Source organism: Neovison vison, chromosome 3, assembly GCF_020171115.1.
Source record: "Neovison vison isolate M4711 chromosome 3, ASM_NN_V1, whole genome shotgun sequence".
Classification (NCBI taxonomy): domain Eukaryota; kingdom Metazoa; phylum Chordata; class Mammalia; order Carnivora; family Mustelidae; genus Neogale; species Neogale vison.
Genome location: NC_058093.1, coordinates 134,685,063 through 134,829,241, shown reverse-complemented (window position 1 = coordinate 134,829,241; position 144,179 = coordinate 134,685,063). Strand labels below are relative to the sequence as shown.

At 37.9% G+C, this 144,179-nt stretch overlaps 1 protein-coding gene across 1 annotated transcript; it reads left to right on the top strand.

Annotated features, from left to right (window-relative positions):
• The first annotated feature begins 30,748 nt into the window (after positions 1-30,748).
• On the top strand, positions 30,749-139,876 carry CDH7 (cadherin 7). Its single transcript, XM_044242839.1, has 11 exons — positions 30,749-31,081; positions 73,136-73,430; positions 76,937-77,056; positions 83,726-83,893; positions 86,278-86,465; positions 100,251-100,504; positions 113,816-113,952; positions 114,782-114,903; positions 115,546-115,663; positions 118,843-119,094; positions 138,607-139,876. Exons 1-11 carry the CDS (start codon positions 30,872-30,874, stop codon positions 139,098-139,100), a joined length of 2,358 nt encoding a protein of 785 aa, XP_044098774.1. The 5' UTR covers positions 30,749-30,871; the 3' UTR covers positions 139,101-139,876.
• Positions 139,877-144,179: the final 4,303 nt, after the last annotated feature.

The window sequence follows — 144,179 nt, the reverse complement described above, 5'->3', positions numbered from 1 at the left end:
GTGGTTTCAGTGTGACTTGCCTGCAGGTGGAGTGCCTGGTTGTTTCTCCAATTAGACGGCTCATGACAGGTTGGTAAACTGGAGTACATCATTGCTTTTCAGCAGGGATGATCTGCGATCACTCCTGCTTCAATTATGTTAATACGTCAGCTTCACAAGCCACCTAGACTTCGAGCCAGTCCCTGAACCATAATGAACGTAAGGCTGTCTCCCACTGAAACTTCTTTGAGATAGAAATATCTTCTTTTCGGGCTCCTCAACTCTCATTGATCACAACTTTTCTGAATTAAATTTTAATAACTGTCACTATTGGCATACCAAAGGTCAGGATTAGAGAAACCACGTAGTAGCATGGTGGACCCAGAACAGTCCTATAGCCTGGGTGAGCATGTAATTTAGAGTTTAATAGCAGATCACATTCAAGAATGCAAAGGAGCCGCTCTCTCTCCCTCTCTCTCTGACAAATAAATAAATTTAAAAAAAAAAAAAAAAAAGAATGCAAAGGAGCACTCACCAAATTTGAGAACAGAATTTTTTTAAAAAAATGTTTCAAAGAGGGCTCTCATAAGAAAACTGTGTTATATGGCCACCCTACTCAACTCGGGTTGCTAGACCAATCTTGAGATTGAACTTGAGACTTTCATTACGATTCTTTTGTGAACCTATAATGAACTACTACCAAAAGATACAGCCTTTTCTCTGTCATCCAAGCGTAGAACCCTCTCAGAACTTCCTGGGACAGCTCCTTGGGGTTTCTGCACTTGGCATTGCGTAGCACAAGCAAACTTTGCCCTTTAGGATGACCTCCAGACCTGGTGACCTGCATAGATCATTCTGTAACTGCTGTGTCTTAGCTGAGGAAATCTGTTCCTTAGGGAGAAAAAAATGAAGTTCAGGTCTATACAAAATTATCAAAGATTTAAAAGTGGTTTTCTTTGGAGAGAGGACATGGGAATCAAAAGGAAGGAGAAAAACTGATTTTTCTAGTTACAATTTTTGTACTGTTTAAATTTTCTTTTAATGATAGTCTTTAAAAAAAAAAATCACCTTACTGCTTCTAAAATTCTTACAGACTTGTGTACCTGTACAATGAAGACCCCCGTTGGAGGCCCATATGCTTCTGAGGAAAGCAGAAATTATTTTGAGGGCTCTAGTTTTTTCAGGGCTCTAGTAGAGAGAAAAATATATGTTGTAGAAAATAATATAATATGTATAACATATTATACTATGTGTTATATACAGAATTTTATTTTATTAATTTAGTTATAGAGATGTGAATGTGTGTTTATATATTTTATCTATATTATATATACTATGTAATTTTATGCATGTATATATGTATATACATATATATGTACATACATAATCAGTGTTCCTACTTCCTACTGTGTAATTTCTAAACTGGGTTTCCCTTTCTCTCCTGATAGTCTTTAGTTCAGGTTTATCGCTGAGAATAGTCACGCTGAAGTCCTCATGGTATATAAAGTGAGATGTCTGGGTACAGACTTCATTTGTTGAAAAAGATTCCTCTGAGCACACTTTACATATGGAGACAGCTGCTATAAATCATGTGGAATTAAATAGTACATTTTAAATTTCTTAAAATGGAATTAATTAAAATTAAAACATAAACGTGAATGAATAAATATAGAAAAACAATTTAAAACTCAACAACAAATTTTTATTGCTTAAAATCAGCTCCATGTTTGAGATTGCTTTCTGTTATAATATCAATGATTGTATAGAATACATTATTAAGATTGAGCCCAAAGAGAAAAGCTCCAGTGTAAGTGACTCCAACAACATAAATCATAGAGATCACAGCCAAGAAATAAGCTGCATACATGTCTTCTTGGCTTCTCATAGAGATACTACAATTTCTGTGAAATAAATGGTCTTCCAAGCTTGTTGACTTCCAATATGTGCCCAATCCTGGACAGTTTGTGATGAGATGAAGAACATCTCCATTTAGCAGTGCTCTAAAGAAGGGGAAAGACTTTGAAAAGGAAGTACTAGAAGCAAATTGGGTAGGATAGATTTAAATTTAATATATTACATGTATTTCGTACATTTTTAAAAAAGTTTTATTTATTTATTTGACAGATCACAAGTAGGGAGAGAGGCAGGCAGAGAGAGAGAGAGGAGGAAGCAGGCTCCCTACTGAGCAGAGAGCCCAACGTGGGGCTCGATCCCAGGACCCTGGGATCATGACCTGAGCCGAAGGCAGAGGCTTCAACCCACTGAGCCACCCAGGCGCCCCTCATACATTTTTAAAAATATTACGCTTAGCAAATAAATAATTGTACTTGTACTATACTTACAGTTAAAGATTATGAATTCCTATGACAGAAAATAGAACACGTGAAAATGAAAATTTTTAATGCATTAAGGTAGGCAAACTGATGATGGAGAGCACCCAAAAGCCACGGATCAAAAAGATAGAAGGCGCCTGGGTGGCTCAGTGGGTTAAGCCGCTGCCTTCGGCTCAGGTCATGATCTCAGGGTCCTGGGATCGAGTCCCGCATCGGGCTCTCTGCTCAGCAGGGAGCCTGCTTCCCCTCTCTCTCTCTGCCTGCCTCTCCGTCTACTTGTGATTTCTCTCTGTGAAATAAATAAATAAAATCTTTAAAAAAAAAAAAAAAGATAGAAGGTTATTTGTCTTTCAGGTAATGTTTAGGGAAGAGAAGCAGGTTCCGAACAACAAAACCAGCCAGTGACATAGGCTGACAATGGCTCGGCCATATTTACCACATAGCTTCCAATGCCACTCTGGACATAGTCCTTTCAGACAATGGGAAGGCGAGAACAGAGGAGTAGAGGTAGGGCGTTCCTCATATGCAAGAAAAAAGGACGTTGCATAAATCGGTCTTACCTTCCATTCAGAACTTGGGCTCCTGACCTTGCACAGTTCAAGGCAGGCTGAAAAATGTACCCCATTCAAATGCTTACTATAACAGAAAGATTAATATTGGTGAGGATTTACTAGTCTTAGCCACATAGGCATAGTGGATATTTTTTCATCTTTTCCTTGTAGTATTATTACTATTTCTTCAAGGAGTTTTCACCCTTTCCTTGCATTATTATTACTATTTATTCAATAAAAATTTAGTAATAATTGGAAACCATTTCCAAATTAACCCATTTGTTCCTTCGGATGCTCAGCAGCAACCCAAATGCCTTAGGAGTAGAAGAGTTGGTTGTGACATGAAAGTAAAGACGATATGACTTCAGTTGGCATAAAGCAATCCTTGTGTGAGAAAAAATATGAGTTACCATCCTGAGCAGACAGAGGGTGCATCTCATCTGGTGGCCAATACCAGATGTTTCACTAAGAGGAATAAACCTCCCATAATATACTTAATTTCACAATATTATACCATGGGGGGGAATATCTTCCTGACCCATCTGGTGAGCAGCTTCTGCCCTCAAGCATGAAGATTGATAGCTGGTGTAATTCTACCCTAGCTAGTGTACTGTAACTGCAGATGCCTCTCTTCCTCATATGAATCTCTAATTATCTTCAGGATCATTTTCTCTCATTCACATCCGGTTGCCTGGAGTTACACAGGTTAAAAATGTTGTTAATCCTTGAATGTTATTCTAAAAAACAGAAAAGCCTTGCTTGTGAATGTTCTGTCTTGTTTCGCTAGCTACAGGTCACTTGCCTTTTTTTTTTTTTTTTTTGAAAAACTGTTCTATTTATATTTTATATTGCCCCAGTGACTTGAAAGGTGCATCGATAAAGTAATTTTTCTCAAAATATCATTGTCTCCATTTCTCCTATGCCAAATGTCTTTGTTTATATTCCATGACAATTTATAGTCATGAACCAACTTCCTTGCTGCTAATTTCACTGTAAATTTCATTGTGTTACAAGATACCCTCCGGACTCAACTTTAACAGATCAATACACGGAATTTATATTTGGTATGGAGCTATTAGCACCAGTATCAGCAGGGTAATTAACTTCCCAAACAGAGATATCATTCCCCATCTTCATTATTAATAGTGTGTATATCTTGAAGAAATACTTCTATTTGCAATTAACACACATCAAAAGAACTTGTGGCTAAATTCCAACGTCCATGTGAATTCTAGACCTTAGGCACATAATTTCGTGGCATAAGATAATTTTAAGATCTATTAGGAAAGGAGCAAGCTGAAGAATATTGAAATTGTCAGTCATGAGAAGAGCTACACAGAGAAACAAAATATAGAAGCCACATGGAAGAAAGAACTCAATATTAAATATCACTCAGTATTTGGATCACACTTTCAGAAATAATAGAGTCAAGCCCTATTTAAATGACCATGAAATTTACTCGAAGGTCAGCATTCACGTTAGTAAAGCAAAGGCCAATGACTTCTCACTGACAAAAATAATTTGTTCCTCATAATTTAAGAGGTTACTACCTTGGTTGAAAAATATACTATATGCTTAGTGACCCCTTGGAAAATGTGCAATGTCTTTCATATAGTTGCATTTGTTTATTTTTGTGATGTTATTCTATTTTAAAGTAGTTTAACATTTAGACATAATTCGTTTAGGGACTGACAGACGCATGCTATGCAAGAGTCTCGACTGAGTTCTTTGAATATGAACAGGCCCCATTACTCATCCTCCATAACCGCAATTCTAGCGGGGGTAGGAAGAACACTATTCTGAAGCACAAGTTCTAACATATAAAAATTTCACCACTATCTACGGGTGCGAGATCTGGGATTAAATAAGCCTCGAGGAATAATTACCCTGAACTTTTAACACAATAATAAATGTTGGAAACTGAAAAGTGTGGAATTGGCAATATTAATTTAAGGAATATAATTCCATCAAAAAAGAAGAGGGTTTCATAAGTCAAGCGGAGAAAGACAACTATCATATGATCTCCCTGATATGAGGAAGTGGAGATGCAACACGGGGGCTTAAGTGGGTAGGAGAAGAATAAATGATACAAGATGGGATCGGGAGGCAGACAAACCATAAGTGACTCTTAATCTCACAAAACAAACTAAGGGTTGCTGGGGGGAGGGGGGTCAGGAGAGGGTGGTGGGGTTATGGACATGGGGAGGGTATGTGCTATGGTGAGTGCTGTGAAGTGCGTAAATGTGGCGATTCACAGACCTGTACCCCTGGGGCTAAAAATACATTACATGTTTATAAAAAAATAAAAAATAAAAAAATAATAAAAAAGAAGAGGATTTCACTTATTCTTAGATAATATTTACCTAATGAATGGATCAGAGACATTTTTTTTTTAAGAGTAAATAGGAGAACTTTGAAACATGTCCTCTTAAAATTTCTTTTTTTAATTGATTTCAAAAGCCTGGTTTAAAATGATAGTGCCATTTGAAGCAATTTATGCTGATTTTATGTAATTAATTTCTGTTATTGTTTGACAATACTTTCCTTTACTCTCTGTTTTGGGGATAGATCCATTTTATTATTTTTAAGCTACTTATACACTCCTATGCTGAAGTTGGGAGACAAGCTAGCCAACTTTGCCTAACCATCGCTTTGTTTAAAATCACTTCCTCCTTAATGGATTTTTTTTTTTAAATAAACATCTTCAGTCTTCTATATGTGTCTGTGCCCCTGAAGAGTTTATTATCTAGAAAGTGACCATGAGAATTCCTCAGGTGTCCTGAGGACACAGAAATATAAGGCATCTGACAATTAGGTGTAACTTAATAAATGCCCAAGGACTGTTCTTTCCTTATTGCCATTCATGCAACCATCTTCTAATGTCTTATGTCATTATGGCCTACTTTTCGGCATGACCATGTCTTAATACGCCGTGTATCCAATTGAATCCTGCAGTGTATTGTGGGCAGCCCCGGTTGGTGTGTTCTGAGCTCTTCCCTCCCATCTGAGTGAATGGGAGTTATACTTGTGCCCTGCTGGTGGCTTGAATCACCTCAATTTGTTCTGGCAATCACAGGCAGCTGCTTCATGTGAAAGGCGTGAGGACCCCTGAACACGCACATTAGGATTGACCTCAAGCTGGATGTAAAAGGCTCAGTCCTTTCTGCCGGGTCAGCAGAGCATGTGCAAACAGATTTGCTCAAGTGCAAAATGGTCCAATGATTTAAAGCAAGGGTTGGTCTCTTTTCCTCTCTCTCTCTCTCTCTCTCTCTCTCTTCCTTTAAAAATGAAACAGGATAGTAGACGGGCTGCTATAATCTTAGCAACATCTGTTGCCTTTCACAAGTGTCTTAGCTAAGGACAATAAGTTTCAAAAGGGGACGGAGTTCCTGTTGACAGGGATAAAATAAAAGCTCTCCACTAAAGGGAGATGTTTCCCCACACAGTTGAGTCCTTTTGTGGCTTCTGTCCCAATGCATAGGGAGAAACTTCTTTTTTTGTCTTTTTTATCCTGATGAAACTGCTAGGGAAAAAAAAAAAAAATCTTTCCCAAATAGTGCTTAATGGACTTAAAGAACTATAGAAAAGTTACATTTTCCCCCTCCTTGCTTTTATTCTCAATACCTCAATCTTAAGCTCAGTTAATCCGAAATGTGAAGGAGTTTATGCTTTGCATTCTTTCACCTCTGTTACTTCTGAGCTTTTTTAAAATTACTCTTGTATACTAAGTCCAGAAGTTTAGAGAACAATTGTTAGGCATTTATTTATTTATTTGGCCAAAATTAATATTTCACACTGATTATTTTTTCCTTCGAATCTGATGTGTTCATCTTACTCCAATTACCTTATGTTGGGCATTGGATTTAGATAATTTAGATAGTAAGAGTTGCCAGATTTTTTTTTTTTTTTGCAAGGTATTTTTCATAAGCAATTTTGTTCATTCCAACCATGGCATCCTTTCACATAAGTGAGATAAGATACAGCTGATCCTGTGTAGGACTCCTGCAACCTTCTGTTTTTTTAAATAAATAAACAAAACAAGCAAACAAAAGTCAATTCCAATATCTATACTTTAATGACCTGGTGCATGTTTTGGAATCCCTCCTCTTAATTTCAAAAAAAGGATATAGAAACCCTCAAATTCAATCCCACTTTATAATATGAAGTTGCAGCCTAGCTTGGTCAGAATTCTAGTATATAGCAGAGGAGTTAGAAATAGAGACTTGCATGCATAATCTTCCAATAACAAATATTGGAATATACATTTTTTTAAAAAAACCCAAACAAAAACCTTCTCTGTGAGCCAAACTTGTGTGAAGCCTGGGTATAATCAGAGCAGCACTTAGATGGTACACCTTGGTTAAACAAATTAAAACATCTAAAACAGGGACGCCTGGGTGGCTTAGTTGGTTAAGCGGCTGCCTTGGACTCAGGTCATGATCCCAGCGTCCTGGAGTCAATTCCCACATCGGGCTCCTTGCTCGGCAGGGAGCCTGCTTCTCCCTCTGCCTCTGCCTGCCATTCTGTCTGCCTGTGCTCGCTCGCTCTCCCTCTCTCTCTGACAAAAAAATAAATAAAATCTTTAAAAAACAAAAAAACAAAACAAAACAAAAATCTAAAACATTATTGATCTTGCTCCTTTTTGTTTTCACTTAAGCAGGAGACTCAATCTAGGCAAATTTCAAGGTCAGTTCGAGGTCAACTGTTTTTCAGAAATTTAGAAATATATATTTTGTCTTATTCTATGGGGGATCGTGAATGGTTAAAGGTATCTAAAAATTTTCTAAAAAGGTCATGGGGCTACTTTTATTCATAGCTATATTTTAAATAAACTTATTTAGTTTTCCACTTTTAGGTGGAAAATACTATTTCATATGATAAGGGTACTGAATTATCAGTGGGGATTCTAAAAGCGAATGGCTTGCTTGCCATGAACTATGCCATTGCCTTTTTAGTCCTCCAAAATATAGGCATTTTACCCTGGAATAAGTGACTCCTTCAATTCTTATTCTCCTAAAACTATGAGAATTATGATTTATATTAGTATTGTAAGGGCCTATTTAGCCAGAGCAGCTCCATCCTGACCTTGCCCCTCCCCCCACTTCAGGGAACTTCTTAAAAACAAGTCCCAGAAACCAGTCCCAGGTAACAAAGCCCAAATACAAGGGTGGGTCAGGCCAGGTGGAGGTATTCAATCAGTGGGGGTGCACTGTCTCCTTAGCTACCAAGAAGTATGGGCCCCGCCCTTTGGAGGCCCTTTGGGCACCAATTCTGACCAAGGTGATAGGCTAGTTCAAATATCTACTATAGGGTAAATTGTAATTCAATTGGTCACTTATGTGTGACCTAGCAGGACTGTGCAGCTTTCTCTGTGTGTTACAATCTCATTGGTCACCTGTGCATGGCCAGGCCCAACCACATGGCCTTTGCCCTTAAAACCTAGTCTGTAAAGACAAGAGGGGTCGCCTCCTTGCAAGAGACGGCTCTGGCCAGTCAGTTTGATTCTCGATGCTTGGCTCAAAATAAAGCTTTGCTTGACCTTCGCTTTGTATCAGTCTCGCTCCTTTGACCATGGACCCAACAGTATTTAAATAAGATTTTAGGGTGTGATGGAGAGCCATGTCAACAAAATCATTATATACATTTAACTTTTGTAATTATAAAGTTAATACAGTCTGAGCTGTAAAAAATATCACTTTAAGGGACATCAGGATCACTGAGTTAAGCCAGCATCTCTTGATTTTGGCTTGGGTCATGATCTCAGGGGCATGAGATCCAGCCCCAGAGCTCTGTACTCAGCAGGGAGTCTGTCTGAGATTCTTCCTCTCCTTCTCTGTCTGCCCCACCCCTGCGTGTGCTCTCTCTCTCTCTCTCTCTGTAAATAAATAAATAACAAATAAATCTTTTTTTTTTTTTTTTTTTTTTTACAAATAAATCTTTTTTTGAAAAAGTATCATATTAAAAATAAGAAAGGCTACAACCAATTATTTTTTCTGTTGCCTTAGAAAAGCTATGAAATTTAGACAAACAATCCTTCTTGGTATTTGAAATGCATAATATCACATAATTAAACCCAAATATCTAGGATCTTTAAGAATCCTGTTTTGGATATTGCAGTGTGTACCAATCAGCATGCTTTTATTACTATGTTTTGATTCTTATTCCCATACCTAAAATGTATCATAAGAGTATGAACCAATCTGTCTCTGAATTTCAGTTTCATCATTGATAAAATAAGGGAATATGCTTAAATGTCTTCAAAGCTGTCTTATGTAGGTCATTTCATGCATAAGGTATTGAGTCCAATTATCCTCAGTGACTAGTGGTAATTGAGTGGCTTGCCAAGGCTCATTAACCCTTTCAGACCAGTATTTTTATCCACAGATATATTTGCGAGGAAATCTTTAAATTACTTACTACAACATTTTTTCCTTCGCTATTAAATGTGAAAAGCCCTCGCTAAATAAAAATGGCATCATGAGTACTCATTTCAACCAACACTGTTCTCACACAAACACATGAATACTTGAGCAAATGGTGTGCCTTATTGCGTCTATGAAGGCTCTTTGTTTATGTGGCTCCTGCGATAACTGTGTCAGTCTGAATGGGGTTGCTTCCTTATTTGCTCTTTTGCAGGAAGGGGCCGTCCCTTAATTCGGGCTTTAGAGTAACCATTTTGTTCGATGGGGAATGAAACAAAGGAGAGAGGCTTGTTCTAGTCATTTTTAATCACTCAGGCCTAAAAGGAGAATGTGGAACCATTTGCATTTCACAAAGACAATGAGGGCTTCAGACTTCAGCTTTGTGCATGAAGTAGTTCAAGTTCATAAAAAGACTGTTGCTCTTCTTAACCATAAGTATCTTCTAGGGCGGTGGTTCTCCAGGACTTTATTAAGCAAGCTTGCCTTCTTACAAATTCACCTTCGGAGAAACTGGCTCATTTCATCTCATCTTTCTTCCTGTGGTATATAGTGGCTCATATTTTCTCCTCCTGGAGTTTCCTTCTGAATATGAGTTTAGCCTCAAAGTCACGTAGCTTCGTGCAGCTGCTAGAAGTAGGGTCATTCCTACGTGCACATTTTATGTGTGTTAAGAGAGCACTAAATATAACTGAGTGGCACCAGCTATAAAACCGACAGAACCCAGGGCACGCCAGCGCTCTGGATCTCCGTGCAGGGAACAATCAGGTTAGTGTTGCTCAGAGGAGCTCCGTGGGCATGGGCGGAGGAACAGTGTCCCCAATACAAGTGTGACAACTGAATGAATGCTGAGGGAGCCCTCTTTCTGTCTAGGTGAGCAGAGGATTACGTATAAAAATCGAATTTTATCTGAAAAAAAAATCCTCCATTAAATCCCTTTGCTCCCTGGAGATTATTTGAAGTCCTGTGAATATTCTCCTGATTTTCTGCTTTATCCTACCGTCACTCCGCTCATCATATCCTAGACCCTGTGAAATGTCAAACCGGTTGATGCTTTTAGGACTCTCCAAGAGCAACTATTATCTTCCTCCTTTAAATGTGGTACCTCACTGAGCAAGCTTCTCTTACTGAGTTCAGCCTCATCTCTCCTCCCCTCTTTTTTTTTAAAAAAAGATTTTATTTATTTATTTGACTGGGAGAGAGAGATCATAAGTAGGCAGAGAGGCAGATGGAGGGAGAGGGAGAAGCAGGCTTCCTGTTGAGCAGAGGACCCGATGCGGAACTCCATCCCAGGACCCTGAGATCATGACCTGAGCTGAAGACGGAGGCTTAACCCACTGAGCCAGGTGTCCCTCTCCCTTTTTTTTTAATTGTTATAAGCCTGGAATATTCTGTAGGATCGTCGCCTAGCTTTCCTTTGTGGTTTCTGCAACTTGTGGCATTAAACTTAGTAAAACAGCTCACACTCAATAAAGATTTTTGAAATGAGTTTATTGAGAAAATCCACATTTTTCAAAAAATTCTAGAGCTGAGCACAGAATGTAGTGCAATGTTCAGCAGAAATTTGCATTGTTGCTTTTTCCCTCTAAAGGTTTTAGAAAGCTTTTATAGAACAACTATAATTCAAGAGACCGCACAGGCCCAGCTATATTATTTCTGACAATTTTGATTTGAGCTGCTTTTTAAAAAGTAATTTGTGTTCCAACCATTGTGAACCCAGAGATACAATTGCACATCAGTAGTATCATAAGCTATTTAAATAAGTAAGTGTTTCCCTTGCTTTGGCATTTAATACCAAATCCAAATCAGATATTTATCTGTTTGAGTTTGTTCTTCAGAAAGAAAATGCTAAGAAATTTGACATGTAGCAGGAGAAAATTCTATTTTTACTTTCAAATCATAACCATTGACCTGCAACAGCTCAGATCGTCTCAAGCCTCGAGACGAAGCCCCAAATATCTGGAGGAAACTGGAATAAGAGCCAGGACCACCTCCTTTGCTTAGCTCTGGGGAAACGTGAATTCTTCACTGTTGGGTTCCAGTCCTACTATGTCATTTTATTCACATTTTTTTTTTTTCGGTTTCTTCTAAGTGGTTTGCTTGAGGAGTTACTACCTGTAATCTCAGAGCCAATGCAGAATCTTTGGCAGCACAAAGTGAGAATCTTAAGGGAAACCTTCCCTATAAGTTTTCACTTGCTTCTCCCCAGACCACGGATCATGGAATATCCTGAAATTTTTTTTTTAATTAAAGATTTTATGTATTTAGTTGAGAGGCAGAGACAGTGAGACAGCGCAGGAGCAGGGAGTTGAAGGAGAAGCAAACTCCCGTTGGGCGGGGAACCTGATTCAGGACTCCATCTCAGGACCTTGGGATCATGACCTGACCCGAAGGCAGATGCCGAACCATCTGAGCCACGCAGGCGCCCCGCGTCCTGCAATCTTAAGGGCTGAGGCTTCTGTGAGGGCTGATGCCCTTTTCTTCACACAGAGAAACTTTTAAGAATGATTTCCTTCGACCTCATTAGACATCTCTGCATCTTCTAAATAATTCTGTGTGGACGTAGCAACTCTCTTTCCTGTGAATATCTTTAGGGCCCTTCAACTGAGTTGTATACTGGGCAAGTATTCATTTCTGAACAGACTGACTTTCTGGATAATGAAAAGGAGCCCGGGCAAACACCCTAAAGCAACAAAACTGCTATATTAGCTCAGACTTTTGGTTCTTCCAGTCCAGTACTCTGTGAGGGATACAGTCATCAATGGGCTGTAGTTGGGGCGTGATTCCACAATACTAATTGTAGGAACACGTCTACCTTCTTTTAGAGTTCATTTATACTCCCTTGTTGTAACTGGTGTCAAGAAATCATTAAAGATAGGTAGAAAGGTAGACAGAAATAGATAAATTTTCTGATTATATCCAAGAGATTTTCACACATTAGTGCCACAGGTAGAGTCAGGCCAAGATGTTTCTTATCTGGATTTCTGGAATAATTTTCCAAACATTTCCTTACCTCCAGCCCAAGAATGGCTTTAAAAGGCCATTCTACTGAAATTTCTACTGAAATTAGAATGATTCCCCTTCATAAAACTCCTTGTGATGCCCCATTGCCCTCATGGTGCATGCCAAACATGTTCTCTCCCCGTCCAGGACTTTCTGTCATGTGGCCACTTTTGTGTGCTGCCACACTTGACATTTATTCATGCTTCATCACCATGTTTATCAAGGTATATGGAGATGGATGCAGCTCCTTATTTTCAACACAGGTTGAAAGGTTCCTAAGGATAGGAACTATATCTTAAATTCAGCTGCATATCCCATCATCCAGAATAGGGTCAATTAATAATTACCCAATTAGCAAATGAATATCTTGAGCTAGAATCTCTCTTATTAAGATCTTTATTTTGGGCAGAAGACATGAACAGACATTTCTGCAAAGAAGACATCCGGATGGCCAACAGACACATGAAAAAGCGCTCCACATCACTCGGTATCAGGGAAATACAAATCAAAACCACAATAAGATATCACCTCACACCAGTCAGAATGGCTAAAATTAACAAGTCAGGAAATGACAGATGCTGGCGAGGATGCGGAGAAAGGGGAACCCTCCGACACTGTTGGTGGGAATGCAAGCTGGTGTAATCACTCTGGAAAACAGCATGGAGGTTCCTCAAAAAGTTGAAAATAGAACTGCCCTATGACCCAGCAATTGCACTACTGGGTATTTACTCTAAAGATACAAACAGTGATATGAAGGGGCACATTTATAGCAGCAACGTCTACAATAGCCAAACTATGGAAAGAACCTAGATGTCCATCAACGGATGAATGGATAAAGAAGATGTGGTATATATACACAATGGAATACTATGCAGCCATCAAAAGAAATGAAATCTTGCCATTTGCGACGATGTGGATAGAACTAGGGGGTATCACACTGAGCGAAATGAGTCAGTCCGAGATAGACAACTGTCATATGATCTCCCTGATATGAGGAAGTGGAGATGCAACATGGGGGGTTAGGAGGGTAGGAGAAGAATGAATGAAACAAGATGGGATTGGGAGGGAGACAAACCATAAGTGACTCTTAATCTCACAAAACAAACTGAGGGTTGCTGGGGGGAGGGGAGTCAGGAGAGGGGGGTGGGGTTATGGACATTGGGGAGGGCATGTGCTATGGTGAGTGCTGTGAAGTGTGTAAACCTGGTGATTCATAGACCTGTACCCCTGGGGCTAAAAATACATTATATGTTTATAAAAATTTTTTTAAAAATTAAATAAAAAAATTTTTATTTTGTAAAAGATGGGGCTATCCTTGACTAGATAAAATTAATTGAAGAACATAGACATCCTCAGGACAAAGCTAAGGATGATAGGATGAAAAAATATTTTGGTGGCGCCTGGGTGGCTCATCAGTTAAGTGTCTGTCTTTGGCTCCAGGTCACGAACTCCAGGTCATGGGACTAAGCCCTGAGTCAGACACCCAGCTTAGCAAGGAGCCTGTCTCTCTCTCTCCCTCTGTCTGCTGTCCCTGCTTGGGCTCTCTTGTTTTGTCAAATACATAAAATCTTTTAAAAATATATATTTTATTATCCACAAAGTTATATAGAAAAAACCATAAACAGCCTCACTTTTTGACAGTTTGCCTTATATGGGTGCTTCTTACCTCTTGTCACATTTGTTTTCCGACCATAGCCCCCCCCCCCAATTTTAATACGACTTAGTTCTCAGTGGTTAGCTCTCTTCTGCTCTTAGCTCCAAGATCTTCGAGACTCATCTTTGGGTTTAAGGTAAGTTCAAGATGGAATAGCTACGAACATAACCTAATTGGTAATCTCATCAGAACTTTCTTACTTATACCAGATCTGCTCTGAGAGCTAAAGCATGTAGGGAAATAACATCCACACTGACAGAAAGCATGGCCAGAGTTCTCTGACTTTTTCTGATTTTTCCTTTCCAAAGTATATTTTTCATACAGTGGATTTAATTGATTTAATCAAGAGTAAACATAGATTGAAAGGAGGGTTTTTTAAAAAAAATTATTTATTTGTTTGAGAGAGAGAGAGCATAAGCATGAGAAAGAGAGGAGGTGGGGAGGTGGGAGAGGGAGAGAGAAACAGACTCTCCACTGAGTGCGGAGCCCAGCACAGGGCTTGATCTTGGACTCTGAGATCATGACCTGAGCCAAAATCAAGAATCAAATGCTTAACTGACTGAACCACCCAGGCGCCCCAGGATAGGTTATTTTTGTTTTGTTTTGGTTTTTTTGTTAGTTTGTTTATTTTTGTTTTGTTTTTTAAATAGGAAAGAAAAGGGGACATTGGCAAATTTGTACATGACAATACATGACATAGAAGAAATAAAACCTTCAACTGAGGGGATTTGAAAAGGATTACTATATATAAGAAGGGAAAAATTAGGGCACCTGGGTGGCTCAGTGGGTTAAGCCTCTGCCTTCGGCTCAGGTCATGATCGCAGGGTCCTGGGATAGAGCCCCACATTGTGCTCTCTGCTCAGCAGGGAGTTTGCTTCCCAGCCCCCTTCCCCCGCCCCCACCCCTGCTGCTCTGCCTACTTGGCATCTCTCTCTCTCTGTCAAATAAATAAATAAATAAAATATTTTTAAAAAGAATGGAAAAATTAAAACTTAAATTTGAGAATTACATGGACGCACTATGAAGTTTTGCAAGTAAGCATATGCTGTTATGACTTACATTTGTATTTCACAGAATCTTAAACATTTGACAACACCTTAGGATTTATCTAGCATAGTAAATTTTTATTTGTGTTTCTCAGGAAACGGTTTTCTAATCAGCCAGAGTTGTAGGAAAAGAAAGGGTAGGGGAAGAAGAATCTGAAACAAAACAAAACAAGTTTTGGAGCTCCTGGGTGACTCAGATGGTTAAGTCTGCCTTCGGCTTGGGTCATGATCTCGGGGTCCTGGGATTCAGCCCTGCTTTGGGCTCCCTGGTCAGTGGGGAGACTGTTTTTCCCTCTCCCTTTCCCCTCCACTTGTACTCTCTCTCTCTCCGTCTCTCAAATGAATACATAAAATCTTTAAATAAATTAAAAAACCAGTCTTGTCCCTAGACTTGACCACAGCCTAAACCTGTGGAGCTCTTGTTTTATTTGTCATTCCTAATGTTGGGCTTCCCCCTAAGAATAAAATAACAAATGCTTTTCAGAGACCAAAAGGCTCTGTAAATTTGTCCCTGGGCCACTAGTCCATCTTGACTTTCTCCTTCCTACAGTACTCCACGTTTCTCAAACACACCCAGCTCTCGCCTTCTGCAGAGATTTGTCCCTGTTCATTCTGTCCAGATTATTTTTCCTTCAGATTTTCACAAATGCAACTCATTCTCATCATCAGCTCTCAACCTAATTGCCATCTCTGCAAAGAGGCCATCCCTCATGTCCTAGGTAAGTAAAGGATTGTCCCTCAGTTCTCATCTGAATCACCCCATTTTTTCCCAAAGATTTTATTTTTATTATTTATTGGAGAGAATGAGAGAAAGAGAGCATGAGAGGGAAGAGGGTCAGAGAGAGAAGCAGACTCTGCTGAGCAGGGAGCCCTATGCGGGACTCGATCCTGAGACTCCAGGATCATGACCTGAGCTGAAGGCAGTCGCTTTACCAACTGAGCTATCCTGGTGCCCTGAATCACCCCATTTTTAACCTGGTAGAGAGGCACATACCTCTTCATCTAGGATGAATGTCTTGTGACTTCTGAGAACCAGAACTAGTATTTTGGTTAATTGAACCCATTTTACCTCTCCTAGAATCCCTGTAAAGGTTATGGCTTAAGGTTTTTTTTTTTTTTTTAAGAAGGCAATTCACATGGAAACATGTAGTTCAGGATGCAAGCCAAATTTATGGTCTGTATTTATGGGGAAACACAAGATAAGAAAAAGAAAAGAATAAATCATGAGGGGGAAAAAAAAACCTTAAAAAATGGTCTCCTAATTTTTTCCCTTTGTATGTGGTCTTTTAATTAAAACATATATGGTGCTTACTGGGTATTTACCCTAAAGATACAAACGTAGTGATCCGAAGGGGCACGTGCACCTGAATGTTTATAGCAGCAATGTCTACAATAGCCAAACTATGGAAAGAACCTAGATGTCCATCAACAGATGAATGGATCAAGAAGATGTGGTATATATACACAATGGAATACTATGCAGCCATCAAAAGAAATGAAATCTTGCCATTTGCGACGACGTGGATGGAACTAGAGGGTATCACGCTGAGCAAAATGAGTCAGTCGGAGAAAGACAACTATCATATGATCTGCCTGATATGAGGAAGTAGAGATGCAACATGGGGGGTTAGGAGGGTAGGAGAAGAATAAATGAAACAAGATGGGATCGGGAGGGAGACAAACCATAAGTGACTCAAATCTCACAAAACAAACTGAGGGTTGCTGGGGTAGGAGGATTGGGAGGGGGGGTGGGGTTATGGACATTGGGGAGGGTGTGTGCTATGGTGAGTGCTGTGAAGTGTGTAAACCTGGCGATTCACAGACCTGTACCCCTGAGGATAAAAATACATTATATGTATATAAAAAACTAAAAAAAAACAAACAAACATATATGGTGCAGTCCTTGTTTCCTCATAGGATCTCATGGAAGAAAGAGCCAGACAATCCATGGGTGGTTTATAAACAGCGTGTCCTTGGAGTTGTGCTAATTGCTGGATGAGATACAAGCATTCACTTCTTCACTTAACAGATATTTACTATAGTCCAAATATGTGCTGTGTCTCCATCACGCTCAATATCAATCTTTCTTTCTGAAGCTTTTAGTTCAGAACAATCAGAAGAACTGGTCTCATCCCAGCAATTCGTCCATTAGACAAAGCAAGACCAACGCATTTAAGGCCATCAGAAAAATGGAAAGTTCTAGATTGTATGATATTAGCCAGAATAACCAAGGATTTTATTTTTTAATTGATTTTATTTATTTATTTGAGAGAGAGAGCTCAAGTGTGGGCGGGGGGGGGTGAACAGAGGAGAGGGAGAAGCAGACTCCCTACTGAGCGGGGAGCCCATGAGGAGCTGGATCCCAGAACCCCAGGATCATGACCTGAGCCAAAGGCAGAGGCTTAACCAACTGAGCCACCTGGGTGCCCCAATTAAAGATTTTAATACAGAAAAACATGCCAAAGGCCTCAAAGATGTAGCCAAGGTTTAATATCTGGGTACCTGGAAAATGATAGTGTCCCTGACAGAGAGGAGAACATTCGGGAAATCCGAGGTGATATCCAGGAAGAGATGGGTCTGATCTGAACATCCTGGGTTTGAGTGATGATTGACAGTGGAGAGCAGGGGGACCCCCAGGCAGGCCTGGACTTGGGGAGGCTTGGGGTTGGAGCTAGAACTTTACAAATGAAGCAACGTTGAGGAAACAGCGTTGCTAGGTATCTGGAACTTAACAGGAGTTCCAAAAATACTGGCTGTCAGAATTAGGAGCATGCAACTCAGTGTTCAATACTAACTGCGCGAGAGGGCAAGGCAAGCCGGCTACACGGGCAGGACGGACTGGCTGGGAGAGCGCAAGCGTGGCGGGCAGCGGCGGAAAGGCGCGGCGCGGACACCCACCAGCCTCACACCCACGCCGCCGGCGTACCGGGAGCCGCTGCTGAGGATGGAGAAGAAAAGCAGGGCAAGCTCCACGGGCAGAAGAAGAAAAATGAAAGCGAACTACTTGGCATTCGCCTTCCCAGCCCTCAGGACAGAGCATCGCGCCCTCAGGTGAAGTCTAGCACCTGAGCAGAGGGAAAGAACGCGCGCGCTCGGAGCCCAGACCCCCTTCCCCACCCCGCGGGGGTCCTCCATCCCCCCCCCCGCCCCCTGCGCGCAAATCATACACCTCAGAACTTTTGCATTAGAGAACCCAGCAGGGAGAACATTTTCTGCAAGTAAAGAAAGTAGGACTAGGGCAGTCCGAGGAGATTGAAAGGGCAAAACGATCACGCAAGAAAACTGTAAGTTCTGATTAGTTTTATGACTTTGCCTTCATGCCTCAGGAGCTCAATTGATCACGGCTTCTACGACAGGCTGGGGGTGGGAGGGGAGGGCGCTGGGAAAAAAAAAAAAAAATTCTCCAAACTCTCCTCCATCTTCGCGCTTTCAGATGCAAATACCTGGCGGGGAGATGGATGGGCTGCGGCCCCTCCTCCTTCCCGCGCTCCCCTTGATTTCCCCGCGAAGGACTCGGTCTGCGCCGAGCTGTCAGGAGGGCGCTGGAGGAGGGGTGCGCGTGTGTGCGCGCGCGTGTGTGCGCGCGTGGCGGCGGAGCCGCTTCCTTTCCGAGAGCCCTCGCTGGGTCTCCAGGAGGTACCCAAGTCTCAGTGGCTCCCCGGGCCGGTGTCGCCTGGCGCTGACAGCAGGCATCCGTCGCCGCCGACCACCGTCGCCTTCTCCGCGCCTTCCCGCCCCGGCCCGGCGCCCTCCTTCCTTCTCCGGGGCGCTCGCCCTCTCGCCCTCTCTCCGGACGCGCGCTCGCGCTCGCTCCGGACCTGGCGTCTGAGCCGCGCGGGAGAGCCGGCCGGCCCCTCGGAGCAGGCGCAGGCGGCGGGCCGGGGGCGCCCGCGGCCGGGGCAGCGGCCCCGCGCCCCGCGCCCCGCGGAGAGGGCTGTGATTGGAGCAGGAGCCCGCGTGCGGCCGGCCGCAGAGGGTGCCGAGCGGGCGCCGCCAGTGCCCCGCGAGCGCCGAGCTGCGCGCCCCGGGTCCCGAAGTGCCCGCGGGCGCCCGGCTGCGAAGCGCGCGCCCCTTTCGGATGCAAACCCCCGGGTCGCGGGCGCCGGACGCCGCCGGGAGGGCAGCGAGGCCCCAGGTGAGTGCGTCTGCCGGCTTGGGGCTGGCGAAGGCGCCGCCGGGCAGAAGCGCGCCCTCGCCGTGCGCGTCGGAGGCCGGACTCGTCGGCGGGCGGAGAGCGGGCGGGGGGATCCGTGCGGAGTTTCCCTGGGCGTCCCCAAGTTTCTGCGGCGTGGCCGCGACACGGGGCTCCGCGGGGCAGGACCGACGTGCGTTACGGAGCCGAGGGCGCTCGGCCCCAGCGAGCCTGCGCGGGCAGACCCCAGGTGCGGCGAGTGCCGGCGAGTCCAGGGGGACGGCAGATCGCAGCGCGCTCCAGGTCGAGTGGGAAACCCGGAGTCTGGGGCGCTCTCCTCCGCGAGGAGCGCGAGTGGCCCGCGTGCACCTGGGATGGATGCGGGCCGCGCTCCGCGCCCGCTGGGCCGCCCGGCTCCGCAGCGGTCCGAGACCGGAAGGGGGTGTGTGCCTGCGTGCGCGGGAGTCCCGGTGACCGTCCGCACTAGACTCCCGTTACGTTTGGAGAAGGTGGAACTCATCTAAGGGTGTTTTGCTTTTTCCTGTAATTAGTATTCTGCTGCTACGGTGCGTCTGCAGGGCTTGCCTCTGCTCAGCGCCCTGCTTCCGCCTGGCTCTACCTTAGGCTGGCGTGGGGGAAAAGGGCGCCCTGTTTCTCTGAATGCGTGGTGGACTTCTCCGTGGGTGCACCTGCTACACAGCTAGTTGCTGGTATTCAACCTCCGAGCGTGGATTAATGAGAGAGGACCTATTGCTGTATTGCTTTCACGCTTTAGATCGTTAACCTTACGGATTTCTTAGATATAGTTCAGGTGAGTAAAGACTGGCAGTGAGTTCACCCAGCAGTGGGCTTTTGGGAACCTGTGAAGAAAACGTCAAGGAGTGGGTGTCTCAAGGCTTTGGAGATCTGCAGATTGAACCATGAATGCACTTAAAACGCCTTTTATGTTGCAAGAAATGTTTTCTCTTTGTTAGATCATTTAAAGGAAATATCTTTAAGTAGGACTCGTCCTTCATAATCCCGGTAACCAGACAGGTGTTCAGGTCATTTTCCATACAGAGGACTTCATGGGGGGGGTGGAGGAAGGGATATAGAAAAATGTAAGTAACATGTGAGTATAAAGCCGATACTAAGTGACAAGTATACATTTAAAAATCAGGTTAACAGCACAAAAGCATACATTTTAAGAGTTTAGGAGCAGTAGCTCCCCCTTTTTAAAAGGAAAGTTTGCATTGATTAAATGTAAGCAACATCTAAATAGTTTTAGGTGTGTTTTTATAAAGACAAATTGGTGGTAGGGGGGAGCTAAGGAAAGAAGTAATTAGGTTGGAAGCTTTCAGTAACTCACCAGAAATTACTCCCCCCCCCTCCCCCACCAAAGAACTGGTTAGGCTTTATGTTTACTGAAGCTCTTGTTATTATATGCTAAAGGAAAAACATTAAGAATCCTTTTCTTTATTTTTAGGGATATTTGGAATAGTATGAATAAAAATGCAAAAGAATTGAGGCAAGTAATGAAACTGACAACTTTGTGAAAGTCTTGCTTATATGTTAGTGTTTAATATGGAGCGGAGTGGCAGAAACAATTAGGTAGCATTCAGTGTTAACAGTCTTATCTGGTAAAGTCTGTGGTTAGAAAAATAAAGAAAACTGTAATCAGTAGTACGGACCCTCACCCTGCTAAAAGCTATTACAGTGTGCAGCTTTAATAAAAGGGCATTGGCGCTTACAACGTGAGGTATTATTGTTATTAAGGGCTGCAGTAGGTCATTAGAATTGTGTTAACAATCAGCTGACAGACTCACAACTCTTCTTAAGTCTACTTTTTATATAATAGCACAGAGCTTTTCCCCCTTTTTAATAAAAGGATAATTGTAAAGCATCTGTATTCCTGCAGTTTACCCTTGGATTGACTCTAGTTTTTAGTGTCCAATGAAAAAGAGAGGGTAGGGAGCATACTGAGTTTTGGCTACTGTCAGCCTTCCTAGATCTAAAAATCAACCCACTGTGTCTCCTCAGGCGTGATTTCTTTGCTGGTCTACCTATCATTCAGCATTTTAGTTGTTTTGATGGCAAAGCTGTTATAAACTTCTCAGAATGTATACTGATATGAGGAAGTGAATACATCTTTGTGGAGAGTCAAATACTTTCTTTGTCACATCTTTTGGAAATCTGTTATGAAGTACCGAGCCCATAAATTGTTCAGTGTTGTGAATATTACGCTTGAGTGATCTTAACCTTCCCTGATTTTATAAGATTTTGCATTTATTATGTTAGTGGTTTGTAACATATCACAGTTCTCGCTCACATACACATAAATGTTCTTTTTTTGTTGGTTTTTTTTTTTTTTTAACTTGGTTGGAAGGCTTCAAAGCCTTAGTTTAAAATGGGAGTTTCAGAAACTTCTAAAATAACTAATGCATATTAGTGCATTGCAAAGGGATTGTGATGGAAGCTTTTCTCCTTGGCATGAAGGAATCAGTTGCTTCTAAATGGAGTGAGAAAGGGGAGCTGAGGACAAGGAAAAAAGACATGTGATCAGAGTCCTGTGTGTGACCATCTTCTCAGCCTCTGACAAGCAGAGCAGATCTAGCTGTAACAAGCAATACTCGAGTGCCTCCTCTGGGGATTTGCTGGTTTTGCAGAAAGCTACCCCTGCAAACATTTCCCCCTCGTCATTCTGCAAGATCCCTCACTGACAAAATTATCAGTGCAAATGACTATGCAGACATCTGTCCGTATATTCATCTCAGATGATACTCTAGATTTTCATTTTGGTAGAATTTCTTTTAGGTTCTTTTGCAGAACGTTTATTGAAACATAATTCCTTTTATTGAAGTCACATGTATCATACCTGGCTCAATGTAAATGCTAAGGTGAATTAAAAATTGATATAGCTATGAAGTGTTGTAGAAAAATAAAGGGAAAGCAATTTAAATATAATTTTACTGTTATAATTGTACATACATATGTATAGTACATATATATAATACTACATATGAGTATATAAATAGCTCAGATGGATATGGTTTGTCATTTTTGTTTTCTTTTTAATGTACATGGGCTTCTTCCAGTTAGTTATAAACTCTTTCTCCTCTTTCTTTTGCATTCCTTATACCCGTGACAGAAGTTATTTGTGCTTAGTTGAAATTGACTCTGTAATCCACTTAGAGAAGTTTTCATGCCATGTCTGATAGCCAGATGCACACTACAGGCTGTGTGATTCATTTCCAGGGCCCCTGCCTGAATATTTAGGCCAGTTAACGGTAGGAGGCTGTGGTCTGTGGTTGTAACGTTATCTGGCCCAGGGAGCTAATGGGTTTGATCACAGTTTCTTTACGTGAGAAGTCACATATCACAGAGGGTCCCCAACCTCACTAATTAAAATGTAAAAAATTATACCTTTTTGGTAAAAAAGACTAGGGCTGTTTCATCAGGATTAACATTATTGAAGCTAATTCTAAACTTTCAGCGGTATACAGATAAAACAAATCAAATGGTAGTATATTTTATAATAGAAGCTAAAGATGGTAATATTAAATCTAGAATGATTATAGTAAGTTAGGAGTAGACAGTCCTTTCAAAATAGAGGATTTGTAGCAACAACCAGATAACTCTACATAGGCATCTACAAAAATATCTTAAGATATTTTTTTGGGTTGGTACCCTATTTCTAAAATAATGAGCTATTGTTTACATTTCAGTGGAAATAGTTACTGTAGTGTCACAGGGCAGTAGATATCCTTTGATCACTCACCAGATTTAGAAGGGAGAGGTGATTTTAAAGTTGGAGCCTCTCACAGTGGTTTTTGTGTAACATAAATTACAGTCCTAAACAACAGATCCTTTCCCTCCCAGCCTCATTCTGCACTCCTGATCCTCCTGACTCTTCTGGATAGGAGTCCTAATGATCTACTTGGAGAATTCAAACTTGTGGTCCTATAGACATTTGAGTAGGAATAAACTTACTTTTCTTGGCTTTTGGAGTATATGATAAATTACAAAAAAAAAAAAAAAAGATCTTTAGTGTCAGAATGAGAAATGTTTAACAAATATTTTTAGTTTTCTGTGTAACCAGTCACGCCCAGTACCATGAGGAACTTGCTGTGTGACCTTGGACATTCCACTAGAATTCGGTAGATTTTGGTTTTCTTAGGAAAGAAAGAAGAGACTGCCTTACCTTAGGTTTTTCTAATGTTCTAGCTCTGTGGTTCCACTACTCAAGGACTATTCATTCAAACATCAGGAGCAGTGGGTTTAGGGACATCTTTACATTTTTGTTGTTGTTTTGGTTTTGTTTTGTTTTTTGTTTTTCTTTTCCCAACGTGAACCCTCCGGAGAACCAAATGATTACTTTCTTCAGCACTGATGTGACATTCTCTCTGTCCCATAAACATTATTCTTTTAAAAGCTCTGCTTGTATGTGGTGGTTGCGTGGGGGGGTGTGTGTGTCCAAGCTCTTGAAATACTCCTTGTCTTGGATTATTTTCTCTATTGTAGAGTTATGACATCTGCTCATTCATGAGTGGGAGATTAGAATATCTTTTCCCTCTTTTGCATTGTCCAAATGTATTAAGTGGGTCTACTTTTAAAAAGAAATAAAAATGACAACGGGCAAGTATTATTCTTGTTACAGAGCAGACTCCTCTAACTTTGTGTACAGAGATAAATCACAGTGAGGACCTCAGTGGTGACAGGTGGCTGCTGTCCTGGGGAAAACAAGGACAAATGAAAGTCTTAAAAGAAGGCATTGGATGAAGCAGGAGGAGCCTTTTCTTTGAATTTAAATAATGCTATTAAATACTCAGGGAGTATTCTAAAAAGGCATCTTTTGTCACATTGTACAAAAGAGCTAATATATGGAAGGTTGTTCTTAAAGCAATGGTAATACTGTCATCAGGCCTTCTAACCACTGCTGTGAAATGGTATCATTTCCGCTTTTGAACATGTGTATTGTTCTTCTTTCATAAGGATCCATTAAAAATATGTTGCTTGTCAAAATGTAGTTCAACTTTAAAGCAGTCTTGAAAATGACAGCTTTTTTCCCAAAAGGCCAACAGCAAGACTTTTTGTTTTGCTTTTGTTACAACTGTGATTTTTTGGTACTATTATGGTTTATAAATTCATGAGCGAAACATCTTAGGGAGTATCAGTTAGATACTAGAGATGTTTGGCAATCATCCACTATGAATTTTTCACATTCTCATTGATTATTTTCTATCAAGTACACTGACTCCTCAAATGTCATTCTTACAATTGTTTTCCTAGAAAATGCATATGACAATGTATTTTGGGAATATTATGTTCCACATAATTGTGAATTGTATTTATTTTTTAGAGATGAGGCACAACTTCATCCCATCTTCTTTAAATTGCCAGTAGATAATAAACCATGTGTTCGTGTGATATACATTCAGTATATTTCAAAACAGTTTCAGACCTGTATCTGATGCAACTGCAGACACAGAGAACACAGCGACTGTCCCTTGCCTGTCCTTTAGAGACCCTGTGTTGATAGTCTTTAACTGAGATAAGCCATCAGTTATTTATATTGGACTTCAAAAAAAAAAAAGTTCTACTTTAACTTTGTCACAAGATCTAAATAGCAATATATTTCCTTTTAACATAATTGATAATCATATTTCATAGCTCGAGTTACTTCTAGAAGGCATTTAGCACTTTTAAAGAAGCAGTTTTGCATATATAAATAATTGGTAATTAGGCATGTGTTTAAAACTACTCTTATGGTTCTATATTTATGTGACAGGCTGAATCTGATACATTTCATGCTACTTGTCATGTGTTTAGCATGTTGCCTTTGATTTAGATGGAACAGGCTCTACAACATTTATGCTTTTTCTGGTTAGCCATTGGCATGCTGGTGCATAAAAAATATTTTTTGTTTTTAAGGGAGTTTTAGCCATTGTTTTTAAGTATAAACGAGACATTGTATTAAGAGTATGATAGTCACTTGATCTGATTTTTAAAAGTGGTTTCACAGTGATGTTAAGTGGAGCAGAAAATCCAAGAAAATTTTATAATAATGAATTCATTTGGGTAAAATAATATAAGCTATTAAAGTTAAATGAATAATAAACTATCTACTTGGAAATAATTCTTTGCCACTTAGTTGAACAAAAATAATTGGAACAAAAAAGTAGCATGCTAAAGTGATTTCAGGTCAAATAAATGATGTTGATTTAGTCAATACTGTTTGACTGATCCTCATCATCACCTCCTCATTTTGCTCCAGTCCACTTAAAATTTCTTTTTGGGGGGTTCATTTTGTATTCTCTGGATTAAGGTGTGTTGTGCTGATCACAGTATTTGCTGTGATTTTTGTGAATCTTTAGTTCGGCAAAAAAAAAAAATGTTTTATGTTTAAAAACACAAGTTTTATTTTTTGATAGGGATTGCATTCAATGTGTTTGTAGATTGCTTTGGGTAGTGCAGACATTTTAACAATATTTTTCGTCTAATCCATGAGCGTGGAATGTTTTTCCATTTCTTTTTGTCATCTTCAATTTTTTTTCATCAGTGCTTTATAGTTTTCAGAGTACAGGTCTTTCACTTCTTAGATTTATTCCTACGTAGATGATGGTTTTCGGTTCAGTTGTAAATGGGATTGATTCCCTACAAGCTTTAGCTTTAAGATATCAGAGAAAGAACATTTTTTAAGTCTCACTCAGATATATAGTATATGTATTTTTAAATTTTAGGTTATTAATCCAGTAGCAATCAGCACAGTCTTTCAAACATCTGGTTGGCTCCTGTTCAGTTCTTTCCTCCTCAGAACATATTCCTGTTGTTTTTCGCCTCAAAGCTTTAATGCTGCACATTCGTAATTGTCTAGAAGTTGACTTAAATCTGTAGAAGTTACCTAAGCTGTCTATCAGTACGTCATTGTTCTCTACTTTTTTCCAGAGCCAGTAATAGTGAACAGGTCAGCTCTCCAGACCTACAGTGGTTCACACCCTTAAGCTTTCCCACAGAGGACACAGTGACACAGGACACCATTTGGGTGCCGGGGTCTCTGCTTGTTTCTGATGGGACTTTTCCCCTGATTAACACCTGTCGATAAAACTCAGGAGGCAGAAGGAAAAGAGAAGATAAGCAATATGGGAGCCTAGCAGGGAAGGGTTTGGGGGACAGATTTGCAAGTCAGTATCTAACCCATTGTGAAAAAAATGACAATTGTGATTGATTGTGTGCTCAAGTTAATTTATACGGAGAAGAGTGTTATCATGGTAACTTGATCTGTGTGGACATCTGCGGGAAGATAGGAAGTCTACTTGGGGTAGGAAATCTCAACTTCCCGTTCTGATGACTTCTCTTTGAAGACTACAAATAACTTAAGGTTTTTCATAATGCGTCAGGGCCCTTCATTTCTTTCATGCTGTCTCAGTTCAGGTCAGGATGAGTCGGGTTGAACTGTTGTACTGGTGTTTACCTTGGAAACAGATCTGCTTGTGAAGGAAAGCAAGGGTTTGGGGAAGCCCAATGAAAGGCCACCCGCCCTGGGACTACCTCCTGTTGCATCCGGTGTTCATTTCCAGCGGAGAGTTGATAGTTACTGTCAAAAATGGTGATGAACACATATAAACCCCCCCTGCTCCAATCACAGTCATTCACACATGAGTTTCTGATTTTCTAAGTGCTTTCTACAATAGGCATTATGGGATCATTTATCTGCCACATAAAAGAGAATTTTATCCTCCAATAATGTACACAAGGCCAGTTAAAATATCCTTGTACACTCATAGACCTTCAAGAAAGGTAAAGAAAATTTGGCTCAAGAGCCTGGCAAGTACTTCAAATACTGCAGAGAAATATAATGGGATTTTTTTTTTTTTTTTCCAAAGGGATTGTCACCCATAAACATGGTAGAGCTACCAAGGAATTTATATATTGACTTACATGGTTAACTTACCAAATTTAAAAAAAAAAAATAAGCATAATGGAAAGAAACCTTTTGTAAATGTGTTCCAAAGGTCAGTTGTGTGTCTGCTTCTGTTCTAGATACTGTGATACAAAGACAGCATGGACATGCCTATGTATCAAGGTCAATGTTGATAATAGTTGCTTTTAAAGCACTTCATTTTAACAGGAAAGTACAAAACTCTCTGGTCTCAGACATTAACTCAGTGACTGCAAAGTAATCCATAGTGTGTTCTGTGTCTGACTTCTATGTTCTGGCTGGTCTGATAACTTCACACTTTCCTATGGAAGAGAAAGGGTCTTCAAGAGGCAAGTCTAATTTAAACATCTCATGTTAAAATTCATGCTAAATTTTATAAATGTGAAAAATGCTTCTTTTACATCCCTATGACTTTCTTAAATCTCTCTACCCTTTAGTCATTAACAATGTGCACTTTTTTACAGTCTAAAAAAGCCAACAAAACCAATTCTGTGTAATTGTCAAAACAGTTAAGTTACATATATAAAAAATATGATTTTTAAATTTAGCTCATTTCTCTGATTTTGCAAATGTGGAAAAGGAAATCCCAGAAGGATCCAAGGTCATATAGCAAATGAAGGAGGTTTTAGAGCAAAGACCCCACTGATCCTGTTTCCGGTCCAGATTATATTTCTTTTTCTTATTAGTGAACATTTTGAGTGAATTCAAATTTCTCCAATTCTGATGTCAGTTTTTGACTTATAAAAATCACAGAGGACTTAGGGTGCCTTCGTGGCTCAGTCATTAAGTGTCTGCCTTCAGCTCGGGTCATGATCCCCAGGATTCTGGGATCGAGCCCCACATCGGGCTCTCTGCTCAGCAGGGAGCCTCCTTCTCCCTCTCCCACTCCTCCTGCTGTGTTCCCTGGCTTGATGTCTCTCTCTCTCTATCAAATAAATAAATGATATTTTTATTAAAAAATCACAGAAGACATGCCTTTAGGAAAGAAAGTATTACATTCTTTTTTTTTTTTTTAATAATTTGGTGCCATTGTTTATATTTGTATAGGATTTTGGGTTCATGATCCATATAGTTCTCTGACACTGAGACTGGAACTACCAAGAATGTTTTCATTCAGTGCAAGAGTCGTCTAAAACGTTTTCCTATAAGTAGCTTTAAAATGAAAACATCACAAACTAACTTTAAGATAACTAGAAAATATCAGGATAATAGCCCCATCATCTTTAAAAAAAAAAATTAGGGCTTTTAATTGTGTCAGGCATCATCCTTAATTTTTCATGATTTGCTTATTTAATCCTACAAAGTAGATGCAATTATTACCATCTTTGTTTTGTAAGTTAGAGGTTAAGGCTTCATCTCTGCAACTTCTATTAGAATTTAAGTCATGTGTTCAAGAATGCATAGCTAAGACAGGACAGAGTCAGCATTTGAATCTTTACCTGATGCAGGTGCCTGTAGTTTTTCCTAGTGTATAATTCTGGTAACTCCCTAAATTTTAAATTCCAAAATATCATTTGTTACTTTGTTTCTTGGAGCTTGGGTACATTTCATCGTATAACAATGTTACCAAGTTCACCTGAAACATAAAGTAGATTAACTAATATAACTACAACACATTTTAAAAAAAATTGTCTTAGAGACCAACATATTTATTTACTTGTTTTTTTGAGAAAACACATTCTCTGTGGAGGAAGTAGAACTGTGAAACTGAAATGTTCTTCGGCCACAGCTCTCACATGGAGTCCAGAACTCGAAGTCATCCTCTCGATCCCCTGGGAATGTGATTTGCCACTGGCATGAAGGAACCCATGATCTTGGCCCTTGGCATGCTGTCAGCCATTCCTACAAAGGCCACTCACTGTAAGCTCCTGGCTATGACTCCTAGCTCATTACAGACCGGTCCATACTACCCTCTGTTTCCCAGTCTAAGCACCTGCTTGCCTTCAACTTCTTTAACTCACCTCTCAGGTGGGTTAGCTCAGACCTCCCTGCAATTAACTTTCAACCGAAGGGAGGAGCCTACATTGGAACACAAAGATATGACCCCAAGTTACTCCTTGTTTATGATTCTAAGTCTTAGAACAACTAATCCTTCCAGAGTGATTTCCAAATGGACCAGACTGGACCAGGCTTAGATAAGATATTTGGATGTTAGAAGAAGGGGTTCATTGCATAGACTACAGTAATATGCTCCAATAACAGTTTACTGTTCTGGTGGTTCTCAGCATATATCAGTCAGCTGTACATTGGATTATTCTGGAATGCCCTCTGGAATTTCAGAACTTGATAGGGATATTTTTAACATGTATATGTTCATTTGAACAGAGCTCAAAGTCAATGCAACCTGTTTTTTAACAGTTGTGTTGACTATTTTTACATGTTTAAGACATTTCATTTTTTCTTCTATTAGATAAGGCATTTTCCATAAGCAACTTTACTGTCAGAAATCATCTAATAAGTCACAGACACTCTTGTTACGGGAGAGACAGGTAGGAAGATGAGAAAGCTAATAAAATAAAGACAGTTTATTTGCTGCTTTGATAAGGAACTATCTTTTGGCTTCATGTCCTTAAAACTGTATTTTGCCACCACTACCCCCCAAAAAGAGCAAATGTGAACTCTCACCTTAATTATCCTATTGTTGATTTAGTTATAGTCAAATGAATTTATAAACCAAAGTACAGCATAGTGATCTCAACAAGATTTTTGCCATAAGTTCTTATTCCTCTGTGTCTTGGGGTATGTTTGGAAGTTTGTTCTGTAACTGGTTTTAGATCTCTTGCATAAACAATTCTTTACTGAAATATGTAGACTTTAGAATAAAAGTTGTTTTGTTTTCATTATGCTGCTGAGGAATGCTGGGTGCACACTCAGAGTGAACAGGGCTCACAAGTAGGGTTGAGTGTTCACACCTCTTTAGTGATCTCTTCAATCCCATATCCTTAGGGAAGGAGGCCCTACTATGCACAGGCCATACTGTAAGACATTCAATAGGTATTTGAGCCAGAGTGTGACCTAACGGCACGCTACAGAGGAGACACGACAATAGGTTTGAAGGGTGGAAAATGGAAACTACTGAGCTTTGCAGCGGATCACAATCAAATCAGAACACATCAAAACAGCTGGTGTTCTGTGACTCAGAATCAATCAACCAGTTTTGAATCACCTCATACTTCTCTTTATTTCTCTTTACAGTTTCACAGAAGAGATTTAAACCAGCATATGTCCTTCCCATTTGGTTAAATCCCTGCTTTGAGCTGCTTCGCTTTCATATTCTAATACCAATGAATGCAACTGACTGTAATATAAAGGCAAAAAATAATAAAGGCTAGCATTAAAATGATTTTTTAACGGATGTCGCTCCATTTGTATTAAGTAAACCATATGTTCAAATTGAATGCCTGGAAGAAACACGAAGTTTTAAGACTGTGTTATGGAACGAGGATAATTCTGCCCCAACAGTATTCGTGATCTATACATGTGGCAACAGTTATTGTAAATGTATAAGTTTGTCATTAATAATTTAACGATTATGCAAATAATGATATCTTGGGGAAATCAATAGGAAGTTCGTAAAGGAAAGCTAAAAGTGAGGATGCGTTTTGGTTGCTGACACTAGCTCTTCTTTGTGTTCTGCTAGGTACCTATCACACCATTCTCTGGCGAAGGTTATTCAGCAGCGGTGACCCCTCACAATCGAACACTCTGCAAATTATTATCTCTGGACTCCCAGCGGACACCCTGCCGGAGGCAAGAGCTCCTAAGCCAACTGGAACTGTGCCTTTTCTCTTGTCAAGGTTTTTTTCTTACACAGGAAAAAGAAAGAAAAAAAAAAGATGAAGTTGGGCAAAGTGGAGTTCTGCCATTTTCTGCAGCTAATAGCGCTTGTCCTGTGTTTCTCTGGGATGAGTCAAGCAGAGCTCTCCAGGTCCGGATCAAAGCCCTATTTCCAATCAGGGAGGTCCCGAACCAAGCGCAGCTGGGTGTGGAATCAGTTCTTTGTGCTGGAGGAATACATGGGTTCAGACCCTCTCTATGTAGGAAAGGTAGGGCATTTGGCCTTTCAAAGTCACAAATGATTATTGTGAATGTTTGTGGTTGGCTGGAGAACTGCTGTTTTTGCTTTGGGGAGAACGTAACGATTACTCCTGTGAAATCGTTCGTGAAGTTTTTGGCCTTAACCAGTCTGAAATTACAGTCCAGATTGCTCTCCATACATCGAAGCCATAACTTAGGGAGTGATGTTTATTTCTAGAAAGAGAGGAGGAGTCTACAGATGCTTCGTTTACCATGATTGTGGCAAATTAGTAAAACTTTTATTTTCAAAATTAGAACGAGAATACTCACTATAATGAAGAGTAGTGGGTACATCTAGACAGTTGATTTTTTAACTTCTTTATTTTTTGGGGGGGGAGTCCTCTTTAAATGATGCACATGCTAACTTTATGCTTATTTATCCTTTTCTGATACTTGCAACTTAAAGACTGCAAAGTGAAATGATCAAGCCTATCGTCCCTCAGTTATGAGCAGTTCTGACCTGCTTTTCTTAGTGGTGGTCTTGGTCTTGTTTTGATGGATCTGTTTTGTGTTTTTTGTTGTTGTTGTTGTTTTCAGATTTTCCTTTTGGTTAAAAATGAACAGTAACAGAAATCAGTTTCTAATTGATATCAGACTAAACGTGGGCAGTTGGTGGTGCATGTTTGGGGGCCAATTGGAATTTTTTTTTTTCCTTTCACAGCTTCTTTCTGTCTGAATATTTGGGGGGGGGATTTCTACTCACGTGCTTTCTGCACTGAAGGGTCTTTTGAAAGAGCATGGCCCTGCCATCATTGTATCCTGTTCCCAGTCTTTAATCTACTTCAGGTTTGATTATGTAAAGATTTTCCCCAAATTTCTCAGATTGGCGTGGAGTACTGGTAAAGAGTTTCTAAGTAGCACACACCAGTGAGATCTCTCTCTCTGCCTTTCTGCTCTTCCCTTGGTCAGTGTTCTGCGTCTCTTCCTGATAAAATGAAACACAGCAAACTATCCGTGAGTGAATTTTCCACTTTGAATGCCCGAAGAATCTTTGCTGTTTATTCCATGGGTCATTGTTTCATTTGAATACATCTTAAGGAGGAGTGAAAAATCTGTTTTTGTTGATGTGTATCTACATAAGTCAAAGTAATCTTTATTATTATATTCCTTTGATGTTCCTATAGTTTATAAATACTGACTGATGCTGTATTATAAATAGTTGTATTATAATACAAACAAATGTTTGTATTATAAACAAAGGGGACCTGAACCAGTAGAGTTTCTAGGGTGTGGATTACGATGTTTTTGTGGCCCAGTGATAGCATTTTCTGCCCCAAAGAAAGGATGTGTAAGTACACAAGGGTTTGTGTAAGATTTTTATAGCCATTGTAACCTTTATCAATAATACCATCACATAGACTGTGCATTTCTGTGCAGTGCCCCCTCAATCTCTCTCATTCATTTGCTTGTCAACAAAGTGAGAGCAATAATCATTACACAGTGTTATTAACTAGGAATCTGGCCCTTAATTTCATTCATTTTTAATACATATTTAACAGTGTCATCAAACTTTTTTTTTAGTAGATAGGCATATAATATTCAATGAATTCATAGAGTCAGTAGTTATTAGGTGAGATCACACTTTTATGAGAATGTAAAGTTTTCTAAAGGCCACTGGAATATTCCAGTTAATTTAGTTTTACGTGGAGTTGCCACGCATTTTGAAATAACCATAATTTAAAATTTTAAAAACACTTTTATTTTAAATTTTAAAGTTTTCGCATCATAGTTGAAAACACTTAGGTTGAAATAATCCCTCTTAATGGCATTTAGAATTACAAAAATGGATATCCCTAGGTGACTTAAATTCCAAATGCATATAAAGTTACCAGGCCATGCTGTTGTTATTTTTCTAAGAGAAATTGTGTGGTTTCTTGATTAGTAAAAGAGATATTCTGTGCTTTCCTTTCAATTAGAGACCATTGCTTTGTAGATTTTATGTGACAGGAAACAAGTTTGTGCTTATCTCTTGGCAGGCTGTATATTGGGAGTTCAATACTGTCATTCACAGTAAAAGAATGTCCAAGATGGTAAATAGGTTAAAAACGAAACAAAACAAAAAACAAAGCCTTGATAGACAAAAACATACAAGTCCAGAAAAAGGACAGTAAAATAATTTGAGATGGAGAGGGAATTTACAGACACAAAAGGCTTCAAAGGAACAATTTACATTTGCTTGGAAGGAGCTGACAGAGAACTTGAATACTTTAGATTGTATATATGAGATGATGAAATGATTCTCCTTCGGCTGGCAGTCTGTATAAATAGTTACAATAATGACTTTGACCTCAGTACAGTTTCAGTCACTTGGGTTATGTAGAATAAATATATTTTCCTTTTTTAAAGTGTTCACAAGACCTAGAAAAAGAAAAAAAGGTTTAGATGAAGATGTGGACAAATGGAAAGGCAGATAGATGTTCATGGAAAGAAAAGAAGGAAAGCAATCATTACTTTTTATAGTCATGTATTTAAACCTGTACTAATTAGATGGGGGGATTCCTAGTCTTCCTGACAAAATCCAGTCATTTAATTTGGAAAACATATATAATGTCCTTGGTAAACTTGAGAGCTTAATTCGATCTCATAATGGATATTATCGTGTGTGTTACATTGACTGCAATCTCATTGTGGATTCTACCGCTTCCTACTAGTTGTGGAATTTGGGTTAAATTGTGAAATATTACTAAAATTTAGTTTCCTCATCTCTAAAATGGGAACAATGATACCCATAATTCAAGTCTCTTTCTGAGAATAGATGAGATCAAATATTCAGAACATGCATTCATTTAACCTAGACATTTTGTGTATCTACTTTACTACATATTTATAAGATGACCGCATTTGGATGATCTGTTGTGTTATATGTCCAGTGTTGTATTTGTGATCCTTCAGGTGAAAACGGGCTTTATTTTATGTACTAAGTAGTATTTAAACTTATTGTGGTTACTTAGGAGAATGGTCTGCGCTGAGTGTGCTTAGAAATATAGCATGTTTATATCTGTAGATGATTAGACTATGGCAAAAATATGATTAGGAAGCAGATGATTCTATCTTGAATTCTAATGTCAGAGAAATGACACCTATGATCTTTAAGACCTTTGAATTTGGAGATCATATTTATGGCTGGTGGGCAAAAAGATCAGTTAAATGACGGTACAGTAAATAAAATATGGTCTTCAGGATGTTGGAGATAATGAGGCCAGAAGATGCTGTGCCCTTATTATTTTAGCCAATTTACTAGGTTTGTCTAACATAATAAGTCAGGATCAAAGCAGAACAGTCTGTTGAAGGGGACCAGGAGGTCTTCTAGAACCCTCACCAAGAGACCTTCATGGTATGCACTTCCGGGCTATGTTAGAATCTGACATTCATCATGAGCATCCCACCTTATTCTGACTGCTGAATTGAAACATATACACTTAAGGAAATAATCACTAGACATTACTGTGGCAGAACGTTTTTTTAAATCAAGGCATAATTGATATGTAACATTGTATTAGTTTTAGGCATACAACATAATGGTTCAGTATTTGTATATATGGTGAAATGTTCACTGCAATCAGCCTAGTCCATGCCTGTCACCTTACACTCAGATTTTTACGTGTTATTTTTTTTTTTGCAATGAGGACTTTTTAAGGTCTCTTCCCTTGGGAATTTTCAGACAGGCAGTAGAAGGTTATGAACTATAGTCACCATGCCGTGCAGAGTACCGTTTTAAAGAGTAATAGTGCACCATTCCCTAAGAGTATTTCTTAATTACCACCATGCCCGTTTTCTTGTCCTTTTACAGGGAGAATGAGGCGGAGAGTCCTTGCTTTTCCCTTTATGACTTAATGCCTCCTGAACTGGCCATTTGAAGTCCACAGGAAGTAGCAGCTTCTAGCCATCTCTTTGCATCACAATGCACTTTTCTAGATTAGTCTTTTCCTCACGTTGGCATTTCTCACTTAACGTTCCCTAACCATCTGACAAAAAAAAGAAAAAAAAAATTGTCTACAGAACCACAGGGCCTCTGTTCCAGGTATTAAGTGTTTTTCATCTCTCCTACCATAATGGGCTGCCAGCTGATCCCTGCGCTCTGGGCTGTTACTTTCACTGAAATGTGTGCTTCCTGCCTCTTCCACGGTCTGCTTCTCCAGCGGTTAACATCACTCTTGCCTTTTCTGCTACTCCCCTTTCTTCCCTCCTCATTCAGGGAGAATTTATATCTGTTACCCCAGTCAAAATCAAATATATAGAATTGCAGTGTGGGATTCATTCTGCTTTAAATCTAAGCTTGATGGAGAAAAAAAAAAAAAAAAGTTTAAGCTTGCTGGAAAGTGTTGGTGAGCATTTTCAGTGCATTTAATTACATTGCAGCAATATCTCCTACCAAGACATTCTCTGTCTCCTGATAACTGAAGCTATGCTCAGTGTTCCAGAAATTTTCTCCTTTTTTTAAAAAAAAGATTTTATTTATTTATGAGAGGTAGAGAAAGGGAGAAAGAACACAAATGGGGGGAGGGGCAAGAGAGAGGGAGAAGCAGGCTTTCCACTGAGCAGGGAGCCCAATATGGGACCTGATCCCAGGACCCCGGGATCATGACTTGAGCTGAAGGCAGACGCTGAACCCACTGAACCACCCAGGTTCTGAACCCCCAGAAATTTTCAACTTGAAAATCGGTTGTGTTTGAAAATTGAGTTCTGAATTAGATTCCTTAGCTGGGCAAATTTATATTAAATATACAAAAAGAAAATAATCACAAATATTAATTTCTTAGGGAGGAGCATTTTCATCATGGTAGTATTTCTATTTTGTAGATTTGGGAGGGGAAAAATGCAAAGGTATCCTACAAATACGTAGATTACTTAAAACTGGCTCCAGTCTTAGAAGAAAGCGAATACTTTATTTTCCTTCTGTTTATATGGAAAGCCCATATAACCAGAATAAATTCAGAAAACCCTTGTTCTATTTTTTTCTTTACTGATAGAAATGTGGAACCCTTGTGGCTTCAACAAGCATTTGCACATGGATCAGCTCTATGGGATACAAATAAGTTTAGATTTTTAGAAATACTCTTTTGGCAGTTGTTTTTAGTTCTTGTAATACTCCAACGTAACTATAAAGTATTAAGTGCCTTTTCTTCACATGAAATCAATAATTCAAAGTCTTTGTTTATTTCCTTTAAACTGAGATGGAACTAAAACATGTCAGACTTTGCCACTAAAATGAAAAAAAACCTACTATTAATTCAGTTTAATATTGCTCATTTTCTCTTCAAAGTTATCTTAGGTTAGAAATGAAGGTTGTAATTACCAAAGGCGTTATCAGGTGAGACTACAGAGCTTCAGATGGAGGAGAGCTAGCTTACAGTTATCAACCTAATTACAATCAAACTAGATAGTATAGATTAGCCCTACATTTTCTGATTATGTTGATCAAAGGCATTTAAAAATGCTGTCATCTTTAACATGTGTTTTTGTTTGTACGTACTGTACTTGTCGTACATTGGGTGGTGGGAGAAGCAAATATTACAGTAATGTTCCTTGCATATCATTGTGTTTTCACGTTGGACGCATGTTGTGTTTTTAAAGTGCAGAAGACAGGAGATAACCTAAAAGGATGATATGGGGCCTTTCTGTAGTAAGTGCGCTGTAATTGTTTGACAAGCTTTATAAGCAGAGCTCATTGATACGGAGTTGCAGAAATTGCAGCAGTCTCTGTAACTCACCAAGATAAATGACAGAATTAGATAAATAGCAGGACAGTCACTGAGCCTTTGCTGGTTCAAGCATATATAGATAAGAACTATATTGGAAGAAATTTCATCCTAATCATTTTGCATGATTTATATTGATTATCTGTCCTAGTGATTACGATCAGCAGAGAGAAAGCCTAGTTTGTATAAATACGCTTAACGTTAACCCCCTCCCATTCTCTTTGGCATGCTGTAAAGCTGTCTTGAGTTCTCTCTCTTATTTCTCTCTCTTTTCTTTTCCAAAAAAATTGGTCTTATCAAGGACCAATTCTATAATAGGTATTGTGCTAGATAGGAGGGCTTAAGAAAATAAAACACTTCTTCCCCTTCATAAGATTTAATCTTTTTGATAAGCCAACCGGGTAACTAGATGACATTGGGATAAGTAGCAAATTATCTACAGCTGTGGAGGTGGACAAGACCGGGAGCTAATTCGTGGATCCATGAACAAATGGTTGCATTAGGATACCTGGTTTACCTCTGCGATTTCATAATCCTTTTACACAATCTTCAAATCAAAGCAAAAAAAAAAAAAAATCACTTTCTTTGAAAGTAGGACAGAGTCTTTTAAAATTGTGTTGGGGGAAATTTTATATAGTAGAAGCACCAGTAAACAGAAACCCTAGGTTCTACTTACAAGTTTCTCATTTTGAGCAATGCTCTAAAGCATAATAAAATTTTATCCTTACACTATAAATTGGAGATCAAGTAGGTAAACATTTAAGACATTTTATTTTACAATAATTCAGACTTCCAAAATACTGCTGAGTACTGTTCCCAAACCCAGCTTCCCCAAATGCTGGTATTGTTACATGATGACACCTGCTATTTAAACCGGGAAATAAGCATTGGTATAATACTATTTATTTGCCAACAAATAATATTCAACATATTCCAATTGTTACAATAAATTCCTTTTTCTGATAGGAGCCTACCCAGTACCACATCTTATATTTATCTTGTCTCCTTAGTCTTACCCAGTCGGGGCTAGCTCTTCGGTCTTTGCTTGTCATTCTTGACCATTTGGTAGCGAATTTTACAATCTGGCTTAGTTTCATATTTCCTCCTAATGGAGACGTTTTAGGTGATGTAGTTTTGCCAAGGATGCCACGGAAGGGATGCTGTGCACTTCTCAGTGCATTCTGTCAGGAGGTACAGATGTTGATATACTCATTAGTAGTCATGCTGACTGGGGTCGCTTGGTTAAGGTGCTGTCTGCTAGATTCTTCTGCTGAAAATACATATGAAAGTTTTGAAATTTGAAGGAGGCATAAAATTAGCTAAACTGTCAATATGAATTGGAATAAATACTGTAGTTCATTTGAGGGAGGCTTCTTGGCTGATGGTCCATTGTCCATTTTTAGCGATGAGGAAGTTGATTCATCTGAAACATGGGTCAGATTTAAATCTATAATACCGTCAGGTAATGTCCATAATTTTATGTAGTAATTGATCTTATTTCTCCAAAGCACATCAATTTAGTATGTTTCAAGGAAATTGATTTTTTTTTTGAACCAAGCAATAATATTCTCTATAGTCCAGGATTCCAAGAAGATGTTTACTGATCTAGAATTACAACAAGAGCTTTTCCTCCATTGTTTACAAAACATAATGAACCATTTTACACTGGAAGGTGTGCCACAAATACTTAAACCTTATAATTGTACATAAACATTGCTTTAGAAAATAATAGATACTCAGGTCACTAATGGAGAAGTAGCTCAAGAGAGTGCAGTCGAATGTCATACATTTTAATATAGTCACAGGAGAGTTGAAATCTAAACAATGAATAGAATTATATTTAGTGTTTGAAAAGATTTAGTAATGACAATTTCTCCTAATGATCCCTCTTAGAGGCTATAAAATTTCTGTTTCATGGTCAATACTGATTAAATCTTCAGAGTTCGAAAGGAGCTGTTCTCTTATTAGAAATGAGGTTATTGATACATTTGGAAGTAAAATAAGTAGAGTAAGAGAACAATCATTAGAGCTCTAATTCAGAAGAGTGAGAAAGCAAATATGGATGCTTATATCAATTTTGAGAAGTGAATTTCTGTAAAAATGTTAATGTGTTTTAGGGCTACAAAAATAGTTTGTTTTCTTGTGAAGTATCAGATTCCATTGTGGTACTGCCAAGCTCTTTTAACATAGTTTTTGAAACCTTTGCCTTTAAAATGGCATGTATTCAAGAAAGAACAAATACATTTACAGGGCTCTCAAGTCATTTCATACTACTTAGTAAAATGTAACAAGTCTTGAAACTGAATATGGTCAGAATAATAAGCAGAGGTAATAATGCAGAGATTAATGGTATTTAACCAGGACACAAAAATATTAAAAATGAACTGTAGAAATGAAATGTTCAGAATAGGGTGTGCAAAAAGAAGAAACTATTGAGCGTCTGGAAAGAAAGTATTTAGGACTTTCATTCCATTTTTTAAAAACTGCCATCCTTTAAATATTCTCATCTTTGGTATATGAAATATGCAACATACTTAAGGAGTTTTAACTGAAAAAAATACCTTTCAACAAGTGGGATGACCAGTAGCCCATCCCAGAGGGAGGTATAAAAGAGAGAAAGGCGTTTTGTGACTAGCTGGCCACACCTTGCAGTGCACCATCGCACTGAGCTGCTGTGGGCCCATGGAACCTTCCGGTAGGCCTGGAGCTAGATAGGCTCTCAGTCAGCAAGTTACTTTTGCACCTCATGCCTTACTGTTTCAGTACGAGGGATGGTATGAACACATCCCAGTAAGCGGCATGTAGAGGAAAGGAATGGCCAGGAAAATACTCATGTCGGACTCAGCCAGCCTTGGGTCTTCTCAGGCCAAAAGCCTGGGAGTTATCTTTAGAGCTGTCACTACACCAGCAGAAGAGTGAAGGAGACAGATATAGAGACTCCAAAGATATGTGTGTGTGTGTGTGTGTGTGTGTGTTGGGGGTGGAGTAAAGGAACAAGACAGTATAGCGGGGCCATCTACGTTTCTAGTCAAGTTAGAATCCCTGTCTTCTCTAAGATAAATGCAGAAGACTAATTTCTCAAGATGGGGCCATGTTACCAGCATGGTAATGACAAGAACCAAAATGATTAACATCATCCCAGCAAGTTTTGTGTGTGTAAACAGTGTGCAATTATCTGATAAGAATGCTTCCCTTAGAATATTTACTTATCTTCGTAGTTAAAATGCTGACATGTTTTAAGGTATTTAACTGAAAACACACAATCAAGATTTGGACAACACATACATAATGCTCAACAGATGTGAGTTGGAAAGATTTGTGATGATCACTCGTGAAATTAGTCAAACTCTACTTAAATTAGATTTTTCTGATTTGTGAGTCATTTAAGGGTCCACATTGGAGCAGAATGTGTGTGGAGAGTAAAAGATTACACATGCTGCACTTGGTTTGAAATGAAGAAGAAATAAAAGTCAGCATTTTCTTTCTCATAACATATTTGAGAAACTCAGTTCTGTATCTCACACCCACTGTATCCTTGACAGAGTTTATATAATTTTCTCAACTGAATCATAACAGAGCTGAATTTAGGCAGCTAACTAATTTTGCTTATTCAGGAGAAGCAGATACTGGTGAGTTTGTTTTTGGGATTCAATGTAATTATATATGAGGAAAGTGAAGTTATCTACAGTTAAAAGTGATCGCTAAGGAATTAGGTGAGGACTGTCACATGGCTGTAGCACATGGAGAAAGTTATTTGTCATGCTAGGCACACACGGAGTCCGCAGAGAGATAGAGAGCCACATCTAAAATAAAGAACCTTGAATTGTATGGCAGATACACAACCTTGGAAATGTGCTTTCTACAAAGATGAGTATCAAATGATAGGATGGTATGAGAAAGCTTGACATTGAAATTAAAAAATACAAGCTTTATGGCAAAGGATAAGTTACCTTTTTGATGGATCATTGTAACGCTTGCAAGTAGACCTTCACCTGTGGCTTAACCACTCTGTTCCGTGAATCTGGAGAGCAGTGGTGCAATGTAGTGATCTGAAACAAGACCGCTTTTCGCCTTGATGGGATCGTTTGTTGGACCCATGAGTCCCTTGATGGTGGAAAATATATACAAATGAATGAGGACTCAGGGTTAGGGTGACAAGGAAGTGGGACATTCTGTTTCAGATCGAATTCAGATTTCACAGTGGAACTGATGGTGAAAAACATAGGGAACTAATATTCCAATTTTTAACCTCGTGTAATACATATATTTTTTAGTGTTACTCTCCTCACGCTCTCTGTGGCTTCTGGCTTATGTTTAAGTTTGATTCTTCTGTAAACTCTGGGCACACTGACAAAGTCTAGTTTTTCACAGTATTCCATTTTTAACTTTCTACCCAGAGCTGAAGGATGTGTGGGAGAAAGTGAAGCTTTGAGGAGGAAGGAGTTGAAGCTGCTTCAGAGGATAGCTCTTTTTATTATTTTTTCAAGCAATGACCACTCTTGGAATTTAGCAAAAACAAATTTTGTGCAATTTTGGTTATGAAATATGCATGATCACAAAGTTTTTTTTATTTTGGGCAAATCGTATGTTTCCTTCATGAGGAAGCCTAAATATTAGGTGAATATCAAATAGTTTCATCAAAAAGTAAAATAATATATTCTTTTTTAAAAACTTACTTTTGATATTAGAGCAGCTTGGGGGTTTAGAGCTCATTCACTATAATCTCTTTCTGAATTTGGAAATTCTTACCCAGTATCTATGATGGGTGATCAGGTGGCCCCACGTCTATTTTAGTTGGGGCAGGAATAGTGGAAGAAACACACGTTTCAGTCGTGTGAACTGGGGTTGAGCACTGGCTGTACCACTTGAGAATGGTGTGACTCTGAGCAAATAACTATTTTCTCATTCATTCACTTGTAAAATAGGAACAACGATGTTAACCTCATAAGGCTGTTGCAAGCATGAAAAGAAAGAATTAATATGAAAGCGTAAAAGGAAGGATGAAAGTGAGAGAGGGTCATGCGGAAAGAGATCTCGTCTACTACAAACGTGGTGCCTGCATGTACCGGATTGGCAGCTAGTAAATGCACAGGAAACTCACATGCCTGTGAGGTGCAGTCAAATGCTCTACCACTGAGCTGTACCCCCACATGCCTGTGAGGTGTGGCGAGAAGAGTTGAGGACAACAAACAGTAGTTTCAGGACAACTCTAACTTTTAGGAACTTAAATTATATGTGTCTTTTAAAATATATGAAGGCGGGGGATCTGGTGGCTCAGTTACACATCTGATTCTAGGTTTCAGCTCAGGTCATGATCTCAAAGTCCTGGAACAGAACTCTGCATTGAGCTCTGTGATCTGTGGGAATTCTGCTTGAGATTCTCTTTCTTCCTCTGTCCCTCTCCAACCCCCACCCCCATTGAGCCCCCCCCAAATAAAAAAATAAAGCATTAAAAAATAAAATATTTGAAGGCAGGTATTTGCACCCCCCCCATTTTAAATAATGGCAAAAAGATTAACTTTATCTCAAACATTTCATTTATGATATGATATCCAGAATTTTCCTCATACTTATCTGTGCTTGTTTCTCAGCGTCTCAAAATATGACAATCAGGATTAAACTTCACAAATTTATAACTGAGCCAGTCATTTCAAAACAAGATAAATGGAGATTTTTATTTCCCTCGGTATGAATTCTGCTGTTAACGCGAGCCATAACTACATTACTTATCATTATTAGTATTATTATTATAGCACTATTATCATCTCTTGAGGAAAACAACACAAAAATTTGGGGTTTGAAATTAAATATATCTGATCCTAAAATAGTGAATACATGTAAGGAAGCTATCATAAAATTGAATATTATCTAGAAAAGCTACACTTGATCTCTCCAAATATTGTTTTCCTCAGAAAAATGTTAAAGGAGGAGCCTAGCAACTCTCCTTTCAGAGCGTACGGAAGACTTCCTCACAGGTTGCCCATGTTGGCTCTCTTGTACCTTCCCCTTGAGGAGTCTCTGCATTCTTCTTTGGTTATAGGAGTTACAACAATCTCTTTCCTAAATTCCAGGCAGAGAGACCGCCTGTCGCATTGTTAAGGCGCCCCACAGCTATGGTGCCAGGACGTGGCATTTTCCTCATGCTCCTGAATCTGATGCACCCAAGTGAGCCCCATTTCCTTAGGGTTGTCATTGGGAGTGCCTAAAGATCCCACCCATTCTCAGACCATTTCCAGGATACAGTCTGCTGGAAAGAGGTGAGACCCGAGAGACAGGCCTGATCTGAAGGATCTCTCCCACTCTGATGACCCGTGGTCATGGATTTTGACATCTCTATAATTCCTAAGATGGCCTGACCCTGCTTTAAAATCTACCATAAACCCAGAAGAAGGAAGAAAGAAAGAAAAAAAAAAGAGGGTGAGGGTAAGAGGCCACTTTAGAGCTGTCTGGAGTGGTCAGTACTAAAGATAGAAGGGATATTTCAGTTTTCTGATAAACATGTAGAAAATAAAAAAATAACTGAGATTAGACCCTAAAAGTAATGGCTTTACAGAGGAGGATGGAAATGTTTTTGTTCTATTTTTCTCTTAGGGAATTGGAAATGATGCCCCCATTTATATGTTTCATGGTCATGTTTAGATATATTACCTAGTATGAATGGTAATGAATTGGTAGATTTCACAAGTACACGGAAAGGAAGTTTAGCCTCGCTGTTAAACCCTACCTCAGGTTCATAAATCAGGAAGATCTGAGTGTGAATCTCAGCATCATCATTTAGTTAGAAATTGATGTTTCTGTCGGCTTAATCTCTGTTCACATGGTTTCATAATAGGCATAATGTGATACAGTTGTAGATAAATGTAAAGTGCTTCATGTAGGTAGCAGAGAAAACATCCATTAAAGATGATCTGTTATTGTCAATAATAGTGATGCATATTTTTTACTCTGTTTTCAATTTCTACTTTCTGTAAGTAACCTGAAACTGGTGTTTACATTTTAAAGAATGTATTTTTTAAAACAATCTGTAGTCTAAGGAGAAAACAAAGATAAAACCTAAGTAGGATTCATCACATTGTCCTTATTCTTTTACGTTATCACAAGGGGATGGTAGAGGGAGTCAGAACCTCCAATGGGTGACATTTGTTAAAGTGCTTTGAAATATATAAATTATTAAACTTTGAAGTTGTTTCTGATGGGAAAAATAATTGCTAGTTATATTTATAAAATATTAGGGTAGGAACAGAATTTGGAACACATATGCTTTTTTTGGTAATTATTAATAAGGAATACTTTGATATGTACCATAAAAATGCTTTCAGGATTTCGCTGTTGTTTTAAATATTATACATTCAGGATCAAGTCAGATTTAAAATTACATCTTTTCAAACCACACACTTGTGGAAAGGGCAGAGCACACACATGTACACACAGAGGATTGCTTTATTCTCAAATGCTTTCTAAATCCAGAAAGCTAATGACGTTTTGAGAGTTTCCAAGGAGCCAGGAGATTCCAGCATCATTAGGATTCTACTGAATAATAGTGGTGCTTAACAGAACTAAATAAATGAGATTGCTTGTTAATCTCTGCTAGTTTTTTTTTTTTTTTTAAGACTATACCTTAGGTTCAAAATTCATCTTTATTTTCTCTGAAGTTTAGCTGAAACCTGTTACTTGGGTTTACGCATTCTGTACTCATCGAGTTTTGAATTCAGAAACTGAGTTTGACTAATTCACTTGAGTTCCAAAAATGGAACTCTTTTTAAATATCGCCAGCCTAACGATTGGGAATTAGTGCTGCTTGCAGAACATTTTTGGAGTAGTAAAATTCTGACACTTTGAGAGAATATCTTGATATAATTTCAGTATTTATTTAAACAGGTATTTTTCCCTTCACGTTATTAGATAAGTAAAGAGAAACCAAATATTTTACAATTCTGATAGTTTCACGAATGCACAAGAGGTGGGACAGACAGCATTCATATTCGAAAATACTGCTAGCTTTTAGGAATTGCTATTGCAAAGGAGTCTGTTCAGGCAGGCAGGTATTCTAGAATATAATTTAAAAAAAAACCCAGAGGGAAAATGAAGGCCAGAGGTTATTTCCCACCCCCCCTTTTTTAAATTAGAAAACAAAAAAAATGAAAGACAAGATGTTGAAAAAAATCATCCAAAGAATATGTGATTCAAAGGGAGAAGGATGTCCTTAAATAGACTTCTACAATGTAAAGCTGAGGAAATGCTTCCGTAGCTAAGTATTTTTTTCAAGTACAAAAATAATCATGTCTGTTCACTCCATCCGAATGAAAGCTGTGTGAAGTTTAGGGCAAATTCTGTACAATTTGACCATGAAAAACCGCAAGGTTTCTAGATAAAATGAATGCTAAACCCTCCCCCAAACTCACAGGATGCTTATTGTATGATGTTTGCAGTGAGGCTAGCTTATAGGTGAAAAGAAACACTTCTCAGCCTGGAGCAAGTTTATCCATTCAGATGGATAAGTTTATGTTTTATCCATCCAAATACAGGCATCTAGTTGAGTGGAGAGAATAGCATTCTGGCTTCACAAGCTTTTCACTACAGATTGACCTTATACCCTAGGGTAATTTCTTTTTCCTTTATCCCCTGCCATATATGATGCGAGAATTCTGGTAAATCATACCCTGCTCCTACCCACCACCAGAGTCTAGTGATTATTCAACTTAAAAATAAGTACATAAAACATGACACATTAATGTAAAAATAAATATACACAAGACTATTCAAGTGTCCCTTTTGTTGGATTTGTCGCAATGTCTGATTAGAGAAACAATTCTTTACTCATATTTGTTTTGCTTTTGATTAAATCTCACTGAAAGGTGTCAGCAGCCATTCAGTGATTTTAATCTGTATTTTTCAGGGAGTCAATAACTTTTCCTTTGTATTTACTTTATGCTGATCTACCATATAATGCTTTAGCTAAGTGTTTATCATTTTTATCAAGCACTGGTGCTGGGCTGATTCAATAGCACATTACATGGAATTAACATAGACCTGCACAGGGAAAACCGGTTTAATTTGGTTCCCGAGAATATGTGCCATCCTTCGTTTTTTTTTTTTACTCATCGCATCAGAACTCATGTGACTGAGCGTGAGTACCTCTTTAAATGTTGTGCCCTCAGTGCCTCATCCTTAGGGAAGCTCTTGCTCTCAGGGAAACAAAGGACAGGGTTTGTACTTACCTAAAACTGAAAGTGAGCTTATCCTTAAATTGTATGCCCTTAACTGCCTTACTTGCTTTCCATTATGCACAGCCTTTTGGCAGAGAGGCAAATATAAGGACTTTCCCCTAGATCTCTAATACTGATTCAGCTGCACTAGAATGATCTCGATTTGAGTCACAAGTGGTCCTTACCAATACTTTCTGGAAGTCAGTGGAGCTAAAAAAAAGTACAAGCAAAGAACTGCTTAAGATGTGATAGAATGGGAAGAATTGACAGCCTCTTTCAGTGTTCTGGAAGGAACATCTGCCAAGCTTTAATTCTGCCTCATGCCTACACCATTGACATTTTATCAGAAAATTGACATTGAATCCTCAGCTTTGATGGTGCTATTTAGTACCCTTTACTCCAGTTGGCCCTGTTCAACCATTCGTTTTCTTATATATGCCTGATGTGCTGAATTTTATGGCAATGACAGTAGATGATAAAAAAATAACTGAGAAGAGAAACATTGATTTAGGTAAGAAATCAGGTTAATAAAACGTCTAAATTTTTCTCTAAAATAGCCTAATATAATCTGACCATACATATAACTTTTATGCAAATATATGCAAATGTGCATATGATAACTATTTTTACTATAAGCATTTTATGTACTATTTGGATGTGGTTTCTTGGTACAAGTTCAGAGCAATTTTGCAGGAGAAAAATTAATTTTGTGTTTACAAGTCAGGCTTTCAGACGTTTTAGAAGGTGATGTTTTCAGAAGGAAGGAGATACAAAATAGATTAAGCAGTTCAAGTTCTTTTTACTTTTACTTTTCCCACTTCCTTTTCTCTCTTCCCTCTATTCCCCTTTTCCTTACACTTCTTCTACCACATTTTAATATTTGACATTTAAGAGGAAGAACTACTTTCTTCAATAGGGCAAAGGACCTTTTTCCTATTCTCTTGGTTGATTTTTGTCTGTAGGTAGAAATGCAATTTAAGGATAATAGAAGTTTTAAACTGGACAGAATTTTCTGTTTTTGCGTGTTTTTTTTGAGTGGTTTTGCATGTTCAGTTAATTCTTATTATTTATGCTAATTATATTCCATAAAATTGCCGTGAACACTGAATTAGAAAATACTGAGCCATTGCTCCTGGGGGAAATAAAGGATTCGGTTCTTGTTAGGCTCTGGTCACATTTCCATCCTGTCATCAACACATAATTTTATGTGTTTTTGTTTAAAGATATCTAGAGAGAGAGATGGATGAGCAGTGATCTGTTAGGATTGAACACATGGCCAATGGCACTGTAAGTCATGCCTTAACAAAGCTTAACTAACACAACTATTTTTTTTTTCCCTAAGGCACCTTAGCCTTCTTTGCCTTCTAGCTAATAGTGGAGAGCAAGCACTTCAGCAAAACATGGGGTCTGGGGGGCTGTACTTTTAACAGCAAAAGTGCCAATAAAAAGCATAAAAATGTGAATATATGGTATTACATAGACTTGGAAGAGTGCATTTTACCATATGAAAGCTGAAACAGGAAGGCAGAGTATTGGGTATGGATGGACAAGGAGACTGAATTTTTTTGCTGCTCTGCACGTGTCCATAAATGACCACGAACAAATACATTTTAGTGAGCAGGTGAGTTCACAAATATGGATGGAAGATCCACTGTATGTACTCTAGCAAAGAGGAAATGGGTGGGTCCTGTTTTGAGCGCAATGCATGAACAGTTTAATATTTTTTTTTTAAGATTTTATTTATTTATTTGACAGAGATCACAAGTTGGCAGAGAGGCAGGCAGAGAGGGAGAGAGGAGGAAGCAGGCTCGCCACCGAGCAGAGAGCCCGATGCGGGGCTCGATCCCAGGACCCTGAGATCATGACCTGAGCTGAAGGCAGAGGCTTTAAACCACTAAGCCACCCAGGTGCCCCGAACAGTTTAATAGTATTAGGCAACTAATCCCCCCAAGTAAATAAACCAGAGGAAAAGTAAATTGATAGTGATGGAGATAAATTAACAGTAAGATCATTGTGAAATGAGTAGCAATAATTGAATATTCTGAAAAGCTCAAACCATCACTGACAGTATAGATCCTTTCTGAAAGATGGTATGATTTCAGTTAATTGCATGTACATATATGGCACAAGAGGTTGGCAAAAATACTGTGCTGTTTCATGGCAACCATGTTTCTTATTGAACGCTGAGTTAGAATCCACCAATAATAACCACATCCTAACTTTAGTTTATAAATACCAAATCTATTTAGATAATAGTACTAAATAGATACTATTAGTATAGTATCTTTAGTGGTGCAAAAGGTTTCTATGCACAATTTAATGATATAGAAATTTCTATGGAAATTATGACCTATCTCTTTATGGCCACTCAGGAGAACTTTGGTGGGCTGAAGACAACACCTTGAGAATCAGTGACTTAGACGTTGCAAGGTGCTTACAAATGTCTGTCGTCATATTTTATCAGTTCGGTCTTTGTGATGGAAATCCTGAGCAGAGTAAGTTAGGCAACAGGAGTATTAGTTGAAATTGTAGATGGAGTGAAACACCAAGTGTACAATGGAGCTCACACCCAGTAGGGGACACAGGGAAAATCAAATAGATACATATAAAGAGTGTTGCAGAAACTGATAAATCATGCAGAGAGAAATACACAAGGGGATGGCAATAAAGACTATCAATAGAGAGGTTTGTTTTTTTTTTTTAAAGAGTGGTCAGCTTTACTAAAAGTATTTTTTACAAAGTCCAAGGGAAGATACAGAATGAACTCAGTGGACACCCAGGGAAAGTAAATTCTAAACAGAAAACAGCAAGAGTAGAGACCTTCAGCTGAGAGTGGCTGATATGTTCGAGGAAATAAAAATGGCCAGTGTGGCTGATCGGAGTGAGCAGCATGTGACAGCAGAGGAGAAAGGGGTCTCAGACTATCTGGCTGGCTGTATAGTTCCTGTTAAGTGTTCTTTGGTATAACACCAGTGACCTGCAGTTCAAATACAGTATGAGAAAATAAGTCCTAGGAAACCCATCTCTGTGCCTGCTGGAGGGGGCTTGTCCTTGACATTCTGGAATGCTTAGAGCTTAATTTGTTATCAAGTTTTGATAGCATCTTTTGATTCCATATTATTTAATCCCCCCCCCTTTTTTTGGCACATTTGGTATTTTATGTTGCCCTTGCTGTTCATTTATGCTATCTCTTTGTATTTAGTATCTTTATGAGCCACATAAGTCTCTTCTAGAACAAGGTATTCAGTATATAGACAGAGAAATAGATAGTAAGGAAGCTGAATTTGTGTACTTTTTTGATATTTTCAGCAACTTCAGTTTGATTAATGGCTTTTGGATTAACTAGAATCTGGCTAATTTATTACAACAACTCAATTGCAGAGCAGCCCATTTAAACTATGATTTGACTGAATCTAATAATGTTGTATGTAATCTAACTTTTGTGAAACTAATTATTAGAGAAACCCTGAGTACATTCAAAATAAGCATATGTGTCATATATATGTCATTTAGACATACACCTATTTGTATTGGACTGAAGGGACACGTATATAGTTCTCTACAGAAGCAACATGAAAATTGGATCATCTCCTTAAAATATGCTGCCAGTCTGGTAGAGATTATATACTGTCTTTAGTTCAATTTAATTAAAATATGTTTGGTTAAAGTGATAGCGTGAAATTTATTGTCTCATTGTCAAAATCTGGTCATTTAATAACCACATTCTCTCATTTAAAGTACTTATTTGTAGAAAACTCAACAGTAAATTCTTAGCCAGCGTTTTAAGAAAACTGTACCCAATATAGTAGATATTATATATAGGAGAAAATACAAAACTCTTGGGGAAGGAGAATACATGACAAACGTAATGAGGAAATATCTAATGGTGTTTGGGGGAACTTCTATATCATTTTCCTAGTGGCATTAATTTTAGGGTTCATTGTATGTATCATGGATGGAGAACCTAATTTTATTCTGATGTTGATAGTGCCTAAGAAAACTTGAAAATTATGATGGTGAAATCCTGTGATTTAGAAGGAGGTTTATATCTGGGGTATATGGGTGGCTCAGTCTTTTAAGCATTTGGCTCTTGAGATCATCTCAGGTCATGATTTCAGAGTCATGAGATCGAGCCCTGCACTGGCCTCTGCCCCGGACCTGGAAGCCGCTTAAGATTCTCTCTCTCTCCCTCTCCTTCTGCCCCTCTCTACTCAGCTCACAAGTTCTATATTACTTTCTCTAAAAAAATTTTATTTTTTAAAATTTTTAAAAAGATTTTGTTTATTTATTTGACAGAGAGAGATCACAAGTAGGCAGAGAGGCAGGCAGAGAGAGAGGGGGAAGCAGGCTCCCCACTGAGCAGAGAGCCCATTGTGGGGCTCGATCCCAGGACCTTGGGATCATGACCCGAGCCAAAGGCAGAGGCTTTAATCCACTGAACCACCCAGGTGCCCCTCTAAAAAGATTTTAAAAACAGATTTATTTCCTCCACAAGGAACCAGAGCAAAGATTATGACAAAATTAACTTTTAAGTATACAAAATAAAATTTGTAATCATAAAGAGAGCAACAAAAATTTTAAATACCACATTATAGTAAGATACTGAACATTCACTTTAAAATGTGCTACAAATAATTGTAGTGTTCATTGCAACTACATGTTTCTCCTCCATTGGCATGCAAAATCTTTGGTTCCCTAAGTCCAGAGATACGACCTGGCATAAAGTAAATGGTGGTCGTTAATCTGAGTTAAAGCTGCCCATTAATATGATTATAACATGAATAGGTAATGATGAAGTTTTCACTGTAACGTTTAACACATATTCAGGCTTGTGTTTGTACCGTGGGTGTACCTGATTGTATAATGGGGATTGATGAGGAAATAATTTTCAAGCTAAACATTTTGATATGACCTTTGACATTTTAAAAGCACACTTAACATTGAAAAAAAAGTGATAACCGGGAGAAAGATACAAGTTTTGTGGGTTCTAAAGCTTCATGGGGTGGGGGGGAATATATATATATATATGTATATACATATGTTTAAAATAGCTTTTGGATATTTTACAAAATTCTGATTACATTGCTGTGCCAACTTCCCCTCAGTGTATGCATCTTGGGAATGACTTGTATAAGTACAGAGCCCTAAATCTTAAGGTGCATTAGCTTCAGAATAAATCCACCTTTGCATAGCAAATCATAAATCTCTACTAAAAATGTTTAATTGAATATATTAATATATGTCTGTGAAGGGACTGGTTTCTTGTTCAAAATGATGTTGTAAAAGGATAGCTTTAAGGATCGATACCTCTCTGGGTCAGATAATTTCCTTGGTTTCCTGCCCATCAATGAAAACCTATTATTTCTGACACAGGCCTGTCATATATTGTTTTTACTAAAACAATTTAAGGGTCATTATTATAAGGAACTTTTTTTTTTTTTTTTGCTAGTTCAGGTCGAGAGCCATGCATAAAATACTTAGGAAATTTTTATCAAAAATTATTTTGAATTTTAGTAGAAATTTGATTGTATACATATGCATGTATATAGAAGTATGTAGAAAGAAAAAACTTTCCTGGCAAAACATTCTATTTAGTTGATATTTGAATTAATTAAATTGTGCCACGTATATTTAGGTGCCTATTGGGGCTAAGAAGGATCACGGAAACTTGGATTTGGAGCGGCATTATCAACCGTTCTGCATTTCTGTGGCGGCTGGGGCTGTTACCGTAGCGGCCGCTGCCTCCGGCGATGGTGAAGGTGGTTTTGGTGTCAGTTCAATGTAAATTAATAAGAATTTATAGAGCCTTTGCCATTCCTTCTACCAGATATACAGGAGTATGCCTAAAAGCATGAAGGAGAAGGGTAGTTTTCAAATATCAGCAACAGATTTTAAGAAATTCATAATCTAAATTTCAGGGCATTTGGGCTAAGCAATCAGGATATGGAGAAAAAAACAAAATTTGAGGTTCTTCAGTTTTGAATTCTGTGCCATGAAAGACTGGATATGCTGTCCAGATACATAAAGGCAGGAACAACAGTGTAATAAGGCAGAGCTATAATTATCTGTTTATTGGACTGGCTCTTCTCTTGGATGAACTCTTTGAGGGAGGATCTGTGTCTTTCATTTTCTGCCTTCTCAGCACTGAGCAGATGGTCTGATGTAAGTATTTTTAAAATACATTACACAGATGAATATAGCTAAGAAACTACAGTTTCTAAGTAGACTGAGACTAATAGGACTGTGCACTCAGGAGATATATAGGTAATATATTTCCTGAATAAGTTGGTGAAATTCAAGGCAAAAGAAGTAAGCAGTTAGTATGAAGAATGGAGAAGAGTAAATCACATTTGCTTTTTAGCAGGATATATCTTGGCAGGACAGAAATACTGAAGTCGTGCCTTAAAATTGAGGAAGAAAGGCAGCTATTAGCTGGAAGGATTTTTGTTTTTTGTTTTTGTTTTTCAATATTTTTTACTGATCTCTGTACTTTTGAACACACTGAAAATAAGCTTGTATAATCAGGAATTGATCCAGATTCATTAAGTGGTCAGTGCATTAAAGTTGAACCATCTGGGCTGTGGCGGGTTAGGTGCAGAGGCTCAGCTAAAAAAGGCACCCAGAATAATGGGTGGTTATTTCAATAAGCATTTATTAAGTACTACTAATGCACACAGTTCCTACCCCTCAAAAATCTGTGATCACTGTGGAAGCTTTTATTACTTACAGCTATTTCTACCCTGAGCCAAATTCTACAGTATTGGCTCAAACCATATAAGAGGTTTAAAGACCAAAAAACATAAAAATAAGAAACTACTTGGGATCATCATCACTTAATAGCTGGCTTTTGGGTGCCTTCTGGAATCCATTGATCCTATATAACACACTTAGTGTCTGAAATTATAGAGAGGTGTCAGGGGAAGGGAGAGAGAAAGAAAGAGGCGGGGAAGGAAGAATGACAGAGGAGACCCTATCTGTCACATTATAGGTAAAGTTTATTTGCGTAGCTCTAAGCCATCTTGTGCGGTATGAGCAGGTATTTGTATGTATCTAACGCTCCAGGTCAGAACTCATAGAGGCCATACGCTTGTCTGCTCAACTAATACAAAGTTCAAGTTTCTAGTGGCTCACAGCCTCCTGAAGTCGCTAACTCACTGACCAGCTAGACTTTTCACATCATGCTACTTGCCAGACGCTAGCACAGTGAAGGCTATTTCTGTGTGTACCGAAACGGGAAGAAAGAGAAGCAGAGTTGGACGTGCTTTCACTAAGATGTTAGGTAGTGAGAGTCAGAGTCTTCAATAAGAATCTACTCAGGACGGGGGCGCCTGGGTAGCTCAGTGGGTTCAGCCTCTGCCTTTGGCTCAGGTCATGATCTCACAGTCCTGGGATCGAGCCCCACATTGGGCTCTTTGATCACTGGGGAGCCTGCTTTCCCCTCTTTCTCTGCCTGCCTTTCTGCCTACTTGTGATTTCTCTCTGTCAAGAAAATAGATAAAATCTTTAAAAAAAAAAAAAATCTACTCAGGACAGTTTCACCCTATCCAAGTTTAGATTTTACCTGTAGCTAAGATGGTTTGCCTGTTGAAACCAAACTTATGGGATCAGGAAATTAAAAAAAAGAGAGAGAGAGAGAGAGAGAGAAAGAAAGATCAATCCATGGTCTGTAATGGTCCTTTAAGAAGTCCTGTCATCATGAGATTTTTCAGGGTATGCATTAATTTGGTCTTTGATCAAACATTTGTACATGGGCTATACACTCATGTAGCTATATACTGGCGATATAAATAAACAAAGAAAGATGTTTGTCCTTTCTGCAGGTCGCAATAACATGAGGAAAGTTTTACATAACCTCAGTGTTGTCTGATAGTGGATTTTATAAGTGTGCAATGAAAGATTAAAGGCAAGAACACAAAAATCAGCCTGGGGAGATCAGGCAAAAATCTTTAAAAAGAAGATAATATTTCAGCTGAGCCTTAAAGGATGAGAAAGTGGTCCCTAAATAAATGGGATAAGGGAAAAAGATGTTCTTGTTCCAAAGGAGTATTTTGTGCAAGGCATGGCTTTGTGAGATAATATAATTCCTTCAGGGGTCAGTAAGTGTTTCAGATGCCAAAGAGGACAAGAGAGGGGTGGCATTCATGAATCACGAGACACACCGTGAAACGTTAATGTACTTGCTAAGGAATTTACTTGTTTGTTTTCTTTTTGTTTTTACTTGTCTTTTGGTACATTTAAAGGTTGGTTTTGAGCCAACTGGGATTCCAGAAAGGCCAACTCTGCCAGTGTTAAAGGCTTTTAAATTGAAGGAGGCAAGATGGGAGGCGGAAGACTGAAGGCTTCAATTCAGTGATGACTAAATATTCCTGCCAGGAGATGGTGGGGACTGAAATATGGTAGAATGAGGATAAAATGAGTAACAGTTATTTGGAAGTAGGTATGATGCTGATTGTAACTGAGTTGCTGAGAACGTCTGAGAAGGGGAGAAGAGAGGTTCCCTGTCTTATCACAGTTGTTTCTACAGCATCAGCAAAGGTACCGTCCACGTAGTAAGTGTTTTACAATGAATGGTAAGTCCATGTTCCTAGACAGGAAGCACCAGATTAAGTGGCAGTTTGACATTGTTGAATTTGAAGTTGCCTGAAGGATAGCCCCATAGAGATGTTCATTAATGAAACCCTCAAGTCCCTAAACATAGGAGGTAGGTGAGAAAAACAACTTCTTGAACCTGGTTGATGATGAAGCTTGGAGGATTGATGACTTCAGGAAGAAGAACTGACTTTTAATCTTGGTCATAAAAGGACCCTCTGGGAGTGGAGGTATGGGCAAGTACTCTACAATATGCCGATTTTTACATTCGCGCTGTTCTTCATCATCTTTTCCTGTTCATCGAGGTAGTCAGAAATATATATATATATTTTAATACTACATTAAATAATCTTAGTATGATTGGTAGAAAAGCCACTCCTATGGACTATTTACGAAAGGTGATTGATTGGTTCAAAACACACCCACTAAATTGTGAAGTACATACAGTGAGTCACTGTGGGTAATGTAGTGTATTATTTAGACACCATGAACATGTAACTCTATTTACTAAAGTGCATTCAGAACTATGAAAAAGTTTAAAATTTCATTTATTCTTGCTTTTGAGGCAACAATCTTGTACAACTGCAGAATGCTTCAAGAAGAATCTAATCTGGGGGCATCTGGATGTCTCAGTGGGTTAAGCCTCTGCCTTGGGCTTGGGTCATGATCTCAGGGTCCTGGGATCGAGCCCCGCATTTGGCTCTCTGCTCAGCATGGAGCCTGCTTCCCTCTCTCTCAGCCTGCCACTCTGCCTGCTTGTGTGCTCTCTCTCTCTCTCTCTCTCTGTCAAATAAATAAATAATAGCTTAAAAAAAAAAAAAACTAAAAACAAAAAAAAGAATCTAATCTGAAAAAAAAAAGAATCTAATCTGAAAACTTAGGAACGAAACAACTCTTAGTCTATCTAGATTTTAGCCCTTATCTCCATTCGAAACATAAAGTAAATATGAGTTTATATATGAGTAGTTTTTGTGTATATATGCATATACTTATATGTGCATGTGAATATTTCAGTATTACACATCTAATTAGCTTATTTGTATTCATACACACACGCGTACACACACACACACACACACACACACACAGAAATCAACAAGATATTTTGGTCCTGAGACACTCTCCTTTTTATGTGGAGTTTTTAAATAGCACTGACATAACAAAAACTGCTACTTATTTACTGTTTTATAGTTTGTAAGCCATATTTTTTAATACTTTATCTCACTTGAGTCTTACAAAAACTCTTTGGGGTTGGGGGTAAAGGATATCACTAGTTAACTTCCTTATATGAGAAAATTAAGGCTGAAAGTTACAAACATAGCTAATAAGTGATAGAGGCAAGCCTTAGCCCCAAGCCTTGATCACAGACTGTGTTCTGCTTTCCACTGTTAGTCACTATTTAGACTGATGCCAGACATTCTGCTAGAATTCTTAGGGGCTATGTTAAATGGTATAATATATAATAGTAATTTAATGTTTGTTCTGGGAGTCTATCTAGTAAATCCTATCACTAGTTTTTGTAATTTGTTTAGAATATGACAGAATTATTGGGAAAACAAATACAAGTTGCCTCGTCTGGATTCCTTCTGCCCCAAGAGTTGAATGAATTCTTCAGTCTTCCTTTTCTTCATTTGTTCCTCTTTGGCCTTTATTTTAAATTGATATCTCTGGCTTTTAATTAAATGACATTTGACTAAATAACTTTTCTCTGTTTAGCATGCCAATTGGTTTATATGGTACTTGGATATTGAGGTTTGAAAATGACATTAACCATTTATTTTATGGGGGTATGTTACATATTTTTCTGAAGTGCCCCTAAGGCTGATATTCTAGGCACCAAAAAAATGGCTCCAAGAAATTCTAGTCGCAGTCTGTGCAGCCCCAGCATGGCGGCCGAAGCCAGTGTTTTCTGAAGAATGGTGAAGCATATGGAGGACCTCTTGGAGAATTTGGAAGACAGACGAAAAGGAAAAGGAGGGTTATTTGGGTTTTGTACTCCCAAGGACTGAATCGATGTGCTCTCTAGGGCTCAAAAGGAGGTCAGTGTCTGTTGAGTACAAGTGAAGAATCAAATGCCTAAACCTTGAAAGAGCTCCATTGTCATCCCGTCCCAGAAGCTTGTAGATGAAGCAGCAGGCAGTATTCCACCCTAGGGCTATGTGTTAGCCATTTTATGTTTCAGTTTTCTTGCCTTTTATTAAAAAAAAAATACAGGTTGGAGAATATGTGTATCATCTTCCTAAGGTAAATAGTATATGACTAATATAATATCGTCTTCTAGAATAACACATTTTATAGCCTTTTTGTTTTCTTTCCATGCTGCAGCAGACAGGAGAAGGACCCTCCTTACTGTGTTCATTGTCTTTCTGTTTCCAGGACACATCTCATCCACGCAACCTGATTTTGTTTGGCCTGCCTCAAAACTCAGCTCTTTGCTAGTGGCCATCCAAAAAAAATAAAAAATAAAAAAATAAAAATAAAAATAAATCCTTCAACATTTAAAGAAAAATCTTTTTTAAAGTTAAGTGAGGCCATGGAGAGTACCATATAGCATTCCTCTGAACAGATCCCCCTCATTGGACTGTGGTCCTTGGCTGTGCCATCTCTGAGAGCCTGCCAAAAGGCTTGAAGAGCTTTTCTTCTCCCGTTCCTCCATGGATCAACCTGCTATGATTTCTCCTCCTTTATTTATACCAAAGGAATTACTAATTATTTTTACAACTGGAGTGTTTGTGAGGAAGGGGTGGCTATTTCTGTCTTTCCCACAAATATTTTAAGACCTTTCTTCTACATAAATAGATGTGTGAACAATTCCAGTGAATACACTTCCTTCCATTTCATTACAAAACAAACATTTTCCCTGGATTAAAGGCCCCGAGCACAGTATTATCTCAGTCCATTCTGCGATTGGTACCCCAGAAATTAGATCAGTTTTTTTTTTTTTTCGTTAATGGTGGTAACTTGTAAAGAGCTTACCGCATCAGATCCCACTGTACTTGTCACGGAAATATACTGTCACTCAGCGTGATTGCAATGGAGACTTGATTTTGTAAAGAAAATAAAAATAAGATTATCTTAAAAGATGTTCTAGAGAAAATGCATGCTGTGGCAGTACGGAACAAATGCTGTCATTTATTGAAGCTGTTGTCATTACGTTTCTTTGAGCCACATATAATATTCAGTGCTTCATGTGCTCTTTTCACTTTTACTTGGCTTTCCTTGATTTTCATGTTAGATAAATGTAAAATATGGATAATTTTGGCATGGAATCCGGTGGGTTTGACTGGAGAAAGCCTTAGGCATGTATTCTTGCTTTGCAAAGCCTGTTGCGTTGCAGAAGGGGGAGGTAGAAGAAGACCGTGGGAGGATTCCAAGTGGGAAGGAAGAGACAAAAACCGAAAGGCAGCACATTCTGCCTGTTACAAGATGCATTCTGTTTTCCCATTTTACTCTCAGAAATTGGGATGCCAGGTACAATTAATAGCATCTTGAAATTGTGATATTTCTATTTTCGTGTGTTGGAATATATGATTATTGTGGATATCACAGTCATTGAGCTCATGCCGCTGGAGACATTGAATGCTAAGCTGATCTTGAGTATGGAAAGTTGTAGGGAGACATCTTACCCCTGAGCTGGAGAGCAATAAAATGAGCGCGGTGTAGTAAGAGGCATATATATGACAGCCTTGGAATACTATGCGTTAGCGATATTTAAGGAGGGGAGAGCAGTTAAAAGCCCTGAAGTTTTCATAAAGTCGAATTTCTATGTTGTTAATGTATATAAGAAATAACAAAGTGCAATTCAGGGCCGTGCTGATGGGCAGATAAAATGACGAAATTGGCGGACTGTCGAGGGTGGAATATTGGAAATCAACGACTGGGGGAGGGGGCGAAGGACGAGAGATCAGAAACAAAAACCGGAAATTCCGTCGCTGTAAAGTCATGTTTTGACTCACTAATGGCTGGGTTTTTCATACGGGGGAGTGCAAGGATCCTGGATCTCGCAGGCCATTCATCTCTCATAGGAGGAGATGGGCGGGCGCAGCGCCGTATAGGCAAGAATGGGTAGAATACAGGCTCTGTTGTGGGTGTGACCTAGGTCAAGTCTGGGACATTGTTGCGGGAGCTTGGGCAAAACACTGAATCCTGTTAAAGCATAGTTTCCTCACGGTTAGAATTAGGCCAGTCATGCCAACCACAGACGGTGTCGAGAGAATTCAAGATCCCTTTAGCACAGTGTCTGGCACATAATCACACTCAATAAATATTAGTTCTCCCTATTAGCTCTTTGAATAAGAGAGCTATGAGACAATATGTGAAGCAGCGTGGGTAAAAGTCAGCATTGCAAGCATCAAGATGCAGCATTGCAAGCATCAGGCAAAGGAAGATAAGCTTAGAGGAAGGCGTCGAGGAGCTGTGTTCTTTAACAGGAGTGGTGGGATTTTGAGTTCGACTGGATGAAGCCTGCAGGAAAATTCTGTCATAACTTCATGGTTGGATTGGTCCCATTTCACACAGTGTTGCCGGCCAGACCCAGCTGGTGCTAGTGATTACTGTTTTATATTTGATGCGACAACACGTGCGTATTCTGTTACGGGATTCTTTGCTTATTTCCATCACGCGCCGTTGAAAGGAAGGAGATACAGCCAGCATTCCTTTTCTTCTTCTTCTTTTTTTGGGGTCCACAGTGAAGAAAGTTTTAGTTAATAGAAGCAGCATAGAAGGCCAGAGGGGAAATAACCACCCGCAATGACGCCCTCCAGGAAAGTTCCTCTGTATTAGGATCCGTCAGCAGCAGGCTTCTACCAGGAAATCATTATCGTCACAGTACAGCCTTGTACTCTTTCAAACTGAAATATAATAATACATCTGAACCGTGTGTCTGTAATGTGACAGGATGAAATACAGAGAAAATGTATAACATTGTGAATCTCAGGGAAAGAAAGAGCAAATGGGTTTCCTTTGTGTGTATATTTGTAAGTGATACTAATAGAATTTGTGCGTATCAAATTATAAGTACCATGAATAGTTCCTTTTAAATAAGTGTGCTTGTCCAAACAGTTGTGTTTAGGTAGCGTGTTATTTTGACATGCCCTTTAAAGATACTTTGTGTATGTTCTTAACATAGTTTTTTAAATTAAAAACTAATTCTGTTGAATTATTTTAACCAAATTGCAAGCCGTTATACATATGCAAAACAGATTCTCCCACGTGCCCAGAAATAAATGTCTTAATGTTGTTTTTCCCCCATGAGCCACTGTAAAACAGACATTTTAAAATTATAGTAAAGAATCTTATAAATCTATGGGATTTTTCCAAGGATACAGTGGTCTGAATGTGTTCTAAAACACCCTCAACTTTCTCAAGGTGGCATAACTACACAATTCTTATATGTTATTTTATAAATTAGTGCCAGCTAAGGCATTATCATACACCCAAAAGTTAGCTCTCACCGTCGCATGCAGTCCGTGGAGTAAGACAGGACATATTGGGAATATGGATGGACGGCTGTGGTTCACTCATGTTTACTTCAAGGAGATGTATAGAGTTTTAGGAATAAAAGGGAAGCTCTTAAGACCTCCTAGCTCAATCCGTTTTGTAGATGAATGAACTCAAGTCCCAAGAAGATACCAGTCCTTCAGGGTTGTCCAACATGGTTGTGGTGTCCACAGCACTGGCCCCATTTTCCCTGGTTCTTGTCCTGTCCCTGTGCCGGGGTGCTTGATAAAGACGTGAATCAGTTTCAGTAGGGTTCTGATTCCCTCCAGCAATTGTAATTGTGCTGCCAAAGAGCTCATTTTATTCATTTTAAATCCCAGTTCTGAGAAGTAATGGATAGCCGAGTAGGGCTCTACTCTTCGATACTTTTTGGAGAAGAAGGGAGAGTCATAGTATGAAATAAATGGCTGTTCAGAAAGTACTCAGATACCATTACATTTTCCAAATTAGAACGTCATCCATTTAAAAGCTAAACAGAACTGCAAAAATCATTCTTAAGCAATGCAGTCACCCATCTTCCTTTGCCTTCGCCTTAGCAGGGGGAACGTGGCTCACTCGCGCTCTCTCTTTGTCTGCATCTCCGTGATACTATGGGAGTCCTGCTGCTCATATCAGAACAACCTGTATGCAAAGCCAGACAGCCACCAGCAGTCCCCCTGGGAAAACCAGTGGTGGCTTTCCAGGCTCCGCGCGATGAGAGCTGTTTGAGGATGTCTCACTCTTGTGTCAACTAGTTATTGACTTTGCTTTATTGTTGCCCATCCCTTCCCCTCTACTCTCTTGCTCCCCTCCCCATCCCCCCCCCTTTTTTTTTCCCCCTTCTAGATTTACTAATCCTACTGTATTTGTTTTTGGAAACTTTAATCCTTAGGGCATGTAAACACTGTACTCAAGGTGGTCATTCCTAGGAAGTCAGGATTTTGCAGTCACTTGTGGTTGGGTTGGGCACTAGCTAAGAAGGCTGAGAAGGAACTTTGTTTTCCTCATTTATTTCTAAATGATATCTTGCTTAAGAGAAGAAAACATGGCTTAGCTCTTCTTAGGTCACCTGAGCCAGAATATGGTCTTTTTTATTTCTTAAACCTGCTATATTTTAGATGAGGCAATTACATATCCCATGGAGAAACCTGTCATGTGAAACAGGTTTATTTTTTCATTTAGGGAGCTTTTGTGTTTATTGAAATTCTGCCAGGGATTTTTTTTTTTTTTTTGGAGGTATGATTTTAAAATCTGCACCCTTTAAGCAAATTATTGGCTTAGCTCCACAGACATGCTTATTTTCTCTTTTTTTAGCTTGTTAATAAACCTATTTTTTTCTCTGTCCTTCAAAACAATATTATCAGTAAAATGCAAAAACATTTCTCTCAGCTTCGTCTCTCTTTCTTTCTTTTAGGCCCATGATTCTCAATAGTGGGTGTAAAATAGTATGACCTGAAGAGTTTTTTTTTGTTTAAGAAACTAAAAAAAAAAAAAAGCCTGGGCCCATGGACTCATATTCTGATTGAACCATTCTGTAGTAGGTCTGGGCATCACAACACTTGAGTGAACATAAGACACTCGCCCTGAGTGCGGAGAACAAGGGCGTGGAATGAGGAGAAATGCATGCGCACTTAGCTCTGGGCTCACTGAGTTAAGAGCATTTTGCTGCTGCTGCTCCTCAGAGGACACCAGCCCTGTGAATCCTCCTCTCTCTGGTGACTGGATCACTCATGGGATGAGGTTTCTAGAAATCAAAGCAGTTGGGAGCATGGAGGGAAAAAAAAAGGCGGGGGTGGATATCAGGTGTCCACCAAAGGAAACACGCAGCACTTTGCTCAGGGTTATGTGTCTTAACGTTGCCACCAGCAGCTTCTTGAGCTGCCGCTGCTTCTGATCTACAAGTACGCGGCTCTCAACAAATTATGCAGATGTGCTGCTCACTCTCCGAGGCCTCTGCAGCAGACCGCGTGGTGTGCGTGAGGACAGACGTCCGCAGAGAGCCGGGCTCTGCTGCTTGTTAGTTACTGAGCTCGCTACCTGTGTGCGTGCAGCAGGGCAGGTCCCCAGAAACACACTGAGACAGGGATTCGCCGGGAGGGCATTAATTGCAGAGCATTCTTGGAATCGTTGCTTGGGAGGGAGAGAGGGAAGTGGGATCCCGCAGACCGAGTGTTGCAACCAGTTGTAGCCTAGATCATGGCTAAGCTTTGGGGAGCTGTGGAGCTGGAAAGGATCTTTGCCGTTTTCCTGAATTAGGGAAAAAGAAGGAGCTTTAAAGCCCCTCTGTGTGCTAGTTTGGATACGGGATGCCCCCCCAAGAAAAATATATTACCTCTGGCAAATGTGGCTCTTTTTTTGGCAGTTTGACAACTTGCCAACTTTGTAAATGTCTCAAAAGTGACAATTTGGGGGAAGGACTTAGCTGAGAAATGTCAGCCATCAACACTTCCAGTGTTTCACCGGTTTGGGAAAGGAGTGGGGCTGCCTTGACAAGCCCTAGAAGGTCCCCCGCCCCACCCCACTCAGATCCCGTCACCTCATGTAATCCATCCAGAGAGCAGCTCTTACGGAAACATGTCACCTTCTTTTCTTGGAGGAGTTTACAGAAAAGTTAGAAGGATGAGGTGCAGCCCCCATGGTTGTATGTATGGTTGATTTTTCAGGTTGATTATGGTATGTATGGTTGATTTTTCAGGTTATGACTGATACCCCATTTCTTCTAAGCACCCAGTCTTCCATGGGCTGGGGACTTACACTTGCCCACTTCCCATCAAAATGGAGCAAGGGAGTATCAAGAGACTCCCAGTGTCCAGATGTGAAACCTAGTCTTCCCCATTGTGTGGGAGAAGCTCACCTTCTGGGGAGCAAAGCTAATTACACCTACGGGGATGGTCCCTTGGTGCTGGGAGTTCAGACATGAGGAAGGATCATGAACTTGGTGCAGTCACCTGGAATGGGAAGCCCACAGTGCACAAGTGGGGCAGGAGAAGGGAGGGGTCCCACTCCCACCCCTTTATTTCCTGGCCTTATCTAATCTCCTACCCAGGGAAGCTCTATAGCATTAGATGAGGCATTTCTCTCCAGTACAGAGCAAGTTTTCATAAAGCAAGTAGAAATGGGCTGAGAGAGGATCCCAGCATCTACAGCAGCTGAGGAAGAGTTTCAGCCCTTAGGGGGAAACTTGGGAGGAATGACCTCAGAGGTTTAACTGAGATCATACATATTTTCTTTCTACCATCAATTTCTTTGTTGGCTCTAATATATCTAACCTTTTAATAATAAACATACAGTAGTCGAAACTATTAATTTTTTTGAGCAGACATGAAGTATTTCTTTAGGAAAAAAAATAGAGTATATCACCAGAATGCCTGATTCCAACCAAAGTAAACATGTGGAATATAGCAGGAGGTTTTGTCACTCTTACTTTATCTTTCTGGGCCCAGAGGGATTCCCAGAGCCTAACATCATTTCTGCATCTTGATAGTATAATAAGTATCACAGGGTATGAGATGGATATAGAAATGTATATTGTTTGCTTTTCCCTTATAGCTTTGGGTAGAGGAGGGACAGTTCCTTTTGAGTAAAATATATAAACAAATCAACACAAAATTTTATTCAATCTTATGTAGAATAAATTATAAATATAAATTAGCTGAAAGTGGTGAACAATTTTAAAGCCATGCTGTTATTGGCCTAAAGAGGTTTGTATGTAACTGGTTATATTTGTTAGGCCAGAATTTTCTATCTGGATTGCTGGCTGAAAACTCATATTCCTGGTTCCAACTCAAAGAGATTCTGATTCTTTGGACTTAGGACCAAACCCAGAAATTGGCATTTTTAACCAACGTCTCGGGTAATGTTGATGCAGGAAACCTACATTCTGAACTTCAATAAATAATAACTTTGGTATCCAAACAGCAGGTTAAGATCAGCGAACCGTTCTGTAGACTTTAAAAAATTTTTAATTATCTAAATAGACGTTTACAGAACATAGACTGTGATATATTTACACCGTAAAGCCTCTTTTTGTATATCTCATGCAAAAGGTACTCTCTATTATAAATTAGTGGATCCTGTGTATTACTCAGCCTGAAGATTCCTAAAAAGGAATTTATTCCATCCTTAGTCGGGTGCCTTCCTGGAAAGCAAGTTCTGCCGTCCGTCAGACGGTTTCTTAGTAATAGGTTTCTTGTCTCAAATATCATTTCTTTAAAAAGCAATTCCCTGAACCTCTGAACTTGGTTTGATTTTCCTGTCAGATGATTTCTTGGCATTCCCTGGGTGCTTTTTTTTTTTTTAAATGGTCATCAGAATTGCAATTGTTTGTTCAACGTGGTTTGCGGACAACATTTCTCTCAGTGAGCTCATGAAACGACCACAGCGTGGCTCCAAGCTTTAGGCTACGGTTCTCCACCCCACCTCTCTTGTCCCCATTCATACACTCCCCTCCAACTCGCCCTGAGGAGAGACTCGGTACTCACCTTTAACAGAAGGTTAATATATATTGTTTCTAGATGGAGACAGAAATAGACTGATCCAACCTCTCTTTTTCCAGGACAGTGTAGCTTGGGTGCCAGGATGATGCCCGTTGTATCCCTTTCGTTCAGGTGTAATGACTGAAGTGCTGTTTCTCTCTCTTTTTTTAAAGATTTTATTTATTTATGACAGAGAGAACACAAGTAGGTGGAATGGCAGGGAGAGGGAGAGGGAGAAGCAGGTTCCCTGCTGAGCAGAGAGCTTGATCCTAGGACCCTGAGATCATGACCTGAGAACCGAAGGCACACGCTTCACCCACTGGGCCACCCAGGTGCCCCTGAGTGCTGTTTCACACCTGGTACTTTAAATAACAACTAAAAAGATACTTGTGATTTTATAAACATGCTAGAAGGAATTAGCTAGACTAACATTAACTACTCAGTGACAGTATTTGAAACCAAGTTTACCAAATTGTAATTACAGATTACAAATAAGGTATATACTTACTGTGGTTTTAAAGTTTAACTAGCAGCCCCCCTTACTAATATCTTATTAATAAGCGTGAGTATGACCAGTTAATGTCTGTTCTCCTCTTGGACTTGGTCCTTTCTCTGTTTACCCTCCCACTTTCATTTATCTCTGAAATACTGTGTTTTTCCGTATCTTGCATCTTTGTCCCTGCACTGGCTTCTATCAGGTCACACTGGACATATAGAATCCTAGTATCAGAATTGGTTCAGATAGCGTAATTCTCTTTTTAAATTACACACGCATTGAAGTTTTCTCCCCCAATGTAGACTCCAGAATTACATTTTTGTGAACCATTATTGTTTGTATTTATGAATGCACAAGGCAATACAGTGCAAATGACTTCAGGAAGTATTTGGCAAACATGCTACGCTATTGTCCTCTGCCACTTGAACCTGAATGCCTTCTCCAAAAGGCCATGTATGGGAGTATCTGTGCGAGTCTTAAAGATGGTCTCTTCAATTGCCCTGTGCCACCCTGGTAGTTAGTAGCCTCATGTTTTGCTTAATGTTAGGGCAGGAAAAGAGTTTTGGTTTGTTCATTGCCTAGAAGCATTCAAATGAGCTTTCACATAGGTTTTAGCCAGTGGCGCAGTGCTTCTCAACTCATCTGCAGTGAAGAGCCAAGTTTTATTGTTTATTTGCAAACTTAAGGGTTTTTAAAGAACACAGAACATACTTTCTTATAACCTCCTAATAATTGTTCAACTATATTAAAAATGAACTACTTAGAAAATCCAGTCCTCATTTCTTTCCATTATTATTGGGCTCAACAGACATTAAATTGCTCTATAAAATGACTATGAAAACTGCTAAGCCATTCCTCTCAATTTTCTGCACTTACCTGGATTTGCGCAGGTGGTACCCCATCCCTGGACCTCATGTTGAATAGCCTGTGTCAGCCTCCTGGAACAGTTTCAGCTCAACCAGCCCCCATTTAAAAAGTTAGATTAAAAATTATCCTCTTGAGCAAAAAGCTTGATATTTCCGGGGCTTTGCTTTTTATCTGCTTCTGGTTGACTACTTGGAGTTTAGAACTACGTGAGGAAGGTACTACGGGGGAGCCCTGAAGCAGGGAACATGACGTGCTCACAATGACACTGGATGAGGAGGAGTTGGACGAGGAGGAGTTTTGATTAGGAGGAGTTTTGATCAGTTACAATTTGACTCAAGGCGGCTTTCCTAAGTTGTCTGAAAGTTCTCGATGTGGCCTGGAGACAGCAACCAGAGCGAGGAAGAGATGAGCAGTGTGGAGATTTCTTTAGGGAGCATGCGCAGCTGTGTGGAATAGAGAAGGGTTTTCTGAGTCGTTACCACCGGGTCCCTGGGACAAGGATGCAGCTCTTAGTGTGAAGTTCTGAGTAACCATGCCATGGGCATAAATGTAGAACTGTTGCAAATAAAAGCAAGAGTCTCTTCCCTAGGGGATGGAGATAATTCTATTGTGCCCCGATAGGTGAACTAATAAATATGGATAGAAAGTTAATTTTTTGCAAAAATTCCCAAATGCATTACTTTATTGTATCCTCACTTCAGTGTGCAAGGCCACCTGTACCTTTATGAATGCCGATCTATAGCGGACGAATGAACTGTGATTTAAGGGTTACTCAGGGCAGAGCAGAGATCCAGTGGCCATGTTTCTGGCTCCTTTGCCCTGGTGACCTAGCAGTTGTACCCCTCAACTACTCAGTAAGTGAACCAGGACTCTGGAATGCATGTTCATTGCCACTGAATTAGTGTGAACTATTTCTGAGGGAGAAAAACAAATCAAAAACAATCTGAATAGTTCCTCCTTTTTACCTATTGTTGGCTAAAAAAAAAAAAAAAGAAAAGAAAAGAAAGAAAGCAATGAGACTTTTTTTTTTGACAGTTTTAACCTTACCTAAGCACGTCCTGGATTGCATCACTATCCTCTATCACTCGATGTGTCATAGTAAATACTTTTACTTTTTAAACCATGCATCTTCATCAGAGATGCGTTACAAGTAAATTGTGTTCCATTACCCTGGACCACAATGATAATTATAAATTAGAAATACTTCAACCAGAAAGAAACGACTCAGACACTTGTTTTCATCTATAATATTTCTTCAACAACTTGATAATTACATGGTATCCTGTGGCATGTGGAAAATATCTATTAAAAAGCATAATGAGAAAAGAAAACTTGCATGGAATGTGTGCATACGAGCGATTTTATTTTAACCAATATTGTTTAAATCTGTCCTCTGTCCTTATAATTTGAAACTTGGGAAGTTTAGTAAATCACATGAGTTCCAACAATCTGTAATAAACTTTTAAACTTTAAAAAATCAGGAATCTGTAATAAATAACCCAATGGTAGGAAAGTCACCTTAGAAATCCTTTGCTAATATTCAATATAAATCATTCTCAGATTGATTAACATGTAACTCAGCCATCATTACTCCATTTTTGTATACAGAAGTAGTAGTAGTACGAACTTTTGTGTTTCTGTAATGATAACTTTTACATCTTTCTTATTCAAATGCTCATTACAAGGGAAATTGAATATAAACTGTAATTATTTTCATCTTTACCATATGTAGAACAGTGAGGATCATAGAGATCTTTGCTGGCTTTAGTTTTATTTTTTAGTGTCAAAGCTTTCATGATAAACATTATCTCTTTCCAAATAGCTTCCTCTTATGTCTAGGTTTACTCTCTTTTGGTGAGACGAAAATTCATTATGCAACGTGACAAAGTACAATCCTGATATTATCGTGCTTTTACCTTCATGAACTGTGTTCTACTACATCACCTCGAGTGGTTGTTGTTAAGTGTTCATGAAGTCCCAGTATTTTTTACTTCCATTTTGCAGAGGAGATGACTAAAAGACAAGGTCATCAGTACGATCAAATAACAAAAAATTTCACATGGTCACGGAGGAAAGAAAAGCTGATCAACATATTGACTTGGGTTTTTTTTTTTCTTACCTTATTCTTTGCTAAACAGATTTATTCACTATATTCAGATTCTTTAAGCAGCTAGATTGACAGTACTAGACCAGGTAGTTCACACCAGGCCCTAGTTGATTAAAGAGATATAAGAAAATTGTCAGAGCTGCAGTGTATTGATCTGTTTTTAGTTTTGCTCTTTATAATCTTCAATTAAAAACTAAATAGTAGATAAAAAAAGTTAATCAAGGACATCCAATTTCTTCCATCCAAGGGCATCCAAAGGTCTATAAAACCCTCCACCAGTACGTGTGTGTGTGTGTGTGTACTACAGCATGAGACTCAGGAAACAGAGAAGAATAAGAAACCCCTACAGGTTTCTGTCTCCTGGGGAACGCAGATGCATAAATGTGCGAGTTCAGAATAATGTGCCAAATGTTACCAAGGGCATTCAGAATGAGGTAACTGAGGTCTGTTTATGCAGGTCAGAGGGTTAGGAAGAACAATGCAGAGATATGGGATGTGCTTTGTTTAGTTTGTTTTCTTTTGCTGATGGTATTAAAACTTAAAAGGATAGAAATTGAAGGAAAACAAGCACTACTATTTTACAAACTGGATTATAAATTTACTAAATTTAAGACAATGAACTGTTTATTGAGAATGTGGAATATGGTGATAAAAAAGGAACGCGACTTATAAGGAGTTTATAAATTTAAGGGTTGGATGAAAACAACTAAACCAGATTTTCAATATAAAGCAGAATCAAATGCATCCTAACAGAGAAATGCAAACAGCATGCCATGGGGGGAGAACAGGAAGGTTGTAAAGCTTCAGTACAAGGGAGCTTGATTTAAGCTGCGCTGGATGTCAGTAGGCAAGCTGATGACAGCCTTGTGTTGGAAGGGATGGCACACCTTGCCGTGTTCGGGCAGTGTGGTCCTCAGCCGGCATGCCTGGAGCACGGAATGGCTTCTGAGATGTGATGGAAAAGAGAGACCAAAGAGCTAGCAGATGGCTGCATGGAGCCCCAGGCTTAGAATTTGGGGCAAATCCCTAGACCCTGGGGAGCAATTAAAAGTATTTGATGAGGGGTTGTGATATAATTCAATGTGCATTTTAGCGAGGGAATTTCTGACACACAAAAAATGGAGAATAACCGGAGAGTTTTGTAATAGTTCCAGTGAAAGATTTTAAGATCCCAGATTAGGGTTCTTGTTCTGAAAGACTGAAAAGGAAGAGTTGCTCTGTTAGAGGTCATGAGTAGGTATTCTGTCAAGCAGGGGATGATAGAGCCATAGTGGATTACTAAACATACGACAGGGGCACTGGGTAGCTCAGTAGGTTCATTGTCTGCTTTTGGCTCACATCGTTATCCCAGGGTCCAGGGATCGAGCCCCCTTTCCAGCCCCATCTTGGGCTCCCTGCTCAGTGGGGAGCCTGTTTCTCCTTCTTCCTCTATGGCTTCCCCCTGCTTGTGCTCTCTTTCTGTCAAATAAAATCCTTAAACACACACACACACACACACACACACACAAACCCTACTACATTTTAGGGTGCATAGAAAGTGTAAAGGGTGCTTTACATTCCTGGGCTGTGTAGCTGATGAAGACTGCAACATGGTGTGATATTTCCTTACACTGTTACCATTCACGGTGCTTCATAGCGACATAGAGGAAACATAAAATGACTGTATCTCCTTCTCTACTGATTCTTTTGTCTTGAGCTAACCCAGCTAAGAGGTGTGTGTGTGCTCCACGCTGTTGTGTGTACTTGCAAAATATAGTAATAATGATGATGATGGTGATGATGTAAACATTTACTGTATTCATTTATACATAAACATGTATTCATTTACAACGAATATTTTGAAGAGGATTTAGGAATCCATGCAGTAAAGGTGGGTTTTGTATGGTGATTAATGAACCAAGGTTTTGTTGTTGTTACGGTTTAGGTGACTGACAAGACCACACTTACAAGGGTCTTTGCAAATGGATTAGATATAACATTGTAAGTTCTACTCTGCCCAAGAGAAGAGTACAAATATTTGTTTTCACTTGAGTATTTTATTTGTTTTTTATTCATTTGCCATATGGTGGGACCATAGAATGCTTGTTTATTTTTTACTGCACAGAGTTTTCACTGTGGAGAATAGTGCTTCTCTGCTCTGTCATAGTCATTCACAAAGACGGGGTGTACTTGCGTGTGTGTGTGTGTGTGCGCGCGCGCGCACCTGCACAGACATGCATCACTTAAGGTTACTATTAGGGAGTTCTGGACTTGCAAGTTTTTCTTTGCTGAACATTTTTTTTTTTTTTTAAGCAGAGGAGTATAATAGTTATCCACTAACAGCATGGGTTTCACTCTGCCTATTAAGATTAGAATATTAGTGCGCATAGTCTCACAGATTAAATGTCTGAATGCATCTGATAATTAGGTATCCGTCTTAGCATTTCAAAGCTGGTCATCCACTTTCAAATACAGATGCTTACACTAACCTTGCAAGGACACTCAAAGTAATTTCCTGCTTGTGAATTCTGACAGTGATTATAAGCCTAGTGATGGTCCTAGCTGGTAGAAGAGTGTCAGTGATGGGAAGGAAGATGAAGTTTAGGGCTCCAGAGACAGGGTGTGTGTGTGTGTGTGTGTGTGTGTGTGTTGGTAGTGATGAGGGGTAGAAAAGAAGAAACCCGATCTTCAAGTGTCTTCAAATTATTAGAGACACAAGTAATAAGAACCTTTTTTTTTCTTTTTTTCTTTGAGCTCTCATGCTGTCAGTGATGGAGAACAATTAGCAATGCCACATAACGTAAAATACGGTGTCAGAGCTCAGGTTGACGGTCAGCTCAGGATTTAATGTGTGTCATGGAATGAAAAGGGATGTGTCCTCGCTGCCTTACCTGGATACTATAGGAGTGTTGTATCACCGTGGGATGGAAACAGCAATTAGTTGATAGGGAGTAGTTAAATGAATTATAAGGGCTGGTTCTAAAAATGGTAGTCCCTAATGAGACTTAGAGACATAGCAAGCCTTTGATTAAAGACACAACCTGTATGTCATTTAAGTATTCCTGTGGTCATTGGATCGTCCCCTATTGTTTCACACCAAGGTCCGTGGTAGTGTGCAGACTCTTCTAAGGTGGAGAGGCGTGGACGGGGTGAGGAGGATGCCTGTGAGAAGTGTGCGGAGGGGTGGGCTTGTTTCCATCCATCATCTGCACTTGTCTCGGGGTCGAGTGTTTTGCCCCGTGTTGTGGAAGGTGGCAGAGTGTTTTATTGTTCCTTAACGCTGAGAAAGGACCCATCTGTCAAGTCATAAAATATCTGATGGAAACCACTCGAAGCACCGAGCTTCTTTAACACTCGGGAGTAGTCGGGGGTGAGGGTTCATGCACCTTTCCTTCTCTGAATTGTCCTCTGCTGCAGCTTTTGATGTCCCCACTTTGCTGGGCCACAGACGTCTCCAGAGGCAACACCTCATAGCAGGGCGTGGAGATCGAGCTTTCCAGCGGCCCCCGTTTTTTGTCATCCCGGTGCAGCCACGGAGCTCGGGGCACGTGACCTCAGGCGAGGCACTCGGCCTTTCTTTACCTTAGTTTCCTGGCCTGTTGGTAGAAATAATGAATTCATTCAATGTGGGGATGAAGTGAGCTACTATCTAGAAAACGTTAAGACTAGTGCCTGGCACAGAGGAATCACTCGAGCAATCCAAGCTGTAGTGATTTTCAGCTTGTTTTGTTCTTTCAGGGAGCTGTAGATGCAACAGTAACTCTGAGAGTGACTTAAGAAAATTAAGCAATTCACCATATTTCCAGAACGCAACCTTTCCAGATGGGTGGGTCAGTGTGCGATACAGTGATCCACTGGATAATTCCACACGGAACAAAGCTAAATTATAACTCATGCCGGTAACTAATGTTTTGTATTACTGAGCCCTGATTTAAAAAAAAAAAAAAAAAGTAGAGAAACTAAAGGAGAAACCAGGTCCTTAAGTGTTCTGGAGCAGAGTGTAAACACAGCTGTTACTGTGCAGGGGAAGAAGCGCTTAGAGAAACGGTGATGTCAAGAGCGGTACCATCCACACCTAACACAGAAGGAAGAAAACGTTCTGCGGGCACACCTCCCTCAGTCGTGTTCTGTATTTTCTGTTTGTAGCACCTCGTCTTTTAAAGAATGCAAACCCAGTTCTGTAAGACCGTGAGCAGCCTTTACTATTTTGCACATTGGGTGTTTGCATTCATCTTACTCAAAGTCCAGAGGATGGCAGTTATAGGGGATGAGCGATTGTGGAGACGACCGATCGAGTCCTGCGTTTTTCAGGTTAGGAAGTTCGGGAGAATGTGTAATCATGCCTGAGTTTCCTTAGGTTCCTCTGTTCAACATCATGTTCTGACATAGAGCAGGGACAGTTCCATACGGAATGAGACGAAATGCAAATCAGTAGGTGCTGTCCCTGCTGCCGATTGCTGGGGTTAATCATGCAAATCTAATGCAGTTCTTGGTATTTCAAGAAAGGTTTGTGTTGAAGTCTCAGGCATACACTGATTTAAAATTCCTACTTCGGAGAGCAGTGTAATTTTTCTCGGCTTCACATTTTAAAATACAGAACAGGATCTGGAGGCGGATTTAGTGAGTGGACATCCATCCATACTTGTTAATCATGGGAGGGGGTGGGAGGGAAGGGTGTCCTTAAAGAATGGGGGAGTTTCTAAGCATATTAAATACTTTATTAGATCTAAATTTGCAAATGTTCTATAGCAAGTCCCTTTGCTTGGAATTAGATCAAATCAACTGATTATTCGTGTTTACTGAATGCTCTGTTCCAAGAAGATGGCTAAAACTGGCAAGGACAGACCAAATAAAAATTAACACCTCCACAAGTTCCTAACTTTGGGAATGGTAGAAAATACCTTTGGAAATGAGACTGTTTACAGGAAGAAATGAAATTATCTTGCTCCCAAGTGCAAACTGACACATTCTAATAGCCTTTCTGCTGTGCACAGTAAACACCAGCTTATCTTTCCAAGAACAATAAAATTTCATGTACTGCTGCCTGACATAAGAATTATTTTTACATATCTCCATATCGCTGACTCTCTTGTAAGTTAATCTCATCTCACATGAATTTTTCACCAGCTTCACTCTGATGTTGATAAAGGAGATGGTTCCATCAAATACATCTTGTCAGGCGAAGGGGCAAGTTCCATTTTCATTATTGATGAGAACACGGGGGATATTCATGCTACCAAGAGACTGGACCGGGAGGAGCAGGCCTACTACACGCTCCGCGCCCAGGCGCTGGACAGGCTCAGCAACAAGCCTGTGGAGCCCGAGTCCGAGTTTGTTATCAAGATTCAGGACATCAACGACAATGAACCCAAGTTCTTGGATGGCCCGTACACGGCAGGAGTTCCCGAAATGTCTCCTGTGGGTAAGTAAAGAACATGCGGCTTTGGCACTGTCCGGTTTTAGGGGGTCTGTAGTTAAAAGCAGATCATCATAAGTACTGAAAAAAAGAAATCGCTTCGGTGTTGGTACGGCAATGCCTAGTGAGGATGAGGGGAAGTTCGAGGGGCCTTAGGAGCCGGCGTCCAAGTCTGTGTATTCAGATCGTTGTTTTGTTTCTATGGAAAGTTAAGAAAATGTTCCTTTCCCACAGGGATCTCAGTGTCTTTAGTACATTGCTCATTCCCTTTTCAATGTAACATTTAATTTTAAAAAATGATTAAAAGCACCCCTAGGAAGTTAAAAAAGAAAATCCTTGCAGACCTTGGCCTGTTGGTAATGTTTTCTTTCTCCTGATTAATATTAATGATTCACTCTTCGAGGAATCCTTCAGTGGCCAAGGTATCAGGCTGCCCATCTAATGTTTAGATGAGGTGGTCTGTTTGTTTGTAGAGTAGGCTTGAACCCACAAATGTCCCTCCATATGCCACAGCTAAGCTTTTTGTAATTTCTCCAGAAACTTAACATGTGTGGAAATTTATATTGAATTGCTAATGGTAAAGTGATACTTCGTTTGAGATATATAAAAGAACCATGAGGGCTGTTTTATTCAGAGGGCTCTTCCCCCTGCCCCATTACCGGAAACACAGAAAGCAAAGTACTTCCGGTATATGCTTTATTTCTATCAAATGATAAAAAGTCAGTTTTAAATAATTGAATCAGATGTCTTTGGAATAATTTTCAGCCAGTATGTAATTTTACATGATCTTACAATACAAAGCAAAAAAATATGGGGCTTAAATAGACCAGTTGATTTATATATTTATTTGCTGTCATTTTTCGTCCTGAAGTAAGACAGTTATTTAAAGTAATAATTGAATTTGTATTTTAACAGGTGAACATTTTACCCAATGTGATTTGTTTTATGTTACATAAAGGTCATTTCATTCATTCCAGCATTCAGCCAACAGATCGACTGTGTTAGGAAGGGGAATTGCAAAGACGTGTATTATGTGTGCCCTTTAGGAGAGCCACAATTTAGTGACCCTAAATTCCTAACAGATGGGAACGTGAAAATTATTTAAGGTATCATTGCACTAGCCAGAAAGAAAATAGAAACAGAAATAGAAACAGAAAATGAACCAGAAGAATGGATGCTTGTGGTCCAGAAAAATTCAGAACCCCGGAGGCAGCATCTCACTGTACCTAGCGTCTCAGTGAGTGTTTCTTTGACCAAACAGGCTTATTCACACTTTCTCAGTACTGCCCCACATCTTCAGTGCTGCTTGCTGTTGCTTAACAACAAGAACAACTAGGAGACAGCTGCCACAACAGGATTTGCAGGTTTTAAAGAAAAAGGGAAGGTACTTTGTCCTCCCACAACTAGTCGTGCTTAGAAAAACAAGAAGCTTTGAGTTGTGTCTGAGGAGGTCAGCCCAACTCCATAACTTTCATATGGGCATGTTGGACATTCTTCATCGGCTTGTTACCATTTTCCTTCACTACCCAGAATGTAGCCATGCAAACTGGATTAATGTAAACTTAGTTCTTCTAGAGGTGAAATGATGGCACACTGTAGTTTGGGTTTTAGTTGTACTGCTCTGATATCAAACAGCATGATTATTATCCACACATGCAAGTTATATTAGTTAATTGATACATTCTAGCAGGTTCAGAACTTTTTAGAAAATCATTTTCAGGGGCCTTCAGAATTTAACTGACATTAATTGAGAATTCTGGAATAACAGAAATTTAAACTAAGATCAATGGAAGTCTACATTAAATACGTAATGTGGACCTATAGTGAGTTGTAGTTTATCAGAGGGTCTAATTCTAACCAAGTAGTTGTAGTAGCCACTAAATAGTATGGCATATATAATACAAGCATTCAGTGTTTAATATTCAGGGCTGTGTTTTTCACTGGAGGCTCACTGCAAGATTGAAAACACACTAATAAGCCCTTAGGATAGTTCATTCATTTCCAGACGAGCGTAGATAAGCATGGACAATTTAAAGTCATTTAAAAATATGTGTGCATGTGTGTCGTGCATGTGTATGTGTATGTGTATATTAGTGAACACTTCAGGAAAAATTATATACAACCCAATTTACTAAAGTAGTTTTGATTATTTTGTTTAAGGTACTTTCCTTTTCAAATGAAGGAGGAAATCAGTACTTGAGCATGTCACCAGAGTAAATATTGCTGTAAAGGTGGTGCATTGTGAAGAAAATAGAGAATATTAATGCCATTAATTCTAATATTTTTAAATAATCATAATTTAATTTTTAAAAATATTTTAAATATGCACCATTTACTATTTGGTCCTACCAGGCATCTGCAGGGTACAATCAACTAAGTCTGTCAAATAAAAAAAAAAAATCAGAATTTTAAAAACAGTGCTATATACATAGCTTTATAATACGCACCCATTTTTAAAGAAAATGGGGTTGGTAAGGGAAAACAGTGCTGAAAAGACAATAGATTTGTAACAAGATGGACATTAATGACTTATTTAAAGGACTTAGGGAAATCTCTTTAGAAATATATTGAAATGAGATATTAGATTAAAAATATTTTCAATAAATTATTAGAAACAAATCCAAACCTTGGAAGAATTCAGAAAGAAAAAGACTTGTTCCATTCCCATCAATAGGACATAAATGGTAAAATAACCTGTGCTTAAAATATGTAAACTAAGTAAATGTGAGTAACATTTTTAAGATTCTGCTCCAAATGGAAATAGAAAGAACACATCACGATAAATGCTCTCCATGTGGAATAACTGAACACATAGTCAAATGCGGAAGCCATAGGGCTTTCGATCACATGCAATATAGAAAAACAAATAATAATGTAATTTTTAAGGTTGTCATCGTTTTCCTCCTTTGGGGGGGTGGGGTAGATTTTCATTTTATACTTTTATTTTTCAATCAATTCATAGAAACAAATGAAAACTAAAACTATTCCTGAAGAGATGCCACCTAATAGCCAGTTAAGTGGATCCATCGTTAACTTACTCAGTTAATGAAGTTTCATTTTCTGTCTGGCTCTACTCAGCTATAATAGTGAGATCTCTTCAGTGACTTGGGTGTCAAGATGCTGTTCCTTGTCACACACTGCCTTCTGGACAATAATGGAGACTTATAGCAATTGCTCTTGATAAAAACTTGTTACCTGACCCTGATGGATGAGATGCCTAAAATTTGAGTCCCTTCCAATTCTGAGGATCCTCCTAATGGCCATCATCAATCTTATTATTTTTTTTTGCTAACATATTTTTGTAGCCCTTAAATCTTTCTGAGGGCTTAATTAGCATTTATCTTCATTTTGGGTTTGTCTTTTATGAAAAATATGTCAATTTTTCATATGCCTTGAAACATGAAAAAAGAAAGTAATTAAAAACAAAGGTAGTGTGTTCAGCGTTTTGTGAATCATTCTGTGTTGTGGCATTTGGAAGTTTTTAATTCATTGGTTTTTGGATTGGCACGTAGGGACCTCAGTGGTACAAGTGACAGCAACAGATGCCGATGACCCTACGTATGGTAACAGCGCCCGAGTGGTCTACAGCATTCTGCAAGGACAGCCATACTTCTCAGTGGAGCCAAAGACAGGTAAACATTGAAATGTGACTCTTCTTATAATGTCATCACATGTGTCTTGGCACAGAGTTAGTATTAGTTATTTTTATTTGATACGGTTGATGCTAATAATAGACGCTGCATGACTTCTGAGCTTCTCTCAATATGTGAACTGTGGTGATAAACACATTATTTATTGAGGCATTAACATCTTCCAAGAGTATTTTATTAGGTTTATCAGAACTTCTACCAAATTTAAAGTATTCTGTGTTAAAAAAGTATTTCGGTTGCTATCTCCTAACTGTATAAGAAAATATTATTGACATCATTTTCTTTTTGTCTCGCTTTAACTAATTCAAGTAGAAAACACACACAATTAAATTTAAATCTGAAGCAGGAACCGCCCTGACATGCAGTAGGATAGGTAGTAAGCTCAGGTTATCCTCTAAGTCTGGTTTACTCAGGAGAATTAGTTTAAACATAACAATTAGGATGATGGTCTGCTAAATGAAAAACTAAATTAAGTGATTTAATTTTAGAAGAAAAAAACATATTTTCTTTGAGTTGCATCACTGCCTGGATAAGTTGGTTGGCTAGGTGTTCTGTTTTGCTTTAAAGCTGAAATAGTTTCCAGTAAGTAGGAAAGACTCTAGAGCGCTGTTAGCGTGATTATAAAGTAACATTTTATCTATTCTGCTTTTCTGGTTCTGGGTGGGGGGGGGTGAGTGTGGAGATGGGTGGCTTGTGCCACTGGTCTTCTTCACCATGAAATACAGAGTTTATCCATATTGGAACAATTTTTTCTTTATTGTAAAGAAAATGATTCTTCAAACAGCCAAGTTTATGATTATTGGATAGGACCTGTGACCTTAAATGATTATTTTAATGATACTTAAGACTATTTTCCACATAAATGGTAATAATTCATTTTCAAATCCCTGTGGAGGATAAATATTTTAAGCATCTTCTGAAAATGGTGGTAGTAATGTGCATGAACGGAAAAATAAATTCAGTCCTACCTCAGCAATAGAGTTTTTACAGAGATATATTTGCATATTTTATACCAATATAGTGTCTGGAAGCCACCTGGAAAGTCTAACAGAGAAGAAACAGTTCTGATTAAGCAAGTATTGAAGGAGAAATAAACAAAAGTATTTGATTTATGATATGAATCCTGTGAACGTAGAACGTGTGCTTGTGGTTGATTTAATGATAGATCTGAGAAGCATAAATCCACCCACCCATTCCCTTATAAATCGACTCTTCGCAGCCTACAAAGACATTGACAAGTTTCTGACAATTTGCTCACAAATTATACACTCCTGCATTATATAACCTGTCCAAAAATAGCATGCACTCCTCCCTAGGGTTAAATATTTTGCTGGTACTAATGATTGGCTTTTGATTTTAGCTTTGTGGTACAGTGATCATTTTTCTTTAAAGTCCTGTGGAGGTAAGGTAAGGCCTCTGACTGAGCAAGCAGACAGTCGTCCATGTCATGGGATCACGTTATTAGTACTTCAAATTAATTCTAATTTCGAATCTTGAGGACTGTGTATTGTAGGAGATGAAGAGGTCAGTTTAATTTAGTTTTGTTTAGAGTTTATCATATTGTAATTATGGTAATCATTGGGACTTCTCTTTGTACGGTCATTAGTGCAGAGACATCCTGGAAATGTTTGTCCTCTGTTATTTTATAATATGGATAGTGTATTGTTTGCAAAACAAATCTATTTTTTTCATAAAAATGGAAAGGTTTCAACACTTAAAGGCATGGATACCTGTGAGTCAAGTTTGACTTGTCTTCATAGTTGGTGTCAGTTGATTTTTATCTATGTGAGAAATAACATGAATTTCTAAACGTTTAAATCTAAGAGTTTTTTAAAGTAAAATTTTTGATAGGAAAAATACTGGAAATATGCTAAATTGGGATTTTGTAAAAATAGGTACAGGGAGGGGTGCCTGGGTGGCTCAGTGGGTCAAAACCTCTGCCTTCACCTCAGGTCATGATCCCAGGGTCCTGGGATCGAGTCCTAGGATCGAGCCCCACATCGGACTCTCTGCTCAGTGGGGAGCCTGCTTCCCCCTCTTTCTCAGCCTGCCTCTCTGCCTACTTGTGATCTCTGTCTGTCCAATAAAGAAACAAAATCTTAAAAAAAAAAAAAAAAGCAATAGGCACAGGGAATTACTGTTACGTGCATTTCTATAAGTTTAACTTCTGATTTTTTTTCTAATATTAATAATACCTATTACTATTTAGTAATCACACATCATGAACCTAGCATGGCCACAGCTTCCGGTCACTTACTCTACCTATAGCTCTACTCACAGCCCAGATAACCAGGGGGTAACTGTATTTTCCACCTTATTTCTCTATCAGGAAGACAAGACTGTGAGTAGCTGCAAAAGCCAATGTTAGCAGTTTGTGCTAATAAGCAAACAGAATGGGACTAGGAGCACGATAAGGCAACATTAAAAGGACTGTAGAGAGTCCCATCGCCCACCTCCACCATGACCGCGAACTGCTGGGAAGCTGGTGGTGGGTTATTCTGAGGTTTCATCTACTCTGTAACCTGCAAACAAATAGAGTCCATGTTTCAGTCTATTCGATATATGGCAGGACTGGCTACATAATTTGCAGTTCAAAATGGAAATGCAGGGCCCGTCTTCTAAAATTAACAGGACTTCAAGAATTATCAGCAGAGCGAGAAACAAGCCTGGGACCTGCGACCCCTGAACAGGGCACGTGGCCATAAAGCTGGCCCTGAAAAATGATTGAATGATAAAACACCACTTGTCATTTAGGAGTTCCTTCTTAACATAGAGGTGTGACTACGCAATACCTGCGTCCTATATTACATACCCACTTGTGACACCATAAGTTTATGTAAGTAATATAGTCATAACAAAGCCCCTCCCCCATGTGCCCTTGAAATGCATTCTGTTCTGTGATGTGGAGGACCCTCCTTCCTGTCAGGCTTGCTGAGGATGTCCTCTCAGAGATTACAAGACTCCCTTCCTCAGAGACTTCATTTGATGCCAACTCTGAAATTCTTTAGTGTTCTAGAAGCATCCATGTTTGCTATCATTGGTTCTCCTCTGACTTTTTATGGTTTTATCATATGCTTCACTTACAGAGGGACAAACCAAATATAAACCCAGCTTAGGTGTCAAATTTAGAAATATAAACTCATAGGAAGAGATGCACCATGTACATCTAATGTGTCTCAGATCCACATGGCATAAAGCCCCGTAGACCTGTGTTACCTGGGTCGTGTGGTTGCCTGGACCCCTAGACCAGTCCAAGACCTGAGTGTGTAGATGCCAGGCCTCAGGGATTCTTTGGGTCCCTAAATGGGGTGGATATCAGAACCAGCTATTATCTGTTACATTTAGTACATATTTACATTCATGAGAAGTTCCATGGTAAAACAGTATGCTTTAAAACAATCATAAATGGCTGTTAGGAAATAAAAGAATCATCTGAAAATTTATTCGCAGACTGAAAACCAGACAGTTGTTGAGCAATAGTGATGATAAATTAATGTTTCATATGCACAGTATTTTTTGTGCCCATGGATTACGCATAAATGGAAAGTTCTGGGTTATTAGGTCAGATGATACATCTATAGAAAAATTATTATTCAGGAAGCTTAAAATCTGAACTAATCTCTTTTCTAAAGAGCTACTGGAAATATTCTTATCATAAGTGGCTTAAAATGACTGATACTGAAATCAAATAATGTTGTTGTCTTCCATGAAAATCTCACAGAACTACACTGGCCTTTACTACTTCAGAGATGTAGTGTTAGCAATTTGCTGTATGTGTGTTTCTCCATAATACATAGCAAAGTGCAAATCAGATCCACTGCCCGAGAACTCTTTGCCAAATGTAGACAGCTTTATTTAAAACTAAAGAGCTAGCAAAAGTCATGGAGCTGGAAATCTATTATTTTTGAATGTCCTTATTTAAATTCATTTCTCTCCCAATTATCCCATTCTTGTCAAAAATATGTTTAATATTTGAGGTATTTGGAAATTACCTTTGCCACCTGGTTACTTTGCAAACTTTGTGATGATTTTTACTTTGGAAAAGGGCTATTTATAGGATCACTTGTAAAGAAACAATTAGAAGTGTGAAAAATAAGTGAGTAACTTTGACTACCAGACTTCTTTCTTAATAATGTTACATTTCCTTACAAAAATAATGCCACCAAGCAAAACCATGAGAGGATGAGGCTGCTGTGTTTTCCTTGCTGATTAGTTGAGATATTAGGGCCTCTCCCCATCATTATGAAGGGGTAAGGATGAAAGCTCACTTGTACCTACTGATTTCGGAAGGAAAAATAAGAGACGCCCAGAAGTTTAAAAAAAAAAAAAAGTGAATGAACAGGAAATGATTCTAAACACAGCTCATTAATATTTTGTCATCTAATGACACACTTAATGATCAAATAGTAAAGAGAGCCAATCCTCAATTTATTTTTTTTTTAAAAGGAGTTACAAATAAATAAAGGATGGTTAACATCTGAAACAAAAGAAAGGAAAAAGAGAAATGTAAGTCCCAGAACTCTTAGACAAAGACATTTTATGCTCAGTAGCAATATTACTGAGATCAGTACTTATTGTATCATAGAGTTAACAGAAGTATTGAAGAGCAAATATGAAATACATGTGGAAACATTATGACACTAAGAAGAATAGGCAGTAGACACTGATCAACCTACCAGACCAGTATGTGACTCTTTCTTATGATTTTCATGTTTCTTTGATATTTCACATATTAACTATAAGCAGAGTGTAAATAGCCAAAAGAACTCAGGGAAGGAGTTACTTAAACTGTATTTGCTATACTTGTAGCAACACTGCCTGATGAGAAAAAGTGGTCAAAGTTTGGAAACAAAACAAAACTGTCCTAACTTAAGGAAGTGTAACTCAAACACTTAAAATACAGATGTGTTGTTGATGTGTGTATATGTGTGGGTGTGTTTGTGTTTGATGGCGAGTGCTCAGACTACACACAAATATGGTCACTTAAGACAGGATGAGTGTTGTTTAACTTGGAATCTTGGGAACTAATAACAAATTGCTTAAATTTTTCCTGTGCTAATGAAGAGCTTTTCTCATCTGTTTCCCACCCCTAGAACAGTTACCAAACTGTCGAATATTATGAAGTATAGGGCAGGCCTTGTATAGTTTCCTGTAGGCTTATTCTTGTTGCTGAAATTAACATACACTATAAATAAAATATAACACATATTATAAATAGAATGTAGCACACCATTATGACATGTGTACATTGAATAATCAGCCTTTAAATTAGCAGCTTTTAAAAAATATAAATCTGGAGGATATAACATTTTTATGCTAAACATGAAGAATGAAAGAAGCTTCATCCCAAATTAAACAATTATTTGCAATTACTTTATTCCCGAAGAACCATCCTCTATCAAACAAGCTGGGTTTGGTGTCGTTTTGCTACTGTAAAGTCCATAATACCAGAATTTCTCATCCTTAGGTCTGAGTCAATGAAGATTTAATTCTTGACCTCCCCATAAAAAGTAGAATCTGTTTAATAAAATAGATTAGACAACTTTCAAGCTATGGTCCTAGGTGGATAGGTAAGACATAGTTTTTACTGGAAAAGATGAAATTGCAAGAAATAATTAAGTAGGAATCTGAGCTCTTTAATTAGTAAAGATGATCTCATATTGCTAGTTTCAAGGTCTATATAGATCAATGTTAAATATATTCTTATCTGATAACCCCTCTATGTACATGTACTAAGTATATTAGGTAAGTATATCATTTTATATATTTACATATGATGTTAAATTAAATTTCCTCCCATTTTTAAATATTATTGCCTAATATACTTAGGCAGTAATTAAATAGTTATAAAAGATCTAATTTACTATACCAATGACTACTGTGTCAAGTTTCACCATCAATCAAGATGGAAGTCTGAAATCAATTTCTCCTGCATTTGAAGCCTTAAGGGTGATCAATATTCAATGCAATTGATTACAAACAAACAGCAACAAAACCCATGAATGTTTTCAATATCGCTGATTTATATTAACATAGTCGTTCTCATCTTTAGTGCTTTTTCTCAGATCTGTCGATACAGGTAACACCATCGTGCGTCATAACGACCACCACAACCATAGCCATAGTCTAAAATGGTGTTTTTCTTATTAAACATAAATCACTCTCATTTTTTGCTTTGTAGACTATTTCAGCTATTTTTTCTCAAAGAGAGGTAATGGGAACCATAACTGAAAGGTTACAGTGATTTCACATCACCTGGGAATTAAGTGGTTAGAGAGGGTGAAAGAGAAGAAAAGGAGCGTTTCATTGTCGTGTACCTGCACAGGTTACTACCCATTATTTTAGATGCGGACTTCATGTTATTTATTTATAAGTTGTTGTTTCTGAACCATATTTTCATAAAACCAAAAGATAATCCTCTCTGTCGAATATTGAGAAGCCCAGGCTTTCCCTTGTTGTAGCAGTCTCTGTGTTTTGTAATATTGTATGTAACTACTATGTCCCTTTGGTCTTTAGTAGGTCGTAAGATTATTTAAAATAAAGCAACGAAAGGCAACAACTCAGGCGTGACTTGCTACCTATATCAGTGTTCTTTGCTAGTGTAAATGCAATGATTCATGATGCGTTTTACTGGGATTTGAAATTTTACAGGAGTCATCAAGACCGCCCTTCCAAACATGGATAGAGAGGCTAAAGACCAGTATTTGCTTGTTATTCAGGCAAAGGATATGGTTGGTCAAAATGGAGGACTCTCAGGAACTACGTCAGTCACCGTGACCCTAACTGATGTCAATGATAACCCACCTCGCTTTCCTCGAAGTAAGTTATTTTGTTAAATACTCCAAGTGCCCTAACTTCCCTTGCCAGTCTATAAAATGTCTTTTAAAAGGACTCTTTCCAAATACTTCTCAAACAAGTGACCTTACTACATTCTCTTACAATTTTCTTTCACGAGGGTCATGGATTTTAATTCAGAAATGTAGAATATGAAGTGTATTGAAAATGAAAAGAGGCAATCATATCTTTGTATTACTTCTGTCTTCAATATAATATGGTTTTTTCTTCGGTTCATATTTTTAATACCAGACAGTTATTAAGTTCATTTCTATAATCATCTTTTCATTCTAAGATATTCTTTGTACATGTTCTGTAAGTTACAAGGTTGTTGCCAATTGTAGCATTCAGAAAAATTTCATGCATTCTATACACTAAAAGTATTGATTTATTTTTAAAGATAAAAATGGAAGAGCACTAAACTTTTTCATTTTTTACTGCATACTTTTTTTTAGCCCCTTCATGCACATTAAACATTCCTTTAGCAGTTCTACCATCTCTTTCTTGTGCAAACATTCAGTGTTTCAAAAGAAGTCAATTCAAAGAACCACAAAACCACATGCCCTCAATTTAGTTTCTATGACCAAAGTGGCTTTTGACTTAGCCAAGAAAAAAAGGGGGGGTGGAATTCTAGGTAGGTAGAAATGTCTTGATTATAGAAAAGCATTTCATCTCCCTCTCTTTTAGCTTTTTTTTTTTCTTTTCCCTTTTGTAAGTATATGTGGTATTTCTTTATAATGCTCAGGAAAATAAGGAAATTGTATAGACTGTTATGTCTCTAAAATGTTTGTTTGATAGACATGAGTAACAAAACTTCCTTACAAAAACAGATCTTAGAAGTGAACAATGTCAAGGAAGCTTTCTCTGCAAACATGAAAGACACTGTTTTCCTGCAAATACTTCATCTTTGGATGTTTCATTTTTATTTTAGACAGTTTTAATATGTAATATTGTTATATGATATCGCTATACAACAGACATTTTAATATTAACTGGGAGAGGGGAGGAAGGTTGTAGAATAAGAAAAATAATAACATAATTATATTGGGCTCACAATAAATTATTTTTCTTTAAGCCTAGAGTGGTAAGAATTGATACTTAGAATTTTTGTTGTTTCAGTTGTCATGATTTGATAAGATACAGTACAGGTTTTCTAGCTTATTAGATGCTCTCTTACTTATTAAAGTGAGGGAAGCCAAGGATATGTCATTGGATTTTTCAGTTTTACGGGATTCTCTCTACCATGTGTAGTTAATATTCTATCCTTAATATTTCTGGATTTTACTAAGAATGCTTTGGATGTGTGAAAGGGGGTCAATCAAAAGTCATCAGCATATCTTTTCATTATTTTTTTTAAATCAGTGACTGTACACAAAATTTATAAAATTGCTAACAGTAATAATTTGATCTGAAAATATAGTCCCTTCATATGGTTACATTTTCCTTCTTCAGTTCCTTCGAAGAGAATCTTTTCTCTTCATAAGAAAGTGAAAATATACCACATTTAACAACCTGAAGGGAATGGAATAGGTGGAGGAAGCAGGAAAAAAAAACAAAACAAAACAGATGATTAGAGAAAAATGGTTCTGAGGAGTTTTCTGGTTTCAAAGGGATGATTCATGGTCATCTGCTGTCCAGAGTTTTTCTTTTCCTTGACTTGCAGGATGGTGAAGAGGAATTTTTACAACAGAAAGTTAGAAAGCTTCTCTTTCTATCTTACTTTTCTTTCCTCTGTACAAATAACATTTCCTCTGCTCTTGTGTCATTGTGTCCCAAATCAGTTCCACATATAACCCACGGAGATAACTCTTATTTCTGGTAAATTTATGAGCTAAAACAAGGCTAATCTGATCTTTCGTCAGTTGTCCTTGTCCAGTTGTCTGAAACCTTCTTAGTAAAAGACACTGTTACATAAATCCTAACAATAAGTAATCCGAACTATGTAGTCTTCTGTCGCCCATATGAAGTCAAAGCTCTGCTGTTTTCATTTTTTAATATTAATGTTAATATTAATTATATTTTAATTATTTAGATTCAATGGTTACAGGCTTAATTTTATGTATAACTATGTTAAATTTATTTATTATTAAAAATAGCTTATTTCTCACCAGTAGAAATACAGGAATGGAGACACTTATCATGCCTTTCTCAGGCTGTTTCTGCTGTCACATATTAATTATTATTAGATCATCGCCAAGGAATTTCTGTAGTCTATATGAAACCTGTCCTTTATCTCATATGCCTCAGTATATTTTTTTAGTAAAATACAAAAACAAATTAAGCAAAGATGATGCAAAACGGCCACATAGTTAAGTATTTGGGGGTTAGCTTTTGTGTAATTTGTTCACTTCGTGATGTGAATTTCACAGGGTCTTACCAGTATAACGTCCCAGAGTCCTTGCCAGTGGCCTCCGTTGTGGCCAGGATCAAAGCGGCTGATGCAGATATAGGCGCTAATGCTGAAATGGAGTACAAAATTGTGGATGGTGACGGACTGGGGATTTTCAAGATTTCTGTCGATAAAGACACCCAGGAAGGCATCATTACTATACAGAAGGTAATATTTCCTTTACTTTTAAGTTCTGTGAAGGTAGCACCACAGCACATACGAAACAGGAAGCCGTTTGCTTTGTTAGAAGAGTGTATTAGACAAAATAAATGACTGTGTGAAGCTATTATTATTTTGACTTTAGGAAGCAAAGGTCTGTGTTTATTTTGAGGTGTGAGCATCATAGAGAATCGTGATCATGCTGTGACACCGTCTCTACCGCGTAATCCCACAGCCCTTATCTGTAATGCTGGGACAGTAAGGCACACTGGAGAGGTGCTGTTTTAAATGACCTCTGTGGAGAGGTGAGTAGGTTTCTTTGTTGACTATTCCAGGCAGGAAACCCCCAAAATCAACTAAAAGTCCTTGTTAGGAAGCTAGACAAACACTCCATATATGTGAAAGCAGTGCAAAGTTGGAAATAGAAACCAAAATGTTGAAGACTTGCTACATTGTCAATTATTCCTTTTTACAGTTTATACTAATTGAAGTGTTTGAGGAATTCATATGGAGCATGAAAAGTTGTGAAGCTTATCGTAATCCCCTAAATATAAGTGCAAAGGAGATAGAAAATCCCTATAATCCAAACTAAAGACTCTGTCATGGTATATTTAAATTAGCTCCCAACACTGATTAGATAAGGAGGAAAATGAGCTATTTATTCCTTCTGCTTTGTATAGACCGGATTTTTGACAAATGTTAAATTTTAAAAAATTATTTGAAATAGTAAAAATTAAAATATGTGGAAAATCCCCGCCCCCTGAATAATGGAATTTTATGTCAGTCTGACAATCCAGGTGTATAAATCTGTAATTAACACTCCTCAATAATTAACACATGTCCATAAAGAAAGTTATATTTTAGTTGTTACTGGAAAACATATGTTTGATTTTAGGCCAATGGGCAAAACATTTCTGCAATTATTTCCAGTGGACAGCTGCTATTTTAGCTCAGCTGGTGACAATCTGTGTAAAAAAGTTTTAATAACTAGGATAGGCCAACTGTTGGCAAAATGTTTTGTTTTGTTGTCTAAAATAAAAGGAATGTAATAAGGTACGATGTTGCTCAAAGGTTTCAAAGATTCATCTGAAATCAGTCTGTTCCTATTCTAGAATTGTAAATATATATTGAAATTATTTTTATTGAACACATACATTTCATATATTATAAAGAGCATAAAGCATGGAAGAAACATATACACAAATACATGTATTTGATATATTTAGTTCAGTAATAAAGTTTATCTTCAATTTCTTAACGTTACTTTTTAACGTTTTAGGGAATTAACTGTTAATTCTGGTCACAATCAAATAGCACACTTTTTCTTTTTTTCAAGTTTACAGCTTTGTAGTCATTTCTACCTTCTTGCTCCTCTGTGATCCATAATAGCTCTTGGCTGTATGTTTTTTTCTGTTCTCTTTAGCATTATCCTCAAGTTGGTTATCATGGCTCACTCCAAAACTATTTTAATAGTTCCTGAGTTCACAACCTGTTTCTAGCCTCTCAAATCCACCACTTCTTTAAATTGCTGTTCAAAATTCTACAATACTTTATTACTCCCAACTAGATTGAAAGCGATCTACCTTATCCTACGGGAATAAGAGAGAAGGCCACCACAAACTGAAACGAAGCAGTAAAATAATCATGAATGAGCTTATATGCTTAGAAATTCCCAAAGAATTCACTGAAGGACTGTTAGAGTTAGCAAGACTTTTCAATAATAATGGCTACAAAAGTAATTTAAATATCAGTAGCTTAGCTGTAGCTCCTAAGAACTGTTGTATGAACTTTCATCTTCAATCCAAGGACAGCGGCTTCTACTCATGAAAAATAGAATATCCATACTTGGCCCATTACCCCTAAAACATTCCATCTTAAGGCAGTGTAGTCCACTAGCCTTGATAGGGCAGTCTTTAATCCCAAATCCAAGTGTTTTTCCATCATGAAGCCAACAGGAACCCGAGTCTCTATTTCAGAAGCTTTTGCTTAACATTTTCTTTTAATTTCATTAGTCTCTTTAGAGAGCTGTTTTTGTTGTTGTTGTTTTATTTTGTTTGGTTTGGTTTTCAGAGCGAAGGAGGTCTATCCTTAAGATTTTCTGATTCCCTCTGTCAGAACTAACAACCGCATATGGTCCTCAAGGACAGGATTTTGATTTTCAGTTTTATGTATCACGATTTCAGTGAAATGGGGTTCTGTATTTCATTCCAGGTAAAATGTTTCCAGGGGTTTCTCACAGCGAGTGGAGTCAGCAAAAACATGTATGAGTCCCATAAATCCAGTGTTCTTTCTGTACTAGGGAGTAGTAGAATCATCTATGAAATCCAAAATGGATTTCTGAATCTGAGTCACAAGGGCACTCCACTAAAACTAAGAAATTCTGAAGGAAAACAAATGAAACATTCTTACGTTGTTCTTAGAATATTTTTAAATTTTCATTTAGATGTACTGTAGAATTCTATGGGCGGTCCAAAAAAATGACCCATTTTTTGATGGGTTTTCTAGTGTCTCCTAACTAAAGGAAAATGTTTACCACCAGGCACTGCTAGGATGTTGACATACGTACCTGTTCCACTGTTTATTTATATCATCATTTCTCTTGGAAATAGGGTATTTTGTACCTGTGGACCATGCTTGATAATCACGTGAACTTATTCTCTCCGTACTCTATAGTATAATAAAACTTGAGTTCATTGCTTTGTCATAAACAATGCACTGTCATGGTTATAATGAAATTTATTCTGGTCTGAGCAAACGTATCGTATTTTGAAACATTTACATATGTTATACTTTGCATAGAGTGAACTTCAGAGCAGAGAGAGACAAGAAAACAATCTTTTTAAAGATACGTTAGAAAAAGAAAAATTAGTACAGAATTGTGAAAGATAACCTTCACTTGTGTTATTATTCCTCCAGTGTCTTATATAGAAAATGTTTATAAATATGACTAAAGAGGCGGAATCCCAAAGGCTAAAGGTTTTTGTAGATATTACTACAGAATTATAAACATAATTATGTAGTTTAAATACTGTTTCAATACAGCGTTTCACAGTGAAAACTGCTGCTTTGGCCATTTATGAATGATTTAATGAAACTTCTACAACCTGTTACACGGGGCTTCCAAATTCACAAAGTGTAAACATAAGTATTATCCGATGTGAGCAAAAACTGTCCTTCTTTCCACCTAGAGTTTTTTCTGCTTACCTTTCTGCATCGTAATTTACAATGTGGGAGCTTTTGTTTCCTATTTTTCCTTTGAGAGATGACAATCTTTCCTCTAATGCACTTCAGTTTTCAATATAAGACCTCAGTAGGGATTAAATATGGGATTTTGCTTTTATAAAATACATTACTATAAAGTTACAGTACAGTAAAAAATGAACATTTTCAAGATGCATTTCCTGTGAAGGATAAGTACACATTCATCTCTGGCATATGGAGTGTTTGGAGGCTCACATTGTCACTGTCAAACAGCATATTTAAGCTTTTCCTGGCCGATTCTAGGCTATCTTTATAATCTCCTTATATTCCTACCTTTAAAATTCTGAATGAGGCCAAAGCTATCAAATAATGGAACATTATCGTCAAAGTATTGATAAGGTGGCCCACATCCCTTCACTGTGCAGGAGGAAGACTTAGAATATACAGTTTCCTTTCAGCTCTCTCTCTGCCATGAGGATTTCTAAATGCTAGGGTTTACTATCTTGTTATTGAAATGGGTCCTTTGTCTACGACTTGCAATAATGAGGGGCTAATTCCCAGAGTCAAGTATGTATTTCAGCATTTCATAAAATGCTACTGATGTGTGGTGGAGGTCTGTCAAACCGGCAGCATTTCCAATTTATTTTTCTTCTTATCATTACATTTTTTCTTTCAGAGGTTTTATTCAATTAATCCTGGTGCTGTGGAGGTACATTTCTCAAACGGAACAAAGATATTTCTCTTGTTGGACTGTGGAAAGGCATACATTTTGAATTATTTTATTTATTATTTTAGTTTTTAAGACTGACGGTGATAAGATTAATATAGTAATTCGAATGTAGTTAACTTGTGAATTTCAGACTATATTTTCCAATTTATCCAGCCCATTGTTACTGTGTATATTTTAGCAAATCTTTATAATACTTGAATTATTATGCTCATGTATGCATAGAAATAGGTCATCGGCTTATTAAGGTATACACTTAGCCGTGTTTGAATAGCCAAGATTATAGATGCATTTAAGGGCTTAGAAAGGAAATAAGAAACTGACACTCTTTGAAGGAAGTTGATAGTAATGTAAATGTCAACACATGATAGTCTTGATCAAAGAGGCAAAGGCCATGTTCGCTTACGAGTATTTTCTGTTTGCTTTGATGTTGACAGTTACCAGAACAGTGTTCTCAGAATATGTGTATGTCAAAGACATTTTCCAGTCCATCACTTTTTTTTCCTTTTTGCTTAGTACAAGTCACAGATAATGTACAATCTTTTCCTTACTTCTTTTTTCCATGGCGTGTTGTTTCCTAAATTAGTTTCAATGGGTAAGCTTCCAAGAAAGACATATTTAAGAAAGAGATAAAATTTAATGATTGTATAAGAAAGTTGAAGAGAGAATTTAAGGACAAAACTTGATGTTTCTAGTATGAGTAACTGGATGAATAATTGTGTCATTTCTTTAGAATGGGAGTGTGCAGATGATTAATATGGTTTTGAATAATATGAGGCGCTTGTGATATCTGGGTAATAACATCTAGGAGGTCATGAATAAGGAATAGCGCTCCAGGCAGAGGTCTAGAGTACAGACTTAGGTCTGGGAAGCATTACCATCTGCATGATAATTAAAACTAAAGGAACACTTGAGAGCATCACTAAAGCATGTATATAAAGTAAGGGGAAGTGGGAAGTGGTGCCTCAGTCAGTGGAACATGCAATTCATGATCTCATGGGCATGAGTTCAAGCCCCGTGTTAGGCACAGAGCTCACTTAAAAGGCATAATAAAGTGAGGGGAAGAATGCTTTCGACATTACTTGGTGAAACTGAAAGTTTTAACTTAGCAGGGCAGGGAAAGATTCAGAGAAGGGAAATTGTTTTTTCTTTTAGGTGGAGTATTTTAAGAGAGTTTATAAATAATTGATCAACAAAGCAAACTTAAAATATAAATATATTTGGATCAATAAAAGAAAAGGAATTGCCTGTATTATCAGTAGGGGAGAGAACTGGTGGATCCTGGAATCTATTTTAGATAATAAATACAGGATATAAACCAATAAGGAGTGATTAGAAAAGTGAAGGGCCCGGAATTCAGAGAAATCCGCACGTCTAGATATGCCCTTCTCTCACTGTTCGTTTGCTCGTTTCGAGTCTATTTTGGTTCATTTTCACTGGAGGTGCTGCCATCACATATCAGAACCTAAAACCACCAAACTTTCATTCTGTTTCTCTCCACAGCTGTGCCAGCTCTTCATTGCCACTTAACCAATCACCCCCCCCAAAAAAGATGACTTTAAACAACACTATCTGTTTACATCATGATTTTGTGGGTGAACAATTTGGTGGGCGTTCAGCCGGCTGACTTTTCTGCTGGTCCTAGGTAGGCTTGCACATGGATCAGTGGTCCGCTCCTGGTCAGCTCGGCGGCTCTGCCTCTGCGTGGAGGTAGCTGGCTATCTGCTTGCACCAGGGGGGCTACAAACGTGTCTCATAGCATCCAGTTGCTAACTTGGGTTTGTTCCAAGAATGGTGGGAACAGAAGCTACAAGGTCTCTTTGAAGCCAATATCCAGAATGGGCACATCTCTGCTGCCCCATTACATTCATCAAAGCAAGAGAGGCCCCCCCAGGTTTGAGAAGAGAGTGGAAAAAACACATGAAAAGAGAGGAGCTGTACAATACTGTGGATGCTGGGAAAGTAGAAAAAAAGACTTTGAGTCCCAGCTGTGCTCCAAAGAAACTAAAAAGTCTTCAGGTTACACATTATATGGAATGGCAAAAGTAAGACAGAATCTCAGGTCAGCTGACTATATACTACAGTCTTCTGTCCTGTTTCAGCATTGCTCACGAAATAATTGTGTGGATCAAAATAAATTAGTAATTAAAAAAATAAAAAATGAAATAAATTAATATCTGCTGCTGTTTGATAAAAGCTCCCAGGAAAATAGGAGCTAAACTGCCTTTGGGTCATGATCTGGATTCAGCCTGTCTGAAAAGGTGTGAGACTTTTCCACAGGAAGTCACTGGGTCTAGTCAGTGGTGCATGCTGGGAAATCGGGGCCTCTGCCTGACCTGTTGTGTGATCCTCGTTTTAGACACTGGGCAGGAATATCGTCATTCGGAAGGCTTGTTTTCTATTTTCTGCTTATGAAATTAAAAAAGCCTACTGAATTCACAGTGGGAGGTGGTGGTGCACAGAATCGCGTGCCCCCTCCCCCATCCCTAAAATATCCGTGTGCTAATCCCTGGCACCTGTGAGCAGTTTACCTAACATGACAAAAGGAATTTTGCAGACGTGATTACGTTAAGGGGCTTGAGAAGCAGAGATTGTCATGGATTATCTCCTAGGGCTCATGGTAATCTCAAACTCCTTACACGAGGGATGCGGGAAGATTCAGTGGGAAGAGTAGAGACCCCGTAACAGAACCAGAGGAGGACAGAAGGGGCGGCTGTGAGCCAGGACTGCAGGTGGCTCCTGGAAGCTGGCACGATTCTTCCCTGAAGCCTTGGGAAGGAGCACAGCCCTGTCAACACCTTGATTCAGACCTCTGAATCCCAAAATGGTAAAACAATAAATTGATGGGTTTTTTTAATCCCCTACATTTTGGTGGTTTGCTCCTGCAGCAGTAGGAAATTCATACAGAAGTCCTAGTTGAACATTTCTGTGAGCTGGAAAGCTAATCCAGACAACAGAACATGAACGAGAAAGCCAGACATTCATTCACTGGGTATGGGTAAGAATCTGGGTAAGTGCTGATTTAGGCATTCCGTGCTCAAGGCGAAAGACCATGTGATGGCAGTCGACAGTCTGGTGACGAGAGCCCTCAGTTTCTCTCTCACCGCTGCCGTGTGGACTGCTTATTTCCTACATCCCTTTGACATGGTTTAATCCCACTTTCTTCCTTTGTCATCATACTGAGCTTCACTACTACTCTTTTTGTTTGTTTTAGATTATCGGATTCATACTTCCAATTCATTCTTAGTCTGTGGGAACAAAGACACTGGGGCCACCCTGTGTTGATTATGAGCTAGGAGCTCAGTCTGTCCTTGGCTCAGTTTCCAGATTTGTCAGAAAGATCTGTTAAGAGCTATATTATCTTACAGTATTACCTTGTGGGAACCAATGAGTTATAGCAGTTAATAAATTAATATTGTAAAACTCATTGAATGATCACCTACATACGGGAAGGACTATATAAATGTGCATTGTTAATGGGGAATACATTTAGAAGTTTATGGTTCTGCCTCTTTGTAGATAAGTTCAACTAAAAATCTGAAACATATATGCATTTAGTTGACGGGTCTTCGAATTTTTTTTAAGTTAGAAAATACCAAATTCAGTCTAAAGTCAGATGAGACAGAGGGATGTTGAGTTAAGAGCTACAGTGTGTGGATGGGGTGGGGGATAACAGCATTATCTAAAGGCAAAGTAAATTTTCTTGTATCTTCATGACAGGAGGTAGTTTTACAACTTGCAGCAAGGCTCAGGCTGAAGGTGGGCCCCTACTCTCCATAGCAGCTCGCAGCTAGAGGCTCTGTCTTCCTTGATGATTTCATTTCAAAGAAATGACTCCCCTGTTTCTTGAGGAAGACATTCCTACGCTGTAAAAATGGCAAGAAACATTTTTTTTTTTTAATTTCCATCTCAAAGGGGCAGAGAATGAACTTACAATACATGCTTTCTATACTAACTGCTCTAAGAAATGGTAGGTCAGGGGCCAAGAGCAGGAAGAAGCGCGTCTAAATTCAGGCAAGTGGGGGAAACATTAAGGCTTTCTCAGGCATAACCCAGGGAAGGGAGAAGACAAAGGCAGTCACACATAATAGTTGCACATAATGAAGGCATGCTTTGCTTTTGAAAAATAGTTGGGAGAATCACTTTAGAACTCTTGTTATTGTATTTAAATGTACAAAATTATTCTAGCAGAGAGAGCTCTTTCAAGGTTGTAGGTCACATTTAAGGCTCTGGACAGAAGATTTATTTAGAGTAAAATAATTGCAAAGGGAAAATTGTAATTGAGGGTTATTTTCCCATAGGTATGGCCTCATTTAAGCCCATTTACTTAGTGGGGAAAAGATGTGTGTTAGTTTGATCAACAAGGAGGGAAGATATTGAAAGCAACAGAATATACTTTGATCCAAAAGATAGCTGGAATCTCTAGAGAAAGAAGTGTTCTTGAAAATGACAGTAGTCTTAGTGCTTTTATATAAAATCAACATTAAACATAGACACTGAATATAGAGTCAGGCACGTGTGTGTACATGCACTCGCTCTCTCTCTCTCTCTCTCTCTGTCTCGTTCTCTTTCTCTCGTCAGCCCTTTTGGTACCGTGCCATGGTTAGAAGAGCAGAATGAACAATTTCCAAAAGAAGAGTTTAACTTGGATCAATTCCTAAACATCAACACAAGCATTGCCCAAAAGAGCAAGATCTAAAAGGAGGCCACTGAGCTTAATGAGAGCACATTTGGCTGGAGACCAGAAGCCAAGAGATACAGAGAAAGAAAAATGCAGTGCAGTGATTTTATTAAATGGATTCAAGATGCTGTTTTAACTTAGGTTTTACTATTTAAAAGGCTAAAAATGGCAGGGACAACTATGCATATCCCACTATTAATGATAGTTGGGGTTTTTTGTTTCGTTTTGTTTGTTTGTTTTAATTCAAGCCACCATATTATAAACTGACTTTGCTGAAGATGTAGGCCTAGGTGTCATGGGAGAAACATAGGGGAAGAAGGGATGGTTTTAACTTTCATTTGATTTGTATACAATCTAGAAGGAAGTAATGGCACTAAGAATAATGTAATAGTAACAAAGTGAATATTTATATAACAGTTACTCTGTCAGTCAATGTTCTAAGTGTTCTAATTTAGGAATACCGTATAGCAAACCTATATGTTGATGAGATGGGAAGTACCTAAATGTGATAATGCCATATAATAAGAGACCCTAATTGCTCTTGGATTCTGCTTTTTATAGTAGGAAGGGAATGGGTGGTGGGTGGACATGGCCTTGACTTCACATAGTGTGTCTTCCCCCTCTACACATGTAACTTTGGACTTTCCCTGGAACTCTCTGCTGTTTGATTTTCACATCCATTAATAATACCAGCTTTGCATCTTTTAAAATGCGTGTTAAAGATGTGTATAAAACTTCATTTATGGTTAGCTTTCCATTTAAAGAAGTTTTATTATCCGTTAGGCAAGGGGATTATGGGAACATTAATAAGGTGATGGTGGGTCTCCATATTTCAGTACGACAAATGGAAGACAAAATTACATGAAAGAAGGACCATCAGGTGATAAGAACTGGAAGACAGTGTGCTCCTTATAGTGAAGAGTTCATTTTAATTGTGGTCAAAGGGATAGGAGGAAGAAGGGTGAGCATCTAGTCTGGAAAAATAAGCTGATTATCTTGGGATCCTTAGATCAGGGGTTGACAAACAACTGCCTGCTTCTGTGCAGCTCAAGGACTATGGATAGTTTTAGATTTTTAAATGATTGAGAAGAATGGGAGGAAGACGGATGTTGTGTGATACGTGAAAGTTATGTAGAACTTGGGTTTCATTGCCTGTACGTGAAGCATTATTGGCACACGGCCACACTAATTCATTTACAGGTGGCAGAGAATGTACAACCTGCAAAGCCCAATTATTTAGTATTATTTCCTTACAGGAAAAAGTTGTTCACCCCTACCTTAGTTACAATGCTTATTTTTTAAATTGTTTTATTTTAATTCTAGTATAGTTACCATAGCATTATACTGGTTTCAGGTGCACAATACAGTGGCACAGCAGTTTTGTGTATTATTCAGTTCTCATCAAGAAAGTGTCCTCTTCATCCTCTTCACCCATCCCCCACCTGCCTCCCCTATGTGGACCCTCAGTTTGTAGGGTTTTTTTTGTTTGTTTGTTTTTTTAATCCTGCAGTTCATCATCTCTGATGGCAAAAAATGTAAACAGCCGTATTTTGTAGTCTAGGAATATATACCAAGCAAGCCGCTTCTCTCTTTCAGAGTCTCTGACATGCATGTTGCTGGACAGATGAAAGCACACCTTGTTCAGGTCTCAGTTCGGCTCTGTGGCATCCCTGACTTGGGTCTCATGACTCCCGTTTGAATCCAGGTTCTCATTCACCCTACCTACTGCTTGCTATTGTGGGCCACAGGGTGAAGAGTGTTTTGGTTTACTTTCCAATTATATATATCGTCTCCAGTGATATGTAGTTCCACTATGGGATAGAATCTGTTTAGACATTACCTTTTACTTTGTGTTTCCTCAGTTGTTATTTTAACTTTCTTTTCCCCCAAGTAAAACTCCGTTCATTAAATCTAATAGTTATAGAACGTATTGCTTAGATAGAAGTCAATAAGGAAGAGAAATAGAATTAAAATTTTATTGCAAAAGCTTTCTCTTCAATGTGGTTAACAACCCTATCTGTCACACCACACCCCTCTTTGAAAACTAGATGTCTGGCTGATTCTGATTTGCTCTGAAAATCATTTTGTGTAGCAATTTCTTTTGTCTGTAATCTTGATTCATAGCCTTTCATATGAATTATTTTATTGCTCTATTTTCATAATAGCTCTTAGGCAACCAATCATCATGCAAGATATTGTGTTTCATTATGACTCAGTGGCATCCAGATGTCTATACCTCATGTTGTTGCCTTTTAGACATATTAAAAAAAAAGTTCCCATAAAATAGCTGCATTCATTTGTGCAGTAAATTTTAAATTTTTCTTCATATGCCAGTCAAACTTTTACTTGAATACAGAAATACTTGTTATCCCTTTTGATAGAGCTGAATGAATATCTTAAAAGTGGTTGTGGTTTTGAATTGATTTAAAAGGAGATGGTAAACAGCATTTTTAAGACATTCTATGATAAACAGACACACACTATAAAAAAGTAAGTTTTCTCTTATTGGCCAGTTTTATAAGTAATTTAAGAACAAAGTACACAGGTTACTATCCAAGCTATGTGTGTGTTTAGAGTAAGTGAATGCACTTAGGTAAATATATTCTTTTTTTTATTCTTAGCAATACCCAAATTAAATATTGGATTACATGTATGGACACGACACAATGTTAACACGGAGGTCAGCCTTCTTACAAGAGGATTTGCATCACAATTACCCAATGAGCCTTTTAAAAATACGTACGCTTCATCGCGGCTCTGCTGAATCCGCATCGTTGAAGGGGACACACGTGTGTCAGAAAACCCCTGGGTAGTTCTGATCCCCACATTTGGTTGAGAACCATTGGTCAGGAAACATTTTTAGGTAATAGACAAAAAAGGTAGCATCATCAAAACATCACTGAATTTGTTAATAAGGTGGTCTTTAGGGCACTGTGTACCACGTGCCCCTGTATTTTCAGATGAAATCTCAGAATGAATTAAAACTGCATTTTCCTGTAACAATTCTAAGAAGTCTTTTGTGGTAAAGAAAACCAATATACTTGACTGTTCCTTCCCCCACTCCCTCCTTTTGGTGATCAGGATTCCCTGGGGCAAATATATAGTTCAATTTTAAGGCTGTGTGTCCTGGTTATCTGTGGTCTAGTTCTTTCTAATTCAACAAGAATTTATTGGGTCCCCTTCTATCTACTGAATTCATAATGGGCCCTGGGAATGCTAGTAATTAACAAAACAGTCTGGAGCTTATAGTCTATTGGATGAGACAGATGTGAAGCCAGTAAAAATTTCAGTAAGTGCTCCCTGATCTAGATATTGTAAACCTATTTTTGAGTATTGATTTATATATTTTCCCCTCAGTATTAACCAGAGATGAGCCATGGAAATGTTTTATGTAACATATAGCTGCAAACACACACATATCTATATTTATTTTGTATGTACATGGGTTTCTGTGTGTACATGTTATATTGAGCCTTTTTAAAAGGCTCATTGGGTATATCAACACTACAGATATATATCCTGCTTGTCATATAGACATACATGCAGTATATATATTTATTATATCTATATTTATATTGTATGTACATGGGTTTCTGTGTATACATGTTATATTGAGCCTTTTTAAAAGGCTCATTGGGGGGCGCCTGGGTGGCTCAGTGGGTTAAGCCGCTGCCTTCGGCTCAGGTCATAATCTCAGGGTCCTGGGATCGAGTCCCGCATCGGGCTCTCTGCTCAGCAGGGAGCCTGCTTTCTCCTCTCTCTCTCTGCCTGCCTCTCTGCCTACTTGTGGTCTCTCTCTGTCAAATAAATAAATAAATAAATAAAAATCTTTAAAAAAAAAAAAGTCTCATTGGGTATATCAACACTACAGATATATATCCTGCTTGTCATATAGACATACATGCAGTGTATATATACATATAGTGTGTGTATCTATATATCCTATTTTCTATTTATATGACTACATTGTTTATTTTAGTCAGCATCACACCTTTGGGGAGGGCTTGGAATATATGCTTTCCCACATACATGCACACACCTGCCCATGCACATGAGATGAAGTTGGATTCCAATTCTCAACATTACGTTTTAGCCCCTTTTCTCTAATACATTTTAGTTATGTAACCATCAGATAAAAATTACAATTAAGTAAATCATGCTTTATATTTGGTAGCATTTCGGTCCATTTCTTTACTTTTTTAAAAAAGGATATTTTTGTTTTATCTCCTTGAATGCGAGGAATATTTGGGGACAGTTTTTCAGTGGTGAGATTGAGCTTGAAAGTCATAAAAATCTGTGACTCTTTATTTGCAAATAAGAGAAAACGTTTCTCTTTCTCCTCTCTTCCTTGAAAAAGAGAGGCATTTTTATTGTCACAAACAACTTCAGCATATTGTGTATGTAATTCTTTTTTTTTTTTTCACAGATGGTGCTTTCCTAGGACAATATTTAATTGCCCTTACAACTTTTTAAAGCTACCAAATGGTTTAACTGGGGTCACTATTTTTGAGTTAAGTGTTGGCATGCTAATCATCTTGGAAAGTTGCAGGACTGAGATTTTGGAATGTAACTCTCAGCCATCAGACACACACAGAGACACAGTGTATACTGGGAGAGGAGTTGTGGAGAAAGAAAGAAACAATGGGTGCTTCTTCGAGAACTGGCTGTGTTTTCAGATGGCGCAACACTCAACATCACACCTATACTGTGTGGCTGCCTTGGACCACCTAACAGCTCAGGATTGTAATGGAGTCCCTGAAATCAATAAAGATGACCTTTTAAATGAGAAATCCAGTGGAAAGTTATATTTTTCTTTCTTTTTAACGCACACCCTGGATAGTGCAGTTAAATTACATGGTTGAAGAATATTATATTGATGTCCCTGTTGGAAAGAGTTTTCAATCTTAGCAGTTGTCTTTCAAATAATATTCTAAAGACTTGCATTTGCCCATGCAATGCACGGCAGCAGAGTGGATTAAGTTAGCTCCAAAGCACTTACCATTGTCTATGAGCCAGAAATGCCGCAAGGATTCTGATTGGCATTATTATTTATTATTTGTGAATGCTGATGGTGCATTTTCATGGCGGAGTCCTTTCTATGCTTATTGGCATTCATAAATGAAAAGGCTCTGCTTAGCTGACTATTTAATTGGTAATTTAATTTCCCTAATAACTTTCTTTACAGGACCTGGATTTTGAAGCCAAAACAAGTTACACACTCCGAATAGAAGCTGCAAACAAAGATGCCGACCCTCGCTTTCTAAGCCTGGGACCATTCAGCGACACGACAACGGTGAAGATAATTGTGGAGGATGTGGACGAGCCCCCCGTGTTTTCCTCACCTTTGTACCCCATGGAGGTGTCAGAAGCTACCCAAGTTGGAAATATCATTGGCACTGTAGCAGCTCATGACCCAGATTCTTCCAACAGCCCTGTGAGGTAAAAGCTCATTTCTCTTCTTTCTGGCAGTTTGCAACAATGTGCTTTATTCACAACTAGCAGGTTTCTATATTATGATGCTCTTGATTCATAGCAAATGAAGACCAGTTTTGTCTCCGTATTGAGCCATAGCAGCGGAAGTGAAACAGGATCAGAACAACTCGACGTTTTACTAATTTAAAAATGTTTCACCTGATTATCCAAGGCCATTATCATGTAGCGATATTCTTAGGCACTCATTATCATCCACAAGCCATAGCTGATGTTCCTATTGAACCAATTATCCTGAGCTCTTTCAAAACCAACTGTGTTCAAAGATGAAGTGATGCATGTCCTAGTTGTAAGATACAGACATATATGAGAAAGCTAATTTTATAAACAATTAAAATTAGGGATTAACTTTTAAACAAATCATATTTTTTACACACTGGCCTATTTGGATAGCATATTTTTTAAGTTTATTATTTCCACTTACAAAAAAAAATACTGTATCTATATAGAAGGACTATTTTTCAAATGTCTTATCAGTAGTCCTGTACCAAGACGAGACACATGGTTCTAAGCAACCGATCTCTTTATGACCAACAGAAAGGTGATAGGTAAGCATTAGAATACCACAACAGTTTCACACTTTCAGTTTTACTTCTAAGGTACAACGTGATATTGACATGAATGTTTTTGCGTATGTATGTGTTAGTATGTGTGTGCACATGAGGCATCTTTTTAGGTGAATAGTCTACAGATAATATGCTTGAAATCACTTTGTATTACATGTCTTAATTTGCACTCGTAAGTAAAACTTTTAATGGGACATTTTGGATTTTGAGTACAAAGTCTAATAAAGTACACAAATCAGTGGATGTTTTATATTCAGATATAGTCAATTAAAAGCTAACCACAGCTTTTTAGATTTAACTGCTATCTGGCAATGCTAAGTGCTTTTGAGGTAACTTCTGAGCTAAGTTTGGACATTGACAACAAAACGTTATGAAAAGTATTTGTAATTTAGACAATAGTTCTTAGTTAAGAAAAGCATAATCTTTTACCTTCCTAAAATAATAAACTTATTTAGGCATATGTAACTGCTCTGCTTTGCTTCCCTTTTGCCTGACATTAGTATCATAGTCTATGAAGAATTTGCATAAAATAATTGTTCAGAAATGAAGTCATACTCATCATTTCCCTATCTGTGTGATAAATTCAGGTTATATGGGTGGCTATATTATTTTTAACAGAGTGATCATAAATTATTCCTAAGAATATAAGCTTCCATGTGGTAGAACATTTGAAAGTCACAAATGTACCAGAGAGAACAAGCCTTTCCCTTCTCCCTGTCATAGCCCAGCCTTCATCGTCAAAACAGTTTCCTGGCTTAAGCTCAGTTCCATCCAGTGAGTCTTGCTGACTTGCGAACACTTGAATTTGGGTTTTGTTATAGCATCACATCTCTTACTGAAACACGTTGTCTCCTCCCCTTATGATCAGACACAACGTGATTGTTTGCATAGATCAGCTACTGGGAATAGTCTGACTTCTGCTTAAATCATTTAATTTCATGGGGGAAAAGAGGATTTTTTCATGAAATTGGGGATATAAAAAAAGGAGACACTGATCCGTAACATAATTGAGTACTTGAATGAGAGACGATAAGAAATCTTGTTTCTTCTTTTTCCTTTACCCATTTCCTGTGTTTCATCCTGTGAAAGCCTCTGACATAAATATTTCACTTTTTGTAGTATTTTATTTGAAACAATGCAGCATTATATAATAATGTGGGGAGGAAGGAAGAGAAGGACCAAGCAGCTAAGTGCCTTGAGTTAGAGATGAAGTGGCCTTCTGGTCTCCTCCCTGACGCACAGAGATGGGAGGGTCAGACGTGAACTCCCTTGATTTTGGAGGTAAAGACGTCTGTGGCTTTCATCAATGAAAGACGCTGGCCAGTAATTTACTTTTACCTCATTTTCATTTTCCTAATGCTAATGAAGGTGACCTGAAAAGTTCAGGTTAGTACTAACTTATATCAGGTTTTTAAACTTTTTTTTTAAAGATTTTATTTATTATTTATTTGCCAGACAGAGAACACAAGTAGGCAGAGAGGCAAGGCAGAGAGAGAGAGAAGAGGAAGCAGGCTCCCCGCTGAACAGAGAGCCCGATGCGGGGCTCGATCCCAGGACCCTGGGATCATCACCTGAGCAGAAGGCAGAGGTTTAACCCACTGAGCCACCCAGGTGCCCCACTATATCAGTTTTTGAGCCCAAATCTCACAATTAAAGGTACAACCTTTGTTCAAAGGGACTAAAATATTGTTGGAGTGTGTGTATATATATTCCTTTTGTTTTTTTTAAAATTAATTTCGGGACTTAGTATTTACTACTTGTATTCTTGAAACATTTTTTTAAAATATTTTATTTATTTATTTCTTTGACAGAGAGAGAGAGAGAGAGAGATCACAAGTAGGCAGAGAGAGAGAAGGGGAAGCAGGCTCCCCACCAAGCAGAGAGCCTGATGTGGGACTCGATCCCAGGACCCTGAGAGATCATGACCTGAGCCAAAGGCAGCGGCTTAACCCACTGAGCCACCCAGGCGCCCTCTTGAAACATTTTTTATACTATTTTTTTAAGGTCACTCAGTCATTCATGGCTGATTTTTTTTTTCTGGGTTTATCTTTGATATATTTCTCCTTTCCTATTTATTTGTGATATTGTTTAGGAGGCCAGGTTCCTCGTCTTCTAGTTTGATGAGTAGGTATGCATGCCTGCACATTTTCTAGAAGACTGGTTCTCTTTTCTCAACACTGCTATTTGCCGAGTGACCTAGGGGATGCCCCTTAGCCAGCTAAGTTTCTGTCTGCCCAGTAAAAAGGAAAGGCACACCCTATCCCTGATTTATCCCAAGTTTTTTGAAAATTAAATGATAAAGGGAAAGTAACTAATAATTTTAAAGTGAGAATCATGACTTAAGTATTAGAAAGTATTATCATTGTGCATTGCTATTATTATAGTTTATTGGGTTTCATCCCGTTTTTCTTTCAAGGTCAGTAAGTCAGCAAAAGGAGGCATACTTTACAAGCAACTGTATTGGCGATCTGTATTGTGTTTTGTATTCACATATATTCCAAAATATAGATGATATTATGTAGTTTAATGGATACAAATATGTGCTTGCATTGGGCATTCAAGTACCTATCAAAATGTAAGCCCTCCTTCAGCAAAGGCCAGTGGATGGGCAGGGGACGTGGTCTGCTGAGATCCTAAGATAAATGAATTTCCAGATTGAGATAGAAACTGCAGAGTCTTAGGGCTATGAATTTTGTGCTCACACCTTTAGAAATATTGGGATTCTTAGAGGAATGGAAAAGTAATATTTGTTTGTTGTAATGGCTTAAAATTAGGCCAATAGTATTTGAATTGTAAACCAGGATGGGAAGTTGGATAATTAATATTTAAATTTATTGACTTTTTTTGTAGTATAATATTAAAATCGAGCCTATGCTCTTTATAATTGGAATATTTACCAATATGTGGAGTGAGAGACTAGAATTCTAGAAAGAAACACATTTACTTTCCTCCAGAAAGGCAAAATTGAGATCCTTTTCTCCTATGATCTCCGCCTTGCTCAGCACTTTTTATTTTTACCTACTTTTGATGCCAGTCAAAGCTATGAGTAACTCTTCTGTGTGCATCGGCCCTTCCTTTAAAAGAGGACTGAGGCACCTATGTCATCATAAAGCATTTTGGCCACCAAGAAGCGTAGTAGCAGTAGGTGGAAAGATTAAACAAACTCAGGGCCCGGTGCTTAGCCAGAATATAACGCCATCGTGAGCTGTTGTATCTTCACGATCGCTTGTCTAGCATCCAGGTGTGTTACGTCTCCCACCATGTCCTATATACATTATCTTCCTCTTCCCGTATAGAAACTGGAAGCCAAAAGTGGGAATTAGATGGTAGTTGAGATTACTTAGCCAGGAAAAAAAAAAAAAAAAAAGGAGAAGAGGAGGCTCTTTCAAAAGCAAAATTAGGTAACTGAAGTCTCGCGATCTTCGGGCTACCTTTATGTTTTCGTAGTTGCTTAATGTTTCATGTAAATATTTACCCCAAATAATATCAAATATCAGGGCTTAGCTATTGAACGTCACAGGATGGGTCATGTTCTGCTGATGATTTTGATCGTCTTTCTAAGGGATAGAAAGTTCCCACCTGTGTTTCTCATCGGTGAGGACAGACACTGTGGGAGCAGCCTAGAGTCTAGAGCACTCTGCATTCCTCATGTCAGCGCTGGGAGACGGAGCAGTGCAACCACACACATTTATTAAGAACCTGCTTTGGGCCCAGTGCTGCCGCGAATATTGACGGGAAAAACAGAGATGAATAAAACATGTCCTCTGACCTCAAGGAATTTATAATCTGCTTGAAGACATAAGATCCCAGAAAAGTTAAACACAGCGAGGGGAGAAAACATCAGAACTATAACATGGCCAATTGTGAGATAAATTGCAATCACTCCAAGCTCACTGGACAGGAGGCTTCATTTGAAGGAGAGAGAGCATCTACAGGGCTTTGAGGGGTGGCACGATTTGGACAAACCAAGAAAACATTATGCAAAGTCTGTTTATGTTTTATTTAGTTATAGCCTAAGAGTCTAGTGCTGTTCTTTGAAATCAGCAGATTGACTTCCATAGACAGCACAAGCCCAAAATCCCTATGCTAAAAATAGCCGATGAATTGAAACATGATATTACTACAAATAAGATCAGATGTGAAGAGGTTTTCATAAAAATTAATGGCGATTATTTTCAGCTTTTCCAGCAATTTAAATACAGAACTACATTTGTATTTATGCTCAAGGATACCACAATAATAATACTTACCTGTAGGCTTTTTTGGCACTCCTGGTATTGTATGTTCTCAGATCAAAGGTGATAAAATAGTATCAGATATTACATTATGTAGTGTGACTAGTAAGAACACATTTGGATGTTTGAATAATTCAGTGTGTAGTTTTTAAAGGAGCTGGTATGCATGCATACATTTGTACCTATTATTTTAATCTAAATTATTTGCTACTTGTTACTATTTGATTTTCTAAGAAACTGAGCCAGCAACATAGAGAAAAATAGTGGTTCATGTTAACAATAGCAGAAATCGATTCCATCAGGAAGACATGAGCTATAATCCATTTCAAAATGCTGCCCAATTTAATGTAACTATCACTAAAAATGAAAAAAATATAAATATCTCTGTTCAGGTATGGTGATTTTTTTTAAAAAAATTGTATTTTTTGTTATAGTAATGTTAATGTTAATATCCAGAGGTAATTTTTTAAAATGCGTTAAGTAGGAAATTCCTAAGCTCTTTGATCCATTTTTCCATCTTTTGTTATATTGTGGAATTACTACTCTGCTCAAGCAAAGGTCTTCTGAGTTAGCTTTTTTGAAGACTCCGGGTAAAATGAATTTATTGAAGATTACATTTCTCTTGATTTGTCCCTTGTAGTATTTTCTACGTTTAAAATGCTTATTGAAAAGCATGATGAATAGAAGAATATAAAATCCATAATGTTTGTGGTGTGAGTCTTTGGGAACTGTACATGAGGTGGAAGGAGCAAGGAGCTCTATTTATCTTGAACTGTACTGTTCGCATTCTTGAGTTACAATAACAGAAATTGGCATTGGTAACTGAAAAAAAGGAAAAGGAATTTATTGAAATAATTGGGGGTAGCTCACAGAGTTAAAGGAAAAATTGAATAGCTGGTCCTCAGGAAAGAGAGGGTTTTTTTTTTTTGTTTTTGTTTTTTGTTTTTGTTTTTTTTTATAAATACAAGGTTTTTCTATAAATATGAGCAGCAAGAATGAGCAAATAATCTTTTGAGCATGCGGCAGTGGGACGAACCCGTGCCAACCCTTTTCTTTTCTCGTGGCCCTCTGTTTAAGGTTCACGGTTTCTTGGAAAGTTTTTTGGCCTGTCTTAGGACGTGTGTCCCGTCTCTTACCCAGGAAGTTCTGGGCATCTTGATGGTGAGTACCATCAAGATTGCATGAGATTGGGAAGGTTTAAATTGCCAACGGAATACTGAGTTGCCATTATCAGAAAGCGGTGAGGATGTAAACAGTGGCGTCAGTAAGAACTGAACTCAGTAGTTTATTTTGAAGAAGTTTCTTGTTAAAGTCCTACAAGGCAAGTATTGGCATCCCTCTGTTATAATAAATCTGCCCCCCTCCACCCCGGTCTTACAGTTAAAAAATATGGTTCCAGGATTTTACCAAGGTCTCTGTCAGTACCTTTCTACTCCTTGTAATGACAACAACAACAACAACACCACACACACACACACACACACACACACACACACACGCATTTCTTAAGAGATTAAGTTTTCAAATCATTGAGCTATTTCTATTGTTTAGCTTTGTCAATGTCTATTTGTCACATTACCTCTTGCCCTTTGGGGAGTAGCAGTGATACATTCGTGTTAATGTGGCTCACTCACCCAGAGGTCCTATTTCAGAGGATTGACATGCATATCAATAGCTGGGCAATAAGAACGCTACTTGGGAAGAGCACTTTGATATTTTGATCGATCTCCATAGCTTTGGGAACAGCAGCAATGATGATAATAGATGCTTATTAAGGAATTCATTTTATGGTCGGTGTACAGAACACTGAGCATCTACAGATATTTAAGATGTGGTCCCAGCCCTCTTGCCATCTAGCTGTAGGAGATATTGTATACGAAAACCTATTTTTAAAAAAATCTAATATTAAATCTGGAAATGAGAAACCATCTCATAAAGCCTTATCATTTTGCAGCTAAAGACACAGATGAATATAAATGGTGACTGGAGAGCTCAAATAAGTATAGTAGGTTAGGGGCCAGGTCGTGGCCATAAATTTTGTCCTTTCATTCCTACGCTGTGGTTTGTAGTAGTGAGCGCAAAGCCCACAGATCCTGTATACTGCCAGGTTTCTTAAAAAGGCATAATTTGTAAGTTATTTTCATTTTCGTTTTCGTTTTTAGTTTAAATTAAAATAAGATATATTTTTTTAAAAATTGTAAGATCTGAGGAACAAGGAGATCCAAATATATGTCCTCCAACTGTTCACTACATTAAACATTAAAGAATTTCAGTGACAGCCTGTATTCTTTATACAAACCAAGAAAGGACAATTATGGATTATATGTGTTTTATTTTTAAAACAGAATGGCTTTAATGAACTAAACTTTAGAGATTTTCCTTTGACTAAGAATTTTTTTTTCTTAGCAATATACTATGGGTACATCCTTGATTTCTCCATACTAAGTGCCCTAATTTTTTATTTGATCCTAGGGAAATTACAGTTACAAAAATGTGCCGTGACTATGTGTGATAATGTAGGGTAATCGCTAAGATCAGACACATAGAAAATTTTGGAGATCTCTATTTCAAATCACTTTACTGATTAATAAACTTGAGCTGAAGGATTAAATGACTAGGAGTTCCCACAGGTAGTCCGAGCAGGCTTGGTGCTATTATCCTAGAATCTCCTGACTTCAAATCCTGGGGTCCCATAGTCACATCACATCATAATACATTATGATATTCTCCAAAATTATTCCTGGTGTGATATAAGAGAAGCTCGATCCTGTGGGGGCTGTGGGGGAGGTGGATGGATAAAGGTGAAGAAAACTGTTAGGCTGACAAAAATTTCTAAATCTTAGCTTTTTGGTTTAAATCTTTATGCTTCTGATAGTATTCTTAGGCTTTCTTTCTAAAACCATTACCCATTTTCTTCAAAATGATGTGCGGCAGGACCCTGTCCCATGAGCCTTGCTTTTCCTCCCAAATAAGCCAACCACGTTCTGAATGATTTATTCTTCTGCACAAGCAAAGACCCTCTGAGACCTGAGGGTCTCTGATCTTAGGCAGGAGTACAGTTCCCCGGGATGGCAATTAAGTCTCAGGTGTAAGGCTCTAAGGGCATTCAAAGATGGGAAAGATGGGGATGAGTTAGAGAAGGCAGGACAACCCCTCTGTGCTTCCCCCTCTCCAGGACCTTGGAGACTCCCTGAGTGTTTAAAAAAAAAAAAAAGAAAGTAAAGAAAAGAAAAGAAAACTTTTTTTTTTTTCTTAATGTAATTAGAATGGCTTACTGCCTTAATGCCAGAGGACTATCTTCAAGGAACACAGAACTGAAATAACTGGAAAGGAGAAAAAATGGAGTATAGGAGGACCAAGATGAAGAGAGGCATAAGAAATGAAGATACACATTGCCTTTTCATTCATCAGTTAAGACATCAGTTTGACTTACAGTTTCAGGTAGGAGAGCATTGGGAAAAAGTAGAAAGAAGCTGAATTGGAGAATCCTAAGTGGCAGGGACCAAAAGCTTATTTATAGGTAATGTGGTATGTAACGGACGGACAGCTCAGATGACGGCTCTGAATCTTGGCTCCATCAACAACCAACTGTGAGACTTTAGTATCCAGTACTGAAATACCATAATAAGAGTACCTGCTTGCCCTAGTTAGAAATTGTGCTTGGCTAGTAGCAACAAAGCTTAACACTAATGACTTCCTAATGAGAAGTCTGGAGCTATACACCCAAGGACTGACAATTTGGCAGTATAATGTCATCAAGGGCCTTGGCTTCTCATATCAAGCACTCATCACCTCATATTTACAAGATGGCTTTTGGACCTTTTCCCGTTGTGTTCACGTCCCAGGTGAGATGGAGGGGAAGGGGCAGAAACAAACGCCGGCTGAATTAGCAGCTCTGTCCTATCATTTCAGGAGTTTTTCAGTGATGCTGGACTCAACAAATTTCATCTCATTTGCTACAACTTCACCATCAGGACACCAATACCACATCTATATAGGAGACTAGCAAATAGAGATGTTCAGCTGAATACATGCTGCCTCTAAACAAAAGCAGGTTCTAGTAATAAGAATTAAGCGCAAATGAATATGAGATACGTAAATAGACGTCTTTGTCACACATGACTTTTCATAGTTAAGGATGCAGGAAAAAATGCAGACTAGGCTTTAATGCTCAAGTCCTTCTGAAAATGGGAAAGTTCTGAAGGAGGGATAGACGGGGGAAAGGCTGATGGATGGGCTTTCGGATACACTGACATTGACTTTGAGCTGAAGATGCTGCAGGTACCTGGAGCAGTTGGTAGCTCTCAGGAACAGGATTGAAGCTAGATACTAAGATTTTCAGCTGCCTGACTAGTAAATGGGTAGACTGGAAGCTTTAATACTGTAGTGACAAAAATACAGAGGTGACCTCTCTAGTTGGTTACTCCAACATACATATACATATGTATATCTATCTATCTATCTGTCTGATATATATCTGTCTGTCTATATATATATATAGAGAGAGAGAGAGACACACACACACACACATATATAATAGAGGCAAGTTTTTCTTAGGCTGTAATTTGCAGAAACTAGAGGGATTGTTGTGAGTCCACACACCACTAACAGCACCAGAAGATGCACTAATGTTCACTCTGGCATGTGATTAGAGAAACATCAATCCTCTCCCTTTCTGCTAAGCCTCTAGTTGACTCAGGCCATCAAACATCTCAATGCCAAGGCCAGTGGGTACAGAAGTACAATAAATGTGCTCGTCCAAACTTCATTAGAGTCTTACTTTTCTTTTAGCTCCATCAGCCCTCCTGTGAGACATGTGGTATCTCTGACTCTAAAGAGTACCCATATTCTTTATTTTTTTTTGACTGAGGGATTGTTTTTCTCAGGTAACTTTATATAGTATTGAATGCCTCATATATAAGATCTAGTTTTTTTTTTTTTTGTATGTCTAGAGGGGCTAGACATAGAAAATGAAAATAGGGAAATAGAAATAGAAAATAGAAAATAGGGAACTCCTGGGGCGCCTGGGTGGCTCAGTGAGTTAAGCCGCTGCCTTCGGCTCAGGTCATGATCTCAGGGTCCTGGGATCGGGTCCCACATCGGGCTCTCTGCTCAGCAGGGAGCCTGCTTCCTTCTCTCTCTGCCTGCCTCTCCATCTACTTGTGATTTCTCTCTGTCAAATAAATGAATAAAATCTTTGAAAAAAAAAAAGAAAATAGGGAACTCCTTTAATTCTGGGTGACCCCAAGTCCTTGGGATTAAGAAGCATAGCCACCATCCAGAATGTTCTAGACAGTTTGTGTCCTCCATGTCCTTGCCAAATCTCCCATCTCTTCTCAAACCAACAGCTTATTCTATCCCTACATCTGCTCTGACTCCCTTTATCATTTCTAGGAGACCAATTTGTTGGTTTTCTCCTATGTATGTTGATAGGGAATAAAATGATGCAAGATCTAGGCTACAATGTGTGGTCCTTGTGGGAGTTTTGGAGAAACTGGATGCAAAAGTAAGAAAAATAAATCACCAACCAATTCTAGCTTATTGATTTGAGCAATCAAGTGATTGGTGGTATCATTTGCTTGGAAAGAGTGGAGAAGGTGAAGGTTTGAGAGACAGCAGGAGTTTAACTTCTGTTGAGACATGTTACATTTCGTGTTGTGTAACCATGCGGTGATATTAAGCATGTAATTCAATAAATAAGTCTGGTCGCCAAGGAACTTTTATGTAGATTTGGGAGCAATCAAAAGTATAGGTTACTTAAGCTATGGGACTGGATAAATTTCAGAGGGAAAGCATTTTTATATAAAGAAGAGAGGAAGACCTCACAGGAGAGTTTTCAGAGAGTTTAAGGAAAGAGAAGTTATGAAGAGGAATGTGAACCAGCCAAGGTGACTGTAAAGCGCGGGCAGTAGTGTAGGAAGAACACAGAAAATATGTGGTACTGACAAAGGCAGATGGAGACTATGTTTTAAGGAGGAGTCAGTGGTCAGTCATAGTATATTTGAATGAGAGAGTAAGAAAAGAATAGAGGTGAGCAATGGACTTGATGATATCAAGTCCAACAGTGAACTAGACACACATGAGGAAATTTGTTTTTTAAAGTAGAAAACATACTTGCTTTCAATTCAAATAATGTACAGAGGAAAATATCTTATTCCAAGGAAAAACATTTTGAAAAGGTCAGAGCAGATGGATGTGCAGAGTAAGTTTGATTTTGATACAAATAAAAACACTTAAGCTATAATAGAAGGATGGGAAAAAAGAGGGTATAGAGGAACTCAAGTAAGATTTATTTTTCTCATACCCTGTATACCACAAATCTTAGAAGTGTGAGTACATTTTGTTTGTACTGCCATTATCATTTCAAACAATTTAATTTTGTTTTTCCTTCAAAACCCTCAACTCTTCTGTGGAATGCATCATCAGAATCTTCCATGTTGCTATCAACCACTAAATATACAGTTATCATATTAATTCATTGAAGATTTTAGTTCCTGGATCATTTTATTCCTGCCCATAGTAACTCCTGACATGGTGATTGATAACTGATTGAATTATACCAATGACTCATTAAACATGTTGATCTTTCACTTTCTTGGTCTTTTTGACTCTCTGGTGATCTGTTCTTCTGCCTTGATTTAGTCATAGGGTATTTTTTGTTGTTTTGTTTTTGTTTTTGTTTTTTGTTTTTATTTGACACACAGAGAGAGAGAGAGATCACAAATAAGCAGAGCAGCAGGCGGGGGTGGGGGGGGGCAGGCTTCCCGGTGAGCAGAGAGCCCAGCCCAGGACTCGATTCCAGGACCCTGGGATCATGACCTGAACCGAAGGCAGAGGCTTAACCCACTGAGCCACCCAGGCGTCCCAGATTTAGTCATAGGTTTTTAAAAACATACTCTTGACTTGTCAGTCATCTAACATATGCTACTACTGAAAATTTACCTCAAGGATCTCATTCCCTGTCTACCACTTCTCACTCCAGCAATTCTGCAACCTGATGCTATCAGAATCTTCTCAATATCGGTCTATTTCCCCTTATTTCCTTAACTCTTCCTTATGAACTGTACCATGGGCCTTCATTATTATCACTCCTGTGTACATGCCCCTATCGTCTATACCCCCCTCCTTTCCATTGTCCATGACTAGTCAAATCCAACCCTATGCCCTTTGTGCACCTTCAAACACATGTATGACAACAGAACAAGACAGATAGGCAGGATGACTGGTCTCACATTGAACTGATGAACATAAAATGCAAATTGGCCATTCACAATGCTTAGCTATCCCATTATACATCCCTTAGTCTGTGTACGTGTGTGTATTTATATATATATTTTTTTTTTCTGTCCCTTCTAATAAACTTCTCCCTCCTTCTCAAAATGTCTTCTCTTCTTTGCTCCTTCAGCTGATAATCTTATTTCATACGCCATCAAGAAAGTAGAAACATCAGAAAATAAGTTCCTAATACTCTTATCACCTAAACACCTATTGCTGGACAAAGACAGTATTTGTTGGTTTATGGTTAATTTTCTAATATTTTCTGATACCTCCTCTTTCCTTGCTATGTTTGCTCTGTCTAGAATTTTATAATACAGCAGACTAGAAGTAGATGATTCTATTTAATAATAGTAGTTGGAGAACTATGGAAACATAAAATACATTCTTAAATTGGGTATGTGTTGGCTTATCTTTTCTTTTGTTTGTTTTTAAATAAGATTTCTTCACTCAACTAGAACCACTGGGGGCGAGGGTGTGGTGTTTTGAAATAGGCATTAATTGGAGGTGGATGAATTTTGTGTATGGAACAAATAACAGCATAATGGAGTTATAATATAGGTGGAAGAGTCATTTTTTCACTAGTATTTGGAGAGCAGATATTTTGAGAAAATGCTTCTCTACACCAAAATATTCATGTAATTTTAGGGGTTCTACCTTGAAACATATCTATGGAATCCCAGTCAAGATCCTGAATGAGAGATTTATTAAAAGTTAGGGGATGAGGATCAGACTGGTGTTGTCAAGACAAAAGATGTTGTCTGTTCCCTATATCTTGTTGCTAAGTGTATGTGAATGGGCAAGATGCCTATATCTGTTTCATTTTAGAAGGACCTATGAATGTGACAAGGGCTACTAAATCTATTGTAAATGATTTTGAGGAGTCAGAATAAAATAAATGTGAAGTTTATTAGTTCAACAATCCACTGTGAAGATAACTATACTAGGGTGTTTATTTTTTACTGAGAGAAAAGCAAAAAGTTTACTGACAAGCAGTTATGAACCGAGTATAACATTGGTGAAATTTTAAACTAAGCATGTATTTATGTTACTAATATGACAGATTGTGGAATCAGCAGGATTTGGTGGTTGGCTATGCAATTAATGAAATAAATTTAGCAAACTGTAATCAAACAAATATTGAAGGTTTTTTTTTTTTCTTTCTTTTTTTAATGTTCAATTAGGTATTCAATTGACAGAAACACAGACTTGGAGAGATACTTTAATATTGATGCCAACAGTGGAGTGATTACAACTGCCAAATCTTTGGATCGAGAGACAAATGCTGTTCATAATATCACAGTTCTTGCAATGGAGAGCCGTAAGTTGTAAGGTCGAACATTAAATGAGGATGGAGGACTTTGAAAGTACAGAATGGGCTGTCATTGAGGTGGTAATTTCCGCTTGAGTTCTATTACGTGCCTATCTGAATTGATCAAAATCTTGAAAATCCTTAATTTCAAGCTGAGAAATATATTTATATTCCTTAACTTTATTTGCTAATACTCACAAAGTTAAGGAAAAGAGATTGCTATAAAGTAAGAGGCCTGAGTTACCTTCAGGGAGCTCACTATTGTTTCATAGTTTTATTTCATAAGCTGCATTTATGCTGGTATAGAGTTAGTCCAGTAGCTTACAAAAAGTAATAACTTGATCCCTAACCAATACACACATATATGCATATTGATATTGAACGAATTTTAGCCCCTGATAAGAAAAATATTGAAAGAGGGATGCATAATGATATGTTATGCATATTATCTCTATATATAGTATATGTGCATGGATAATATGTATATATGTGTATAGTCATACAAATTTGTACTCTAGCCTCAAAGAATATTGAAATTCATGGTTGATTAGTCCTCTTTTCAATGATTCTCTCATCAGGGACTCAAATAAAGACACACATGTACTATACATGTGCATGACGTTTGGATCAAATTTTCTGTTGCTCCCTTTGAAGTCTTTAGTGTTATGTTTCTAGATTTCATTTATGGTTTGGTCATTTTCTTATTAGAATCATGATTTAGAGAGGCAAACCATTTTGGCCGAGTCTAATTGTTTTTAAAAGGAGTTGTTTGAGGAAGAGGGCAATGGAATAATAGCTTTACTCTTAGAGTAAATGATAAGACAAATTTTCCTCTTAGAGAATCCATCTCAAGTCGGAAGAGGCTATGTGGCCATTACTATACTTGACATCAACGACAACGCCCCCGAATTTGCTATGGACTACGAGACCACTGTGTGTGAAAATGCCCAGCCAGGGCAGGTAAGAGCTTTCTGCACACCAGGTTCCTAGCTTGTGGTTTCTTTAAAAATATCCAGAAGCAGTTACCTTTGAAATTCTGCCAGCTTTAAGATAAAATGTAATCAGCACATCTCAGCAAAGCTAACACTTTGATGTGTAGCATAAACTAATATTGAAGGAACTTTAAAATTCTGGTTTAATTGGGATGATGAAATTTCTCAGGAAGAAAGGGCAACATGGTGAAAGCCGTGGTAAACGGTGGAGGGCTTTGACTCCTTTAAGGAAAAATCTAGCATATGATGCCTGATTGGCCTGCCCCCTGTTTTACACAGCAGGAGTTATGTACCTTGAACTTCTAAGAACTAAGTAGGGTTTAATCTTGGTGTGGCTTGTTCTGCTCATCCATTTTGTTTGGTGTTTTGGGGCATGTGCTGGGCTGGTACAGCTTATTTCTCAGGTTCACAAAAGTTTATGCAAACGTGAAATTTCAAAGGGACATGATTGGTTTTTCAGAGCCCTTTTTAGATTGGGTTCATAGTAGTACATCTGGTCCTTCCCCCAAGGAGGATGGTATTTGTTATATGGTATAAAATTGCTCTGTCCTGTCACACAAAACAGCAGGGCACAGCACCATGCTTTCATGCTTTTAATTCTCCATCCTAGGTTATCCAGAAGATCAGTGCTGTGGATAAAGATGAACCGTCCAATGGACACCAGTTTTATTTCAGCTTGACAACTGATGCAACAAATAACCACAACTTTTCATTGAAAGATAACAAAGGTAAAGTATTATTATTATCATCAGTGGAGGCAGCAGGTACAGACTCTAAGCAACAACTTTTTCTTGCTCAGGAATGCTGATTATGGACACACACACACACACACACACACACACTAGCAAGGACATTAATTAAAGGGCAATGAGCCCCTCAAGTAATTTTTATCTATGGATTTGCTGTCATGAAGAAGCAGCTGCTAGTTAAATCATTTCAGGCCTAAATCCAAATAGGGGAGAAGCCAGATCCGTCTCTCTCTGACTTTTCTTCTAGACCTTTGAGAGCCAGCTAAATTTGTTAATAAGACTGTACTACATAGTATAACTTGAGACATTAGGAAAATAATTGGTGTTTCCTGTTTGATATCAACCTAAATCAACTTTGATTTAATATTTTCAATAGTAGCCTCAGTTATACTTTTGTTTTTAACAAAAAATAGAAGTAATCCATGCAAATTATTAAAAGATATATTCCTGATTCAGGGAAGTAAAAAAAAAAGAACAAAAGAATTTCCTGTCACCCTAAATTCATTTATCTGCTTCAAAAGTAAACACACACACACACACATACACACATTTTTGCTTAATATATTTATATGCACAAACACAGAGACACAAAATAATAGAATATTTATTTTTATAAATATATATAGACTGACATGGCATATATATTTTATATATAAATGTATGTAGATAATTATATATATAATGATATCTGTATATCATCATATATCAATATATATATCATCTGTATATATATATAATCAATAAATCTATATATATATATCATCATAGGCAACACATGGACAATTATAAGAACTTTTAAAGTAGGAGAACCTGCTGTTCTGTAATTTTTAATTTATATATTCAGAGGTGTTTTCATTCAAGGTATTTATTTTAACAAAAGGGCATTTGCAACTGAAAAATATACAGAGAGAGGAGTATTCCCCAACAATACAGAAAATGTAATTCCTTTGAGTTGAATATGTGAGTCAGCTTTCAGGATAAAAGAAAACCTGTAGAAATAGATTTTCTAGTCAAACACTGGCTCATCTAAAAAGACTTATTCAGAAGGTGGATATTATAAGTGCTTTTTGCCTGAAGCTGCCTCTTCTTTAGTGCAGAAAATCCAACTTTGACCTCAAAAATTCACTCTGAAAATAATAGTTTTCCTGACCCCACTCTCTGCTTAAATGAGAATACTATCTTGTCCCTTTAGTAATATAAAAGGAAGAGCATTCTCTATGTGGGTAATCCCAGACTCTCTGACTTAATCATATTTGGGACAATTCTCAGCACTTTGATTCATCCAGCACAAGTGTAGAGAGGGGATTTTATGACCTTGCCAAGAAGAGTCTGAATATTTCCCCCATGTGTCATCCTATTCAGTACCACCACGATTGTTGGACAGCACATGCACTAAAATGTATGGATTTATGGGACATCCCCACTGCTGCACAATTGAAAGATTTCCCTAGGTCAAGACCAAAGCTCTGTAGCATGTACCTTGGAGGAAAACATGTAGGAAGAAAAAGATCAGCTCGTATATCGGCTTCCATGCTAGGAACTGCGTAGATAACATGATGAATTTTATGATCTCCTTCCCAAACATAAGGCTTTCTTTCACATATCGGGCATTTAGGCACATGTTCCACAATCCAGTGTGTGTGTGTGTGTGTGTGTGTGTGTGTACATGCATGCGTGCCATTTGATACCAATCATGTTAGATTACAATTCAACAGCTCTGAAAAACTTTGTGTATCAAAACATGAATACATGTATTTTAATGATTGGGAGGCAAAGAAATAAACGTGTGTATTATTATTAAGTGTATAAAAACATACTGAAAACAATATCCTCCAACAACTCCCTGTGTAGATTTTTAATGAACACCACAACTTCATGTCTTAAAAGATTTGTTTACAGAAAAACTTACCAGATGGAACCTGAAAATCAACAGGATAAATATCTTTCTGATAGCTTGGAAAGGAGGCACATATTAAAATACATTAGATGAAACTATGATCCTATTTTCCTTCTTCATGTTTTAATTGCTGTAAATTTAAAGAATCACATAAATTCTCTAATTAATTAAGATGTAGCTGGGTAAATTGCTAGTAGACAAAAAAAATTATTTCTGGTATAGAAATCACAGTTATGTGATACAGACTTACTGAGCACTGATAACGGTTTCATAATTAAATGTTAGATAAAATAGAATATTGAATATAAATTAAACACTAATGACCTAATTTATCACTGATAAAATGTTTATATACATGGGGTATGGGTTACAATATATACCAATATGGACAATTTTAAAAAACTACACAATAATTCCATTCCTGAATATCTATGTTTATGTCATTCAGATAAAACTGGATTATGTTATGTTACTTATTTCTATATTGGGTTTGGAACTTGTCAAGGAGGGGATGGATTGGGATTTTTTATTTTTGCTATCTGATAGTGCTGCAAAAGTATTTATCCTTTTAGTTTGAATCATCCTCTTTGTAAGTGTATGATTTGAAATTTAGGAGAAAAGGGTGTACTCTATGTGATTTTTACTAAGTTGCAGTTAAGTGATGAATAAAAATTTTCATATTCAGACTCTTGCCAAGTCTGATCTCATATTCAGTTTTATTTGATATCTGTTTCCTTTGGTCATAACTGTGTAGCATGATGTAAATAACAAATATCATGGAGGACAAAGGGTGTTAGAGAGGAGAAGGGAGTTGGGGTAAATTGGAAGGGGAGGTGAATCACGAGAGACTATGGACTCTGAAAAACAATCTGAGGGGTTTGAAGTGGCGGGGGGTGGGAGGTTGGGGTACCAGGTGGTGGGTATTATAGAGGGGCACGGCTTGCATGGAGCACTGGGTGTGGTGAAAAAATAATGAATACTGTTTTTCTGAAAATAAATAAATTGAAAAAATTATTTAAAAAAATAAAATGTATTAAAATTAACAAGTACTCGGTAGTAGAGCTCTCTGACAAGACACTTAACAAAATGACTTAAATCATATCAATTAGTGTGTGTGTGTGTGTGTGTGTGTGTGTCTTCTAGAAGTTCCTAATCCCTTTCACCTATTTCGCCCAGCTCCCCACCCCCTTAAATCAGGTAAGTTTGGCAGGACTGAGTCCATCAGAAATCTTGTGTTACACATTGATTTTCTCTGTCTTAGACAACACAGCTTCCATTCTCACCAGGAGAAATGGCTTCCGGAGACAAGAGCAATCTGTTTACTATCTGCCGATCTCCATCGTGGACAGTGGATCGCCTTCCCTCAGCAGCACCAACACCCTCACCATCCGCGTCTGCGACTGTGATGCCGACGGGATCGCTCAGACCTGCAATGCGGAGGCCTACGTTCTGCCCGCCGGCCTCAGCACAGGAGCCCTGATTGCCATACTCGCCTGTGTCTTGACATTACTGGGTAGGTACTGCTTCCACGGTTTGCGCTGTAGGAGCAATCACACCAACCATACAGCATGACCTTCTCTTTTCTTTTGCTGATGGTACCTTTTTGAGAACATGTGCGAGTGTTCTGTTCGATGGCGTTTCCTTCCATGAGCCATGTTCCTTGGCCCCACTTTCCAATGGTATATTGAAAATACAACTCGGAAAAAATAATCAATTTCATTTTTAAAACAACAGGGAAGATAAGTGACTGTTTAAATTTGAATTTTTTTTCAAATTTACCATGTCACAGCTATTTGTGTTAAAATACCCTACAAAGGAGGTATATTAGACCAGAATCTTTTCTATGTTGTTTTGATGATGTGATTACTTCAGAAATTATAGCTTTATATCCCCCCTCTTTTCAGATAAGATTTAAAGTAGATTTTAAAATTATTCACAAATTTGAAAATATTGTAATTTTAGGAATGTGAAAGTTATAATTTCCCAAGAATTAACATATTTAATTATATTCTCCATGATTACTTTATTGCATGGGTAAGTAAGATTTATAACTTATATTAGAATTAGTTTTATAGGAGATTATGCAGTACCCTTTTAAAAATTGGGAGGCATCCAGCACGGGCATTGGGTAATGGGTTTATGGCTTATTCCGTAGCTACATTGTCTTTCAGAGTAGAACTTCTTACATCAAGGACAACAAGCGCTTAGTATTATATCTGAGACCATATTGTGTGTTTTCTTAGGGTCTAATATAATTTGTGAACCCATTTATAACATATTTTTGTAAAAGCTGAATTTGGCAATGTGAGTCTTCACTGTGTAATGTTTAAAAACAAGTTTTATGAAGTTAAGTAAACCTAACTTTTATTACTGCTCCTAACATACACTAGCTTTTCACCAGGGGAACATTATAAAGCTGGCTACTTAATCTAGAAGGGTAAAATAATAGAACTAGACTGTAAGGTTTTTGTAAACGTTAAATGAGATAATCATGTGCCTACCGTATAGAAGACATACAGTAACTTTTAAGTGTTATTGATGAAGTGAATTCTCAATCTATTAACCAAGCTAAGACCTAGTCACTAATATACTGTAAATGATCCCTACAAATGGAAACGATTGACTTCAATAACCAGCTAAACAGATAAATCTAGGAAGGAAAAAACTTTTTTTTTTCGCCCTATTACCTTCACACAGGTGGCAGAAAGTCTCAAACTCATTAAAACTGGTAAGTAATTCTCAGTTAAAGCCTGATTAGAATAGAATACAAAAGACTGGAGTAAGTTTTGAAAAAGATGGATCCATTGCAAAGGCAGATGGTGTATGGATGACTTTTTGAACTTAACCTGGCCATAATTTAGATAATCTAAATGATCTCTTCCAGACAATTTAGATTATGGAGTATTTCAAATGAGTAAGATAAAATTGAATTCCTCACAATTTAATCATACCCAACAATTAATTACCTTTGATTTCTTTTAAAGTTGTCTATCTAATGAAGCCTACTTCATTGTTAGAACATACTTTTACCATTGACCTAAGGATTCCTTGCAAGTTAGGTTGCTTGTTGGTTCTAATTAAGAATCATTACCTAGCTGTCCCTGAAAATAAGTAAAATAGTCTTATAGATTTCATTCTTACATATGATATGTAAGAATATGCGATTGTGTGTGTGTGTGTGTGTGTGTGTACACATTTGTCTCAGGGTATGATTATAGGTTTTTGTGGATTTCATCAAAATTTAGTTATATTTGAGCATTTTCCTCTAACAGATATCAGATTAGGAATATCTCTTCCACTTCTTAGGACAAGGTGTTTATGTCTCATATTTTACTCATTTTTAAAAGTTTCTCCAAGTCTACAGAAACATAAGTCAAAACAGAGCCTATTGTGCTGAAATTCATTTGTGAACTAGTGGCTTTCATTTCTCAGTGAGGACTTGGCTCAGTAATCAGTATGTTTCTGTTTAGAATTGAGTCTTTTTATGCCGTATTTCCTGAGTCTTTAGAAACAGAGGATCAGGACTTTGCATTTTCGTTAGGTTCTGTCTCTTCAATTACAGACTCTGGGTTTTCACACATGTGCCAAGGCCAGCATGACTGAGTGTTCGGGTGGGCGTGGTTGGGTGGGAGACACAGCCTCGCATGGGTCATGACTCCTAGTGTACACAGGACTCATACTTTCTACCTTAAGAAGTGAGGTGGATTTTATTCCTAGACACTAGATAATAGGATTTGTAACTCAACCTTTTTAGGCTTTTAAATAAATATTGCTAGAAAAAAGCAAGGTGGGCTGCCTTGGTTCAGTCGTTAAGCGTCTGCCTTCAGCTTAGGTTGTGATCTCAGGGTCCTGGGATCGAGTCCCACATCAGGTTCTCTGCTCAGTGGGGAGCCTGCTTCTCCCTCTCTTTTTCAATCTCCCCCCTGCTCATGTTTTTGTCTCTCTCTCTCTCTCCCAAATGAATAAATTAAAAAATGGTTTTTAAAAAGGGGGGGCAATGTAAAGGGGTGGAAATAGGGAGGGACTACTTGAGAATCTAGTTCAATCTAAGGATGAAACTAGAGAAACTTGGGCTTTGAACCCCTACGAAAAGGTGCTTCCCTGTATGCCAAGTTTGTTTTCCAGTAATGTTACAAACTAAAGCTATTTGTAAGAGAAGAGAAAGGAATGCCCTGAAGTTTCCAGAATATTCATGCTGGAAGGCATAGAAATCAATTCTAGCCCAAACCTCTGCACTTTTCAGAGGGGGAAAAGGAAGTACAACTGGGTTCAAGGATTTCAGGAAGTCGTACACCAAGTTAATGGCCAGGTTGCTATAAGATTCTAGGTCTCCTTTTCATCAATCACTGTTTTTAGATGAAACGACAAAGAAAATACACCTTGAAAATGTGTTTTTTTCAAAATTGTTCATATGTAGTCCTTTCTCAAAATTGAAAAAATCATGTTATATGAAGCTGGTCATGTCAACTTCATGTTAGTTTCCTTCTAACTTTATGGGTGAACACTTTGCCGAGTTTTCTCCCATCCCAAGTTTGTTCTCACCCTTTCAAATTTATTTGTATTCTCTAAATGGAAGATGATCCAAAACTGAGAACCCAAAGTTTCCTTTACTTACATTGAATACAACTTGAATGGGAGAGATTGTGGTCATATTCAATGTTCATGATAAAGTTATCAGTCAGATGAAATTATTTTGCAAGTAGAAACATTTCTTCTGTATATGGCAAGATACTTTAGTATTCTAATGTTCAACTAAATATTTTGCTGGGACACCAATTTTTTTTTTTTTTAAGATTTTTATTTATCTATTTGATAGATAGATGGAGATCACACGTAGGCAGAGAGGCAGGCAGAGAGAGAGGGGGAAACAGGCTCCCTGCTGAGCAGAGAGCCCGATGTGGGGCTCGATCCCAGGACCCTGAGATCATGACCTGAGCCAAAGGCAGAGGCTTAAACCACTGAGTCACCCAGGCGCCCCTGGGACACCAATTTTTTAAGATTTTATTTATTTATTGAAAAAAGAGAGAGAATGCAAGCAAGGGGAAAGGCAGAGGGAGAGAAAGAGAATCATAAGCAGGCTTCATGCTCAGCAAAGAGCCCAACATGGGACTCCACCATATGACTCTGATATCATGACCTGAGCAAAAATCAAGAGTCAGAGGCTTAACAGACTGAGCCCCCAGACTGAGCCCTACCCCAACACCAATTTTTTTCTGCATGTTTATGATAGTTGAATTCATAATTGTAAACTTATATGGATTTTCCAGCCAAGGTGAATGCACTTCAGAGAAAAACATATCTAGGGCACCTGAGAGGCTCAGTTGGGTAAGTGCCTGCTTTCCACTCAAGTCATGATCTCTGGGTCCTAGATCAAGGCCCCTTGTGGTAAGGCTTCCCTCTAAGCAGGGGGGTCTGTTTCTTTCCCTCGTTTTGTCCCTCCCTCCAGTTATTTTGCTCTCCCTCTCAAATAAATAAAATCTTTAAAAAAATGTATGAATGACTAACACCAAATCATTACTTCAGTGGATTTTGAGAAATGAGCAGAAAAATTTTCAGTTGTTTTAAATGTTTCAATATTAAATATTGCACATCGATCCAGAGAATATTATAGCTGTTTTCTTTGTTAGTTTCTTAGTTAGCAGGTGCACACTAAAACTGTCACTGAATTTACTATATTAAGTTTTGTTTTTCCCTATTTAGACTTTTAGTTCCAAGTAACTGATGTCGTATAACATCCCCTCCAGCTCTCTGCTCGTGAGCCACAACTGGGAGTAGTTAGACTAGCCCCACTTCAGGTTTAATAAATCATTTGTGGAAAACACTGCTTGCTACATGGGATTCAGGTTCTTGCCGTGTGTCCAGGGTGAACAGCTTGACATTCTGCTGTCGTGCATCTTTGCACTTTTCTTTTCTTTCCTGGTCCACAGAGTGCTGAATCATGTTTGCTCCCCTGTTACTGTGGCCACTCATGATTATGTTCAACAGGAAAATATTTTCCTAGTTCTCTAAGTGATAGTATTACATATATATGTATATTATATTATATATTTATGTTACATATATATATATATTTACTTAGGTAATACTAAGTATACTAATACCTATTATACTAATAGGTAATACTAATACACACACACATACACACACATGCGTGCACATATACACAAACACAAGATTGATCCCCATCATAATCTATAATGATAGTCCTAGTGATATTAAAGGACAGAAGTGGCTAATTTATGGTAGCACATATGTTCCTCTTTCAAACAGGTATAAGCTAAGTAAAAATTAATTACATTTAATAAGCTCATACTAAGTGCTAGACATTAGCTAAGTGCTTTATGAGCATGGTCTAATTTAACTCTCACAACGTATTTCCAGGCAGGTATTAAATAGTATTATGCCCACTTTTTATATGAGAAAACTAAATTAGAGGAAACACGCACAAAGTTACAAGTTGTCACAACCAGGACCCAAGCACAAGCAGGGCTGCCTGTTGAATGTCCTTTATAAGGTATTTTTCCCTATGTGTTTTCTTTTTTTTTTTTTTTTTTAAAGATTTTATGTATTTATTTGACAGAAATCACAAGTAGATGGAGAGGCAGGCAGAGAGAGAGGGAAGCAGGCTCCCCGCTGAGCAGAGAGCCCGATGCGGGACTCGATCCCAGGACCCCAAGATCATGACCTGAGCCGAAGGCAGCGGCTTAACCCACTGAGCCACCCAGGCGCCCCATCCCTATGTGTTTTCTAATAGGAGAGACTTGTGTGTCTCTGGGAAATGCCTGTTGATCTGTGCCAGCACTGCCAAAGTAGGGTTGGCAGAATCTTTGATCTGCTTTACAAAGCAGGGTCATCACTTCTTTGGCTCTGAATGTCTGATTTGCAGTATCCTCCAACTACTTCCAACCTTGAGAGAACACATCAAGAATTATTATATGATAACCTTGAGATTATACTTCATTACAACGAAAATATATGCTATACCAATTCTCTTTGGACACACAATATTCTTTATGCTTAGGTCAGTTTTGTGTCTGTCTTTACAATCAAATCATCCTAAGTGCCACATTTAATGGAGAGGAAATCTGTGATACTTTTCTGGGGCAAGGGGAAGCTCAGTTTTGTTTGTAATGAAATGTTTTGCTGTCTCAAGACATGGAAAGCAGCATCCCTTTTGTGCAGGTGATTTGCAGAACTCTGGGATGGACACTTTCCTCTAACAGACTGCTGACATTAGAAATTGGAGTAGAATTATTAAATCCTGAACAGTTTTCCTACACCCTTACCTCTCCTCCTGACTTAGTCCCTACTTTCATGTTTTTGAAGGGGAGTCCATCACACTTGACTTTTTTCTTCCATCTCCCACAGCCAGTCAGTCTCCCCAAGATATGAAATTATAGTTTGTTGACTCTTGAATTTGTGCCATTCTCTCCCTTGATGCCGCACCTGATTTTGACCCAAGTCTATCGTTGCTCTCCTGAGTTGCCCATCTCTACCAGATCCAATCTACCAGCATCCCAGGCAGACTGAGTTTCTCCAAAGCTTAAAAGAAGATTTCCATGGCCCCCGTGGTCTACAGATGAAAATCACAGACTTTCTATGCTCTGACTGCCCCCCACCATTTCAACCTTCAGCCACATTGCAGAGCTGCTCTTTCTCAGACTCATCCTGCTTTGTCTTACCTGCTTGTACGTGACTTGCTCCTTCTGCCTCGAACACCTTTGCCCCGATTTTCTTCAGTGTCCAGGTTGGGTGCTGTTCCTGCGCGCCCCAGAGCACCTTTTGTATACCAGAGCGTCCTTCATGGCTGACTCACCTGTTTCATTAGTTTGTATATCTGCTCCAGTAGACTCCTGCTTTTGGAGCCAGGGGCTGAGTATTATTTTATCATTATGTACATAGCCATAAAAGGCTGATGTGACATGGAGAGGGCATATTCTACCTACATTCTGAATGAGACCATGGATGATTTGAATGTATTCGTTAGCAGGAAAGAGGGTTTGATTTTATTTTTGTCCTTATCCATAAATAGTATCTCCATTACAGCCAGACTTACCCATTTCCTAAGATTATATGATTTTAGGGCATTTTGTCTGAAATCCAGCCTCTTTTTTTTTTTTTTTTCTGTAAAGTGGATATGGCACACACTTAAAATACTGACATATTTTTAAGTTAATAGCCCTGCATATCTACAAGGACTCAAGAAAAAATAAATCTGAGTATATGATTTTCCATATCTATCTAAAGGTAGAGAAAATACTGCAGTATTTCAAAGTTAATGCATTTGTTGTTAAAATTCAGCTTAAATTTTAGTCAAAAATGCTATAGTTGTTATCTAGTTTACCTCATGCACATGCTTAGATTGTATCAAATATAAATTTTCATTTATTCTTTGTGGCTATAAATAATAGAGTAGGTTCATAAGTACAAGTTCAAATTCTGGCCTTTTGTGACTAAGTATGTGCATATATCTCCGATTCTACAGCACATAGATCCAGACAAAATGACAAGTTGAATTCTCTCACCCTTTACATCTTAGCTTAGATGTCACTTCCAATGACATCTGTCTTTGATCATCAGACTGCACTAGCACCCCTGTATTTTTCCTATCATTTCACTTTTTAAAACATAGATTATTTCCTTGCTTGAGACATTTCAGAAGCATCAAATGTACTTACATAAAATCCAAATGGTTCTCATGGCCCACAAAGCAAGACATGTTCTGACACCTGCTCACCTCTTGAAGGTATCAGCCTGTCTAATCCTTCACTCACCCTGAAGGAAGAGCCACATCGCTGCCTTTCCCTTAGTTTCAAACATGCCTCCCTGTTACAAAAAGATTTTTCCTGAGTCCCTCCTCCTGTTGGGCTCACACTATCCTTTTAGACCAGCTTCAGTCTTACCTACTTGGCCCGGGGGTGGGGAGGGGAGATGTCTCACCTACTAATTAGATTAAGCACAGTTCACCACCATGAGTCTTTGTCTTTTTAACTGAAGTATACCTGACATACAATAGCCTATTAATTTCAGGTGTACATCATAGTGATCTGATATTTTTATATGAAATGATCCTCATGATAAATCTAGTTACCATTTATCACCATACAAAACTATTACAAAATTATTGACTATATTTCCTATCCATTACATTTCCAGGTCTTATTTTATAACTTAAGGATTGGACGACTTAGTCTCCCTTACGTATTTTGCCCACTTCCTAGTGACTCCCTACTCTGGCAACCCAGAGACCGTTTCCTGAGTCTGTTTCAATTTGTTTCTGTTTTTGGTTTTCTTTTCTTTTTTTTTTTTTTTTTTGGATTCCACATATAAATAAAATCATTCAGTATCTGTCTTTCTCTGAGGATAATACACTCTAGACCCATCCATGTTGTTGCAAATGACAAAATTTCGTTCTTTTTTGTGGCTAAATAATATTCCATTGTGTGTAGGTAGGTGTATATTTACATATACATGCATACATATATATGTTTGAGAGAGAGAGAGAGGGAACACAAAGTATGGAAGTTCCTCAAGACGTGTATGTCTTTGAATTGGTGCTTTGGTTTTCTTTGGATAAATAACCAGAAGTGGAATTACTCGATTTTATGGTACTTTTAACCTTTTGAGGGAACTCTGTACTGTTTTCCATAGAGGCTACACCAATTTATATTCCCACCAACAGTGTGCAAGGATTTTCTTTTCTCTACAACCATGCCAACACTTATTTTTTTGTTGTTTTTTTGACAGTTGTCAGTCTGACAGGTGTGAGGTAATCTTATGGTTTTCTGATTTCCCTGGTGATTAGTGATGTTAAGCATCTTTTCATGTTCCTGTTGGCTATCTGTATGTCTTCTTTAGAAAAACTACTATTCAAGTTCTGTAACCATTTTTAATTGGGTTGTTTGCTTGTTTGTTTTTTATATTAAGGTATGTAAGTCCTTTGTATATTTTGGATATTAACCCCTGATCAAATACATGATTTGCAAATATCTTCTTCCATTCAGTAGGTTGCCTTTTCACTTACTGATGTTGTCCTTCATTGTGTAAAAACTTTGATGTATTCCAAATTGCTTTTTTTTTTAAATTTTATTTATTTATCTGACAGAGAGAGAGATCACAAGTAGGAGGAGAGGCAGGCAGAGAGAGAGAGGAGGAGGAAGCAGTCTCCCGCTGAGCAGAGAGCCTGATGTGGGGCTTGATCCCAGGATCCTGAGGTCATGACCTGAGCCAAAGGCAGAGCCCCAAGCCACTGAGCCACCCAGGCACCCCTCCCACCTGCTTCTTTTAGGTTTTTTTGCTCTTGCCTTAGGAGACAGGTCAAAAAACATATTGCTAAGACCAGTGTCAAAGAGCTTACTATGTTTTCTTCTAGGGGATTTATGGTTTCAGGTCTTACATTCAAGTCTTTTAATCCATTTTGAATTTATTTTTGTTTATGTTATATGAAAGTGGTCAGGTTTTCCCTGCACCATCCTCTGTAAAGATGGTCTTTTCCCTGTTGTATATTCATGTCTTCTTTGTCATAAATTGACCATAGTTGTGTGCATTTACTTCTGGCCTCTCTTTTCTATTCCATTGATTTATGTGTCTGTTTTTGTGCTAGCACCAAACGGTTTTAATTGCTATAGCTCTCTAGGATAGGTTGAAATCAGGAAGCATAACACCTCTGACTTTGTTCGCTTTCAGGATTGGTTTAGCTATTTGGGGTCTTTTGAGGTTCCATATACATTTCAGGATTCTTTGTTGTAATCCTGTGGAAACTAACATTGGTAATTTCAAGGGATTACATTGAGTCTGTAGTTTGCTTTGGATAGTACGGCATTTTAAAATAATATTTTTCCAATCCATGAGTATGGTTTACCATTGATTTGAGCCATCCTCAATTTCTTTCATCAGTGTCATAGTTTTCAGAATATAGGTCTCTTACTTCCTTGGTTAAATTTATTCCTAGGCAATTTTTTAAAAGACTTTATCCATTTATTTTGAGAGAGGGAGAAAGAGAACGAGCTGGGGGAGGAGTAGAGGGAGAAAAAAGAAGCAGACTCTCTGCTGAGCTGGGAGCCCAATGTGGGGCTCAGTCTCAGGACTCTGGATCAGGACCCAAGCCGAAGGCAGACTGTTTAACCATCGAGCCATCCAGGTGCCCCGTTAAGTAATTTTTTAAAAATAAAATTGTAAATGTGATTGCTTTCTTCATTTCTCTTTCTTGGTAGCTTGTTATAGTGTAGAGAAATGCAACCTATTTCTGTATTTTGTATTCAGTATTTTGTATTTATATTTCTAATTTTGTATTCTGCGACTTTTTCTGAATTCATTTATTAGTTCTGGTAGTTTTTGGTGGAGTCTAAGGTTTTCTGTATACAGTACCATGTCATTTGCAAAAAGTGACAGTTTCATTCTTTTCCAATTTAGATGCCTTTTTTCCCCCTCGCCTAATTGTAGTGACTAATTGTATTGAATAAAAATGGCCAGGGTGGACATTCTTGCCATGTGTCTTAGAGTAAAAGCTTTTAGTTTTTACCCTTAAGTATGATGTTAGCTATGGGCTTGACATACATGACCTTTCTTATGTTGAGGTGTGATTCTTCTATACTCACGTTGATTTTTTTATCATACATGGATGTTGAATTATGTCAGTTGCTTTTTCTGCATCTAATGAGATCATATGATTTTTAGCCTTCATTTTTGTTAATGTGTCATATAATGTTGATTGATTTGCAGATGTTGAAACATCCTTGGCATAAATTCCACATAATCATGGGGCATAATTTTTATATTTTTAAGATTTATTTATTTATTTGAGAGAGGAGAGGAGAGGGAGGGGCAAAGGGAGAGGGAGATAAGCAGACTCCCCACTGAGCAGGGATCCCATTACAGGACTGGATCCCAGGACACCAAGATCATGACCTGAGCCAAAATCAAGGGTCAGATGCTTAATAAACTGAACCATTCACGTGCCACGTGGGGTATAGTTCTTTTAACATAATGCTGAATTTGGTTTGCTAATAGTTTGTTGAGGATTTTTGCATCTGTTTTCATCAGGGATATCAATCTGTAATTTTTTTTTTTTCAATATCTTTGGTTTTGGTATCAGGGTAATGATGGCCTTGTAGAGGATTTGGAAGCAGTCCTTCCTCTTCATTTTCTGGAGAGTTTTTTGTTGTTGTTTTTTAATTACTAATTCAGTATCGTTACTTGTAATTGGCCTATTTAGATTTTCTGTTTTTCCATAATCTCAAAAGGTTGTGTTTCTAGGAATTTATCATTTTTTTCTAAGTTCTTCTATTTGTTGGTGTATAATTATAGTAGTCCGCTATGATCATTTTTATTTCTGTTGTATCATTTTAACTTCTATTTCTGATTTTATTTATATGGTTGTGTTTTTCTCTTGAAAACTCTGGCTAGACGTTTATCAGTTTTGTTTATCTTTTCAAAAAAAACCAGTTCTTAGTTATGCATTGATCTTTTCTATTTTTTTAAGTGCCTAATGTATTTTCACTCAGATTGTTATCATTTCCTTTCTCTTCTAATTTTGGAATTTGCTTGTTAATATTCTACTTCTCTTAGGCATAAAGTTAGATGGTTTATTTGGGATTTTACCTGAGGTAGGCCTGTATCACTATAAACTGTCCTCTTAGAATTGCTTTTGCTGTATCCTGTAGATTTTGAAAAGCTGTGTTTTCATTTTTATTTTCATTTGTCTCAAGATATTTATTTCCAACTTTATTTATTGACACATTGTTTAGTAGCATGTGCTTTAGTTCTCCACGTTTTGTTTTTCTAGAAATCTTTCTGTGATTGATTTCTAGTTTCACACTACTGTGGTTAGAAAAGATGCTGGATATAATTTTAATCTTCTTGAATTTATTGTAACTTGTTTTGCAGCTTAACATGTGATCTATCCTGGAGAATGTTCAATGTGCACTTCAAAAAAAAAAATGCAGTCTGAAGTTTTTAGATGAAATGTTCTCTATATAATCTGTTAAGCCATTTGGTCTAATGTGTTGTTTAAGGCTAATTTTTTCTTACTGATTTTCAGTCTGGATGATCTATTTATTGATGTAAGTATGTTATAGAAGTCCCCCCACTATTTTCTATTACTGTCAGTTTTTCCCTTTATGTCTGCTTAAATTTGCTTTACATATTTATGTGATCATATGTTGGGTGCATAGGTATTTGGAAATGTTAATATTGTTTGTTTCTTTTTTTGGAGTCACAGTCTTTGTTTTAAGTATATTTCATCTGATATGAGTCCTGATCCAGCTTTATTTCCATTTTCATGGAATATCTTTTTCCACCCCTCCACCTTCAGTCTGAATGTGCCTTTAGATACAAAGTGAGTCTCTTGGAAGCAGCATATAAATGGATGTTGTTTTTATCCGTTCAGCCACGGTATACCTTTTGATGGGATCATTTAGTCCAGTTACATTTAAAATGTATTGATAGGTATATGTTTATTACTATTACTTATTGCTTTCTGATTGTTTTTGTAGTTCTCTGTTTCTTTCTTCTTTTGATTTCTTGTGGTTTGATGTTTTTCTTTATTTTTGTGGGTGTGTATCCATTGTAGGTCTTTGAATTTGTTAGATTCTTTTGTGGGTTTGGTTTTGGTTACTATGAGGTTCGTGTATACCAACATGATAAATGTAGCAGTCTGTTTTTAGCTGATAGTCACTTAATTTCCAGTGCATTCTGAAAAAGTACTACATTTGTACTCTCCCTCCCCCCCCACACACATTTTATGTTGTTGATGTCATATTTTACATCTTTTTGGTTTAATTTTGCACACAAGATTTTTAAGTGGCCGATCCATTGTCTTTATTATATATTTGCCTTTAATCGTGAGTTTTTTTCTTTCATGTATTGTATTTTTAGTTATGGCCTTTTCCACTTAAAGACATTTTAACTTCTCTGGGAAGTCTGGTTTAGTGGTGATGAACTCCTTTAGTTTTTGCTTGTCTGGGAAACTTGGGATCTTGGGGAATACTGGGCTGTGGCTGCTTTAGTGGGATGCCTGGAGCTAGAGCTAGACCAGGTGTGAGTCAGTGTAAATGTGGGTTTAAGTGGGGGATTTGAGGTACACTTCAGGAGTTACACTACGTAATAATTGGTTCATTAAGGTAGTGGGATGAGCAAGAGGTAAATACAAGGAGGAAGCGAAGTTAGAGTCCAAGATGATCTGGAAGTTTCTGGTTTGGATATTATTTTGAGAAAACACAAATTGAAACAGATTGAAGTTAATGGGTTAAAATCTGGAAAACTACGTTTTTTTTTATTTATTTGACCGAGAGAGATCACAAGTAGGCAGAGAGGCAGGCAGAGAGAGAGGGTGAAGCAGGCTCCCTGCTGAGCAGAGCCCAACGTGGGGCTGGATCCCAGGACCCTGGGATCACGACCCGAGTTGAAGGCAGAGGCTTTAACCCACTGAGCCACCCAGGTGCCCCTGGGTAGAAAGTTGTTATAGTAAAATAAGTGATAGTAATAATTAAAAATTACAGTTTCCATGTATTAAGTATTTACTATATTCTGAGCAGCCCATATTGTTATCAGTAAAAATTATGACTAATCATTAATGAAGATAGATGGGAGATTTATATGTCAGAGACCTCACCAACTGTCATATACAGAAAATAGTTGAATTTTTGAATTTCATTGAGCTCATGTTGAAAGAGTATTGGGTGAAAAAGAAAGAAGCCACATACAGAATTTGAGGAATATTTGCCCTAGGTATTACCTAGAGAAGAGCAGCCACCAGAGCATGATTTGGGAGGAGAGAGTAAAACTTTTTTAATTGTAAGAATTCCTGTAATAGTCTATTAATTCAAGAAAACTCACTTGTATCATGTTTCCTGGTTGAAGATCTATGTCATATGATAGACCGGCCCTGTAAGCTAAGGGCTGACTGATGTTAACAAGACCATTGATGACCTTAGTCTCGGAGGAATACTCCAAAAAACTCAGATTCTCTGGCTTCAGGGCAATCAGGATATAAGAATATGGAAATATGAAATGGGCTACTTTTATAAAAAAGAAAAGTCAGTAACATTGAGTGTAGCTGAAGATAAATCATGGATTGGAAAATTATCACTTAATGACCTATTTTTTTGGTGAGAATATAGAACTCTGGTGTAGCTCCAGGCATGGAGAAAGTGGTGGGAATTTGGAAGTGACCCTGAAAGGAGCTGAAATATTTCTGTCATGGTTGTTTCTGATCTGAAGCCACCAAAGTTCAAGTTCAAAATTAAAGAAAATTAGTGAAACTTAATTAGTGGCAAATGGAGAAAATTAACAGATTTTTAGTAATCTTTACGCAAATCAACAAGATCAAAAGATAGTGAGGAGTTGAAAAACAAAGGTATTGAAGGGCTCGCACATGGATGTGGATAATTATTTATAATAAATTATTCAACTTGGATACAGATTGTACTAGCAGATTTTTCATTTAAAGTAGGTCATTTTTCAGTTACACCTAAGAGACACAGTAATAATTGTAGTATAATAGTTACTTTGCTGTTCAATATGTCATTTGGCAATAAAATTTTAGAGCAGTATACCTTAAGATCATACAGAATTAAGATTTCATTTTGTCCAAAGAAATATATTGTGATTCACAAGGGTTAACTACATATGTAATTTTTAAAACTTCAGGTAGCCTCATTAGCAAAACTAAAAAGGAACAAAGGCAGCAAATGCTAATAACGTATTTAATGCAGTATTAACAAACCTATAATTTTAACATGTAATCAATAAAAATATAGTTTACATGAACAATTTTAACATTAACAATTGTCTTGAACATCACATGTCTATTTTAAACTAAAAGCACATCTTAGTTCATGTTTCAAATAGGGATGGCCACACTTCAAATGCTCAATAGCCACGTGTGGCTAGCAGCTACCATGTTGGATAGTGAAGATTTAGACAGCCATTTTATTGACTAATAAGAAATTCTGATTATTCACAGAAACAGAGAGAGAATGGTATTTCTAGGTGACAGTAGCTTATCCTTCAAGTCTTACTGCATGTCATCTCTTTTGTGAGACTTTCTCTGAGCAATCTGGCCAAAGCATACCTTCCCATACATATTTACCTAGCATGCATTATATTGCTATATAATCTACTGCATCATATACTAGTTATATTTTCTTATATAAAATATTGAACTTCACAATGGCAAGTTACCTGCATATCTCCAACCCATACTATATTTAACAAATATTTTTTGAGTGCTTATTTATTATCAAGTATTGCTTTTTGTGCTCAAGATATATCTGTGGGGAATAAAATCACTGACCTTATAGGGATTACAGTTGAAAATCAATGCCCAGTATAAAATGTTGAATCAATGTTGAATGTTGAAATGTTGAAAATAATGTTGAAAAATGTTGAATTAAGAGAAATTTAGGTTTTAACTTTTGGTCTCTAAAGTCTCTAAACAGTAGGTTAAACTCAACGAAGTGATATTTAACAGTATTTAACGTCTTGCAATTTGATTTAAACCAAGAACATTTTATAGAGTTTTAGGTTGGAAAAGAACTGTCTTGATAGTAGTTCACATGACTGAGTGGTTTTAAATGAATTGATTCAAAATTTGAAATAAAGGGAATAGTTTTTCTTTATTATAAGAAGGCTTATCTAGCCGTAGTACCAATTTGTGCCACATCTGTGCAAATGTTCTGGGGACCAAAACTGAATATTGGGCATTCAGACATTTGCAAGCTTAGATAATTCATTGCCGAGGACTCGGGATAACAATCGGGCATTGAATTCAGCAGCTGAGAATACACTATAAGTGCTTCTAGAACAAACCCAAACGACTTTTCAAGTGTCTGCTGTCTTTAAGAGAGTAAGACATTTGACGATGGAGGTTTGTTGGAGAGGGGGCCTCTTAATTATCATGACCAATAATGCTATAGTTAACCTCCAAGAAGTGTGTTAAGTGGGACTTGAAATACTTTAAAGAGGATTTAAGTAGAAATGGATGTGTCTCTGTCACAGACTACAGTGATGCTGAGAATATAGGGGTCCACTGCTGTAGAGTGTGCTGTGTGTTTTACACATCTGTGTTTTTCTTCATCTTCCCTTTTATTAATTTCCGTTTGGGAGAATGGTGCTGTTCTGGTCTGCAGGCTCCTTAGTATCTGTGTATGTGTGTCCTTTCTCTGAGTGAATTACATCATGATTTATAATACATTTATCTTTATAAATAAATACAGAGCTACCACGTTTGAGCTGCTTGGATGCAGAGATCCTCTCTGTTAAACAATTTGGCCAATCACCAGCACGATTGTCTGCATGACTGGGAGACTCTGAAAATGTTGAATGTTAAGGAACTGAATTATAACACAGAAATTGCAGTAGCATTGTAATTGCTTTCTTAACATCTCCTTTTCCCTTCTTCCTGAGTTCAGTCAGTATGATTTTTTAAGAGCATGGATAATCACGTATGCGGTCCTTAAGCCACATTGGTTACCTCCCACCTCTTTCCTCCTCAGCCCTGTCAGCTCCAACCTTTGCTAACTGCTTGTTTGTGCCAAGTATAATCTCCCGTATCACCTAGCCTCAGCCTTCAGGGGCACGTAAATCTGCCTTGTGTGGATCTGTTTCTTCTACTATAGACTTTTAAAAGATCATATTTTCTTCTTTTGGAATCATTATCATAGTTTTACATTTAGTTCTTGCTATTTGATTAATAGCCTGCCCATGTCATTATAAGTTCCATGAAGAAATGTGCTTTGCCTGCTTCTGAGTGCAACATTACATCATCACACCCAATGCCTGTAATAAATGGTTAACACACATTTGTTAACCATATATAAACTTATGAACAACACATTATAAGTGCCACGCTGTCTAGACTAGGTCTTTTCTGTCTTCACTCTTAAGTATTATCCGTATGACAGAAAAGACATATGAGAAAAACCTCTTAAACTATATAATCTTGTGCTTACTTAAGCAGAAAATATTCTTTTTAATACGGGGATTATCTCCATAGACCCTGAAGAGCACTTAATACTTGTTCTACGTAAAGGTTAAATTTTATTTTTTATATGGGCTCATGCAGTTAGAAATTAATATTCTCCTAAGTCATTGAAATGTTACATTTTCTAACCTCCTAAAACACTTCATTTTTCTCAGCTTCAGGCAAGATTGAGAAATAAAATAAACTCTATAAGATATTAATATCCTTAATAGGTACTGAACCTGAGGGCTGACACACCTATGGGTTCATGTTTCAATTTTACTGAGCACTATGCTTGAGTGTTAAAAAGTAATTTTTTCTATAGCATGGAAATATATTTACAATAGAACATAAGAAATATGTTTTATGTTAAAATAGCATATAAAACAAAATGTAACATATATATAAATATATATACCTATATATGTATAAATAAAATGTATATATATATAAAGCCATATATATATAAATTAAAAGATTCATTGTAATTATATGAAGGAAAGAGAATTAAAATTTTGACATTTTTGCCTAAATTTTAAGTTAAATTTTTTAATTTTTAAATTAAAAGAACAACTAATTATTACGTAATATCTTACTCTCTTCATAGCCTCATTCACTTTTATGCCCATTCTTTTTTTTTTTTTTTAAGATTTTATTTATTTGGCACAGAGAGAGATGACAAGTAGGCAGAGAGGCAGGCAGAGAGAGAGGGGGCAGCAGGCTCCCCACTGAGCAGAGAGCCCCATGTGGGGCTCGATCCAAGGACCTCGAGATGATGACCTGAGCTGAAGACAGAGACTTAACTCACTGAGCCACCCAGGCGCCCCCATGCCCATTCATTTCTTGTATCCTCTTGCACTCATTTGGATATTTGCTCCCCCTCAATTCTGCTTCCAATGTGGCTGCCAGATTTCTTATTCCTGCCTCTACCTGTCCACCCATCATTCTGATGCTTACCTTTCCATTATCTCTCTCTGACTTCTGAGGAAATACTACCTTGTCCCTCTGTTGCAATGACTTTTATTTTGGGTGGAACCATATAAAAAGTTTCAGAAGCTATATTTATACATAAATCTAAAATATTATTTATCCATATGTCTTAAAATTTACTGGCGTGTCTTTCTCTGAACTAGAAAATTGTCACTTGAGCTCTCAGCTGGTATCTCAATGACCTTGAGCACTAGGCTCATAGTGTTCTAGAAAGCACAAAGGCTTTGGGGCAGTTGGAAGTAGAGGATACTTCGTTCCCACCTATTGCATTTTATTCACTGACCATAGGCAGGATGTTTCCCATGCCTCAGACCACCGTCAAACAAGAACACACATTCCCCAGAGAACTACCCTGAGGGCCAAATGAGAAGTCCTATTTGCAGACCTTCATTTTTCACCTTTACTGCCTTTTCTGTCTCTCATTCAATCTTTAGTACACGTGCCTTGCCATATGTTTGCTACACCTTCTACTTTCTTACCTCATTCCATTGTTTTTCTTGGGTCAGAGGAAAAATTTTGAGTTCACGTTCTCGGTTGGTCAGAGGATAACAATGAAAATTTCTCTTTGGCACACAAACAAGTACTTGTCACTCTAATATCTCTCCTTACATTATTCCCCAATCTCTCTAATTTACCCTGGAAACATTTGTCTATAATTACCTTATGTGGCTAGGCTCCATTAGTTTAAATTACTTGCCCAAGATCACACAGTTAATATGTGAAAAGGCTGAACTTTTATCCAAGGCCATTTTGACAACAAAGCTATATATTTGTTTTCAAGGCCCATGCCAGAACATTGCAACAAAAAAAAGGCCTTATTTAAGTAAGTGCTTAGACTTCTTTTTTTTTTTTTTTTTAAAGCAGATTGAGGTAGAGGATGGAGTATGTCTCATCTAGTCTTAGTTTTTAATTATTCTGAATTACACTGATGTCCTTTTTGGCTTTTTTTTTTTCAAATGTATTATTAATGCCAAACTAAAACCTTATAAGACATTTTAAATATAAATATTTTAAGTGTCTTTCAAAAGCAGGCTGAGAGTAATGGTCCCTCTGGGCCTTTTAGATCATCAAAAAATATATATATTTGGCTGATGTAACAAAAAGGAAATTAACAATAATTCTTTATGTATTTTGAACTCCAAAATTCAAAAATACCTTTCTTTTTAAACTTAATTCAAGTGCCCATGAAATCTGATATGTTCCCAATTCAGCTAGCATTCAGTTGCCCATAGCCGGAGTGAAACAGAATCTTTCTTAGTAGTGTATACTTACTAAAAATACAAGAGTATATTCACATATTTTAAACCCAAAAAGCCAGTGTATTTGGTGTCTGTTGCTTTCTAGTGCAACCATATGCTTTATTATTTATTAATTGTGATAAATCTATCTTTGACTAAGCTGAAAATCTCACAACTTCTCTCCCCAGGTAGAATGTGTAAAGAATGTGTAATGTTCAGTATTTTATCCTGAAAGCGAGACTCAATTTACTATAGAAAAGCTTTGATCTTCATATATGGCCTGACATACTGGGTTTTATTTAACAATGGAATTTCTTAGATAAGTACCAGGCATTTCTTCAAAGAACCTGACCAAATGCTAAAATCCATTACCTTCCAAAATTGCAATTGCTAAATTAGACCTAAAACATTTATGAATGTCACTTTGCCTTTCCAGCAATTAAGGAGTTCAAAAACAAAAACAAAACAAAACAAAACAAACCAAACACAAAAAAAAACCTTTGTGTTGCCCAGCTTTGAAATTACTGTCTTTATCCTGAAATGGCCCTTCAGTTTGCTCCAACAAATACTTTGGAGGTTGCCTTACAGAGGGAGACCTCCGTTCTGAACAGGTGTGGAAAAGAGTTCCTTGATGTATAAAAGTGTCCTATTTTAAAGGCGTTTTAGCAATTTTAGCACATCTACTGCTGTTGAATTCCCATGCAGGGAGGTGGTCAGTTCATTTCCCTTTAAAGGGCAGGAAATCTGTAAGTCAAGGTCATAGACCCAACTTCACCATGGTGAGGGGCAGCTGGTGATTTACTGAAACTGTCCCTTTCCTGTCTCCTTGGTTTAGTGCTGATCCTCCTGATCGTCACCATGCGAAGACGGAAAAAAGAGCCTCTCATTTTTGACGAGGAGCGAGACATCCGAGAAAATATCGTGAGGTACGACGACGAAGGGGGCGGAGAGGAAGACACGGAAGCGTTCGACATGGCCGCCCTGAGAAATCTGAACGTCATCAGAGACACCAAGACTCGGAGGGACGTGACTCCAGAAATTCAGTTCTTGAGTCGACCCACTTTTAAAAGCATCCCAGACAACGTCATTTTTCGAGAATTTATCTGGGAAAGACTGAAAGAAGCTGATGTGGACCCCTGTGCCCCGCCCTATGATTCCTTGCAGACGTACGCATTTGAAGGAAATGGCTCCGTGGCTGAATCCCTCAGCTCCTTGGATTCCATCAGCTCAAACTCTGACCAGAATTATGACTACCTGAGTGACTGGGGGCCTCGCTTTAAACGACTTGCAGATATGTATGGAACCGGCCAGGAGAGTTTGTACTCCTAGCCCCGGGACCTTAATTTGAAATGTACTGAAGAAAAAGGAAAAGCAAAAAAAAAAAACAAAAACAAAAAACAAACAAACAAAAAACCCAACAAAAACAAAAAATGAAAAAAACCCCACTCCATAAAGAAAACAGGAACTCGACTTACTAGAGAAAACGGTTGTAAATATCTCTCCATTTTTAACTGTTTAGGTTTTTGCCTTGGTGAAGCATAACTTACTTCATTAGACTTATCCAAGGGACTGCACTGACCACAGACTCTGAGCATTGGAAGGCTTTTTGATAAAACGAAATGCTCAGTGGTTTGTGAATAGATAGCAACTCTCAGATACCTGCAAAGCACCTAACCTCGATGAGTAAGTAGTGGCCTGTGTTGTCCGTGAACCAAGCGTACCCTGTACCTACCTTCACGGCACTGCCCATGAGAAGAACACAACTCGATGAGCCATTGAAAAGTCCTGGAACTTCTTGCATATCAAAACTTGGGACGAATTTAATTTACAGTGATGCTTTTAGCTTGCTAGATTGTAGAATCCAGCAGCATTTTATTGCTGTTGGGTAGCAAATATATTTCATTTAGCAATATATAAATTCTTAGAAAATCTCCCCAAACCTCCAACACAAGCCAATAAAATTTGGTGTAAGGCAACATAAACTGTTGTTTTGCAAACAAATTATGAAGTGTTCCAAATAAGAAAAAGGTAAATCATTCTTAAAGTTTGCCATCATTTTGAGATGCTTGTGTAGGTATGAAAAAAGTTGCTGTCTATTCATTGATGTTGATTATCTCTTCTGATTTATACAGGAGACTATCTTTCCTTTCTTTTTTATTTGACACGTGGTGTTCTATTTATTTTGGAGCTCCAAATCTCCACTGAATTCAGGTCCATCTGACTGCCTCATAGCATTCAACTCGTCAGAACATGCTGATTTTTCTCCAGTCTGAGCTACATGAAGGAAAGGAAGCATGGAAATGGAGAAAAAAATAGTAGAGCGGTTGAGCTTTGCTGCTGTTCACATCTCAGAGGGGAACGCAGCTACAAGGACATGCAAGTCGTTCATCTGAGCCATTAGAATGTACCAAACAGTGGAATAAAATATTTGTATTTTAGAAAGGTTTCAGAATTGATTTTTTTTTTGATGCAAGATTTTTTAAGGTCATAAGTTCTATATGCTCCAAAGACTTTTGAGAATTTGTTTTCCCCAGCTTCCTTTACTATAAACAGATTGAGTAGAAGACCTTTTTTTTTTTCACTATAGCTTAAACAATGTAATGCTATAAATTTCAAAAATCCATCTTTAAATTCTGATGCTAATTTGTTCCTCAAGAATTAACCAAGCAATGTAGGATTTCTGTACTGGTTTAGATGTGCCAAAATGAGGAGAGCAGTTTCCAGTGATCCTGTGCTTAAATTTGAGACAGGCTTCTTAGGATAAGAACTTTATGACTATAATATTTTCCACCTATCATTTTTTTCCTGGAATAGCACTAGTTTAGTGTACATATATTTCAATAAGAATGGATTTTTTTCTTTCATTTCTCTTTTTAAAAATAATTTATCAGGTACCTAATAAATCTACAGGTAGTGGACAGTGTATAGGAAACTACATTTTAAAAGTGCTTCTTTCTGAAAGGCAAACACTGGAATCAGAATATCAATATTTTGATTACATGAGGAGAAACTAGGATTCTGTAAACCTTCAGTTCATCTTTAGAAATAAAGTATGTGAACGTGGCCTTCAGCTTCATCAAACTAAAGAATTCAATAAATCTGATTATCAACAAACAGTCCTTTCATTTGAATAAAGTTTTGCAAACATTGTTTCAGGACTAGATAGATATGCTTCTTGATGAATTAATTTGCACATATATGAAAAACTCCTAACAGTAAAAGATTCTGTTCATGACTTTTAGTCACATATGTAAGTTTTTCAAATAAAAAAAAAATGCATAGTACACTTACCCAGTTCAAGAAAAACAGAGTGTGGTGTAGGAATTATATAGGTGTTAAATCAGCAAGGTGCTGAGAAAACAGTTTTGTAATAATCCCCTTGTTGACTGCAGGAAGATAAAATAGTTTAGTACATTTGGATTATGATGTCAAAACTGCTGATCGTTGCACATATCACTAAATGGAGGTTTGAATGTATTATAGAAAAGAAACATCACATCATTCACCCATTCACCTTGCTTTTTCTTGTTTTCAAGTATATATATTTTTTTTTTCTTTTTTTTTTTCTTTCACATTTGCCGGTCATAGATTGGGAAAAGAAAAGCTCAAATTTAAATAAAGATTTGAAATTCTTGCATATACCCATTTCTCTTTTTTGTGTGAACAATCACATCAATACAGAATAAACTTGCTTCAGTGGTATTTTTTCAAAATGCTTGAGATGGCTGAAAGAATGTCCCTAATTTACATGATATTGATATGAAGCACTCTAGCTAAGCCTACTGGTAATAGACGTGAATTGGTTATTTTTGTTTTCCTTTTTCTTCTAAAATCTAATGCTATGTATGATTATCTCCACAGTATGTGAGAGGCACTGGAATAGCTGATTGATAAAATCAAGGTTGAACCTAGTTAGGACATTGTCTGAAAACATTTATATAAAAACCTTTATCTAGTTACTAAAATTCAGTGGTATCGAACCAGCTAGAACCAGCTCCTAAGAACCACTGACCTACATCTCTTCTCAACCCTCCTTCTAGAGAGATCATTTTGGTGGATTGAAGTTAGCCATGGGGTAATATTGAGACCACCACGGAAAGCAGCAAACACTACCTGTTTTTCCTGGAGAGCCAGTTTTTAAATATTTACCAACATTTCACTCCTTGTATTGCTTTATAAAGGAAACCTCATGACAGTAAATATAGTAGGACTATATATTTGATATTTGATAGAATATCAAATAATGACATGAAAGAAATGTATGCTCTATCCTACTCCTAAACATAGATGCATATATACTCCATATTATGAAGTCCTTGGAGCTACAAATACAAAGGCTCCACTTCATTGTGGAAAGTAATGGCTTAATTATTTCCAGGGAAGACAGTAGTATGGGAAGCCAATAAATTTAAATATTTTCCATTTGTCCATCTGGGGCCACCATTAGAAACAAGGTGCACAAAGTAATGCATGTTTTTGCCACTCTAATTTCTTAAAAATGTTTGCATTTTACTTGTTACTGTCCATGTCAAGGAAGTATGCTCAAGCCCCAATTCTGAATTATCACTGCATAATTCTAAATCAGCATAAAGACTATGCAAACTAAATCTTATCAAGAACGTGGGCGTTTGCAGATCAAACCTAAATTATCATTCTAGATTCACAGATCAATTTCTATGTTAAAGCAATACTCTAAGGTCAGTGGCAGACCAAAATTAAGGAGACAACAAGAAAAGATCACCTCTGTGAAGTCAATGAGTAGATCTTTCTGTAAGCCATTAGATGAAACTGGTAAACTTTTTTTGACTGGAAGCTCACACCCGAGGCTGACCACAGTGGGGTTAGGTAAATGAAGGACACAGACAGGAAGCAATCATATTTAGGTAATGATAGCTGCCTTTTCACTCTGCCCTCTGAGGATGTTTTAAAATTAAAATTTTAGCTTCATGCACAATTATGTTTACCACACTAACGATGAACAGGCACTGGCAATTATTCTCATATAAAAACTGTAGTTATATAAAATATGAGTGATATTTGTGCCCAAAGAACTTCCATGTAAACAGACTTGTTACATCCAAATTTAAAATCTAAGGGAGCTTAAAATAAGTTTAGATATATTGCAAGAGGCAAAAGCAATCTAAATATTTTAAAGTTTTTAAGCACTAGCTGTAAATACTAATCTTCAAACTTTCAATTTTGACATGATTGACTTACAGACTGTTTTAATTAACCTAATTGTTTTTAAATCACTATTCAAAGGTTTATTTAGAGTTGATCTAATTAAAATTGATAATAAGAAAGCTCCAACTTTTAACTTGTTCTGTTCAGGGATGGCTGGAGGCATATACAGTATATATGACAATAGAGAAGGAAATTAATTTCAGTTATTATACAGTTTTTTAAAAATTATCAATAATGTATATTTGTATGTATGGTGGTGTATGAAAGTTTGGCAGGCAAAACTAATGCAGAAATGTTAGCTAATCATCAACATAACCAAAAGAGCAAGAAAGGAGTAATAGCAAATACATTTTGAGTGTAATTGGAATTGTTTCAGAGGGGTGGGATAAGCCCTCAAGAAAAATGGGAGTTATTTGACTCTGATTTGGCAGCCATTGTAAAGTACAACTCTAGGGGCAATGTTTCAAGCAAGAACAAGACAGCCAGTATGTATGGCATTCTGACACTTTTTCATCGTTATGTCAGCTTGTACAGGCTCAGAGTTAAACTGCAAAAGGTCATGTGCCTGTGCGTGTATGTGTGTGTGTGTGTGTGTGATGGGAAGGCATTGGAAAATATGTCCAAAGCAACATTAAAAAAAAAAAAAAACTGGTCCAAAATTATCTTATGAATGCCAATATATTATTGTCCTTTGGCAATTTATGGATAAGCCATAAGACCAGACTCTCTGATATTGACTGAAGGGAGAAATATTTTATTTGCTTTAAAATTTTAATTTAAGGAGAAGAATTTTGGTATTAAGGGGAAAGCATTTAGCTGAACTATCTAAATAATTGTGTCATTTTATTTTTATTGTGTAGATGTGATCTCACTGTTCTCACAGACTATGGAGTTTGAATTATTTATTGTGGAATATCACTGAGCTTTGGCCTTGACTCTCAGTGTGGTTACTATGAAGTGGCCCTGCTCTGTGGTTATAAAATCTGGGTCATAAGCCAGTTCTAGCACATTTTTGCTATGCCCTGGATGCCATTCTAATTCTCTGAACCTTTATATCTTCATGATTAAAATTGAGTTAATTACTATCCTGTTGCAGAGGCTTGTGAGCTGATTAAGTGAAAGTGCTGTGTAAACTGTAAAATGCTGTAAAAAATGTAAGGCTTTATTATGGAAAATTATGGAAATTATATAATAAGGTTGATTATATGTATTGTTATATGGTAA

Excerpts from the sequence above, each read along its gene's own strand:
- CDH7 (XM_044242839.1), top strand. The coding sequence starts at position 30,872 with ATGAAGTTGGGCAAAGTGGAGTTCTGCCATTTTCTGCAGCTAATAGCG. Across the intron at positions 113,953-114,781 it reads AGTTCTTGCAATGGAGAGCC|AGAATCCATCTCAAGTCGGA; the intron begins GTAAGTTGTAAG and ends TTTTCCTCTTAG. Across the intron at positions 115,664-118,842 it reads TTCATTGAAAGATAACAAAG|ACAACACAGCTTCCATTCTC; the intron begins GTAAAGTATTAT and ends TCTCTGTCTTAG.